The sequence below is a fragment of the Pholis gunnellus genome, assembly GCF_910591455.1.
Source record: "Pholis gunnellus genome assembly, chromosome: 12".
NCBI lineage: Eukaryota > Metazoa > Chordata > Actinopteri > Perciformes > Pholidae > Pholis > Pholis gunnellus.
Genome location: NC_136539.1, coordinates 7298150 through 7442328, shown reverse-complemented (window position 1 = coordinate 7442328; position 144179 = coordinate 7298150). Strand labels below are relative to the sequence as shown.

The window sequence follows — 144179 nt, the reverse complement described above, 5'->3', positions numbered from 1 at the left end:
TGTCTGCGATGAGGAGAGGGCTAGAGAGGTCTGTTAACCTCACTTCCAGCACTTCAGCAGCAGCAAACTGAGTGAGTGTACTAGCAGAGTGATAGAAGTTGTTATGCTAAGTCTACGGGCAGCAGCAAAGGCTTCCCCCTCTTCTGTCCTTTGTGATTAATAAATGATGTGAGGCTGGACTGTTTTTAGAACTGCGCATGCTGATAAACGTAGACCTGTAGAGATTAACTGTTTAAGAACCATAACACAACATCTGCACATCATTTCATGTTATTGTTTTTGCTTTCAGTACTTAGATATCCGTTAGTATTTACGAGTCTAATCAGAATGTACCGTGAGGTGGAACTCTCTGAGACATATTTATCTAATTTACAATTCCTGTTACAAACACTTGCTTTCTTACTGTCAGCACACTGTAATATATAGACTGATATAACTTGTGAAAAACTTTAGATATAAAGATTTAACGAAGCGGATCTTTAGAATATGACCAGAAGCTTATTCTTCTCCTTCGATTTTTATTGCAAAGCCTCAAGTAAGCTAAGCAGTCTGCAATGCAATGGCCACCTGAACTATCTTTAGCCCCTGCTGGCAAGTGAATGGAAGTGCCGGACTTATCTTCACTGCTGTCATCGAGGCAGTCAGTATTTTTAGGGGACAGCAGCAGCTGCAAAAGCATTTAACGGTATTCCATGAACAATGACACTCGGGGTGTCTGAGGCCTGAACGACACAGAGATTGGGGGACCACTCTGACGTTTGTTAAACGGGAAGCTGGGGTGGACACTGAAGTTCTCATTTCTGTTCCTCCTGCCGGACAAAAAGCCCATGGAGATGTGCTGGAGTACAACGTGGGACCTTTGAGGAGAGCATGTGTCTGAGTCTGAAGTCAACTTGGGACATTGCTCAGCCTTCAGGAGACGGGCGGCATTGCTTCTTACCTCGACGAGAGATTGCGAGCGCGGAATGCATGTTGACGGTCGTTCCCCGCGACTGAAGCGAGGTAGGTCATGTGAGGGGTACACTGCACAGCTTCACAAGGGGCAGAGGTCATTCCAATTAAATCAGACAAGCAAACACAGGGGTTAATCTCCTCTCTTTAAACCTCCGGAGGGAATATTGAAGACACTTTCAGGGCAATGTCCAGACCGGGTTAATAAAAACATCTTGCAGTGTGAAAAAAGATATCCTGCAACAACTCCCAACTATATGAAATAATATAATGAAGTGGTATACAAAATAGATTTCCATTAACATTAAGACTCATTTTAAGTACAAAGGAATGTAAATGTTAAGCAATTAAAACTGTTATGTTAAACATTTTTTACATGTATTCAAATTGAATTAAATTGTACTTACAATGTTAAGGGCTAGCATAAGGATTGGTGATACTTTGAAAGGTGTGAAAGAATACAAGACAGTATTGTTGAGTTTTGCAGTATTTGACTAGAGTTTAAATACTTTATCATAAATATCATTAGGAATATATTGTTATCAAATGTGTCAGTAAAACCGATCCTTCAAAAGGAATCTTAAAAAACACTCAACACTCTGTGGTAGATTCTTTCCCAATTGGTCCAAAGGGGAGCATCATTTTCATGAGGGGAGAAATAATTACAAACTGTTGTACAAACAAAATTCTAGGATTGCCTAACTGATATTGTTTTACACTCAGAGCTGCCAACAAAACATGTGACGGCAGCTCTGGTGGGGAGGTCTTTGTTTGAATGTCACGGTTACAATTATTTTAAATCCAACAGAGACATTTTCTCAGCATAGTTTAACTGTGAGCTCTCTTGGGTGGGCAGGCTGTGATTTCAGCCTGTTTGTGTGAACACGCTGGTTTTCAGAACCTTCTTTGTGATACCTGACACACACACTCCCTCGCAGGTCTTTATTTAGGGCATACTATATTAAGCACTTTCCCATTGAAATACAGCACCAGCTGTACTGGCTATGTGTTGTGGCTGCTGTTGCAATAGCTGCCCCCCCCCCCCACACCCCCCACCCCACCTCTCTCTCACTGCAAGCCTGTGTTTTCTCTCATGCAGACAGATCTAATTCAATTAGCCCTAATAATCATACCATCCGTTTGTGCTGACACGCATGCACACAAAGGAGGCAGAGGCTGAGCGTTGTCCATTCCCAAAATATGAGGGTTCCCCACCTTATAACAGGAAGGCTAAAAAATATAACTTCATCACATACAGTTACTTCATATCATGATCTGGCTAAAATGTTTCATTTTCCAATATTATCTCAATCTCACAAGCGATTTGATATTAAAGTAATTTGTCTGTTATTTCTTTTTTTTAGAAATTTGCAGTGCAGAAGTTGGACTGTCTTCCCCCAGTGAATAACTGCTACTTATTAATCTCCTGGACTGCTTAAGGTGAAGTGAGGCTAACACCAAAGCAGAAATGGATGTGTTTGGTGGAGCACCACGTTTCTTTGCTTATCCACGACCTGTGGTGGTGCAAAGTGGAGCTGATGCCGTCCTAAAGTGTCAAATTGGTGGCGATCCGAGGCCTGCAGTTATCTGGGAGCGAAACAATGAAAAGATCGACCCGCAGGAACGATACAGGGTCTTTGAGGATGGTAATGTTTACAATCTCATCATTTCGGCTGTGACCGCAGAGGACAGTGGCCAGTACATATGCAAAGCAAAGAACAGCATTGGGGAAACATATGCGGCGGCCACACTGAACGTGGAAGGCGAAGCACAAGAGATGGAGTTGCGAGAGGAGAATAAGCCGCGGTTCCTCATCAAGCCCCTCTCCACTCGCGCCGGTCGTGGGGATGATGCCGTCTTCTCTTGTAAGCTTTGGGGAAACCCGCGGCCAGAGGTCATCTGGGAAAAGGACGGCAAGAAACTCAATGAAATATTCGAAAGCACGCATTTCAGCGTGGGCTTCCAGGACGGTGGATGGTTCCAGCTCAAGATCTTTAAGACTCGTGCTCCAGATGGAGGCGTATATACGTGCAAAGCCAGGAATGAGTTTGGGGAAGCGTTGGCAGGAGCTGTGTTGCTGGTTGATGCAGGCCCAGCACATGAGGATGAGGCAAATCGCAATGGCTACACAAATGGCCACTGGAAAGCCCACCAGGGAAAGCAAAGGAGTGGCAGGCAAGTGCCAAACCGGCTCAAAGACGACGGCATGACCAAGTCCACTAAAGTGAAGATGTTTGCAGTGACTGAGGGCAAACATGCCAAATTCCGCTGCTTTGTGACTGGGAAGCCCAAACCAGAAATCATTTGGCGGAAAGATGGCAGGCTGATACTGTCTGGAAGGCGGTACTTGTTATACGAGGACAGAGAAGGATACTTCACACTTAAAGTTCTGTACTGTAAGCAAAAGGACAATGGAGTTTACGTTTGTGCTGCGTCAAATACTGCCGGGCAAACCCTCAGTGCCGTACACCTCTCCGTAAAGGGTGAGTCAAGACCATTTTCAGTGGCTTCAGAGTGTAAACTGTGAAAGTGGGAAGAAATGTAGGTACAACTTAGAGAGTGAATGCAGACACAGTTGCAGTGCTTTTTGTAGCGAGTAAAGGAGTGAGTGAGCGTGTGGTGTGTTCTTGGATCAGATTTCAAACCATTTCATGCTAGGATGATGTCAGTGAGATACCTCCAAAGAGGTACTCTGAGATCATATATTGGAGTAAGGCCAGACAGGGATGGCAAAGTTGAACTTTGAAAAGTTGTATGATAGTGTCATGACATCTTATTTCTAAGAGATATTGTATTGATTATTGGTACAAAAAACTAATATGGTTAATATTTGACGATCAAAGTATATACCCGAGTGGTGCAATAAAGAGTATTATCTCAGTAAATAGAAAATAGTTACAGAAGTGATCAGTACTCTTTCAAAGCAAACTACAGCTCATACTGTCAAATAGCACACTAATGCTAAATTGACGCATGTTGCTGCTCACAAACGCCTACTTAAGGAACTCAATGACGTAAATGTCAAGTATATGGCTTTGTATCATTATTCAGTGAATTCGTAAAAATGCAGGTCGGCAGGCTAGTGAGCTGCAAATATAATCAGCTACCAGATACATTAAAAGAAATCCAACCCCGGTCCACTGGAGGATTAACGTAATGTATTAATCATCTGAAATTCAATCCAAGAAATATCCAAACAGGCAAAGTTCATCAGCTTGAGGTGGATTCCAAGCCAAGCACTATGGTGTCTGCAAAGTCACTTAGCTTGTGAAAGGTGTAGGGGGGGGGGGTTCGTCCATGTGATCGAAGGAGATCATATTTCTCACATGGCCCAAAGACGTCCAAACTCAAGGCACCAACAGACAGCCTTGTACTGTGTCAGATGAAGACAGAAAGGTTGATTTATAGGTGATTTGAATGGAAAATGGTGAATGTATTTCATCAGATGTCCTTGTGTTTAATTGGACTTAGTAAGATAAGGAAAGTAAGAGCTTTGCAAGGACTACTAATTACAGTCCACATTCCTTTGTTTACAACTGACTGGTACTGTCTGATGGTGTCGGATACAAACACTTTATTTCCTATCCAACACCCCGATGTGTTAATGACCTTTCCATTCCTCAACTAAATGAGCCATGATTTCGCACATCTTGTCTGCTTCACTAGAACTTACTGCCAAATATATTTCAATTTACACCGTTTACTTCAAGGACACATATGATATGCTGTGTACGTTTTCTCCGGGTCGACTTACCTGAAGAATTTATATTGCTCAAGTAACATTTTTTTGTACATAAGTTAATGAGAACATAACTCATTTTTAATTTGGAGACGTCACATTGGCTTAATCAAACTGGTGTGCTTTCCCCCTCTTTGGTGCCAGAGCCGCCTGTGCGGTTCAAGCAGCCCCTCATTGATCTAGAAGTGTGGGAGCAAGATTTGGCTGTTCTCGAGTGTGAAGTTCCAGAGGACTCTGTTCCAATCACATGGTATCTGGAGGACAGACGACTGCAGCCAGGGGCCAAATATGGAATGGAGGAGTGGGGAACAAAACGGCGGCTAACTATCCGGGACATCGGAGTTGACGATGACGGGATTTACCTCTGTGAGATGCCCGACGGGGGCAGAAGCATTGCAGAGGTAGCTGTGAAAGGTAAATCAGGAAGATACAATCAAGCAGCTGTGGTACATTTACTATGTATTTCAGTTTCATTGAACACCTATCTGCTCATACAAACACAACAGGGACAATCAAAACCAAAGTTGATACAACCTAAACTGTGACAAGCCTAACCCTTAATTTGTTTTCCTTCTGTCATTTTTAAAACACATACGATACGGCTGACAAAAGTCATTTTCATTGCTTTTCTCTCCTCCTTTGAGCTGGTTTGGAACTTGAGAGACAAGGCAAATCCTTGTAGATGAAATTTTTAACAGCAGTGAACATAAAGTTCTGGAAAGCTCTCTTGTGTGGTGTTACTTTTCATCCATGTTTTTTGGACCAGTGCCAAATGGGAAACACTATATAATATTACTATTTCCTTTATGAGACAGTCCTTCCAAAAAAGGCAGCACCCGTTGTTCTGGAATGGGCCGAAACAACGAATGTGTATGTTTAAATTTGAAAGCACTGTAGCAGAGTAGAAGAGGTGGAAGTGGTTACATGTCAGAAAAAAATTGGACTTTACCATGGGAGACCGTTTCCTACCGACAGTCAGCAGTGTTTCTTTAAACAATGACCACATTCCCTGACTCTCAGTAGTTAATTATTTAACCATGATTTTGAAAGTCCTTTAACCTTAACAATGTAGTAATTTAAACAAAAAAACCTACATAAGCCTAGCCAAACTTTTTCCATAGCAGTATCAGACCCGAAAAGGATTTTATTTTGACAAAGCTGATTTGTATTGATTTTGGAGAGCAAATGGCAAATGTTGTTTGTAAGGTCATTGTGTTTCATTTGATAATCAATTCCTCATCCTGTTAATGTGCAAAGGAGTCACTCACTTTCAAAGTGTTTCCTTGCAGGGACAATTTTGCGGAAGCTTCCAAGAAAAGTGGATGTATTGGAGGGTGAAAATGCAGCCTTTTGTGTTGAAGTGGACAAAGAAGAAATGGACATACACTGGTACAAAGATGCCGTAGAGCTGCGTGAAACGCATCAGACCATCCTCAAGTCCTTCGGTCGAACTCACATCCTGGTTTTCGTCAATACAAATCCCCAAGACTCTGGCCTTGTGACTTTCCTTGTAGGCAGATCCAAGACTTCCTCTCAGCTAAGAGTGAAAGGTAGGGTGCCTCATCTGTAGATCATTGAATCTCAAACAATATGTTTGCACACAAAACAAAACATTGAGATCTACTACTTTTGGAATTGCTCAATATGTATCAGTCATTCCAATTCAGAGAGACATTGACAATGGGTTTCTCTTGTTTCAGCGGCCAGACATTGTCCTCCGAGTTGTCCAGTGGGTGTGCAGATCAACACAGAGCATGCTAACGCAGCACTTCTCTCGTGGTCTCCTGCTCAGGACACTCGAAAGAACCCTCCATCTGGATATGTGCTTGAGCGACAGGAAGTGGGCACAGGCTCACAGGAGTGGCTGCAGTGCCTGACCACCGACTCCGCAACATCGGTGGAGATCCTTGGTGACAGCGTACCATGTGAAGCCGATTATCGATTCCGCATCTGCAGTGTCAACAAATATGGAAAGAGCAACAATGTTGAGTTCCCTAAAGCTGTTCATTTGGGTAAGTTCTGCTATAACATGTTTGTTTTTTTTGTTCCTGATAAATGAAATCACAACATGGTTGAGGATATTGCTTGCTAAATCATGTATACTCTGATTCATTTTACAGTTCCAGTTGCCAGAATACAAGCTCCCTTACAGGATGCCTTGGTGCCCGAGGGGCAAGACGCCCTCTTCTCTATTGAGCTCTCTGCTTCAGTTATCGGTACATGGTTTTCAAACGGTATTCAGCTTCAGGAAGACGAGCGTTATTCCATGCGCAGGTCACGAACACACCTATCTCTTCGCATTCGAGGAGTTCGGGATACAGACAATGGAGCCGAGATCACGTTTATTGCCTATGGCATCCGTGATTCTGCCGCACTGTACATTCAAGGTGTGTATGGGTCTTGTTAGGCCAAAGAAGTATTGTGTTTTTTACTTGTCCGTTTTTTAAAAAATGGAATTAGGACAAATGTGCCAATATCACTCAGTTCACTAACCTAGATGAAAAGTCTCAATTATGTAAAAAATTTTCATTGTTTTTCTAAAATTTGCAGCTCCTCTTGTCAAGTTTTCACCAATGTCAGAAATGGATCGAAACAAATTTGTAGAAATGGGGAACCCCATTGTGCTCTACTGTGAGCTGTCAGACCCTGAGGCTCCAGTGCACTGGTACAAGAACGGGGTGGAAATACAAACACTGGAGGGTCTGCATATCCAATCAGAGGGCACCATGAGAAGAATTGTCATCCAATCAGCAGAGTTCTCACACTCTGGAGTGTATTGCTGTGATGCTATCGATGACGTCATCAGGTTCAATGTGGAAGTAGAGGGTGAGTGGAGCGAGTTTTTTACAATGCTGTTGTCTTTCACTAACCATCTTTATTGCCCCTTTCAACCCCTTTTTGTCTTTTGTTACCTAAAAAATGCATTTAGTCTGACTTATCAAAACATATTACATTTATAACTTAATCAATTTAAATATCCATAGCTCCACCCGTGAGGTTTTCAGCAATTCCAGATGCTGAGAGGAGCCAAACCATCGAAACGGGCTACCCCATTGTTTTATGCTGTGAGCTCTCAGATCCCTCTGCCCAGGTGCACTGGTACAAAGACGGGTCAAAGCTTCACCCTCAAACTGGAGTAGATATTATAACTGACGGCTTGGCGAGAAAACTGATTGTCCACTCAGCAGAATTTTTCCACTCTGGGTTATACTGCTGCAAGACAAAGGGTGACACCGTCACGTTCAGTGTGGACATCAAAGGTGATTTGTTTTACCTTAAGCGATGTGAACCATTAACAAGCCCCTCCCCAGCAAAGCAACTAACTCTGGTGACACTTTTGTATGTCGTCTGTTGCCTTTCTTCTTAGCACTCATAAGAAGTGCAGCTAAGCCGTCACCTTTTCTTAGACTGCATTACATCATGTTAGCAATTTAGTTGTCAGTAAATAGATTATGATAATCTTAAAAGGCTGGCATGAGGCTGACATAAGATCTAAACATATCTATAGCTCCACCTGTGAAGTTCTCTGCAATTCCTGAGGAAATGAGGACCAAGTCGATCGAAGCGGGCTGCCCTATTGTACTCCAGTGTGTGGTGTCGGATCCTGAGGCCCAAGTTTGCTGGTACAAGGATGAGACGCAGCTCATTTCAAACTCTGGTTTAGAAATCCACTCAGAGGGCGACACACGGACATTAGTTGTTCAGTCTGCAGAGCTGTGCCACTCTGGTGTGTACAGATGCAGCACAAAGGATGATACCATGGAGTTTCAAGTGGAGATCAAAGGTGACTTTACACTTTTTATCTTGTGCGTTAATATTATAACCCCACCTCCTCTTTAGAGACGCCACTAATAATCCCCGCTTGTACTGTATGTGGTTTGACGTACTGTTTCATGCATATAACCTTAAAGCATTGTTAATGCCCAAGGTAATAATTTGCTGAAGCCATTTTAATCTATTGCTCAGCGGTTACATTTTTGCAAGGTATCCGTTTCCACAGTCTTGATTTTATTTAGCTCTCCTGAATTCCCAATGCTAGCTATACCAGTGACGTACTCTACTATCTTTGACGTTGAGAGAACCAAATCACTTGAAGAAGGCAAACCTTTGGAGCTGGAATGTGAGGTTGCAGACTCCACCGTGCCTGTGTGCTGGTATAAAGACGGTGTAAAGCTCTCCCCGCAGAATGATTGGGATATACAGAGTAATGGCACATTGAGGAGACTCATTATCCCAGCCGCTGAGCTCTTGCACTCAGGGCTATACAGCTGTGAAACCTCTGATGACACTATTCACTTCACTGTGGATATCAAAGGTGATTTCTATTTAAATCTGTTTATTCTTTGAGCAAACCCTAGAGCTTCCTGGTGACTAGATGCAACTAACACTTGCAATATAGCTGTCTGTCTGTTTTCAAATGGTGCTTTGTGTGAAGTTGTAACAGTTTCTTAAATCAAGGTCAAATTAACCTCTACTGACAAAATGTTATATCTAAGTATTCCTTGAAAACGTTTTTTTTCTACTTGAATTTGGTCTAAGATATAAACGATTGGTTCCCTTCAGAAAGCTGAATCTATAACCCCTTTCTTAATCAGAGTGTACATATGCACTGTTCAGTCCGCAATTATAATATGAATCATCATCTTTAGCTCCGACGCTGCCGCTGCCGCTGTCGCCCTCACCAGAGGTGGTGGAGACGCAGTCGCTTGAAGCAACCTGCCCACCTGAGCCAACCTATGAAACCTCAGACCCTGCTTCCCAGGTGTCACTGCAGAGGGATAAAGAACATGATTCTAATAAAGAGCCTAATTTGGAAATGGGAGGTATCAAGAAGACCCTTGTTATTGAACCAACTTCAAACTCTGGAGCATACTATTGCGCAACAGCAGATGATGTTGCCCAATTAATAATAAACAATCAAGGTGATTCTGCAAATGTGTTTCAGTTTAGTTATGACTTAACTTTTAGTCCGTCTTTTTTTTTGTTGTTACAAATGCAGAGCTAATATCTGTGCTAGTTTTGACAATATTTCTTTGAAGTCATCTAGAATAATGTACATGTAAATTATCCCCCCCCCCCCAATGATTGTCTGTAGCGCCACCTCCTGCATATCTGCATGGTCCTGATGTTGAGATGTCCGAGTCTGCTGAAACGGACTGCCAAATTGTTCAGCAGTTTGAGATTTCAGATCCCATTGCCAAAGCCTGTTGGTACAAAGATGGAACCCAGATCTACCCACTAATGGAAGCCGACTGTGAATCACAAGGCGGCAGCCAAACTGTGCCCTTCCAGTCACATGACTTGCCTGGTGACGGGAGGTTTGGCTGTGAACCATCTGGTGACGCACAGTTAAATGTGGACATGAAAGGTGGTGTTCCACATTTTACCTGCACAATTAAGAATCAAGTATTTGGTGACTTGCGTGAAGGTATCACCCAGCTCATTGTTTTCTCTTTGGCTTTGTCCAAACAGCTGAGCAGTGTCACTATGGTCACGAGATTGGTGAGATAGCTGAGGCATCTGCCCAATACACTGTGGATGTCGAAGGTGATTTGATATATTTCAACATCAGTCATCCATCTTAACCCAGCACATAAATGCCACTAACAATAGTGGTGTACTGTTAGCGCCATCATCTGAGGCATCTGCATCTTTTTTTTTCCTTTAGAAGTTGCTTTTTGGTCCCATGTCATTTCCTGCAGTGTTTGGCTCTTAATCAAAATGTGGGTGTTAAGTAGCTGTGTAGGTGCTCCTCATACTAACATACATGTTGTGTTTGTCAATTAATTCTTCATTTTAACAGCCATCTTTGCTTGTAACAAGCAGCTTACCACTCTTACGTCCATCTTAAGTCTTATTCATCACCAGATCCTCTCATCCACATTGCTGCCCTGAACCTCTCACCGTTGCAATGACAACGAACTCTTATCAAAGAGAAGAAAAATTGGTGTACTTGTTAGGTGTTAGTGAACATTCTGGTGGTGTAACAGAATTAGGAGTCAGTTCAAGGGGGAAATGTAGGAGCTCAATCTCAGACCAAACCTGGTCGATCTTCTTGCTTGTCTTTGCAATGAACTATCCCATAACTCCATGCTAACCCACACTGATGTAAAATTCTGTTATGAGAAGAAGTATTGAAACCATCAACCACTGAAAACCTTTCTCTGTGTACATCACAATGCTTATAGCTACATCACCAAGGCTCTCTTCCGACCAAGAAGAGAAGTCCACTGAAGAGGCTTGTCCTGTTGAAGTTGACTGCATGTCCTCAAAATGCAGTTCTGGCACCTTCTGTGGCAATAGAGGAGACACACATACCGATGAAGAACATTCCAGGACTATGCCAACATCTCAGTCAACATATGAATACATGGCTGACCGGATTACAACTAAACCGACAAAGGAGCTCTCTGACAATCAACAAACAACAAATGCTCAATCCCCAGTTTACAGTAACTCTGTAAAGCCAACAATAATACAATCTGACACACACCATCACACTAACAAGCCCACAGAATCACAAGGTGAGGAATTAATTTACTATCTTCAGCATGCAAAAGCCCCACCTGAAGAGCTTGATAATTCCCTGCAGACAGATGAGTTCTGTACTTTTCTTCAAACTGCAGCTTTTGAATCAGACGAATCTGCTCTCAAGACTCTAATGGCCCATTCAGAAAAGCGAAGAAGCTCACTACAGATGCCAACTGTCCAGTCAGAGCCAGATAATCCACTACATACTTTAACTGCCCAGTCACAACACCTTAATAACCACTTACAGATTTTAACAGTCAAATCCAACAAGTTCTCTAACTCCTTAAAAACTGCATCTCTGCAATCACAGGACCCTTTTAAATCCTCACACACAGCTACTGTCCAATCCGATGAGTCATTTAAAGCCATACATACTACATCTGTCCAATCAGAAAAGCCCTTTAATTTTTCACATACTGCAACTGTCCAATCAGGGGAGCCGTCTAAATCCTCACATACTACATCTGTCCAATCACAAGAGCCCCTTACATTTTCACATACTGCAATTGTCCAATCAGAGAAGCTCTGTAGCTCCATACAGATGCCAGCTGTCCTGTCAAAGAAACCTCTTGATTGCTTACAAACTGAAACTTTCCATTCAGAGGGGCCCTGTAACTCCTTCAGGACTGCAACTGCCCGATCAGAGGAGCCCTCCAACACCTCACAAACGGAAACTGTCCAATCAGAGGAGCCCTTTACATTTTCACATCCTGCAACTGTCCAATCAGAGAAGCTCTGTAGCTCCATACCGATGCCGGCTGTCCCGTCAAAAAAACGTTTGGATTGCTTACAAACTGAAACTTTCCATTCAGAGGGTAACTCCTTCAGGACTGGAACGGCCCAATCAGAGGAGCCCTCTAAATCCTCACAAACGGCAACCGTCAAATCAGGTGAGCCCTTTAAATCTTCACATTCTGAGACTGTCCAATCAGAAGAGCCCTTTAAAGCTGTGCAGGCAGCAACTCTCCAATCAGAAGAGCCTATTAAATCTTTAAAAACTGCAATTGTCCAATCAGAGGAGCTCTGCAGCTCCACACAGATGCCAGCTGTCCTGTCAGAGGAGCGTCTTGATTGCTTACAAAGTGAAATTGTCCACTCAGAGGGGTCCTGTATCTCCTTATGGGCTGCAACTGACCAATCAGTGGAGTTTAACAGAAACCAACAGACATCAACTGCCCATTCAGAGAAGCTCAGTGACTTACGTAACACTGTATACCCTCAATCATTGGACTCTAAAGACACGGGAATGGTCCAACCAAGAAAGCACTACAACTTGCGACAGTCGCTGCATGCTAGACTGGATGACCTCTATCATACAGGACAGACAGTACCTCACCATGCAGAAGTGCTGTCTCAGTCCAAGCAGGCCACACCAGGCCATGCAGAGTGTCACCACACCACGAAGGCATCAGAAGACCAATTAGACAGCACAGTTAACGCTGGGCAAAGATCCTCTACCCAGTGTGCAGAGCCTCACTATATCAAGCAGGCTTCTACTGTCCAATCAGAAGATATCTATCTATCGCGGACATGTGATAGTCACTGGAGTGACAGTGTCACTGCAAATAAGGTGGCTGTTGAAGGTGATTTAAACCATTATCAAGCAAAAAATGGACGGGCACAATGTTGACATTGTGTAAAATGAAGAGATTGCTTATTGCGATCCTTAACATTTTGACAATTTCTACATTTACTTTATTTTGTTCATACTAAAACTACTTTAATTGTCAGTGTAAAAGTTTGAGCTTGGGTGGTCTGTGAGGAACATTAAAGATAGGGAAAAGAGTAAATACATTATCTTCAAATCCTAACTTGAATGCCTAGTTATCTCAAGTCTAACCAAAGATACCTCTTGTTAGATTACTAATAACATGAAGACGTATCTTTTATTATTACTGATTTTAACTCTAAGATGTATTGGCATGACTAATCTTGATTTGACATTTTGCTCTTCTGTTTGAAAGATCAATTTTGTTGTAGTCCATAATAGTGATGCAATTTTCTCTCGATGTTACCTCAAACATCCCCAGCTCCACCTGTGAGAATTACAACACTTTGTGAGGCTGAGAGGAACACGTCTGTTGAAGTTGATGAGCCAATAGTGCTGCAATGTGAGATATCAGATCCTAACGCTCAAGTTAATTGGTCCAAGGACGGAATAAATCTACGGGAAGCAGCTGGGCAAGACATGGTGGCAGAAGGTTCCATAAGAACACTGGCTTTCCAGTCAGCGATATCGTCTCATACTGGGATTTACAGCTGCAAGACAACAGATGATGCAATGCAGTTTCATGTGGATGTTAAAGGTGACAGAAGCTCTTCTCATCTGTTCTGCAAATACATTTTAGTCAGGGACAAGTGCATCCAAACACTTTTGCTTTGCTTATATTTGCTTATATATAGTTTTCATTGTATTACTCTGGATGATTACAAGCGACCTCTTCCAAGAAACAGAACACCAGCAACAATTAAAGACACTGCCAGAGAGTTTAAAATGTTAAATCTTAATTTGCTCCCTTTAGCAGTATTTGGATAAACTGTAAAGTTAGCATATCTGTACAGATTAAGGGCCTGATCAGGCAGAGTGTGTTTCTTCAGGCGGAAAAAGCAGGGCACATCGCACTGCCTTTTTGTTGCACCACCAGTTTGCAGTTTGCAAGTCTTTTTTGTGACTGTTGGTGTAGGCAACAAAGTATTTTAAACTTTAGCTTTTGAATGCCAGGCACCAAGTCTCACACACCGTCAATGTCACACTTTGCCAAGGCAGCCAATCAAACCAAACAAGACGGGTTTACTTCTTTACCACTTCATCCCTCTTTTGATGCCGGTAGATGTGGTAGGGCTAGCTAGCTAGTTAGATGGTGGCCTGTGAGAGAGCCACAATATATGTGAGAGTGAAGGGGGGGGGGGGGGGGGGGGGGGGGGGGGTGATTCATATCTCATGTTGCAATAATTTGGTGTAGGCTAAAGCAAGCGAGGGAGCGCGTTTTCAATGCGTCTGTGTGATCAGCCCCTAAAAAGCTCATTCCCTCATTAAAACCTATCTAGTTATAACATTATAAATCAAACTAATCTCTTAGTCATGGTAAAACTTTACCTGAGACAGTGTAGCTCCATCTGCTTCTCTTTTTCTATGTTTGAGAGTAGCTGGTAATCTAGCTCGCAAGGTCGTTCATGTAAAGTGCTTACTTACACTTTTATATTTAGCATAAAGCTCTATATGTCTGTTTTTTTCGGAAGGTGTTTGAGCGCTTTACAAATGTTGGTTTGTAGTTTGTACTTTAAATAAGAGATAAGGCCTTAGCGTTCTATGGTGCATGATTGGCATACGTCAGGGATCAAACATGTCCTGAAGATACAGTACCCCTCTCTTTAAGGTTCGATTTCCTAAAATCTCTACCAGTATAGACAGTAGACGCAAACTGTTTTGGTACATGAGCAATTGATGCTAGCTTTTTGGAGATTTTCAGTTAGTTCAAGATAACATTAGAACAGGTTAAATGGGTTATTTGAAAGCTACGTATTTTTCAATACATACTAAATCAAAATTGTTGGGTAGGATGAAAGATTTGCATGCATTTATAATGGTTGAATGTGCTGCTGAAGCCTTTAGCGTCAGGATTGTGCTTTGCTTCCTTTGGTTAATAACAGTATCTGTTTTATTGACCAATTCTATTTTACATTCAATCCTGTAGCTCCACTTCTGAAGTTTTCAGCTTTATCTGAGGGTGACCAGCAAAAGACGGTCATGGCAGGCTTTCCCATTGCTCTACAATGTGAGCTGTCAGATCCCACGGGACAGGTCAGTTGGTACAAGGATGGAACAAAGCTCCTCCCTCAAAACGGAGTAGACATCCAGTCAGAAGGAAGTTTGAGGAGTCTAGTTGTCCCATCGGCAGAGCGGGCTCACAGTGGCGTATATCGTTGTGAGTCAAAGGATGATGACATCCAGTTTGCTGTGGAAGTAAAAGGTGATGCTCAAAAACTCTGTTGTGCTTTCACTGTCTTGCACGGCGAACTAACTGTAACAGCAGGTGATTACATCAAGTCTATTCAGTGGCGGGCTGTGCATTTTATACCTGGGCCTTCACTGCTGAAATACCACCTTATAACCACATGATGGCGCCACAGCTAGGGTTATTATTCGTTTCTTGGGCTGTAACTATATAACGTTACGTATTTGTATTAAACCGTTAGGTACGAGGCTTACAAACCGAACAAAACGTTTGAATAATACTAGTGCATTTGGAAAATGCAGAAGCTTAAATTGTAGGAAATATAATGTTTTCTACGCTCATTGGAGACAGCGGTCTGTGTGACCTCTGAACCGGAACAAAAACAGCTGATCCCCCCCAAGTGTTCCGGGAGGCTAGGCTAACTAGCTTAACGGAAAAACAACAGCAGCAACACGCATTCTGCTACACACTCAAGGGCCATTTAGATAGTAGATGTAAAAAAACGAACCAGTTGACTTACCAAATGCTGATCACATCCTCTTTTCTTTGTTGACAAAGAGTTTAATCCCACGGTTAAATCCCAACTCACAAATCCGTTTATCTTCCAGTTTCAGACATTGAGTGTTAAAAAACAAAGCTAGGTAAAAAAAAATATATATATATACACCAAGCAAAATGCAAAAAATATCATAATTTCATTCATATCTTTCAATATGAACTCTCACTACTCACTAAGCCTCTGCTGTTAAGTTTCGTTTCACGACAGTCACGTGCTCGCCCACTGACCAATCACAGCACAGAATCTCACTGCAGCACTGCTGCTAATGCTGACATAGCTGTAGGCCTGCAGGCCGCTCTGGCGCGTCCAAGAATCTCAAACTAAAGATCTGATTGGTTGAAGACTATGCCAATCAACGATATCGTCCCCATTCACTTAAGCTGCACATGGAGGCAATGGTGAGCCTGCAGGCCTGGGGCCTCTCTTCTTACCTAGAGACACAGAGGTGAAATCTGATTGGATAAAAGCTCTACTTAAAACAAGCTGCACTGGAAGCAGAGCAACTGAGGAGCACAGTAGCTGTGCAATGAGAAAATAAGATAATGGGAAAAATATTTTTATAAATTATGATACATGTAGTGTATTTAAGAAAAATTATTAAATTATAAAATAGCTATAACTTTGTGATTCTGTTTAGGCCAGCAGAGAAGGCTTTGCAGGCCCTGACGGCCCGCCACTGAGTCTATCTTATCACCAGACAGACATTTTTGTGCTTTCTTAATTTGGTCAACTATTTTACTAAAGAAGTAAAGAAAAAGATTTCCTCTGAAACAGTTAAATTTGTTGTTAATTTTGTTATCGCATGATCGGTTACGTCAGTCTAAAGAAAAACAACTCCCCGTCACACGTCATCATAGAGCCCATTGTTAACTCAGTGAAATCAGATAATAAAGGATGTCTTCTTTTAAAATGGCTTATTAAATCGTGCAGCTTCACAATGCAGCTTCTTCTTATGCATGTCCAATATCTTAAGAAAGCTAACGTTTTGTGTCTTGCTCTTTTTCATTAAAGACACTAACTGAATACTTTATTATAAACAAACACTTTGGCACTTTCTTGTTTGTATCTTACATGTGGTTTTCGTCTGTGCTTTTTATCCAAGTGGACAATGTTGTGTTTCACTTATTGTCCTTGTTAAGCAGGTTGTGTTTATGTTGTATGTTATGTTGTTTTCTCTTGAAATTCTTTATTTAATATACAGTAGGTTGGATATTGAATTACTTCAAGAAAATCACATTCATGGAGTATATTAAGACACTCTTTTTGCAATATCTGAAACATACAGCTCTACCTGTGAAGTTCTCAGAGCTTCAAGAGAGTGACAAGAGCAAGTCCGTCCAAGAAGGTTCTCCAATTGTCCTCAGCTGTGAACTCTCTCACGATCCTTCTGCTTATGTCGACTGGTACAAGGATGGGTTGAAACTCCTGCCGCAAAGCAATGTGGAAATACAGTCAGACGGTCTTACAAGGACTCTACTCATCCACTCAGCTGAAAACAAAGATGGTGGCACCTATGAATGTTCAACATCAGATGATACCATCACATTTAAAGTGGACGTAGAAGGTGATTCATTTCCATCCTTACCATCTTCTTATCAAACATACCACGTCCATCGTACGCTATGGTTTGAGTGGTGAACAAAATTTGCTTTGTGTTGAATGTTCATGAGAACATGGTATGGCTGGCTGGACAGTGTGTTTTGTCTACTGTTGTGAATTCATCTGTTCTCCAAAACCCTTGTTATGTCCTTCTCTTAGGCCGATCGCCACAGATCATGCCAATCCCACTGTCTGAAAAATACAAGACGGTTGCAATGGGTTGTCCAATTATCCTACAGTGTGAGGTCTCAGACCCGGTCGCCCAGGTTTCCTGGTTTAAAGATGAGGTGGAGCTCTTTAGCAAAACTGGCCTCGATATGAAAAGAGATGGAAGCCTGCGAAAATTAATGATCCATTCTGCTAAGGTCTCCGACTCTGGCCTCTACAGTTGTAGCCTCGCTGATGATGTTGTGACATTCCATGTGGACATCGAAGGTGATTTTCTTGTTTTCAGTGTTTAATTAGCTTCCAGGTGTGATATGAACATTTGAGCATTTCCTTGGTTACCATTCTTTTCCACATTTTCAGTTAGATTAATTTAGTTTTTTGTAACAGTGTCTGAAAGCACAGAGCTGCATACTGTATATTGCTAGAATAACCAACAAGGTTGATGATGAACACTACATTTTAAATGATGTTCTGACAGCTTAACAATAGATATACAAATCTTATAACACCCTCCAGCCTCACCTGTGAGGTTTTCAGCACTTCCAGAGATCGCAAGAAACAAATTTGTGGAGACAGGCTGCCCAATAAAGCTGCAGTGTGAAGTCTCAGAGCCAACTGCCCAGGTCTATTGGCACAAGGATGGAGAACAGCTACTTCCAAAGTGTCAATGTGAAATCCAAGCAAAAGAAAAACTGAGAGCATTGGTTATTACATCAGCAGAAGTCAGACACTCTGGTGTGTACAGCTGTGAGTCCGCAGACGACCATATAGAATTCGAGGTGGATGTTGCAGGTGATCCAATATTTTTGAGCTTTGTCAGAATCACTAACTTATTTCAGTGCTTGGCTACTAGACCAACCGATTTTATAGCATATATTCTAGGATAAGGTGCACTGATAAGTATGTACTTTCAATATTGCTTCTTGTTTTTTTAAAGTCGTGGCTGGTATATAGATCAATGTCGTTCTTGCCCTAACAAGCAAATGCTTCAAGGCCCTTTAAGACTGGACTTTAAGAGCATGGTGGTAAAACTGTATCTTAAAACTACACAAATAAAAATTGTATTGACAATGGATTAAATCACTGTGTTTAATGTGAAAGGGTTCTCTTGAAATAACAGACCACAGCAAGTTACCACCTTACTCTGCAAGTTCCCCAAGTTCCACAGAGCATTGTAGTGCTTTTAAACACATTGTTTTGGTTTTACAAGAAGCAGCTTTACGGTTTGGTTCAGACTTGCTGCTCTCATCAACCCCGTTTCCAGATGCAGTACACTATCATTTTACACTATAAAAGCTCTGATAAATAGACTGTACGGCGTACAGCGAATAGTGCACAGTGTATGCTATTTGGCCAGCATGTTGAGACTGTCAAAGTTAGCAACTAGCTAACTATGGTGAAACTTGCGGATGACTCTAGTTTGCAACTGTTGTCACCGTCACCCTGTGTAGGCAAAAACGTTATCATTCCAAACAATTATAAAACCCAGCTGTCCAATCTTGAGTAAAACGGTACATCTTACAGCCTTTAGCCTGTAAATCCAAGTGTTCCATGGCATAGCAAATCTGATTAGTGTTCCATGAATTGAAATTCCTATAGCCCCAGTTTGATTCTCAGCTGTTACAGAGGCTGAGAGGAGCAAATCTGTTGAAGCAGGCAGCCTGATCAATCTGCAGTGTGAGATCGCAGACTGCACAGGCCAGACCTCCGGGTGTGAGGACGGAATAAAACTCTCGCAAAAATTGGGAACAAACATCGATTCAGAGGACAATAAGAGGACACCGGCTATGAAGTCGGTCACGTGTTCAAGCTCTGGAGTGTACAGTTGTAAAACCAATGATGATTCCGATTTCAACAATTTCTATGTGGAGGTGAAAGGTGATATGCTAAGCTTTTTCTTGGCAAGATGTGGCCATTGTGGAGTCTTACACCTTCATCATGACCTCTAATATCCAAGAAGGAAGCGAAACCTGATCATCATCATATTCATCGAAGCTGACTTCAAATTTGTCCTAATTTTGTCGCTTCTCATATACGTGCTTCACATTTCATGGCATGTGATTTCACGAGTCAACTAGTTTTTCCAACACACCTATGGTAACTGCATACGTCAATGCACTGCTTCATTTAATTCTTTCACTTTGCTTCAGAGATCATTATAATGTCTTTAAGGACTTGTGTTCCAGATGGCAAGGCTTGCAATCAGCATGTCTAAGCTGTGAAATCCTGACCTCACAATTGCTGCATGTATAATCATAAGCTATGAACAGTACATTAGAGCAACAACTTACTTCTTTTGTGTACCGTTTTCTGCAGCGCCACCGGTAACATTTGCTGATATCCGAGAGGAGGACCTTTTCAAGAGTGTTGCAGAAGGAGAACAGATTGTTCTGTCTTGTGAAGTATCACGGGCTGACGGCGTTGTCCAGTGGTACAAAGATGGAACTGAAATGCAACCATGCAACAATATCACAATGCAAGCAGAGGGCACCAAAAGGTTTCTGACAGTAAACTCAGCCCAACTGTCCAACACAGGCACATACACATGCCGTGCAGGAGACAATATTCTCATGTACAAGGTTAACATACGAGGTAATAGTTGTGAAAATCCTCACAATATGAGACATAAAAACTGTTGAAAAATCACATACATCCACTCACAGAGAACAATGTCTCAATTCCATGTATTCTTCTTCCTAAAGAACCTCCGGTGTTGATAATCCACCCCAAGGAGGATGTCCACCTTGACCGTCACGTCCCTGAGGAAATTATCCTGAGCTGTGAGTTGTCTCGTCCAAATGGTCTCGTCAGCTGGTACAAAGACGGTCAAAAGCTGCAGGAGAGCGAGAACATCAAGCTCAAGATTGAAGGCCCTTACCGACGACTGAAGATTGTTTCCAGTGGAGTGGAAGATTCTGGAGAATACGTCTGTGATACAGCCGACGCTTCAATATTCTTTCACCTTAGTATTACAGGTAAAATCTCTGATACTACACACAGTATAATGCACATACAAATAATGGATAAAAGTGCGATGAGTAGACTGTGGTATTTAAGGCACCAGTGTGCTTCAAACAAAGAAGTTTGTGCAGTCTCATCTGAGCATGTATAAAGACAAAAGGCAGCTCTGAATCGCCACATTGAAGATTGGTTAAAACGCCTGCCATCATAGAAAAGGATAAAACGCTATGAATTGTGCAAATAGGGATAACAACCAACCAACAAATAATTACGGACAGCAAGGGCATTTTTGTTTTAGACATAGACACAAAGACTAACAGAAGGGGGCATGCTTTTTATCAGTTTTGGAGAGAAAATTGTCAGCGGCAGACCCATCAAATTTACCGTTCGAAAGGTGGGGAGAAGGTTTCAGACGCTATCCAATGATTTGACAACAAGCACTTTGTTTGAAACGTAAACGCCTTTAATATTGCCTAAGTTAGGGGTTAACTCATTCATCCATGATCCAAGATGTCAAGTATGCAAAGTCAGTCCTGCAGGTAATATATGCATCTCCTTGACACCTGGGAAACAATGCTATTCTATTGTAGTATACATTAGCCCAATGAGTGGTGACTAAATCGGGTGATAACGCCCCTTTCCAGAACCTCCAGTGCAGATCGTGTCCCCAAGTCAGTCCCAAATGGAGCTGTGCCAGCAGGTCTCTGAGAGGATGGTACTGAGCTGTGAGATCTCCAGGCCCAATGCAGTGGTGCGCTGGTATCGAGACGGACTCGAAGTGGAGGAGAATGGCAACCTTATCCTAGAGGTGGATGGCGTCTACAGAAGGCTCATTATACCGGAAACTACTGTCAAAGATTCCGCCGAATACGTCTGCGATACCGCAGATGACTCCATGACATTCTTTGTAAACATAGCAGGTAAGGGAAACTAAGGAATGGGAAAAAGTAGATCCTCTAAATGTGTTGCTCCGTCAGTGTTAATCCATTTCTAACACAACATTTTCTAAATGCACAGAGCCTCCTGTTCGTTTTGTACGTCTAAGGAAGCTGGCAGGCAGAGTAGACAAAGTGGCTGGGGACACTCTCGTTCTAGACTGTGAGGTTTCAAGATCAAATGCAGAGGTCACCTGGAAGAAGAACGGGGAGGAAGTAGAAGACTCCAGAAATATCACCATCCTTGAGGATGGCGTCATGCGTCAATTAACTGTTCACTCTCTAACAATGGAAGATGCTGGGCAATATGTCTGCGACGCAAAGGATGATGTCATGGATTTCCATGTAAAAGTACAAGGTAGGTTATTGTACTTAAAAAGATAGAACTCCCGAAAGATGACACTCTCTCTAAGCAAGTTCTGTATGTGGTGCACTCCAGACTTTAAATCAGATCATTAACTTCATCTAAATACTTAGAGAATAACTACTGGGCACAAGTAAAACAGAATATCAGTGCTTTGTACTATGGATTAAACAAAAGATACATTTTTTTAGCCGAAAATGCATAGTAAGGATTTTCTGATCCAATAAAAATATGTTCTTTCTTGTTCATTTTCAGAGCTGCCTGTGAAGATTCTTGGAAAAACAGACGCAAAAACAGAAAAGCAGTTCTTAGTATCAGACGACATTATTCTAGTGTGTGAACTGTCGAGATCCAATGCCTCAGTCAGTTGGTACAAAGACAATCAGCTAATTGATGACACTGAGCGATACTGTAGCGAAGAGCAAGGCGTCTTCAGATCACTGGTCGTCCTAAATGCTGGGCTAGAGGATTCAGGGGAGTACACCTGTGATGCTGTGGATGATAAGATGGTCTTCTACATCACCGTCAAAGGTATTCATATTATCAGGCTCTGTAAATGTTATCCGTCTTTCCTTCACTCAGAAGGAAAATAATGCACTGTATTTTATGTTCAGAGCCTCAAGTACAGATCATTGGAAACTCCGGCCACCCGGAGCATCACATCCTGGTGGCAGGAGATGACCTTATTTTGGAGTGTGAGGTGTCTCGGCCGAACGCCACCGTTCAGTGGTTGTGGAATGGCGAGATCTTGAATCCAGACACTCGTATAAAGATCGACAGCTATGACGTTGTGAGGAAGCTCGTTCTCTCTGGACTTCGGCCCTCAGACTCCGGAAAATACATTTGTGATGCCATCGATGACAAACTGACAACAATTGTTGAGGTCCAAGGTAAGATTTAAATTACTTTGAAAGATATTTTAGATTCAATTTCTGTAGTTTCTGTTTGAGTAACTTATTTTCCCATATTTGAACACAGAATTAACAAGTAACTTCTTTGTAAATCTCCCTCTCAGAGCCCACCGTCAAGTTCGAAAATAAAAAAACTAGTAATAAGCTCTCAGCCTATGAAAATGAGAGTGTTACAATGTGCGCCATTGTGAGCCGAGAAAGAGCGAACATTCGTTGGCTGAAAGATGGCCAACTATTGAACGGGGACAACATTCACATCTCCAGTGAGGGTAATACCCACAAGCTCACCATTAATCCCCTGCAGCTGTCAGATTCTGGAGAATATGTCTGTGACGTAAAGACAGACGAGATGCATTTCAGTCTTTTAGTCAAAGGTAAGTATGTGGCAATCAAACTAAATGTGACAGCAATTTCCACAAAGTTAACATCTCTTAAATTATATTTCTTCATTCTACTCATCAGAAATGAAGTTGAAATTCATCAGACCACTGGAGAACACTGTGTCTCTGAAGGACAGTAGCCTTATATTACGATGCGAGATCAACAAGCCCAAAGGAGACGTCCAGTGGCTAAAAGATGGGCAAGAGATCTCTCCAAGCCGTCGGCACACAATAAGGGCACAAGGCCGAGAGCGAAGCTTTACCATCCACCAACTGGTGGATGAAGATGCTGGAGAATACACCTGTGAATCCACAGATGACAGGACTTCAGCTTCTGTCACTGTAGAAAGTAAGTCAATTCAAATCAAACATTAAGGCAGGTCAGAGAACAAAAAAGTGTCATCTCAATGTTTCGATCACGATGAGTCTAATTCAGCTAAATGCTTTGCCTTCAGCTCTCCGTGTTGTTGAGTTCATAGCGGACCTTCGCAACATCACCGTCTGTGAAGGAGAAGATGCGGTGTTCAAGTGTGTGGTTTCACCAGAGGACACCCGGTTGGTGTGGCGCTTAAACGGCGAGCAAGTGGCTCTGACTGAGCGCACGGTCATTTCAAGTAACGGGCTGTGCCACATGCTCTGCATCCACAACTGCATGGTTTCAGATAGCGGCAGAGTGACAGCTGATGCAGAGGGTTCGGTATCAGAAGCAGAGCTCCAGATTCAAGGTGAGTTATTGTCCGATCCAGTCACACTGTGATTATAGTACAACACACACACATATATATTGGTCTTAATGAAACACAGAAGTGACAACATTTACGATTTACAGTTCAATAACCTTGTATATCGCTGGTACTTATTACCGTATTTTAAACTATGAACAGTTTCCAGCAGCACTGGAGTGATGTAAACATACGTACTTGTAATGGCTGTTACTGTGTACAATGAGTAACCACCTGTGACACATAGTGACCCTTTGAGACAAGTTTAAACTTTTAAAGAGGTGCCTTTGAAGGCTACCTTTTAGCAGCTTCCTCTGGCTCCTTCAAGCTCCTCATGTGCTTAAACTTGCAATATTACTCTGCAGATTTTTCTTTGGTCTATATTGTATTTTTGCTTTGTGTGGGAGTGGCTTCAGAGTATTGTTGTGTCGAATTAACAAAGAATTTATACACACTCTGTTCTAATATAAAAGTACCAAAATCGCCGACATGACAGGTGCTGCCATCTTGTAATTCCTTCAATGAATTTTCAGAACAACAGGTGTTTTTCACCACGAAAATGACACCAGTTGAGGCTGAAGAGTACAGTGAGGCAACTCTAGAGGTGGAGGTGAGTCTGGATTCGGGAGAGGTGCAGTGGATGAGGCAGGGGGTACTGATCCACCCCGGGGCCAAGAATACCCTGAAACACAACGGTCGAAAACACAGTCTCACCGTCCACAAACTGGCCATGTCTGACCGCGGCACCTACAGCTGTGAGACCCTCCACGACCGCACGCAAGCCCAGCTCACAGTGGAACGTGAGTGTGCATGTGTTGTCACTATGCCCTGTTGTTGTTTGTTTACCGCTGTTGCCGACGACTCCACCTCCTGCACACCCTCCACCGCTACTTCTTGTGAAGGCAAAGTCAACTGAGTAAGAGTAATTTGAGTGACTGGGGACCAGGGTGACACTTGTGCAGGAGCATGATGGCAGCCAACAGGTGATAGCCCTAAAGCCCAGGCTGACTTTCAGACCCGGGTATGTGTATCGACAGGATCGATCAAGCCCCCATGATTTCCTAACCTAGGTCAAAAGGGAAATCAGATCGCAGGTTTAAGGGGAATGCTTGATAAACATGTTAAGATGCCACCGTTCCAACAACTAGAATTATGTTTTAGCAAACAAAGTGACATTTTCCTATGACCCAGCACCACCTACATGTATTTATAGTAGCGAACCTTACACGCCATAAAACCGGCATCTTGTAGTGATTAAGACGTACTTATGCTTGTTTTTCTTTGTGCATGCTTCTTTTATTTCTTAGCCCCATGAACCACAGGCCAGTGGGTGAATTAAAGGCTGTTCTTTCAACACTAGCGTGGGTGGGAATGGGAAAGTCAGGACTTTAGGCTGCTGTTGGCACCTCCTATGAATTTGGATCTCCTCTCATTGCATCTAAATTTATACCCTGGCCTTCAAAACTAAGGTTGCTGTCATCAGGTCTCCAAAATAAACTTTTTTCCACAGGGAATGCTCGACTGTTAGAATAAGTGAAAAATGTTGGCAGTTTCAAAGCTGGCTTTTGTGTAAAGCCCCATACTCAAATGACTAAACTATTGGCTTGTCATTGTGTGCCAGCTTGTATTGTTTAACTGCAGACTGATGTGTACAACACAGACTCCGAGCCTGTTCTGTAACAGAAAATGGACATTGTGTCTGCTCAGTGTTAAAGTGGAATGAAGGAGCTTGTTACTAAGGCCAATCATTCAAACATAACCTCTGTTGTAACCAATATTCAGTTTTCATTATACCGAAATGTACCAACACAAAAAAAAAAACGCCCACAGCAGAGATCGATAAACGTACCTGCAGGGTACTGTGATGCCTTTCACACAGCTCTATTATTTTCTTTACAGCTCGGAAAATCACAATCATAAGAGGGCTGACTGACATTAAAACCACAGAGCGGGAAACGGCATCTTTTGAGGTGGAGCTCTCCCATCCCAATGTCCCAGGCAGCTGGATGAGAAACGCAATCAAGCTGAAGCCTACAAATCACTTCCGTGTGAGCGCCAAGGGACAAGTCCACAGCCTCACCGTCTCTAACCTATCAGTAGAAGACACGGGCTCCTTTACCTTCTGTGTGGAGAATTTGAAGACATCTGCAAGGCTCGTTGTGAAGGGTAGGTCATTTAGATAGTTAGACAATGTTCCAACAAGCAGAGATGGTTGGTTTCACACAGTAGTAGCAGCAATATAACTGCATCAATCTATGTGTTTAATTCAAATGAGTGACTAACTAGTACACGTCATTTTGAGGTAATGTCCTCATTACAAGGTGGTAGTGTTGTCAAAACTATGCTACAAGGTATCATTTGTAACTTTTCAATGCCGCAATCCATGTGAACTACATCGCAGTACTACCAGAATAATATGTAAAGTAAAATAAAAAGTAGACCAGATGCCAACCAGTTGAGGCATGATAACAGAATAGAGCGACGGCTCGACTTTTGTTGGCTTTATCCCTGCTCACGTTACAAAGTAGCATGCAAGTAGCCTAGCATGACCAAAGGAAAAGCGGTGGCTCTGTTCACTCTCGTCTGTCAGGTGCTAGTTTAACCTCCATGCTGTAAAATAATCCGCGACATGCCAAGTCCCTAAGTATGCATCACGCCTTTGAGCTCAGGGGTTGAAACGCTGGCGATGACAATTGGATGAAAGTGTCATTGCGGTAAATTAGTCCACATAACTGAACCGTATAGCTTATTTGATTTTGAGCAGCAACGCTTAGGCCCTATACTTAGTGAATTGTTGGTAGAGAAATAAAAAAATGTTGTTGCTAGCCTATCTAAGGATGCTTTTTCTCCACCAGAGCCCCCATTGACCATTTTCAGAAAACTGGAGGACCAGAAATTCCCTGAAGGGGCGGTAATCTCTCTTGAGTGTGAGCTGTCGAGACACAACGCTGATGTGAAATGGATGACGGCAAGTGTTGGATTTTTGTCTATTACCAAAAACATTTCGGATTTTTTTTTACCAAACTCCAAAGCCAAACCAATCTATGATAAAGTTAGACATGTTATGACTGAAAAAAATGCTGATCCAAAGCTTAACATACCTTATTGCTGATACTGTAGCTCCAAAAACCTGCCGTGAACACACCATAAGAGCAACAAAGAAAACAAATAACATAATATCTTTTCTGATCTGATAATTAGTCCCTTTAACACAATACATAAATCACACATAAAATACAACTTCAACTATTCCAATTCAAGCGTATATGCCACATATACTGTGGTTACCGCAATACACGTCCATAGGAGAGCACTTCTTCAGACTTCAGATAAGCTTAGCAAAGTCAAGGAATTCTAGTTTTGCTTGTTAACATGACTGAACAGTACATTGAGCCAACGCATCCTTGCTAGCTTACACACACACACACACACACATACTCACTCAATCACTCACTCACTTTCCAATTTAGCAAAAATGACAATTATCTGCCACTTTACCATGCATCTTTTTCTCTTACCGGCATTACTCTTTCAAAATAAAAGCACCGGTCCATATAATGTAGCCAATAGTACAAGATTGACATCGTCTGAATAAGAAAACACCAAGCCTAAGGTTTACACGTTTTTACAACTAGTGTACTAATTTCCACAAAGTGCTTAATAATCTTGATGGACACCTTTAATATCAAAAGCTAAAGAAACTCTCTGAACAGCAAAGATCTTGGGAAAAAAATAAGCGTTTTCAATTTTTGTTCCAAATTTTTAAATAAAATTTGTTTAACTTTTTGTTTATCAATATATATATAACAATTACATTTAAAAAATATATATTTTTAAACATATTTCATTCAATAAGAATGCATCAGACACAGTTTCAGTGGTTTGATGATGATTAATAATAATATCAGAGTTGTTTGGTTTTTTTTCAGAATGGGGTCGAGGTGAAGCCAGGCAAGGACTTGCGCATTTATGCAATGGGAAGGAAACGGTTTCTCCAGATCCCGAAATGTAATGTCAGTGATTCTGGCATTTACACCTGCGATGCTGGAGATGTTACTACAAGATGCACTGTGGAGGTCTACGGTAAAGTCTGCTGTAAAACACGATCAACTACAAACAAGGACCTTTAGTTTCACAGTGGTCGGCAGAAGATGTGTAATATTTCTCAACAGAACTACATTAAAAAAAGATGTACATTGTGTTAAAGTACTAAAACAATGAAGGCCTTCGACAAACCACCAGACTTGACACACACTGTAGCAATGTTATGAGCTTTGTCAGTAATGTGGCTTACTTCATGGGTTGTCAGTTACTTACAAATGACACAATTGCTTTCTTCATTCCCTCACAAACCTTTTAACTTTGCTCATTCAGGTTTAACTTTTTCTCTCGTATTCCTATTAATGAACGTATCAGTTGTATTGGTATTGTTCCTTCCTGCTTCGTCTTCTTACGAAAAAGAAGCTTAGTGATTATTGTGGATGTCATATTTTTCTCTTTGCTTGTTTGTTTTTTTTAAACTTTGATACTGTTAAGAGGTGCCCATTTCAGTCCTAAATACCCCTTTATGTTTATTCTCAGCGGTATTCTCGTTGATTCTATCAGAGCGTGAGCTGCTGATCCTGCAGGGCCCGAAGGGCTTGGACATCCATGAAGACCAGAACGCGGTGTTTGTTTGTGAGCTCTCCGTGGAGGACATGCCAGGAGAATGGTACAAAAACGGGGAGAGGATACAACCCACCAGCACCATCAAGATCCGGCAGGAAGGTCGGCTTCATAATCCCGAACGCGCAAATTCATAATTCCTGCACAACTCTGCTGATGATGTTGCGCTTATTGACTGTAAAAGAGATACTCAATAAGAAAATGTACTAGAACACCTAAAAAGGAGGCATTTGTAAATCTGTAAATAACTTCTGGAATCGCATATTTGTTTTGGGGCCAATACAATTGAGCCGACCATCATTTCGCTTATTATTTATCCTGACAATTTTATGCTTATTTCAGGGACCAAACATTTTCTCCTCATGTGCAATGTGAAGGCAGAGGACTCTGGAGAGATCAAGTTTGTCTCCAGACATATTGAATCTGTCGCTTACCTGGAGGTGGAAGGTATAATGAATGTATTTGTTTCTAAGTGCTCCAAAAAGAAGTATGTATAAAGCGTGCATAAAGTTACTTCTATTAAATATTTATCAATTTTTTCGGTTTGACTTATAGAGCACAAATGTTTGGAGACCCAACTCCAAGAAGCACCTATGAGCTATGAGTTTGTGTGTGTGTTGATTTGTATGAGCTCATATTGTTGTGTGGAAATGATATTAGTCTTCTGTAAAGTCAAGAGTTTATTTTGGGAACGTTAACTGCACTTTGTCCGTTTCAGAGCTTCCTGTGAACATCGTGAAACCCCTGCAGGACACGACCGCCCTCGAGAAGAGCCGCGTGCTCCTCGACTGCACCGTGTCCAACCCCAGATGCAGCATCCGCTGGTACAAAGGCAGCAGCGTCATCCTGCCCTCCGAGCGCTTTGAGATCTGCAGCGAAGGCTGCTATCGCAAACTGATCCTCCAGCAGGTGGTGCTGGACGACGAGGGCACGTACAGCGTGCAGGTCGGGGAGTACTCTTGCTCCGCCAAACTGACAGTGGAGGGTAAGGGAGGTTATCATCAATTTCAAGCACTGAAGAATTTTGCAGCCAAACCTTTTCAAATGTGTTTTTTTTCTTTTTAATTGCAAGTTCATTGTACAATATAATCCAGAGCAGAACATATGTAATCTTACTTTGAAAACCCGTCAGAAATACAGCTTTACAAGGCTATTTGCTAGCGGGATCGTATGTGTTGATACAGTACAACTGCTGTTGTTATTAGTATGGGTGTGGTGTTAATAATCCTATACTAAGTATTTGTAGTACTTAAAAATGCCAAGATTTAAATGATCATAGCCCCACAGCAATGGAACATCGTCTGCACAACACCCTCAAAGAGTGTTTCAAAGTGCATGGGAGTGTAACGTCTCACACAGAACCGTTAGAGCTCCATCTACTGTCAAAGCAAAGCCAACACATGAATGTGCTCCACTTGTAATGGGACACTGTATTTACCCCCCATTTCTTTCACAAGGCTGTTTTCCTTTCACGCTTGCCTTGTTTTAATTTAAGATGTCCATTTGCAGTAGCTTTTTTTAAATATTTATTTAGTAATCAAAGAACCCTTAAAGAGTTTAAAGGTGGCTGTTGTGTTCAACTTGAATTAACATCAGTTACAGTCGGCACAAACTGAGTCACAGTCATTCACTTTAGTCAAAAAGCGTGATGACATTTCTGAGCAATCAAACCTGACAATAGACAAAAATAACAACAGGCCTCTATTTTCTAACGTGGACATTTTGACATGTAGGAAAATTAAAACATGTGACTAATAGATATAAGGCTGCTTTGGTGTTGTGCATGCAGAGACATCGTTAATGTCATTAGTAACACCTGTGCTTTTAGCTAATATAGCCAGTCTAAAATGCCTCTATATGCACGGCTGAGACATATATTAATGAGTAAACCATGAGCTCAGAAATAAAGGGAGAAAGCAAAAACAGACTCTGGTTCAGGGGTTACGGGGGAACGATCTACCGCTCATCACTTCGTACACGAAATTAAGAAAAAAGCTTTCAGTAATAGGACAAAGACTGACTGAAAGACTCACCAGAATCAAATACTAACTCTGCTCTAATGAATATGTGTTGTTCGGTGACTACTCCCCCCCCCCCTCTGTTTGCACTCACTCAGCCCAGTCACTGTTGATGGTCAGAGAGCTGAGGGACGTGGAGGTCGTGGCCCCCGAAGAAGCCTGCTTTGAATGCGAGGTCTCGGTGCCGGTCCTCAAAGCTCCCGTGTGGAGTCTGAAGGGGGAGCCCTTACAGCCGAGCTCTCGGGTACTGCTGGAGAAGATGGGCACGGTGCACAGGCTGACCCTCAGACAAACCTCCCCGGACATGAGCGGAGAGGTGGAGTTCACCTCTGGTGGGAAAGCGGAAAGCAGAGCCCAGCTTCGGGTACGGAGTAAGTGAAAGAAGTCGCCGTTCGAAGGCATTTTGTGTTTTTTGTTGTTGTTTTTTGGGGGGAGGGCAGTTTACACGAAATTAATTTTGAAATGCAATTACATTTCAACTAAATTTACATTGCCAGTAACAGTCAAAAGGTATGGATTTATGTATATGAGACTGTAGTGTAGACTCCTTCATGGATGAACAGTTCCATGTTATCACACTTGTTTGGATGCATCTGTGCAACAAAATTTCAAATCATACACAAATATTTCTAAATAATCTCTTTCATATGACAGATTATAATGCAGCACACAATATAAAGTTGATGGCATCCTAATTTTTTTCATATCCAATAATATAGTTTGTGTCCTTGGACATGCCATTGTATTAGCTGGAGGAATCCGGCTCCTTACTGCCATCTGTGATAACGCCATTGGTTGAAAGTGACTTAATACATGTATTTAAGTACTGTACTTAAGTACAATATTGAAGTACATTTACTTCACTTGAGTATTTGCATTTTCTGCTACTTTATACTTCTTCTCCACTTCTCCAAAACTCTTTTACTCCATTACATTTATTTGATAACTAAAGTTACTTTGCAGATTCAGATCAATGATACAAAATATCACAACAAATAAATGATTATGTATTATAGATGATTAAACCTTCTCGATCCCTGGGAGGAAGCGTACGCAGCAGATAAAGTATGTAAAGTGGTAAAAAGTATCCCCACTGTCCATCTTCAACATTAATGCATCAGTAATAATAATTAATTTCATTCTGAAAGGGGCAATTCCGGAATATAAATACTTTTACTTTTCACACTGTCCGTATATTTTGATTCCAATACGTCTGTACTTGTACTTCCGGCATCGGGTCACACTCACCAACTGACCAACTGCTGAAACATTGAAACTCAGTGATGTCATTCATAAAAGCAACCACTAGATGGCGGTAATGTCAATGTTTTGAGTTTGCTCGTATAACTAAAGAAACATCACAGTAGTGAATGTAGTGACTCGATGCAAAAAGTAGAAGTACAAGAATGCTGTAATGGTTTTTACTCATAAACATATTCAACTAAAAAGCCATATTTGCATTAGAAGCACCACAGAAAAACATCAAAGAACATCAAAGGAACATAAATCCATCCGACTGACCCTGAATTGTCAGGATGGCGTGTTTGTGTGTTGCCTGACTTGGCACTGCCTACGCAGCAATAAATACAGCAAATGTTTGGCTCCCTAGAGCGCTAAATTCTGTAAATAATATTGAGTGTTTATGATACTACTCAATCTGCAGGCATGTAGGTCAGGCAATATGGTGCGCATACACATCTCAAGTCATTTAAATGAGAGAGCAAACTATTTTTAGTTGTTTAGTTGGCTTTAAATAAAAGAGTATTATGTTCAATCGTCTGGCGCAGTTTGTGAACCTTTCGTGAATGCATTGAGCTTTAAACTGCAGCATGACCAGGAGTCACACTCAGCTGAGGAAGTCAAAGGAAATGAATATGGATCACAAACAATTCATTAAGCAGAGGAGGAAAGTAACCACTGTACTGGGAAACTTGTAGTTAAGTACTTCTACTTTATCTTCCTACTTCCTTACACCTTTCTGATTCAGATTAATAATATAGAATTTGATTAACAAATACAACGATGATATATAATTATAGGTGTTTCAGAGTATTTGTACACAGTAGTATGGCTACTTTTACCTGAGGTAAGTAATAAGGCCATATGATGTTGACGTATATCGTGGGGTTTATAATTTGTTGGTTTGGTCTTCTATTTCTAATCCAAACTATTTCCGGATGGCAAGAAAAATCCTCAGGTTGGAGGTTTAAAGTTTAATTAAGCGTCTCAGTGGTTCCCAACCTGCGGGTTTCCAAGTGGTCTCAAGATTATTAAGGGTAGCAAGAAATAAAAATGGATATTTTTGCTGCACAAAATCATTATTTAGGAGTTTTCTTCCATTGTTTTATTTTACCTGGTCAAATACTGGATAATTTTAGCTCTTTAAGCCTTTAATAATCCTTCAAATGAAACATTCTGAGGGGGAAAAATCACTCTTTGGTCAAACTACTCCCAGCTCAGGTCCATAACTAAGTAACAAGGGTTTTAAAGGATCACATGCCTAAAAGGCTTTGGAACCACTGGTGTAGAGTAAGAAAAGTGCAGTTTTAATTGAAAAGTTTAAGCTATTTGCAACAAGCTTTTATATACATGTTTAATAAAAACTAGCTATTGCGTAATAGACATGTTACCTGAGACGGGTTTACACGCAGACAGAATCAGGTCAAACTTGACCGATGCTCTCTGGTTCTCGGCCTAATTTTTTTCTCTGTTCGAATTTCACAGGTGATCCATGAGTGACGTCTTCTATCTGTCCTCACCTAATTGACATGGATGGATTTATCATATTGATGCTTTTAAGTTGTAACATTGACATTGCTTATGTATTGACAAACAGTATGTCTATAAACGTGGTTTAAACAGGGTTGTGATGGATTTTCATGCAGTTAATTCAGGGAGTGGATTTTCTTTCATTATATATATTAAGGTGGTCATAGTCAGTGTGCGAGTACATTTCAAACAGTTACTTTATCATGATGCAAATTGCAGTTTGGATGTAAATAATGTCCTGTGTGTAACTGGTCTGACTGTTACCATGTTATGGAGGTTTAAACTCCATATGTGTGTTTATGCCAATGAATATCTTATTTGAAAACTAAAGAAACAATCGGAAAGAACTACAAGTACATGGTTAGAAAGATACGAGAACGGAAAGTCAACCCACAATACACGTAAAGAGACATTTGCTTCAAATACTAATGGAGAGCAAAAACAGAATCTCTTAAAAGGTATGATCATCTTTGTGAGTCTTTTATATGTCCATAAGATATTTGCCATTTTGGTCCTTTCTAGAACTCCAGTTTGCTGCTTTTACACATATCTTTAACCATAACCTATAACTTGCAGTCTACATGTACAATTGTGCTAGTTATTACGTAATATAATCTGATTTGCACACATTTGAATTTCCCCATATATCGGAGCATGGTTTTGTGCAGCGGTTGTGACAGTGGTTCCGATTTGTAGTCTGTTTTCAGTGTGACCACATAAACAGTCCACTACAGCCATGTCTCCATATCAAATTTTAGATTTCAGAATGGATCATCCAAGCAACGATTCATTACATTTAACAATTCACACCTTTTCATCGGTTGTCAAATGTATAGAATTTCTTTTTTTTACGTTTTGATGAAAAGTTTGAATGAAAGGTAATTCTGTCTTGCAGCAAGGGGCTTGTAATGTAAATACATTGGGCCAAAAATCAGGTAATTTAGGAAAGAAAAAGGTTAAGAAATTACTTGATCACCTTGATTGATAATCAGGGCATGCTAGTTGTATTGTCGAGTGTGTATTGTGCTTGAACTTAATGGAGAATGATAGTCGTTTTCATATGAAATCTGTTCCATATTCCATTTTTTTTCATTGACTTGTTTCCACCTCTGCCATGTTGTGCTGAGCGTTAAGGTATGTGAAAAAAAAAAAAAGTACTGTCGTAAAATATGACCTGTTTCAATAAAACATGCTTTATTGACGCACGGTAAAAACAGCTCTAGTTGTCTTTTTTTTTTACAATCAGCAGCAATTTAAAACCTCACTTGTTTGAGCCGTTTTCTTTACTTGAGTCAAAACGTTAATACTCTTGTTACATACAGTAAAAAAAAGTGAAAACGTAATTAAAAGACAGGTTATGGTTTTTCACTTATTGTCAAAGTATCTTTTTTTCCCCAATATTAAACTCACACTGACACAGTCACACACATACAAACACACACACACACACACACACACACACACACACACTCACTCCAGACTGAGTTTAAGTAAATCAGGGCTCCAGCATCGTCTGGCACAAGTTACCTCAATGAAACTGTATATACAGCTCGATACGGCACCACGATGACTCCATTGTGGTTTTCCACGAATAAAATGTTTAGTGATCAAAGTGTGCTTTCAAATCAAATGTCAAACTTCTTTTGGTTGACGTAGCAGGTTACAGCCTCCTCCTGCACACGTGTACAAGATTGCATTATTGATGGGCCGCACACTGTGGTAGCCAATTCAACTAAAAGCTCCTAATAAACTTTAAAAAAAAAATAAAGTAACGTCAGGTAAAATAGCATTAAAACCAACTCAAAACAACCTAAAATCCTGATATACTGTATGTACAAAATCAATCTCACCATTCTTTCCTCAGTGGTGAGTCTGTGAAAGGTCCAATCAGTATGCAGTTGACCGGTTTTCTTAGTGTTAATCCAGAACAGTCCAAAAGCTCTTTTTTTAAATAATGGTATGAGGTCAACTAATGAATAACAAGATTCGGGTGTTTTGTAACTAAACTGGGTGTAAGAAAACATACTAAAAAGGGTTATTACACAATAGAACATTAGTGATTAAACCTCATCAGTCATCTGTAATGTAGTGATTAAAGACTACAATCAATGGCAGAGGATTCCCACGATTACTGTTCCAGTTTCTTTTCAATCTAAAAATGCAAATGCTAAAGTGTATGGTGTCTTTTTGGACCCAAATTCCTACCACACACACACTGCATTTGTTCGAAGCTTTCCAAAGACATACAGGAGGTGCACATCAAAAATGTCTGTTCCTTAGTGAAATGTGCAAAAACATGTTATTGATATAATTAAACCAATATTTTCTTATGTTAATGATTGTCTTTTACTACACATACATTTGCCCATTTTAGGCAAAAAAAAAGTTAATGGGTTTTAAGGATCAGTCTTCAATAACTTGTTAAATTAAGCATTATCACATATAATCCTATTCTGAAATGAAAATGACTGAACAACAACCTCTGTTTACAGCACACTTACACGGGTCACTGCTGTCACATGGACAACAACAACAACAACAACAACAATACACTAGCTGCACTGCAGAAGTAATTGAATCTGATGTTCAGTCCTTATCTAGCATTACAAAGAAGAAAAGAAAAACATATTTGGATTGGATAACTTTCAATGCTGAAATACCAAACCCTGCTGGAAGATTGCTTTTCACCTTTTGTTATGCAATAGACTGTAGGAACACCAGATTTCTTTTTTTGCAGTGTGGTCCTTGTAAATGGAAGCAGTGTGGAGCCTGTGGCCCACCGGCCTCCGTGGCCCCGTGACGGCAGCTGCTGGTGATTGTTTTCAACCTAGTGTCCTGCCTCTGTTAACTTGAAGTCCTCTGCTGCTGCTGCTGCTGCTGCTGCTGCTGCTGCTGCTGCTGCAGGAAGTCATAGATGTCGTCCACTTTGCTTAGTCTCTCAAAGAAGGGGATAAGATCGAGGAGCTCGGTGTCGGACATGTCGTCAAACCAGGACGCTACAGGAACCTGGAGGTTTGATGAAGCAAGATACGGTGGAATTAGAAGACCTTTTCAATACCCCACAGTACTTAGTAGTATCCAATTGTTGTATTAATATTGTAGATTTTAGAGAACAATATAAATGCATGTTGTGTTTTGCAGAGAAAGAAACATCAATGACGTACTGCGTTTTCGGGATGGAAGACGTAGGAAGCTGGGGAGTTATCAATGATGATGACCTTGTTGAGGTCTCTTCCTAAACGGCTCAAGTCCTTAACGTAGTTCCCTTTGTGGAAGACACACGACTCCCGGAATAGACGGCTCTGGAAAGCCCCCCATTTGTCCAACAGGTCCGACACAGGATCCGCGTACTATAGTAGCAGGAGACAACCAGGGGATTATGTACGAGTATGGTCATTTGAATTGTACTTTACATGACTTATGAGAAATACTAGACTAAAGTGAGTAAAACATGTAGACTGTGAATGGGAGAAAATAACCACATAAAATAAACACGGACAACTGAAGTAAAATGTAACGCATGCTGTAGGATTTCCTCACAGGCCCAACATTTTATTTGTAAACAGTCTCCTATATTCATACTAGACAACAGTATTAACAAATAGTTCCCTATTTACACCAGCAAACAGTTTTAGGAAATAGTTCCCTATTTACACCAGCAAACAGTATTAACTAGTTCCCTATTTACACCAGCAAACAGTTTTAGGAAATAGTTCCCTATTTACACCAGCAGACAGTTTTAGGAAATAGTTCCCTATTTACACCAGCAAACAGTATTAACTAGTTCCCTATTTACACCAGCAAACAGTATTAACTAGTTCCCTATTTACACCAGCAAACAGTTTTAGGAAATAGTTCCCTATTTACACCAGCAAACAGTATTAACTAGTTCCCTATTTACACCAGCAAACAGTATTAACTAGTTCCCTATTTACACCAGCAAACAGTTTTAGGAAATAGTTCCCTATTTACACCAGCAGACAGTATTAACAAATAGTTCCCTATTTACACCAGCAAACAGTATTAACTAGTTCCCTATTTACACCAGCAAACAGTATTAACTAGTTCCCTATTTACACTTGTAGATAGTATCGGCAATTAGTTCCCTATTCACACCAGCAAACTGTATAAGCACGTCCCTATCAATACCAGCAAAACTAGTTCCCTATCTACACCAGACGAAGGTTTTAGCAAACAGCTCCTTTTTACCCTCGCAAACAATATTAGCAAACACTTCCCTATTTACACCAGCAGACACACAGCAACATCAGCAACAATTTAAGTCGTGTTTATCAGGCAGCTCTGCTATTAGTCTCCACCAACTCCTGAGAGAAATATCTGTTTTTTTTAGCTGCTAAATGCTCAACTTTGTCGCCATCTTTGTTTGTTGTCTTATAGTAAGCCGAGTAAACTCGAACATTACAGCTTACACAGACCCACAACCAACCTACATCAAGTTCAATTTAAATGCACAGAACCTTCATGTCAGGTACAGAGAAGTGCCATCTGCAACATGTAAGCGAGGACGTTTTCATAATATGAAAGGTGGCAGCTGTACGTGCTGTCGACAGACATGGCAACAACGTAATTAATCAAGTGTGAAGGAGTCACTGAGCCACGACCGACCAAATGTTTCACAAAGTTAAGTTGAGGCGAACGCAGTTTGAAGTAAATGTGAGAGGTTGCAATGTCCGTGCAATCGCCTGACAGGGATCATAAATAAATGAGCGAGGTGCGAGGGTGTATGTGAAAGGTTACAATTCAAACACAGAAATGACACGTCAACAACACTGTATAATGAGTCAGTATATAATGAGTCAGTATATAATGAGTCACATTTGTAAGCATAAACTGAACAGAATACGGAGAACGTTCTCACCTTGGATAAGCTTGCGGTGAACAAGACGCACTCGAACAATTCTCCCATCCTTTTGAGGAATTCGTCGACGTGGGGTCTCTTTAACACATACACCTGGGGCGAGATATGAAAGGCATAGGAGTATGAAATCAACAGCTGTTGCCCCACATGCTTTACTTTTTAAGGGCACTTATACAAGGAAGACAAACTACACATGAGGGTGAAATGGTAATCCTACTTCTGACCTGTGTGTCCAGATATTCTGAAGACATATATTTACACATGGTAGTTTATTAAAACTTTCATTATCAAGAGATCTTATTGGATGACAAGGATTGTTTCACATTTGATGTTGTTCAGAGCCGTCCAACGACTATAATGACACTGATTAATGAGAACATGTTACTCTTGTACGTTGCGCAGGGAAAGAAAGATGGCATCCTAGATGTCCTTGTTCTTTATAAACATTGTTCCTCATGACTTCATATCATTGTTTTCTCTTTCTGCGTTAAGTGCTTTTTAAATAATATAAATACCAATCTATTGGGGTACTGAGGGGCCCCAGTCAAAAGCACCCAATTGCAGCCTATGTAGTTGTAATAGATGCAATAGAATAAATAGATAAAATGTTTGCCATGGGTCCTAATTTAAAGTATGACACAGACTCAGATGAAGCAGACACAGATTTCCTCATGTGCTCCATCTGTTTTACACAATATGCATATTAACTGTGACTTTTCCCAAAATAATAAGTTTGTTTTTCCTTCAGATGGCATTAATTACATAAATAATAATGTTTTGGGAAGACATAAGGTAACATTTGGCTATTGTGGTTGATTCTTACGGTAATTAATTATTGTGGTCGGTAGTCCTTATAAGTTAAATACAATAGGTTGGTAGGATGAGGGTTATAATGACATTTATTATCATAGTTATTGATCTCGGTGTGGACGCCCCTTCACCCACTGCGAGCACTAATCTTTGCTACCGTTAACATTATTTTCTTTTGTATGCTGTTAATTCTATGTTGCTAAAACGACACCAAAAACCGCAAAACACAAAGCTGTAATATCTAAATCCAAGAACATCTCGTGTAACCACCCCAACAGCTCTCTAAAACGTCTTCTGCTACGATGCTGGCGGCCTCGTTTCTGAACCAAGTCATCCCGAACAGGCTTTCCCCACTTTAACAAGCCTATCCTGGATTACTTGAAACAGACCCAGGCCAAACAAAGCTCCTCTTGTCTTCTGGGAGGCTCAGCACAACATTGAACGCCTGCAGGGAATAGCCAGTGCCATTCCCCAGCACCGATGAGCGGGACGTAATATGCGCCACAGTACGAGATTGATGGCCAGTGATTTCTGAGAAGCCTGCCAGGGTTTGCTCATTTCGTCAGGCCACGTAAATAGCCACCTGCTGCTTGGAGCCGTCAACAGAGCGGGCTCCAGCACTGTCAGGCGGCTAGCATAGCGTTTCCAGTGCAAACCATGGAGGAGTTCTGAATTTTACTCCCTTACTTTTGTATTTGAAGGCTCTAAGAGTTCATAAATCATCCTGCTGTTCAGGTCAGATGGTGTCTTGCACAATTTTGTTTGGTTGCCGGTGTGATGTGCAGTGCAGCAATGGTCAGAACACATAAACGGTGCTTTGTATCAATCCTGCTTTCACAAAGTTTGACACAAATCTTTGGGGCTTTTAGCAGGAAACCCATCAAGCTTGTAGAAACTTCCAATGATGGCTGCTTCATGCGTCAACGTTGTGGTGATGTGACTGAAGCAACACGAGAAGACGACCAAGATCAAATGAGCACGTCAGCATATAAAGTGCCTACCTGGTGAAGGGTTCCATCAATTTCCACTGGAATGATAAAATCAGCATTGTTCACTGGCTGTTGAAGACAAAAGCAGAGTTGTTAAAAACACACAAAAAAAAGAGTATTTATTATTTAATCTCCAAAGGAAATCAACTTTTTTTTTTTCCATAGAGATGCGAGTGATGGCAACCAATCTGAAAGGATGTGTCAAACAGACACAAAGACGCCACCTCAGCGTCTTTTAAGTCACACACAATACTGAAAATAGCATGACCCTTGTCACTGTCATCATTGAAATGTGGGTGCTACAGAAAGTGATAAGGGTCATAAAATATCTGGTTTATTCAGGCGGTTCTCACATCTGAAATATGCTTCTCAAATGTTAGTATCACCACAAGCATGTTCTATATAAGGCATTACGGCAGGGCCGAAATTATACTATGAGGTAATGCAAGTTAGACAGGACATATATATCAATCGTGAAGAATGCATTTAGAATTAATGCACAGCATTTTCCCCAAATGTTGCATGCTGGTGTATGCTCTGTCCTGCACTCGCTGGTTTAAATGTTTTGCATTTGAATAATTAGGTAATCAATTTTTTTTTTTTGTCAGACAGGAATGTGTAGCTCTCTTTGCCTTGCTGGATGAGTTCTCCATCTGTTCAGTGAGCTGCTAGTGTGTAGTGAGTGTGTAATGTGTGCCTGAGCTAGCTCCGCAACCACTCTCTTTTAATCAACTGTCGTCGCCACTCATCTCAGGACAAATAATGTTTTATTATATTTACCAAAAATTAAAAATGTAATTTTAAAAAAGCATTTCTAAATCCTCCTTTCTCCAACTACTCTACACCATACTTCAAATATGTATCTACCATCTAAATATTTAAAGGCTACCACAAATGTCCGTTAATCCAGTGATGTGTCATATACCCGTCAATGAGTTGCATAATTAGTGTCTCTCTAACCAAAGGTTTGAAACGGAACATTTTATTTGAAATCACTCATGAATCTAAATTCTTCTATTACACAATATCCTTTCAGCCAACCCATAAAAAGCAGAACTAAAATATAAGAGGTTATGATTCTTTATCATCTTGAAAAAAAAAACTGGTAAATGAGACCGAATTTAAAAAGTGTATGTTTAGGAATTATTTTGTGGATACATTTCTGTATGGTAGTTATAATATATGGTATAAAGTGACCATCTGGTGACACATGGTTTAATTGGTAACGTGACCGGCTTTGTATGTAAGAAGTCTACTGGATCCCCTTTGTGGTGGTCAGACTGACCTGTTACACAACCAAGCAGGGTTTGAATAAGTCTGAATGACTTAATGGTTAACACTTAACCACCACTTTCATCCAGTTTTCTATTTAATATCAAATTAAATATTTCATATTCTAAATGTTTTTTTTTAAAGAAAATGAGTCAGACAGCACACTGGCTTTCCTCTGCCTTTAAATTACAACCTACTCCAAAACTGTGTTACCTAACCCTATTTTTAGTATGTGTGTCAGAGTAATAATGACTTTTATTATCCACCTTGTGTGCGACATGGAGTTCACGGAGTCTGACCCTGTTTACACATAGCTAGTAGCGATATCTAGTGACATCCTTTAGGGACGGTGTGTGACCTGAGAAGGACTAAACACCACATGGCATTCATTACATAATTTGTCATGACACAGGAGCCTTGACCACTTTGTTCACCCAACGCTACCTTAAAAGGAATCAAACTGATACGAAGAAAGACAGTTAATTGCAAAACTCAATTTGTCATTTCAAAGCATCCTCACTCGCAGTATATTAACACTGATTAACATTGTCTTGCAGAGATTCTATTTAATTAAAGAGGTGTATTGTAGTTTTTTTATTATATACATTACAGCATTTATATAAAAATGGCTCAAGTAAGTATTGCGTCTGCAAGTCTTTATTTTTGTCTTAACTACAGTATTCAGAACAAATGGCTCATTACAGTTAACAACTCAACATCTCCTTTTTCATGCCATGCAAATGTGATTTTAAATACTTTTCTTTACATCTCACTTGGATTTTAGGGTCCAGGTGGCTTCTGCATGGTGAAACCAGAGCACCCATAAAATAAACGGTTAATGTTTAGGTGGCACATGAGCTCGCTTATAAAAATAAGTCATGTGCCTCCTAAAAGTATGCAACATGATGTAGTGCAAATCCTATAGCTATTTCGGCCTTGGCAAGTAGATTGTTTGCTTTGACAGTCAACATGGAAGTCTAACAGACACTCAATGAGAGGCTCCTTGCTATTTTTGAAGACGTAATGACCTTTCAGTAATTACAAGGCCAAAAGTATCTTAAAAAAAGGTTATAGAAGCCATTAAGTGGAAGAAGACTTAACTAAGTTAGATGGAAGAGAGTTATTCTTTAAGATTTCAATAAAACATAAAATATTTGCTATGAAGATGTTCAAGTGACTGTATCTTCTCTAAATGAGCAAATTTGATGCAATTGCCCAATAGTCTTGAAATGTTCGCTGTCAAGACACCCATCACCTCAATAAAGTGGAGCTAAATGGCATTTGGATGGCAGCAGTCAAACTGCCAGCAGATTAACATTAATTAAAAAGACAGCAACCCCTTCACAAATCATGTTACTCACTAGATTTCACAGATTTAGTCAGATATGGTTAAAGTGAGTCCAGTGCATAAACTACTGGACGCTTAGAATGATGAGTGCAAAAACTGTGACTGACACAGTGATCATGTAATAGGCCAATAAAGCCCATTGAATTGAATTGGTTGCAGACATGCTTGTATACTGCAAACATCTCAACACCTCGGTAAATAATACTTAAAAGGAATTGTTCAATAGTTGTATGAAAATATAAATACCACTTGCATATTTGTACTATGAAGCAGTAGCCAGCAGTCGTTAGCCTTAGACAAAGACAGGGGAAACAGCTAGCCTGGTTCTGTTAGATGACTCATTAAAACATCAAAGCGCGCTTATTTATTCAGAACAGAAAATGAATTAATGGTTTTATTGGGGATTAAATGCTGGATTATTTCTTGATAGAGGACCAACATCCTGGAGTCTCCGCTGGTTAACACGCGGTGACCCCAAAAACTCCAGGAAGTTACTGCTCCCGTCAAAGAAATACGCAACAGGTACCGTTTTGTCTACCAAATTGAAATGGAGTGGAAACGATGCCCAACTTGCTCAAACCAGCACTGTGCCAATGAACACTGCATGTAGTAATAAACTCTGTAAAAAAAAAAAACTCTGTAAAAATGGGCTTTCACAATGTATGGTAATTATCTGCGTGTATGACAAGGAATCCCAATTTTCCTTGGAGAAATACATTATAATTATATATATAGTTTTCCAAATAAATACTAAGGAGCGGAAATTACTACTTTAACCATCTTTATACAGTCATTTACCATATTTTGACCTCCACCTAACACTACCCAATTTAGAAATGAGTCATTAAATTTGAAGCAGGGAATTTTATATCCAATCACAGTATTTAAAAAAATAAATAAATCAGACGATGCACAACCAATTTATTGATATCCCCACAGTTGTGGTCTCGACTGGTCTTAAAATAAAGTCCTCTTAGTCTGAGACCTTCATAAAGTGGTCTTGAGACCGGTCTCCAGATCAAGACCCCTCTAGAGTACAACAATGCAGTATACATGTGAGGGAAAGTAGGTCACACGGCCCAACTTACCTTAAATGAACTATGCACTAGTGTTTCATCCAAATCAATGACCACACAGATCTTCCCTGCATCATTCGATTTCAGCCGTGGGAGCAGCGGCTTTGCTGGTACCTGAAGACAAACAGAGTGTGAAGATCTAACCCCAATTAAAAAGCTTCTTTTAGCTTTCAAGCCCACAATCTGAGCAGCAGCTACAAGAAATTACCATCTCAATTTGTCGAGTAGGACTTACAGCTCATTGTGTGTTTCTTGTCACTTAAGAGACTGAATTGTGTTGTGATGTTTGTGTGAGGGGTTACAGGAAATGTTGGATGCTACAGCTGCTGCCACACTGATGGAGCATGTAAATATCACCATACCGTGGCTCGTCCTTCAGCGGGTGGTCAGAGATCGGTGTTTGTTATTCGGATGCTAAAAACAAGCTGGCATGACCGAACAGGCTGCCTGTAACACTGATGCGCGTGTTTGTCTGTGCAGAGTGAACTGCCACGTGAGGATAATGGTGTTTGACACTGGCTGCCAAGCCGAGATCTCCTGTAACTTACTCACCGCCACAGGTGGCCGTACAGTCTTGATGATTTAAAAATAGACCGACAGTATCGACGACAGATTTGCCTCGATTGTGGGCGTAAATTTAAAAGGTTGCCTTCACAGTTCTGAAAAACCAAATTTCATCTACTCGAATACTTCACATTTAAAGTGCAAAGACTTATTATATACCTCCTCGATTGGTGGGACGCAGTACTCGCATTCGCAAGGCTCCGAGGATTCATCGTCACTCTGCTCTTCTTCTGAATCCGTGCCTTCTTCGGAGAGCTCGTTTCCCTCGGTCCTTCTGACCAGCGTTGGTACGTCCCTTCCCTCAGTTTTTGTGAGTTGTGAGACAACACTGTGAATAATATCTAAAGTAGGATTTCTTCTTCTTGACGTTTCACTGAATCCACTGTCATCGTCTGATTCGGGAGCTAGTTCTTCAGTTGTTTTTTCCACAACGGAGCAGTCGGATAAATTATCACTCAGTTTGATAACTTCAGTAATTCCAAATCGGACTGCTTTGCACTCCTCTGGACAGATCCCGTCTGCTTGTAACTCGGTTTCTTTCAGGGACGAAAGAGCATCTTCTCCTTCATTCCTTGAAGCCTCCCCTTGGATTATCTGATCCATAATAAATCCATTCAGGGCTTGTTCAGCAGATGACTGGGTGCTTTTTATCTGATATGCATAGTACTCCTCAACACCTGACTCACACGTCTCTCCATTTTCCTCACGATCTACAAGTGACCAATACGGCTCCAGTTCGGAACATGCGTTAAATGCTCTGTCTTCAGGCTCAGGGACAGTTGTCTGCAAATGACTAACGGTAGAGGTATTGCCCCCAAGAGATGCATAATGCTGAGCGGCAAAGGCTTCATCTTCATAAGCATTCCCTTCAACAGAGATGTCCTCAACAAATGGCGCACTCATACTTTCCTCATTACCAGAGGACAGGCACACCTCAGCTTCTTCATTACCGACTTCAGAAACATGGCCGTCAAACACAGGGTCCTCGTCTTCCTCTGTCTGCAATTCGGATTCATTTTTTTCAACTTCATCCCCTGCTAGACTTGATTCTACAATCCAGTCTTCAGGTTGTTCCTCCGACTTACAAGACCTAAAAGAGGCATCACCTCTCTGACTTGCATCTTCCTCGTAAGTATCTTCCTCGTAAGCATCTTCCTCATAAGCATCTTCCTCATAAGCATCTTCCTCATAAGCATCTTCCTCATAAGCATCTTCCTCATAAGCATCTTCCTCATAAGCATCTTCCTCATAAGCATCTTCCTCATAAGCATCTTCACACGCTTCTTCCAGAGCGTTGGAACACGTATCGGTTTCCTGAACATTAATTTCTTCAAATTCAAGTGTCTGTGCCTCGGATTGAACTTCTTCAAGGTGCAGGCGGTCATGGATATCTCCCCCGTCGAAGCAGGAGATGTAACGTTGCTTTTGTGCAAACGCGTGTCCATAATAGTCGCCGCTGTCGAATAGATCAAAAAAATCCTCGACAACAGCATCGACGGTGGGCGTTTCACCCTCATCACTTGCGTTGATATTGCTTTGCAGTATTTCTTCGTCATCTTCAAAAGATTCCCACTGCGTCTGCTCATCACCTGAATCCTCCTGAGCTCCTTTCTCGGATTCCCCGGATGAATCAGAGCAGTGGTCTGAAGGAATGCTGCCATCAGGACAAGTCTTAAAGGATTTGGTTTCAACAGAAGAGCAATCTGAGGAACCGTCTTCTTCAGTCCCAAACTCAGAGGTTTTGTCAGAACACTGCTCTTCGTCATACTCTTGGCTCGTGTCAGAGTAACCCGTTCCACCCATTTCACAATCATCAGTGGACATGTTCAACGCGGAGGCTTGCGTCGAGTTTTCCTCAGCGAGCTGGTGCGTCTCACAGCATTCACTTGCCAAGGGAACATCTTCAAAACAGACGCGAATGGGTCGGTCGAAATGTGAGGAATTCACGTCCTCTGATAATACGCAGGACTCGCCATCAACAGGCTCGGTATCATTTTGCTCGTCCTCTCCTTCAGATGGACAGCTCTCGTCACCGTCATCATTGGTGCATTCATCATACTCACAAAGTTCTGTGCCACAGTCCAATAAGTCCACCGAGTCGGAGATGTTCGGCGTGAAACCACGTTGCTCAGAGTCCTCTGTTGATGTGTCTGGCTCAGAGTCAGAGCACTCGTACCGCTGATCGGAGGGTTCGTACTGTTGCAGTAACCCAAGGTGGTCCGTGCATCTAGGCATGAAATCAGACATTTCACACTGCCCGAAACTGTCACAGTTCACCGCCACTAAAGCTGGCTTAAAGTCAAAAGACTCAAACTGTTGATTGGAGGGCTTACATTGCTGAAATAACCGGAGGTGTCCCGCACAGCGTTCACAGCAAGAACTACATTTGGAGGCTACGCTATGATTAGCGCAGTGCTCAGAAGAATTGCAAGGTTTGAAGCACACACAGTGTTGAGCACATTCGTCAAATGCTTGGCTTAACCCCGAAGTCTCGCACTGATCGAGCATCTGGTGGGATTGAAAAAATCCGTCACTTTCTGGGTACTGCTCGAAGCTCTCACAGTGTCCATTGCAATATGTGCAAGATTTAGTCTCGTCTCTAGTCATGTTGCAAAGATCCAGACAAAGAATAGAAGGGTCCATGTCCCTGCTGACAACAGTCTGCTCTGTATATTCCACAAGGACTTGCATGCCAAGTTCGGCACCTCCCTTTGAAGGGCTGGTTAAATCCACAGCTTCTGTTAAACTGGGAACCTGGCGTTGTTCAGCAAGCATGGCCTCAGTAGACGGCTCGTCTTCCCCGGAGACTTTACTCTGCTCGGAGTTTTCCAAATGCATCAGGAAAAAGGATTCCTCAGTCTGGATTCTGTTTGTTCAAAGTTTTTTTACTCCACGCATTGGATCCGGATCATGCAGAGTCAGAGTCCAAATGACTGGCAGGTAACTGGAGGGCCCATTCAGAGTGGATATGCACACAGCTGGTGGGGGTGGGGGTGGGGGTGGGGGTGGGGGTGGGGGTGGGGGGGGGGGGGGGGGGGGGGAGTCAGTGAGACCAGAGGGAGAGTAACAGCAATAGGAGCAGCATGCGTGTTGATATGACAGTTTGTCACAACCAAAACCGAGCATAGCACTTGACTCGGCCCCCCCCCCCCTCTTTGCTAGAGACCAAGCAATTTATTTTTGGGTACTTGGAAAGACGTGACAAATAACTTCTGGAATATCAAATCTCAATAAAGAGGCTGAACTAAGGCATAAATCTGAAGCCGACACCTGAGAACATCTTGACCACTTGATCTGCAGACCATAACAGCAAAAAGTCAGGCTGTTTTCTAAGAACATGCTCAGTGAAACCACAGGGGGCATTGTCAATTGTCCAAAAATGTAAAGGCAATGTGATAGTGGTCCATCATTATAGTCTTTGCATACGTTATTCCAGGAAAAGGTTTAAAGACGAAGACCAAATACCCTGAAGCATCCTGATGATTAGTGTGGTGTACCTTGCTTGTGGCAGATCTCCAGTAGCGTTTTCTTCTGTGTGCTGATCTTCCAGTTAGACCTCTGTAATATTTACACCATTTCCACCCTTCATGAGACGCCCAGTTATCTTGATAGATGTCTGAACACAGCAGTGCTTTTCAACACTGCCCGTAACACATCCCAGCCCGGGAGATGTGCTCTTGTAAACACGAAAAGCTTGAAGCCAAGAAAACACCTGTTTCACGCATTACGCGGCCGTCAATCACGTCGACCGCATGCTGCTCAAAGAGGGTGAGGGGAAAAGTTGATATCACAAGGAACAGTGAGCGGTGAACTTACTTTTGAGAGACTTCCATTTTCCTCGACCAAGAGGGGGGCATTGTTTTTTAGTGGAGGCGGCTCCGATTCCTTGCTGCAAAGACAGCAGAAGAGACTGCGGAGAAGGCCTCTGCTGCGAGGCTTCTTGGACGGGGAATTGTCGGCGGCACCTGGAAGAGAGGAGATGATCTTACTGTACCAACATGACAAAGATGCATGGATCCCACTAAAGTGGAACTGATTAGGTTTATTCTTCAGCTACAGTCAAACGGCTCATCAACATGCTCTCTGGATTTCATTCATTATTCAACTGTATTGTTCTTTATTTGTGTTATTCCAGTTTTTTTTCATCAGTGACTTCAGAAATAGTATGCGGAGTGTTTCAGTCACATCTGGTCCGGACTCGCAGCACTGCTGATCCAGCAAAAGTGATCTATGCATCACTCTGGCTGGTCTGTCAGCAGGACCCCCCCCTACTGTGCTCTCTGTCATGTTGTGTACTGCTGGACTATGGTTATTTTAGTTGTGCAGCAAAAGGTTAAACGACATTGCATAACAAAAAGTGTAGGTGTACATTTCGGGCCCCAAAAATAGTCAGGTGGAGACATCCTGGACACATTTCATTTCCAGTGTTGTTCGAATACCAAGAATTTGCTTGAATAATCAGAATGAGTATCATTGACCATATGTATGTATACATACATACATACATACATACATACATACATAGGCAACAGGTTATTTACGGAATTGGTCGTTAAGTACTTATGTTTGTTATCACTGTGATTGTGAATCTAAATAAAAAATCTGATGTTTTAACTGTCATCATTTTTGCTTGATTATAATGCATATCAGAGAATGATACTAAGAATACCTTTCAGTAATAAATGTACTCTATACTGTTACATGTGTTATAACAAGGGTCAGCAGGGGAGGCACTCATTATTTAAACTATTTAAACTGCAGAATTAAAACTAACATGAAGCTAAATCGAATTACAAGCAAGTTCCTCTGTATTTGCATTGATGATGGTCAAGATTTATTTTTTGAAACAGATTTCACAAATCTTACAAAAGGGACAACATTAAGAATTCCAATGTTATTTCCATGGCTTAGGAAAGTTAAATGAACATGAGCTACTCTCTCACAGCCAGGAACCAGAGAAGAAAGTCTCAAACTTGGGAATGTTGGAGCTGCTCCGAAGACGATGAATGTGAGGCCGAGGTTTTATTTTTTATACCCAAATGAGCTCTACTCTATTGTTGTGTTCTCTGTTCTGAAACAGAAAACCTACCTTTATACTCAACATTCCCCTGGGGGCTTTGGGTCGTCCATAACATCTTTCCCCAATTCATTATCTATGAAGCAGCTCCACACTTTATATTTGAAGAAATCACAGATTTGAGTTTTGAGACTAGTTTTTAGATTTGGGAGAGAGTTGTTCATGTTAACCAATATATGTGGACTGTTTTGGAAATGCAAGTAGTTCCCATTTAATGAACATGGTTTGAGCTTGAATCTTGGGAAGCAAAAATATCTCAACTGGTGTCAGTGCGATGAGTTTTCAAAAAAAGACAAATTAGCTGAGGCTCGGTGAGCAGTCAGAGCTGTCAGCTAAGGCATTAGCACGGCGCTCAGATCGGACTCAGTATGAGCTGTATCATGGAGCTGTCAACTTGCTTTCCGTGCTCATATGAAATGATTGCAAAGCAGCACAGACGGGCAGCGGTTAGCTTTTGGAGCGGACAACAAATGGAGTGTTGCTATGGTGACTGCCGGAAATGAGCAAAACACGTCCTCTAACGTGGGAATATTGCAAATCAGAAATAAATTAATAATAGGAAGCATTGCTCCGAATGTATTAAAACAAATGTACACTAGAAGTGTGCTCAGTATTATTTTTCATAAGGGCAGCTATTTTCATCACTACATATATTATATTCATTATAACAATCCCATAATAGTAAAGGTAACACGTGGCCAATTTAAACACAAAACAAACCCTGAAAACACATGAAATATGAACACAATGACTCAAAAGTTATAATATATGACAAAAATATATTTATTCATTCATCTATCTATACAGCCTTTATAACAACCTAATTAACCTTTGTTTTCGGTCCGGCTTAATCCCCTAACAAGTCTGACCTACTTTTAGTTGTTATTCATGATGACTGTGTTGACTACTTCATTCAACTGGGGCTGACAGTGGACGAGCTGTCATAATGGGCCCCGGGTATGCTTGTCGGGACATTCCTCTCTCGGGTCCCAAGACGAGAGGCCTGCATGTGAACACGTGTGAGGGGACCGGGCAGGTGAAGCTTGTAGCGTTAGAAAACATCACGCTGCATTACGCTCTTCTGAAATTACACATCAGAGCGCCTAAAATAGCCCGCCGGAGCAGCTGCCGACAGCGGTTAATGAGGATATTCTATGCACAAATACAGTATGTAGTGCCGCACACTCACAGTAAAAAACAGTCCCAAAGAAAACCTTGCGGTGTCGAATGCAAACCTACAACAGGAAATGCCTTTACACTGCACATAAATGCTCCAGGGCGTGTGTATGGAGTGAACCACATTAAACCGCTGACACCGTATACACTACACTGCAACATCGTGTCAGTCCCCGAGCTTCTTAATGATCACGTCTACATTGCAAATGTCAAGATAAAACAGAAACAGGCTGCACAGATGGCGCTGGCTCCGACAGAATGAGCTCAGGTCCAAAATAAGGACGGGTCACAAAGTACAAACCACATTCACACTGGTTTCATTTACATTTACAGCCTGGGATTAAGGAGAGATAGCGCTGAGGTTGATCAGGGAAACAATACGAGTAATGGGAGCACAACCATTTCATGTCTTTGCATGAGAACCAAGAGATGGTAAATAAACTGAAATATTAGAAAGTGGTCAGAGACAGAGTGCCAAGCGTCAATGGTGAAAGTTGAAGTTCTTTTTTTATTGACCAGGGGGAAGCGTCAACTTTCGGAGTACGTGTTGATGAACAAACAAAGGTGAGCCGTTGGGGTAAATGTCAGGTAGGCCGAGCTAGTCGTCCCTGTTTTCAGCAGTTTCAGTCTCTTTATCTGGAAACGTAATCCTCTCCTAAGGGCCTATAGTTGCAGTACATTTCATCAGCTATCATTTATTTCCCCATCAGCTTGAAGAATAACAAAAGCAAGCAGTAATACGGACATTGTATCAGGGCTGTGCAGAGCTGACTGCACCTGTTAAACAACAAGCCTAAGACGCTACAGCCACGCTAGCGGCTCTGTTAGGCTGTACTGTGTCTATATGCACAGCACAAACTACATGCTAACGTCAGCATGCTAACACGCTTGCAATCCCAACGTTAACATGCTGTCAGCTGATCGTCTCAGGTGACTGAGTGGGTCGTCCATTAAATCGGATGATGGGGCGATTTGACCCCCCTTAGTTTAGTACGTTAGCACTAAACATGAAGGATCGTCATTAGGTTTCACATATTTGGTCAGAAAACAAAGTATTGGGGATTTCTTTCTTTTTTTTTCTGAAGATCATACAACCAAGTTAAGGGATCACAAATGTTGTTACACAACATGATCGTGAGGACCACATTTCCAGCCAATTCCTCCAACAGCTGAGTTATTTCAGTCTGGGCCGAGGCAGTGGACCGGAACAACAACACTGCCTTCCCGAGGGCCCCGCCACCAGCGTGGCTAAGAATAATACAGCGGGAGCTCGACATGGGTGTGCCCGGTTCCTCGACACAATGGGATGCATAGAGTTTATGAAACTGATATAAAGTCTTACAGATATACAGATATCTCACAGATCATCGAAGGGGCTCACGTGATGCATACAGAAGAAATATTGCATCACGTCGAGCCATGTCAGTGGCTCACTTTGCTCCGACACGGTGTCACGCGGTCACACAGTTTCTTCCTCCGAGCGGCCGCCATGCTGCAGGGTTGGGTCCTGATCTGCAGGTGGGTCGTCACCACGGCGTGCTGGACCAGAGACGACCTTTAAAACGCCGACACTCGGCTGGTATTTAAAAACTACGGCACCGATCATAGACCAGAGCAGATTTTTATTTTCCCCATTTATAATGAATCCCATTAATGTCATTGGACCTGGATCCATTAGCTGCACTCATTTGCTCGCTGTTTGGGCGAGACCGGGTGTATAATTAGGAAGCCGATATTGGTAAGAAGAAGGGAAGTGTACGGCAGAATTCCTCACACCTCTCAGACGCTGATAATGAGGTTACGGCATATCCCGAGGGGGCAGCGAAAGACCTCGCGCCACATCGGCGTGTTCCAGCCCACTTAGCTGAAAGCAGGCTTATCTGGGACCCCCCCACCCCCATCCCGGACGAGGTATGCTGCCTCTGCACATGGCTGCCTTCTATTCCCATCCAGACACAGACAAGAATGAGGCCTCCCGCGGCTGCCTATCCGCCACTTGTGACACCGGATATTCTGTCACAATCTGACGAACTCGCTTCACACCCCGGCAGAGCAAGCGGTACGGCGAGCCGGGTCAGGCCAGCTCATGTTCTGAACATTCTTGTGTCTGAAAATCTTCATTCTCATGTCCCCAAGAAAACAGGAAATTAAAAAAAATCTAAACTACGCAGTAATAACCGTGTAATCATGGCCATAAAACGGCACATTAGAAATTGCCACCAAACATAGAATTAAACTAAAGGGTCCTGAAGGGAATGATACGGTGATGCGTATTTGGCTACGGCTACTTGTGAAACTACAGAAGGGCTGAAGACAGCCCAGTCCCCCCCCCCTCCTTTCCTTATGTCTCCACGCTGCTGAATAGCTGACATGTCTTCGGACTCCTGACCTCTTGGCCAGGAGGAAGTAATGCGAGAGCAGGCAGAGAGTTGGCTCGGGCTCTAAGCTGGACAGTGCTGCCACCTTCTGACTGGACACACACACACACACACACGGAGGTAACTGCTGAAACACTGCACAGTGACGCACACGAACCGGCTGGATATACTTCCCCTACATGCCGCAGCCCATATAATACAGTTCGGTCATTAAACTAATTCATTCATTCAGCATGTGTCAGTTCATTTAGAGTCTATTGAGCTCATCTTCTTTCATTCAAGCACCATTGGAGTCACGGACATGGTTCGACATCCAGCCACTTTTAACTTGAGACAAGTATTTTGACCACAAAAAGACTATTAAGAGCTTTTAAAAAATAAGAAACGATGATCACAAATACTGGGCAATGCCTTGCATAAATAGGCATTTACTTGACGCTTAGAAAAACAGCAACACCTTCAAAGCCCCTGGAAGGAATGTTTCTTGTTTCAAAGTCACACCTGGGAAGAGACAAAAACATCTTTCAGCACTTCACTATGTGCTCACTGTTATCCTCAGCAGCGCCACACGGGTGATTTATGTGACATTTCGGTGACCCCGTATTTCTCATGAAATGCATACGTTTCAGACTGTAATTTGAAGTTCTGTGTTCTTTGCAATTAAAAGCTTGATCTTTTGAGGTTACCAATATCAAACCTAAAGAATGGAACAGAGACAACATCCTAAAATTACACTGGTTTTTTTCATTGGTATAAATCGCAAATGAGGATCCTACCTCATGAAGCCAATCACTGCTCCCAGACTGGTGTATAAGTGACATTTGATGGGGATGAGATGAATGCTTTCCTTGATACTTAATAGGCTACAGCTAGAACTGATTCATCTTGTGTGGCAACACTTCAAAATGTCACATTCAAATCATTAATTTAGCATGATAATATTGAATAACTTGATTTCCACCACCTTGGTTTCTCCTGACCCCTGTGAGAGCGCCGATCTATTTCACAAGTATTAAATTAGTGAAATTGTCCCTCTGTGGGAATCACTGTGTTGTGCTTGTGAGCTCTTTAATTGAGATATGTGTCATAAATTCAGGGAGCACCTGTTAGCCCAGAACTACTGATATCCAGTATAAGGAGTGCCACACTACTGAGTTATGGCCATGCTTTCTAGTCCCTCGAGTCATAATACACGTGGCTTAGGTAATGTCCATTCTAGCATCATTATGAGTTCGTATTTTTTCAACAATATGAACTCATAATGATGCTTGTTCTTTGGATTATCTTGATAAAATAAACTGAAGCAGATCAACATTAGAGTCCAAAACAATAACAGTGAACTGTCAACGTGACCACGCCCCCTTTGATAGGACCTATTATTTCCGATGTCTTGCTCGCACTCTGCATTTAACACACAAAACTCTTGACAGCTCAGTGACTTTTTTGTGTTTTTTTACCCCCACACACTCATTTAAATCTAAACTAGTGTCCAATATGTGCGCTTAAAGCTCCTTAGCGGCTACCAGTGACTTCGGCCTACCCAGAAGGCAACCTGTTTTCAAACTCACTCAAAGCTGGATCAAAACGTTTAAAACAATGCCATTCAAGGACTTCAAAGCTTTTTTTCTCCCCCAGTGCGAGAAGACACTGTCAGAGCTCGTTCACGTGCACCACTTGTTCGCATTTGCGACACCGTGGCGTCCTAAAAAGACACCACCGCTCGTCTCGTGCCTCGCTGACATGGTCAGGCGCAGCAGAAACAGTCCAGTAAACTTTTGGGCAAACTCACCGTCCTCACGACAAGTCGCATTTTCCTCCTCGTCTCTGGTTACTTGCGTGATTATCGACGGCGAATGGTCCATTAGATCAGTCACTCAAAGACAGGGACGTTATTGCTGTATATACAAAATGAGTTCGAGGTGTTATGGCAGAAGGAAAAAAAAAGTATTTATATTTTGCCACTCCCTGTCTGCAAACGCGCATACTGAGCGTAAAACTTAAGAAACGCTGCAAACAGCAGACACGCGTGCAAAGCAAACCGTAACGGAGCAAACTGCTCTAAAATACAAAAAGTTAAAAGCGTCTAAAAGGAGTTATTTCCAAAAGTTGTTACGTTGAATAAGTTCAATCTATTTGGCCATGCAAACCATGGAACTTGACGGTTTCAAGGAAGCCCCATTCTTAAAGCCACAATGCAGGACGTGAGGCTCTCCGCTCAATATCACCGCACGTGTGTCGGATTTGCTCATTTATTTGGGGAAAATGTTGGGACATTTCAGTACGTTTCTAAAGTTTTATTTTTGCTTATTTCGAGTGTAAATTTACCGAATAGAAGTGCTACAACATGTAGAAAACCGATATTTTTCATAATGTTCATGTGGATAATGACATATTTTTTGTTTTCTGCCGTTAACGTGAGACGTTTCTTGCGCGTGTCGTATTTTTAAAGTTTGTTTCAAGCACAGTTTTGTCGTTAGAGGGGGGCAGCCTTGAAACCGACCGAGAGAAGAGGAAGTTACGGACTGTCTTTAAAGTGCCCACACCTTAGATCAAAGTTACTCTCTCTCCCTTTTGAAAAACCTACAGCAAGACTCCTCCCCCATGTAAACGAGGACGTTTTATTTAAACCTCTGCAACTATACTATACTTAAGCTGAAAATGGAACTCCTTGCTGTGACTTTCTGCCTGTTTTACTGCATTAAAATCAAACAATCACCACACACAGCTGAGTGGAAAAGACAGTGTAGCTGTAATTCCTCTGATCACAGCTAGATGCTGCTGGCAGCATACAAACAAATCTGCACACAGTTCAATTCCATTCATGTCCACATACACTCAGTGGCGGGCTGTGGATTTTATACCTGGGCCTTCAGTGCTGTTCTCCACTTCTAATAACCTCATTATGACGTCACAGCTACGGGTTATTATTTGTTTCGTGTGCATATTCACATAACACTGCAACATTTGACAAATGAAATAAAATGTGCAGATGCATGAATACGAGCACATATTATACGCTGCGTCATTAACGGACAATAAAGTCCAAATCAATGTAACACAATGACAAACTCACAAGAGCAGTCGCATATATTCATATGACAACAAAGCAACAAATCAATCCAGCAGACCTGCAGCGGATCCACGCATTCCACCACACGAGCACGAGCCATTCAAATACTATTCATAAAAACGCCACGATTGACAAATGAACAGTAGAGGTAAACAAACGAAGTTCACTTACCAAATGCTGTCTATGCTGACAAAGAGTTTAATCCCAGTACATCAGTTCCAGTAAGAAGTCCAACCGGATCCGCCGCCGGTCGGTTGTCCGTGGTCCGCCGCTGTTCGGTCGTCGTCTTCAACCGACGTTCGGTTGTCTTCCTCTGCCGGTCGCTTGTCCGTCTTCCGCGGCCGGTCGGTGGTCCGTTTTCCGCTGCAGTTCGGTGGTCGCCTTCGACCGCGTTCGGTGGTCGTCTTCGGCCGTGGACCGGCGAAGGGCGGGCCGTGGTTGTGAGTTGTAGATCCACTCGAGCCTCTCCAAAAGTACCGACGCTCAGTTAAAATGAAACACATTCCCAGCCATAACATGTGCAACGCTTCTGCTGCATACAAATCCTTTTCCTGGCTGGTCAGGGCTGCTAGCTGTGGGGTCATTTCTTACTATGTCCAGTTTGTTCAGAAATGTCCTTCTTGAGAAAAGCATTCCCAGTAACTCCGCCACTAAATCCGTTTCTCCTCCTTCCGCCATTTCATATTAAAAAAACAAAGCTAGGTAAAATGTCTTTCAAATATTTCCACTTGAACTCTGTCTGCTACAAAGCTCTGCTAGCAATCATGTTTCGCGGGCACATAGTCACGTGCCCGCCCACTGACCAATCACAGCACACTCTGCACCTTGCTGGCAGAAAGGCATCTGGACTCTGAGCTGACGTAACTAGGCATGCAAACGGCCATGAATCCCAAACTAAAGATCTGATTGGTTGAATCAACAACATCGTCCCCATTCAACTTCAACTGCACATGGCAGCACTGGGTGAGTCTGCAGGCCTGGGGCCTCTCTTCTTACTAACACAGAGGTGAACTCTGATTGGATAAAAGCTCTACTTAAAACAAGCTGCACTGGAAGCAGAGCAACTGAGGAGCACAGTAGCTGTGCAATGAGAAAATGGGAAAAATATGTTTATAAATTATAATACATATAAGAAAAAATTAAATGTATTTAAGAAAAAATATTAAATTATAAAATAGCTATAACTTTGTGATTCTGTTTAGGCCAGAAGAGAAGGCTTTGCAGGCCCTGACGGCCCGCCACTGGTATATATATGTGTACACATCACGTTGAATCTGCGTGATTATCTACGTGACCTGATGCTCGGTCCTGAAGCTCCTGTTTGAGGTGTTCCTGGACCACTGTGACCTGAGAGTCCCATTAAAGTTTGTCTAAAAGTTATGACTTTGCTGCTTTGTTGATTATGTATACACAATTTATATACATCATTTTAAAGAAGGTTTTGGTCATTTTTAAATGTATAAAGGGTCCTGTGGTGTTAGAGAAACATAACCTGTTCCTTCAAAAAGGCTTTATGTATTTACACAGTTAAAACAGGTGATAAAGAAAACATAATTGATTTCAAACCTGATCCATTTACATCCTGACTATGAAAACGTAACCCTGTACTACAGGTAGTAAATAGTGACTGTAAGTAACAAGACATTTCTCAGTTTTACATGTAAACTTTATTATATGTTGACTGATGACAATATGAATTATACAATATTCTCTACAGAATTTTGAAAGATTATCAAACACATATCTGTGAGTTTGACAAACATTACACAGCATGAATATGGTAATAACCGAGGTTAGATGGGTTACTTTTAAAGTGTATTCCAATACAATTACAAATTACCTGTTAAAAAATGTAATCAGTAACCTGATCCAAGTATCACAATATACAAGCAATGTAAAATGATTATCTCTGTAATGTTATGGTTATTTCAATTCTAAAGATGGAAATAAAGAGAAAGGAAAAAATCACGCTGAAATCTCATGATTTTGTTCGTAAAGCAGGAAAAGATAAATAACAGTACAGTGCAAGTCCTGCCTTCCAGCTGGAAAAAGTTGTTATCATTCAAGTTCTCAAATGATTTGGCCCACTAGTGTTGCTGGATGTTAACAGCAGCGGCAGTATCCATATATATTAAATCACGTATATTTGTAGCGCTGTACATACCCCCTTTGGTAACACTTTCTAATAACTACACACTATGAAGCATTAGTAAACACGTAATTCATCATTTAGAAAGCATTGTTCCAACATTAATAATTCATTAGTATGCAGTTCATAACAACAGTTATACATGTTTTATTCTTGATTAATAAGCTCGTCTATTATGTGTTTGTGTTTGTGTTGGTTAAAATGAATAATTAAATAAGTAAATATAAACTAATATGCAAAGCTCCTGGTTAGCTCAGTCTTATATTTACAAATGTTTTATATCCAGCCATGTTCTCCTGAAGAAGAACGTCTTTGTTTCTTTGTTACATGAATGAATGGCTGGGAGGTTTGTATTTAACAGTATATTGTTTGCGTCTTGTAATAAATATTGATATGGTCTTGATCACTTTGTGTTGTGTCTATTTGCCTTTTCTGTTTAAAAACTATGGGTTTTGAGGCTCTGCTGGCCTTTCAATGTCATTTATAAATGCTTTGTAAGGCATAAATAGTCCTCACTTTAGATGAGGTCACACAAAATACTTTACTAAGGACTAGTAACTACCTTAATAAATCATGAATTAATCATGAATTGCAGTATTAATACGCATTTATAAAGCATACACTACCGTTCAAAAGTTTGGGGTCACTTAGAAATGTCCTTATTCCTCAAAGAAAAGCACTGTTTCTTTCAATGAAGATAACATTAAATTAATCAGAAATACACTCTATACATTGTTAATGTGGTTAATGACTATTCTAGGTGGAAACATCTGGTTTTAATGAAATATCTACATAGGTGTATAGAGGCCCATTTCCAGCAACTATCACTCCAGTGTTCTAATCGCCTTAGAAGACTAATTGATGGTTAGAAAACCCTTGAAAACAGTTATGCTGGTGAGAGAAGCTATAAAACTGGCCTTCCTTTGAGCTAGTTGAGTATCTGGAGCATCACATTTGTGGGTTCGATTATACTCTCAACATGGCCAGAAAAAGAGAATTTTCATGTGAAACTCGCCAGTCTATTCTTGTTCTTAGAAATGAAGCTATTCCATGCGAGAAATTGCGAAGAAACTGAAAATTGACACGAAATTGTCTGGGTGACCCCAAACTTTTGAACGGTAGTGTATATTAACATACTCCATAACCATTAGTGCATATCTAAATCATTATATATATAAATGCATGAATAATGTCCATCTAAATAAGTTATTAATCATTTACTAACGCTTTATCAATGATCTTATTAATCATCTACAACTCCTTAATAATTGGTTTGTAAAATATATAATACTTAATTTACAAATGGGGAATCCATCATTTATAAAGTATGAAAACACAATAATGAAACACATAATAGACGAGCTTATTAATCAAGAATAAAACATTTATAACTGTTGTTTGAACTGCATACTAATGAATTATTAATGTAGGAACAATGCTTTATAAATGATGAATTAAGTGTTTACTCATACTTAAGTAATGCTTTATAGTGTGTAGTTATTATAAAGTGTTACCATCCGTTTTTTACATTAAAGCCTCTAATGAGGTTTTTCAAAAGAAGCTTTGAATGTCTGTCTATGATGTCATCACCCTGAAAAATTGGCAAGATATGTTAAATGCAAGATGTAATATATGCAAGATAAGACTTTTGACCTTTGAACTCTTGGTAGAACAGTTAATCATGACTTAGAAAAAGGTCTGGTCTTAATATCACATGTTTATTACAAGATCAGTTTAGCATATTGAGAAGATGTACAGCCTAGCTGCGTAACCGATACCCCCTCCCGTTGCTCTCGAAGCGCAGGGAGACGGCTTGTTCAATAACCTCTGACCTAGGTAACGAACGCACCCCCAAAATCTACACGCGAGACTGTCCCAGCCCGCTTAGGGAGACGAGATCCAGGATAAGTTAATACCACTAGCCAGCATCGTATCTCTTATTTCAGGCTAAAAACGTCGGCCTTCCCGACTGCCGGATATCAATGGATTTAGGTGTGTGTGTAACAGGTGTGTGAGGCCTGGATGTACTCCAGGGCGGACCCGCTCTAGAGGGCCACCGCTGGAGGAGGAACCCTGTGTGGTTGGGAACCTCGCTTGGTGATTAAGGGCAGCTTCAGGACCCTGGCCCTAACACCCTTCACCTAAATACCAATCTAATCCCTATTGTTTCCTAATACAGATCAGCTAATGTCTAAACATTATTAACCAGCAATGCAACATCACATAGGATACATAAGCAGAGCTTCAAAGTCAATCAGAGCCAATCCAGTTAGTAAATCAAAACATTAATGAATAACACAATCTTAACCTTAGCTTGTAGCAGCAATGTGATTCAAATCACAATGTCTAAAGAATTTACTTCTGTCAGCTAATCCCAGGGGAAGAGCACCGTTACCTTGAGGAAACTACGAGGGCCCCACCAGAGATGAGCAACACTGGACTTTGGTTGGAATGCACAAAATACAAACCAGTTTTACAATCACGTGATTACATTTTGATAAATGATAAAAAGTCAAACATTAAAGCACTTTTGTAATTGAACCGTCTCTAATCAATATGGGATTATATGTAGCGAGTATATTGAAATCTGAAAATGCATTCTTTGCTTGATAATAAACAATAGATCGTAAATCAAAAAATAACACCGCGAGATCGGACCTCTTGCTCGGTTGCCACAGGGGTCATGTCTCGTGCATGTCGGTTAGGTGTGAAACTATAATGCACCTCGAGGACTTCTTCAATTAAGAGTCAGTCAGGTGCTCAAACCACAGGATGCTGTCTTAATGCTTTTTGGTGTCTGGCCCCTCGCTCCTAAGGCAGAGAGGTGTTAGATAGCATCAAAGGTCACCTGCAGTATGCCGCGAAACTACAGTTGTTGCACGTCTTTGTTTAATCTACAATTTCCATAAATCAATTAAACAATTTGTTTATCAATTGTTTTAATAGAAAAATAGAGAGATAAGTTCTCAGGGTTTGGTGTGTCTCGGACATTCATGGTGGATACCTCAACTATATACTATATGACTAGCAATAGTCTCTAGCTCTACTTACATGATTAAAATTAGCTTCATTATCATTCATTGTGATAATTAAAAAAGGGAAATGTAGATTTTAGTTCTGTGGATGAAATCATTTTGTTTAATATATTCCTGTATGTGTTAGCTTCTAGAGGGTTACTCTGTAGTTAACTGCCTGAGAAATCAAAGTATTGTACAGTCGCCATCACTACTCTTCTCAGCTGCCTGTCTGGACTGTTGTTGATACATTGCCTGCAACCTTTCTCTTTCTTCTCTCAGTTCTCTGTCTTGCTGTTCCTTAATTTGACTCTGCATGTTTGCCATATCCCTTTCTTGCTGCTCCCTGTCTCTCTGTCTCTCTGCTTCTCTCTCTTTCCTCTCCCTCTCTCTGTCCTCACCCAACTTCTCCACCATCTTCTTCATTTCCGCCTCAAACTCTTTGCTCTTCCTCTCGCTCTCAGCCTTGAGTTGGTCGCTCTTTTTCTTCATCTCTTGGTCATATTTTTCCTGTATTTCCTTGGTCAGTTTCTCTTGCTCTTTCAGAATTTGCTCTTCTTTCTCTTTCAGGATGCGTTGTTTCTCCTCTTCGTTTTTCTTCTCTGCCTCTTGGAACATGTCGTTGGTGTAGTGGCTTCCTCCGTTCTTCTGGACTACATTTCTGATCTTCTGGAGCAGCTCAGTGACCTGAGAGTGATCCTTCAGCTTATTATTGAAGACATGGTACTGGCCATTACATCTGTCTACAAGTTCCTGCAGCTCCGAGCTACCCTCCAAGAAGTCCTCAATAGATGAGTCTTCAAGAAGGTCACCATGAGTAAAGAGCACCATGCTGTATTTGTCTGCAGTCTGGCCAAAGAGTTCTTGAATTCTCTGCACCGTCTGCTTTTCCTCATCAGTGTATCTTCCCAGCTTGATGACCACCAGGAACACCTGGGGTCCAGGAGCAGCATAAGAGATGCACTGGCGGAGATCTTCAGATGTTTTCTCCATTTTAAACCTGGTGTCAAAGAAGCCCGGGGTGTCGATAACAACAACCTGTTGCCTATCCACCTCAGCTTTGTCCTTGGAACATTTTTCAGTCAGAGAATTTCCACTGAACTTTGATTGAAAGCACTTTCGTCCCAGAATGGTGTTTCCAGTGGCACTCTTCCCAGTTCCAGTCTTTCCCACCACCACTATTCTCAGCTCCTCATCATTTTTTCTGCTGCTTCCTGTGTAGAAGAATGAGTGACACTGAATAAGACATCAGGTTGTACACACGTTGTACTCAATGCAACTTGTACAGATATAGGAGAAAAGAAGCATCCATTCTGCTGCTCTGACAGAGCCAATAAAGGAGTTTGTTGGAGTTTGTTCCAATTTACAACATTTGTTGCAGACTTTCATTTGAGACAAATAAATGTTCTCCTCTGGCTTTCTTTCCATCATCTAAAGTGGCGTCCATATACTGTTCAGTTCACCACTTACAGGAAAAGGCAGCAGGTCTTTTAAAGCAGTGGTTCTCAACTGGTCTGGCTGCGGGACCCACCATCACCCCTTAATGACAAGCCGCGACCCAAATCGAGGAAAATGTCCAACTTCTCAAATTTCCTTAATGAAAAGATCGTGCAGTTTGAACCTGAGCTGAAAATGTCCTCTGCAGTCGTAGTATGGGGAGCTCTCTTGTGCAGAGAAATTGTTCCTATAAGTCCCCGTCCCACACATGTTTCACCTAAACGAGTAAAACTGCTTTGTTTGTTATGTCTGTAGATCCGTTTGTAATGCAAAATGACCACTTGCCTAAATTCGAGCTGTGGTCTGTTGTTTGATGTCATCCGACATGTCTTCAATTCGTCTACTTATAGTGTCATTTGACAGAGGTATAGTTTTCAGTTTATCCCCTGCTGATATTAGCATTACAAGGTATTAATATTGTTAAGGAGTGTGAATAGACGGCATTCTATGGCACTGCATAAAAAATCCCCTTTTTTATAGGCAAAGGCTGAAAACCCACTGAAAACGGGTCCACGACCCACTTTTGGGTCGCAACCCACCAGTTGAAAATCACTGTTTTAAAGTCCCCCCTCTGTCAGATGAAAGTGGAACTGGAAGTTGAAAACCTGTCTGCCTATCCAGACTGACACATTTTTTTGAGGGTGTCCAAGATTTTAAAAAAAGAATAATTCTTGATAAAATAAAAATGTTAATAAGAAAACTGTTTTTCAGTCACTTCACTTAATAAATCAAAGAAAACTCAACTGAAACTCCCTTCAAAAGGCAATTCAACCTCCCTACCAAATAACCATATGGCAAAAACAGAACAAATGAACTCTTGACTGATTCTTACAACCTGCATTCATCTGACTCAACTATGGATAATCTTCTTTTTTTTTTTTATGTTCTAGTGATGAAGAAATTATGATTTTAAGTATTCCAGAATTTATATCAGGCTACATTCTTGGTACTAAAGTCAGAAAAACTAAATGTATTTACAGTTCTACCGTCTAATACAGTATTAGTTTAGGAGGTACAGAGGAACATTTCATAAAATTAGATTCAGCAGTGAGCACTACTATATCAACATACAATCATTTACTTTAAAACATCGATACAGTTTCCGACTTACCTAGGTTTGTGGCCATGTTTGGGTTAAAGAGTGCAGTAGATACTGCAGCTGATGTTCAGACAGTTCAGAGTGCGTCTGATGCAGCTCTGTTAGAACGGCCCTTTATGTACTAAACAACACCCACAAATAGAAAGAGAAACCAAAGGGTTTTATGGAGGTTTCGGTTATGGAAGGATTTTGTAATAGATGAGGTAAAGGTGAGAATATATGCTCAACACAATATAGTCTTTAATCATTTTGGAGTATACGGAGTCTAGTCTTAACAAAGAAAGCAAGAGACATTAGTTATTCTAGATGAATTAATCAAGATAGTGTTACTATTAGCTTCAACAATCTCACAAGCTGTGTCACATAACACATTCAGTTATTACCAGAGCTTGAGTTTAGTATACACTTTTAAGAGTACTTTCAAATGTTTAAACTTTGATCTCTTTCCAAAACACATCCATGAGCTCAGGTTGAAAATATTGAGGAAAAAAAAGACAATAATTTAACTCTGCATACAGTAATGACAGTGACTCCAGATAAATATGGAACTTGTGTGGAGAAAAGTTTTTCTTGATGAGCACACGCTGCCTTATTTGTCACAGCGTTTAATAACTTAACTTTCCTTTGCAAGTTCCCGCTGTTGTTTGACTTGTACTTTCTGTTTGAACTCAGCCTTTCAAAAAATGCTTAAAATGACAGTTTGTCCCCTTTTTATCTGACTTCTCTACCAGGTCCTGCTGTACTTTCAGGAAAGTCCCTGCATCACCACGTTGCCCATCCCTGAGCATTTGCATGAAATGGCAGCACTTCTTTGAAGCAGCACAAAGCTCCTCCTCCCCTTCAGTATTTACAGGAAAATGCAGCAGTTCTCTTGATAGTGCAGGGCTGCAAGACATTGGGAAGCAAGTTTATTTGAATATGACATACTATAAACAAAAACAATTCAAAGTGCCTTTCAAACTGTATTAACCACATTAACCAGAAAGTGCATCAATAGAAATGAAGAAATTACTGTTAAAATTTGAGAAAACAGAAAAAGAGAGACTTACAAGACAGTGAAACTTTAGGTTCTTTAGTGCTCGAGTACTTAAGGTTTCGTACTTTCAAGAGTTTCAGATTTTTCCAAAATCAAACCAGTGCATTAGACAAGATGAGGGTGCTTTTAAGAATAATAGTTCAGAAAGGAGGAGATACTTGTCAGCGCTGAAGGTAAAGATTAGCTGGTACCATTCCTGTATACGGCCCTACTCTGCACTGCACAGACTGTGAGCGAGACTCAACTTTGCGTCTGGCTTCAAACAAGTCAGAGATTCAAGTTTGCCTTTTCTATGAATTGTCGTTAATTTTTTGAATTGTGATTGTTATTAATATTTACAGGTCCATCAACAGTGTACGCGGAGAGTAACAGTGTTGTTATCGCCAGAGTAATCACAAAAGCGAAAAAAAACCATCAGCTATAACATTGTAACAGGGGGTGATCCAGGACCTAGTCAGACTGGTAAACTTTCATATTTCTTTGTTTAGCTCATTTACAACTCCATTTAGGTTTGAACCTTTTGAACACTTAATGGCATCATTTGAACTGAGCGTGTATTTTTTCTTCCTTCAGGAAATGCTGCTGGACAGGTTCCCCAAGCAGATTGCATTGCACATGGGCGCAGTGTGATTTGCATGGATAACATATCTGATGTTAAAGGCGATCCCGGTTTCTCAGTGAACACGTCCCGAGTTGGTGCAGGTAACATTTGACCAACTCATTACTATCGATCTGTTGCATATTTTTTCTTTCGGGGCATTTCAGAAAATCCTAACACTGCTTTCCTTTCAGGAAGAGCAGCTGGAACACTGCTTCACATTTGCGAAAAGTAAAATTTCTCAAAACCAAACGTCTCATTGCATGAAAACCTCATTCATTTAGGATTAATAAACGAACCCTCGTCTTTCACAGGGCCCCGCTGTGAAAAAGATCGTGGAGCACAAGGTGGAACTCATCAACTGCCTGATGGCAGATCACTCCTTCATTCTGCAGCATGCGCACGGCAAAGAAATCATCACAGAAAGACAATATTTGAATTTGAAAGATATCTCTCCACCAGAAACAAAGGTTACTAACCTGATTGATGAAGTGATTGTTAATGGACAAGACTCCTGCTCTCTTTTTCTTCAAGTTCTGAAAGAGCCTTTTGTTCTCAAGACCTACCCACAGCTCATTGAAATCACAAAACAATGTTGCTAAACAATATTGCAAGTGCAATGTGTTAGCTACAATGTAATTGATAAAGAGGCTGTATTTTTTTAAATGGTTGTGAAGATTTGTTTAGTGACAGGATTTATCTTGTCTGTGTGCTTGATTTTGTACTTCTGGTAATGATATCTAATGGAAATAAATCATATTGAGCAGAAATTCCAGGCTGAAGGCCTCACTTATTATCTATTATTTAACACAGTTTGTTTCGAGTAAAAAGGATGAAATGTAATGACCATTTGAGCTGAAATTATCATCCAACCTTTCAAAAGCTTTTACTTAACAAGCTTTTGAATTACGTCAAACTATGGCGACAGAATCATGTCAATAATACTTTAAACTAAGCATCTGAGAAACATTTTCATCCCCAACCACACACAAGCCAATTAGTTTGACATGACTTTTAGTCTCCATTTAAGGAATGATAAGGCATTCATTTTAATTAAGGGACCCTTTACTGACTCTAATATCTGCACCTGATGGCTCATCCTAAAGTGAGCTATCAATTCTGATGTTTTTTACAATGTATAAAGGCAAAGCTTGATTTTTGCAGACTTGTATCTCTTTGTATCACATGCAATTAAGATACAAAAGACACACATTGTATAGAGACAATAGTAAGCACATGTAAAGCACATGTTGCTATTTGGTCCTGTTTGTTCACTGGATATTTATAAAAAAGAACGACATAACAGACTAATGACATTTATCGGCAAGTTTGGCCATGAACAAGGGAACAGCTTTTTATTTTTTCATTTATTGGTTTATTTGATAAGGGACAGCGCACATTAATAAAAACATTGCTGTAAATGTGCCAGAGTTAACCAAGAGGCTATTTTTCATCTGTAGTCCCAAGAGGCAGATGTTAGAAAGTAAACCTAAAAACAGAATATAAGATTACATTTACACGGTTATGCAATACTGAGCCTTTACAATGCGTGCACAAACAAGACTGATCTGATGACTGCAGACAACGATGGGATTTAATGAACATCAGTGCAAAGGCTTACAGGTACACAGTAACAGAGCAAAATAATATTTAGGTAGCTTGTTGGACAGTCTGCTTTCAGATCTCCATTAACTTGCTCGGGGAAAATCTGGTGTTGGGGAACAGAGACAGGGAGGAGTGTTCTTAGTTTCGAAGAGGAAACTCAGAACGCCCCTCCTCCACATTCCTGTGAATGTGGAGGAGGAATAAGCATCTCTGGAGTGTTTACATTCAGAATGGAAACAGACTTTCTAACATTTGAGGTCTTTCCTTTAATGAAGAGTTTCAACATCAGCTATATTATTCCAAGATTATCACTCAAACATTTAACATCCTTGTTTTAACTTAATGACTTCTAGATTTCTAAAGACCACATGAAGTTAAAATACATGGCTAGACACAGAGACACTAATCCATCATACTGACATCAGCCTGATACACTTGAGTTCAGACTAGTGGGAGGAAGAAGAGCTCTCTCTGGTCCATGGAGTTCAGCATCACAGTCAGTCAGCGAATGGAAATACTTCTGAGACACCTGTCAGAATGTAAACAGAAAGACAGCTTTACTTTATCAGTCCAGAGATGTAATTATTACAGATATGTTGTTGCATGTAAACGGCATGCTGAGGGCCTCCTCCCGCTCTCTCTGCTTGCGGAGCAGAGATTCTCCTTCCTGTCTGCTTGTCTGTCAGGAGAACGGGAACATCAAACTGCAACAACACACACTCATGCTAGAATGAGGCTTTACAAGTAAAGTCACAGCAACTTCTGGCATTAGATAGAGAGCATTTCATTTCTGATATTTCCCCAAAAACATGACATGTATCTTTACAAGCGTAGTGGGTCTATCAGCCCATTGAACCAGTGAACCAGTTCATGGAGACCAGATTAAGTTTGCAGGGGGCTGAGCTGCTGGGCCCCTGTGAACACCTGTTCCTCACACAGGTACACAGCGTGGAAAGGTTTTCTGTGCTTTAAGGTTAGCCGACCCCAGATTTGCTGTTGTAGCCTTATTAAAAACATGAGTTCAGGAATATGCATGTAAACTAAAATTAGAGTGTCTGTGTTAAAACCTCCTCAAGAAAGGCCCTCAAGGTCAGGTAACACCACAGTTGATATTGTGCTTTATTGCTCCACTTTATGAATGTTGTAATCTAATCAGCCAGAACTCTCCTTCATATGAATTACATGTGATGTGCAAGCTGTTGGTTTAGACTGCTGACATATTTTCCAGTCAGGGACTGGGAAAGCATGATGCAAATACTCCGTCAGCCACATGACTTGCAGATGATCTAGCATTTGCTAGCATTTGGATGTTGCCTGAAAGATAAAGTTGTACAAAAGACACTAGTAATGACTGTTTAATCTGTTTGATTAAATTCTGATTCCTCCGACCGTGTCAAACGAGCAAAACCTAGATTCACGCCCCACCGCAAAGTACAGGAACAACAAAAGCCCGCTAACGCTAACTACGCGTACACACCTTCCACTAGAATACAGGCCGATCCAGACGTCTGTCCGAATGGATTTTTGATGGAGACCGTGTATTTTCCCAGATCAGCCTGCACCCCGTCTCAAACCACGAGCGCCACAAAATCCGGGTCTTCAAAAACGTAGCGGTACTTGGGGCCGTCCTTCAGCTGTTTGCCGTCCTTGCACCAGACAATGAAAGGGTCTGGGAAAGCGCTGACTCTGCGCTCCAGCTTCGCGGCGCTGCCCTCGACAATAACCACATCTTTGAGCTCCTGCAGGATCTTGGGAGGGCCTTTCTCCCGGAGAAATCACTTTGCGCGCTTTTTTCCCGCCAAAACGGGGTCAGTATGCTTCAAAGAAGCATGTGCAAAGTTTCATACGAACAAGAACAGACAGGTGAGGAGGGGGAATGACCGACGATCCTTTTGCTTGACGCATACTGACTGCTTTAAACAATAATTGTTTAAAGCAGTAATAACGTGGGATTGTTTCAGTACCTGTGTACGAGGCTTGGATTCGGATGGCGGCCTACTGGACCTGAGGATCGTTGATGTTCAGAGTGCACCCAGGTGGGGGTACAGCCTTCGCCTTGGACATCTGCAGGGATCCGAGCAGGTTAGCACGAGAAGGAACTTGTTGAGGTCATTAGAAAATACATATTCGATATCCAAATGGCCTTTTTCAGCAGACATGACTAATGACATTAACGATGGCTCCGTTCTATTCAAGTGTCCCATTCACCATAGCAGGACCCTGAAACTGAGGCCGCTTAATGGCATTCATCCCTCGTTAATTGTATTATTTACACCTGTGCTCTTTCTACTGCGACATGTTAAAATGTCTTCAGTGAAAAGGGCCTTTATACTCTGGAGAAGAGGAGCTCTTTACAAAATGAAATAATGTGCATTACCTTGCCGAGCATTTCTTATTTTTTTTTTACAACCTTGTGTCAAGTTTTCTTACCTCGTAGGACCTCTCGAAGCGGCACTCTACTTCAGATCCACACTCGAGTCAGCAAACCTAAAAACACTTCACGCTTTATATGTCGAGGTCCTCGAGGATCAAGCAGAACGACTCGTCGGCCCCGACGTTCCTTTTCCTTCTTTGGTTATTAGGAAACACTCAGCACGACAAGGCCGATTGAGGATGTGCAAAAAATTTCGCAGAGGTCCTTTGCCGTCCTAATAAAGCATTCATGTCGAACGCTCCTGAGAATTTGGGAGTGGTTAATAGTTTTGTTTGTGGTTGAAATGCGAGTCGTCCCCTGGTGAGAATTAAATGTTGGTCGTCGGGGTCATGTGGAGGGAGGGGCCTCAACAAAAAGAGCATCGTAAAATCGGTGGTTCTTTATTAAGAGTGGAAACACTTTTCATGTCATCTCTTTTGTGGAAATCAAGAGTCAAATTCATCATTTCTAAAATATTGCAAATCCAACAGTAAATTCATAGCTCTGCTGACACTTTTCACACCTGGATTTCATCCCGCTGCACGAATAAATCGATGACACTGTGTCCATATATACGTGTCATATTTCCTTTATTGTTCATAGCCTTAACAGCTGTCATGCCATTTTCCATGCCAGGTTCAGAAAGTTCACAAAATAAAAAGCGGCAGCTATAACAAACACAGTCACTCAATAAATAAACAAATTGCGTAACACACACAAAAGCAGTCACATTCATATAATCCCAAAATAAAAGAACTTGTCATTCATTTAAACTTCTTTTTTTTCTCTGTGGGTCTACTATCCATCACGAGGCACTGCAACACATTTCACAAAAATACGGCATAGGATTTTTAATACAAAACGAGGAGCGGTCAACATCTTTTTCTTTTTTTTTTTTCAAATCCCTGTTGGCTGCTTACAAACAGTTGTAGTTTCAGTTTATATGATTGAAGAACATAATATATTGCACAGACGTTTAGAGTTGAACGCAACATTTGCGTTCTCATGCTGATCTCGCATGTTTTCATTCGAGGTTTAAAAACAACTCCCTCTGATTAACTTCTACTCTGCATAGGAAAAGGACCGAGGCAACAAAAAAAGACAAAAGGGCAGTATTTATCTAGCAATAGCATTAGAATATATAGAACTAGTAAAACAGTTTCATAGAGTTACCAACACCCTCGCTCAGTCAATACACAGATTAAAACAACTGGTGTTGCTGAATGTGTGACGCAGCTCGACGTGATAAAAGTCCTCGATACTTCCTTTAAAATGAATCCAATCTGTCACAGAGGTTACACTTTGTGTGCGAGGCATGCAAATCCGTACTTGGTATCGACACACGTGACAAACAAACTGATCAAAACAAACTGTGCAAATGTTTCCCATGCTGGTCTTAAAACTGAATTTGCCCTCAAAAAAGCAAAGCGGTATGAAAGGAACAACACAATGTTTAATTCATACCTCTCTCTCTCTCTCTCTCTCTCTCTCTCTCTCTCTCTCTCTCGCCCCATTTCCAGTCCCTGTTTCTAAAGCGGTCAAATAAAAGCAAAAATGCCCCCAAAAATATTTCTAAAACAATTATAATTTATCAATTTTTTTGCAAATCAACCAGACGTGTATCGTCACATTTACAATCTCTTGATGAAGAACCAAGACTTGTTTTCTTTTTGTGAAGACATACCTCATTATATCTCATATATAGAGCACGGAATATGAGGAAATGTTGAAATATTATTTTAATAAAGCGCTGTATGGATTGTCTTAGGTTTATAACATTTCTGATTTCATGTGTTGTACGCTCTGCAGGCACTACTATATTGCGTGTGTATTGAATTTATGTTGTGATCACTGTGTTCTTTGTAAGCTTGTATGGGCTGGAAACCAAAAAGGTGCATGATGCTTCATTAAGAGAATAATTTAATTATAACTAATTCAAATCTTAACTTTATTTATAAAAATGTCCGGTCATTTAAAGACTGTAATTTATATATAAAAACTATTTCTAACGTGATTCAGTGTTCTAAGAACACGCGGACTCACTGGACTCGGCAAACGTCCTTTTAATCAACTCAGAGATGAGCCAGTGGACCCTTCACACTGGGCTGAGTGGAGGCTGATCTGGAAGCCAATGTGCTGGCTGTTAGCTTACTGGTGGTGAAGGAGCTAGTGCCTGCCAACCACCAATCACAGTGACCGTCCTGCGTGGAGCCACTGGTGCTGTGCACATCGTCATGTGGAGCAGAAATGGTGATCTAATAACAAATTCCAAAACAACATTTTGAGAATGAGCGGATCATTACTCGTCATTACTACATTAGGTAACGTTGGGGAGGAAATTTGTGCTGATTGTAAGAGTCCTTTTCTATTAGCCCTTGTAGAGAATCCTCTGATGTCTCCCCCGAACTCTATATTTAAAAAAAACTCAGAACAGAAGAAGTAACTGGAACTGCTACAATCTTGACAATCATTGAAATGCTACAAAAACTCCGGTACTGTAGCACAAATAAGTTGGATTAAGGGAGTGGATCATCGTAGAATGAACAGCTGGTCAGGACACATTTGAATATGAAACTACAGACGGATAAAGCAGAGGTGTTGCTGTGGAAAAGGCATCAATTGTTTCTGCCCTCCTTGTTTTAAAATTGTGCAGTACTCATCATTTTGGAATCTCGTGAATAACTATGTTTTTTAACATCAAAACTCTACTACAGCAGTTTTAGGCCTTCCATGGTGGGTTACTACAGCGTATTAATAATGCATTCCCTCGAATCATTGGAGAGTTGACAGTAAGAAAGGAAGTAGTTTATCCAAAAATGTATTCAAAGTTACAAACCTTGAGGTACTAACTTGAAGAGGACATCCTGCCTTGTGTGAACAAGGTCCGCCATGTAAAAAAACTACTCAGGCTCTTGTGACTTTGTAAGAGTTCCCTTAAGTGTGAAATCGTACTTTTAGATTCACTTTAAGAACCACAAAAGAAAAAGAAGTGATGTCTCCGTAGACCACAGCCACTGCTGGTTCCTTGAGTGTGTTTTTTTTAATGTTTTTTTCGCCCGACTACGTTCAACAACTCAAACCTGAAGGTACCACCCCACCTCACGGCCCAAAGTCTTGTCTCACTCCGAGGATGTTCCTCCACGCCCGTTAAGTCCGGACAACTGGTGTTTGGAAGCCTGTTTTTTCACTAGGTGACAGGTGTGCGGGCTGAAGCTGGCACAGTTGGCGTGGCGGGGCTGGTGGGGGTTTGTGGCGAGCTCTGGTAGGACCGCAGGAGGACTTTGTGCTTGGTGGCCACCTCCTGTCGCCTGTGCTGCTGGTCGGCCAAGAATTCCTTGAGACGGGTAGTTGTAAAGGTGAGCGTCTGCCTGCGAAGGCGCATCAGGTAGGCGTCTTGAAGCCAGGAGTTATTGAAGCAGTCCTTAATGGAGGGGCGGGCCCTGTGGAAGACCAGATCATGAGGATGCAAATATGCAAAGATTTATAGAGAGATTTAAAGAAAAGGAACTACAAAAAGGACTGGTGTTCAGCTTACCACGGGTAGCTACAGAGGATCTTTTTAAGAAACAGAGAGGCACTTTGGGACACATTCTGGTAGAGCTTAGAGAGGTCAAACTTTGCCGCCTGGATCCTGGCTTCTGTCTCCAGAGGATCATTTTCAACGAAAGGCGACTTGCCGCTCAACCTGGAAAATCAGGGAGAAGTTTTGAAACTCGCAAAACGACGTGGATCCCTCAAAACACGTCGCAGTAAACACAATAAAATCTAAGATCGTTCACTAGGTTGGTTGTGAATTACATGAATATTACAAGAGTGGCAAGATGTCCACACTATGTAACATTACAGTAAAAGGAAAAAGATCTGAAATGCTAATTTTCCATCATAAGCCAAATTAAGAGCACTTGTATATTTCTATTTAAAGAAGGCTTTCTTGGTGGAAGCTGTGAAAGCGGTACTCACATGATGAAAGTCAGTACGCCCACGCTCCAGATGTCAGCTGGAGGACCCACAACATCCCCTTTCAACATCTCTGGAGCTGCAAGAAGAAGGGAAAAATGTACGGCTTTGATTACATTACACTGAACCTTAATTACATCCGCCAATAGTCTCTGTACCACATAAACTATATGTAATTACAAAATGGTGTGTGTAGTCTTTTTTAATGTGTGAATGGATAGGTGTGTGTTCCCATAGCTAGTGCACGCCCACTGACAACACAGATACAGATCTACTGTAATCGCTATTGACGTGTACTGTTTATGTATCAATAATTTGTACTCGACCATCTATAAAAAAAAAAGAATAAGAGGCTTCATTCATACTCTTTTTGACATACTGTAAATCTGTTTTGTATCATTGAGTGTTTTTCGTTTAATTTACTCCCAAATAAATGATTACATAATGCACACTTGAAGGTGTCCCCTGAACTGTAGTGCTATTTATCAATCTAGCTCGTTCTGGTGTGAGTTGCCTACTTTTGGACAGTATAATGAGACTATATGGCAAAAAAAATGTCATCTGGAAAACTGAACAGCGACGTCTACTTCCAGAAATCATGACTCAAGATAGTCCACAGACCTTGTTATGAGCAGTTTCAGATAGGAACTATTTTTCTTTCAACCATAGTTCAGTTAGTAAAATGAAGTGAAGGCCGACATCTCTACGGCCGACAGACCAAAACAATCTAGATGTATAAATAGCGCCACAGGTAAGAGGAAAAAAAACATGTATTTTTGATTTTGGGGGGGCTCTGTCCCTTTAACATCATCAGTTACTCAGTACATAGAACACATTTCTATTCAGTGATGTCTCTTAATGTTTAAATATGGTGTGTGATCATTTCATTGTGTGGGCAAATCAACTGAGTCATAATCTTTGTGTCCATAATGTTTGTACTTTGTCCTCATGTCCCTCCTGCAACATAGATAACGCTCTAAATGAGACTCCCTGAGTAAATGAAGTTTAAGTAACTGAATGACAAACTAACTGAATTATCAGGACAGGATTTGTATTGACCTGAGCCATCCAACACATGCAATCATTGATTTGTGGCCACTTGAGGGCAGCGTAACAACCTGTAAACACACTGACAAGTCACCTTATGAAAGGTTGGCCAACGCGTTTGCAAACAGTTGCTTGTATATTGAGTAGAGCAGCTTCACTTTGACATTCCCAGTAGTGTGTGTGACACAGGCCCTTACACATATACTCCAGTGTTCCGATGGGAGGGCTGAACTGCTTGAGGAAGAGGGGGTTGTAAGTCTGAGCGCTGCCGAAGTCAATGATCTTGATGACGTTCATGGAGGTGATGATGACGTTCTCTGGCTTGATGTCCAGGTGGAGGATGCGTCGGGTGTGGAGGTAGTCCAGACCCTGGAGGATCTGCACAATGTAGGTCACCACATCATCCTCTGAGTAACGGAACCTGGATCACGCCAGAAAACAGCTTGTTAGAGGGCGCCAGGAGGGGATTCTTTTATTTAAGTACAGCCGTTTGGCCTAACCTGTCTATGAGGCTGAAGAGAAGCTCCTTCCCGCTGCAGTACTCGGAGATGAGCACCAGGTAGCGCGGGGTGACGTAAGCTTCATGCAGGGCCATAATCCTCTCGTGATGAAGGGACTTGAGGATGTCGTATTCCTGCAGCACCGTCTGCTTGCTGTCTGCCTCATATGGAACGATCTTAGCCATGAAGAGGTTGCCCGTGGCGTTTTCCCGGCACTCACGGATCACACCGAACCGACCCCTGTGTGACAAAGAAAGACTTAATGGTGACTTTTCCGAATGCTGTGTGTCCCACGGGCAAAAAGAGCACAGAGAGATTTATGTACAGCTCAGCTAAATCTGACGCAGTGGTAAAAAACTATATAAAATATTTAAGGGCAAAAAATGAAAAAATAACAATCAACATGTGTTTAACAGAACATTCTATCAAAGAGTTCACTTCTCCAAAAGTTTACAATTGTTTTTATTTATTTTATATCGGGAAAGATGTACTCAGATCTTCTACTTAAATTCTAATAATATGCTGTGAAAATACTCTACTACTAAGTAAAAGTCTTGCATTTAAAACTTTACTTAAAGGTTCAGCGTGTTTGGCGGCATCTAGTGGTGAGATTATAGATTGCAACCGACTGAAACTTCTCCCGTGTGCCTCAGCATGTAGGAGAACTGGGGTGGCCGCCGCAAAAACGGAAATATTTGGTTTGCTAATTGTAACTCCTCTGTATACTGTTGGGTAGTCTAATCTACAGCAATGCTTCATATTCTATGTGATCATCAAATGTTCGTAGCGTCTCTGTCCCGTGAGAACCACGTATCTCTAACAAGTCAACTTTTCACAAGCTCAGAAAAAACTGCCCTGCTTTCGGCATTGAGACGATGCATTTTCCAGCTGATCCAAGAGGCCTGTAAGATAGTTGATTTAGCTTAATACCTGGGAGAATTTTCTCTGCCGTTACCTTGCTTTCTCATCCATGAAGGTGTACGGCTTCTGTGGAACTCCCTGGCGCAGAGATCCCTCTCCGGGTGTCCTGCGGCCCGAAGGTGTGGCCCGTCCTGACGGCGTGACCCGTCCGGTCGGGGTGACCCGTCCGGAGGGGGTGCTCCGGCCGTCCCCTACCTGCAGCAGTGGCGTCAAGCTCTGCACCACCACCACGGGCGGCGAGAGAGCCACGGGTACTGAGACGGTCACAGGAGTGACTGTAATGGTGGTGGTTGTCGGGGTGGAACTAGATTGAGAAGGTGGAGTAGCCCGCACGGTCGCAGCCGGCACGTACATCGGAACAGACGAAATAGGTTTACCGATGACAGGCGCGGGTGCTGGTGCGGGAGATGGTGATTTGTTGGTTATTTGAGGGAATGCACGTACAGGACTTCGAGGTTTGGGTAGGACAGCGGGGGGAGGTGCCAATTTGGTTTGGGGTTTGCCAACGCTGATGCTAATGGTGGTCTTGGCTTTGGGCGCCGTGACTTGGACAGCCGCGGCCGTCTGAACGGGAGCTTGTCCCGAGGGAGCTGTGCTAACGGGCAGAGTAACAGCGGGGCGGCTAGCACCGACCTGCATAGTGGGTTTGACGGGTACTGCAGGAGCAGGGCTAGCCACAGGTGGAGCCGGAGCTGAAGTCGAGGGCGGGACAGGCGTTACCGTAGCGGATTTACTCAGAGCTGGTTTAATGGGAGGCACTTTCATGGACGACATCATCACCACAGGGACAGGAGGAGTAGTTGCAGGGACAGTCTTCACCACGACAGGAGCAGTGGATTTAGCTGGTTCTAATGAGAGACAAGGAGAGGGAGGACACGCCTCAAAGACTTGATCTGATATATAACAAAGACGTCACTCTCAGCACATTGTCCAATGTGATAGAAACATTTGCAACGTGCATCTGTACATTTATTAGAATATAAATACATTGAAAGCAACTATTTGTATATTTGATATCCTCTTCTAAAATCAGCCTAAAGGTCTCTCGGAGTTTCTTTGAGGTTATACATACCTGAAGCACTCAGGCTCACTACCTCTGACAGGTTGCTGTAGGGGCCCTGGCCAGCTTTATTGACACATGCCACCCTGAACCTGAAGGAGCCCCCTGCTGGCAGGTCAACCACATTGTAATAACAGTCTGCCACGCCTGTAGCCACGATCAACCAGTTGGTCTCACCTGGGGAGTCAAAATATCATTGATCCATGTTATTTAAGAGCCGGTTTATAGTAGTATTACATAACACTTCTCATTATTCTATATCAAATGCAAACACCTTGTTTTGCTCTCTATAACCAAGTCTCATTTATCACGGTGTTGATGTATTGATATTGTACAAAAAAACTGCTGTTCTGTTGAATGGTGGTCCTGATGCTGTATTTATGTTTCAGGTTGTTCAATCTCATCTGCCGGAAACGAGAAGTTCACTACTTCACCTTCAACACTGTGTGCCATAGCCCACATGTTGCCATAGAAACCTTAAGATGGTTTGCATTAATGATGTGGTCTCGCTGATTTGATTTTCATAAGAATGATATTGTGTATGAACTTGTTTGATGAGAGTAGGTGTGTTGCATGATCATAGCTGATTTGGTAAAAAAAATGATTCTTAATAAATCTTCCTATTGCAACCCACAGCATATATGGTTTGTACTTATTTATAATTGAAAGACTGACTTAGTGAACGAATGTGAATTTGCGTCACATTCAAGAGAAGATGCTCTTAATGCCTAGTAGCACATACACATACCGATAACAACGTAGGGGCTAGTTTAACAATCTTTTTTGAAGTGGAGCCTGGCTTCTAGAAGCGTTTCCGACCTGAACACTTATAAACTCACGTTGGCGCTTCACTTCTTTCGCTCTCTACAGGCTCTTTCCCTGCTTTCCTCCAGACACACACACACACACACACACACACACACACACAAACACACACACACACACACACACACACGCATCCATGCTCATATGCCACACACACACTCGCGGGAGAAGCAAAACGCCAAAGTGCGACGAATAATATCTGTACTGGATGTTACCGATATAGTAATTTACTACATCCCACCTACAACAAGCCGCAGTAGATTGAGTATATTCGATATGTCGCCCAACCCAACCACCCATGGGGTTCGATCCAAAAAGTATTTGTGAACATTTGACAATGTCATCTGTCTAAAAAAAAAGTAAATAAAACATTTAATCATTGTTAGTGAACACTGACCCTCTGCTCTCCTCTCCAGAGAGTATGTGCAGGGGGCCATGGTATCTGAGGGCCTCCATACTACCAGGGCTGTGTTGTTGTACTTCTGAGGTATTTCAGGGGTCCCAGGACGATTAGGCAGACCTGTACAAACAAATGTATTAGTATTATATACATATCACTTTCCCTCCAGTTTCTTCCCTGGCTCTCTGTTGTCTATCCAGTAGACTAACAGTACTCATTACGGTAGTCATTTATGTACAGTACAATATACGGACACTGTATATTGTTTAAAGGACGACTAACACGGTGCTCCTCACAGATAGACGTAAAAGTGGTGTATGTCTCAGTTCTTACGAGCAAGAGATATTGTGCAAGAGCTGGACACTGCGGCCAGGGGGCTTTTAGCAACACATTCATAGACCCCTGCATCCTTTTTGGTGGTTTGCATGATCATCAGTAGCTGCCGGCCATCAGGGCAGGCGATCATGTTCATCCTGGCATCAATCTCCAGGGGCTTCTTATCTGAGGAAACACATGAAATGGTCTCTTATTGTGAGATATAACGATGAAGATTTAAGTTTATATTATGTATCATGAATTAAAATGATGGTGAGCGTTAACGTGAAGGTCGTTAAGGTTTCTAGAGTAATAAAGAAATCCATTTGTTTATCTTATCTCCTGTACTATTTGTCTGCATTGTATGCAACTTTTGTTGTCGGGGTAATTCGTGTTAGCATGTAGCGAGATGCAATGTAGGCGATCATTATGCCTCTGCACTCGTGCACCTAAGAATAATTGTGTAAATTGTTGTAACTAGCAAGAGAAGTGATTCTGACCGTCCATCTGTGAGACCATCACCTACTAGGTAACACTGCCGTATTGAAATTAGAGATCCTTACCTTTCATCCAGGTGATGTGTGGGTGGGGGCTGCCTGCTGGCAGACAGCTGAGTGTGACTGGATCCCCCTCCAGCAGGACGTGATCTCTCAGCTTGATGTGGAATACTGGAGCGAAATCTGGGAGAAAAGGACATTAGACACACCATTATTAGAACCACGTAACAACTTCTGGCCCAGGATCAGCTAGGAACCTTGTTTTTTTGTTTATTATCCCTCTTAACTTTTGCTATTATTATGAAGAGGTATATGTATAAGACAAACAAAGGCATCACATGCACATTTATGAACCAATCAAATGCTATGTGTTCACTGGTGTTGACCAACAATCTATGCGTTATGGTTTGGTATATCATGTGATATGCTATATGTAAGAAAGGTAACCCAAACCAATAGTTTGACATTTTGATAAATCCCTCTCATATCGATATGTAAATGATTAAGCTACAGCCAGATGCCAGTGGAGAGACTGGATAAGGGAAAACAGCTAGCCTGGCTCAGTTTGTAAGGTAACAAGATCCACCTGGGTGGACAGGTTTTTGATTGAAGTGCAAAAAAAGAAGGAAAACAAGGGTTAAAAACTACACCTTGTGGTTTTAGGGAGGAATCACTTCCTGATGTATCCTCTGGTTGCCTGGCCACCTCACAGTGATGACAAAAACATCAGTTTCCACTCTTTCTGCTAAGCTAAGCTAACTGGCTGTTGGTTCTAGCCTTATATTTAATGACGGATACAAGAGTGGTCTTCTTATATAACTCTCGATAAAGTATATCTCCAAACTCTTGCTTTACGCTCCAATTACCTTACCTTTGACACCATGCAATCCCAATCTCTTTATGTGCACTCTTATGTAATTTACCTGAAGCCAATCTGGAGTACTGGCGTGAACGTAGGGAACTATTTTCTCTGGAGATTGCCGTTGGTATGTCAGGCTGTGATACCGTCTTGTCTCGCCTCCCTCTGGTTAGGCCCCATCGGTCCCAGCGGGATCTGCGCTCACCCTCCACAACTTTACAAGAATAAAACAATTGACACCATGAATAAACCATCATGCATTTGAGTGTTCTTTAGAAGTGTAATTGATAATGCTCTGCAACCATGACTATACAGTATATCTTTTTAAATAAAGGTCTATGCCATACATACCCTTTGATGTATCTGACTTTAGGCTGGACATGGAGTCTATAGACTCTGATGAGGCACCATTACTGGCCTGAGATGCCAGCTGGTTCTGAGGAACACTTGCAACTTTCGGAGCACGGCTCTCTGATGTCGCACGACGAAGCATGGAAAGAATGGGTGTCCTCTTGGTTTCCTTGTCCTCCGATGCTTTCCTTTCCTCTGAGTAGCTGCGGATTCTTGTGGAGATCCCAGCCACCGTTGATTCAATCTTCCGGCGCATTGCTAAGACGGGTGATTCATTAGGTTTCTTAAGCTCCTTTTCATCTTGTTCCACCAATGAATTACCTCCACCATCCATTTCCACTTCTTTCTTGTCCTGTGACCCTCTACGGCCGAGAGTCCATGAAAGTCTACGTCTTGAACCAACGGTATCTTCTTCTTTGGTCGTTTCGTCCTTGCGCTCAGTTGACGAAGCTCTCTTCAGGCGCATAGAGAGCCTTCTCATAAAGCCTTGGTCCTTTTCAGCTTCACGAAGATCCTGGACTGACTTCGACTTCTCCTCAAGTCTCCTTGGTGCCACTTCCAATGGCGCACCAATTGGCCCAGGTCTGTACATGTCTTCACCTGACTCTGTTAAGTCTAATGAAGCCGCTTGGGATTTGTCCTCATTCTTTGACCGTGACAGAAATTTAAGACTTCTTGAGAGGGAAGACTCGCGTTTTTTGAAGCGGGCCTCAAAGACCTCTTCAGAGGTAATGTCCTCAAAGTCAACTCCTGCCGAGAGCTCTTGTTGGGACGACGGATGTGTGGTAGTCCATGGTGGACTGGGTTCCTTTGTCATCATTTCTGGCGACGCTACCCTCGAATACACTGCAGGGTGCTCATTGGTTGACGTGGTTGCTGGCTTTGGTGGACCAAGTAAAGCAGAGGACATGCTGGCAAGTGGAGATGTGGGCGCAAATGTTTCAGTTGATACTGAGGGCGTCGAGTTGGCTGGAGCAACAACAGGTGTAGAGGTACCTAAAGGTTGGTCATTGAGAGGCTGAACTGCAGGGACCATGATGGTCTGCATAATACTTGCATATGCTGAAGTCCTTCCATCTGGAAGAACAACTTTAGCAGGAAGCGAGGGTGTTACATAAGTTGACACAACATTTTCTGATGGGCGGGAATATTCTTGTGTTGGTCTCACCATGACTGAGTTTGTGGTTATGATCATATCAGAAGATTTAGCAGGCAGAGCTACTTCTTTTTCTGCACTTTTTTCAGAAACGTCAACATGTCCTTCAGCATTTGATTCAGCATCACTGACTATTATTTCCTCTTCTTCTTTCATAATCTGTTCTTTTTCTTCTTTCTCATTTCCTCCGTCTTCCTCCATTTTCTCTTCTAGTTCAGAGCTTTGGGCCTCAAGAGGAGGTGTAGGAATTCTCTGGCCCGTATACTCTGATTCAATCATTGGTTCTTCTGATATGCTCATGTCCTTCTCTGAGAAACCACTAGTGCTCGATCTCTCATCAAAATTACTATCTGTAGTCAGCCCTTCCATCTTTTCATTCATAGTCTCATCAGGCTTTATCTCTTTCTCCATCAATGATTCCTCGCTTTCTGCTTTGGTTGGACTTTCTTGCACAACAGACTCTGGTGTCGGTGGTCTTGGCGAAGGTTCCCTGGGAGTCACTGGACGGGAGTCCAGCTTGAGTTGCTCAGTAAGAGATGACATAGATATGGCCTCCTTGAGCCTTCTCTCTTCTACCTGTGCCAAGGGAATCTCCAAGGGAGCTCCCGACCGGCGGTGTAAAGCTATAGGTTCTGAATCCCCTTGACTGAAAGAAGCAGTTTTGCGCAAAACTTTGGGTTTGGGAACTTCCTCCATTGCAGAATCGCTGGATGCAGCTCTTATTAGTGGGGGTGGGCCCAAACGAGCAGTACGAGAGAAGCGTTTTTCATCTCCCACTCCCAATGTTTCCAACAGAGGTCCCCTCAGTCCACTCATCTTGTTGTCCACAGAGCCACCACGAAGCAGTCGCTGTCGCATCAGCTCCAGTTTGAGAGCGTAGTCTTCTTGACTCATCTTGGCAGTTCCTGGGCTGGTGCTCCTTCTTGGTAGTTCCATAGAGACAGCTTTCTTGAGAACTCTCTTCCCACCCTCTTGATTAGCTTCTCCAGCTCCTTCCTCGGGTGTAATCCGGAGCAGCAATGCACTGTCGGCGGAGCCTCCACGTCTTAGCTCTCCTCTCCGTCGTCCACCCTCTGGTTTGTCTGACTCCATGCTTGAACCCCTTCGCAGGGGTTTTCTAGTCAGCTGCGGCTTTTGCGGCAATTCCGCTGGTGGTTCTTCATCTGAGGAACCCCTGTCATTGTCCTGTGATGACCTTTTCCGCAGGCGGCCTTTAGCGGTTAATTCGACGCCTTCTTTATCCATTTCTTTAGGGTCACACTCCATCGCCTCCTGGGCTTGAACAGGAGACGCAGACCATTTACTTGTTCCATCCTGTTTTCCTGTTTCCTGCTCATTTGTCTGGATGTCATTAAGTGAAATCCTTGATCCAGAAAATTCCATGTTAAGCGGCATTGGAATGAATGGCAGTTCATCAATGTCTTCATCCGAATCTGAAGATGATGACGGCAAAGGTGAACCTTCTTTAAGGTGCCCGGGAACGGCAATGGAGATATGACTGGAGGAATCGTTAAGCAACTCAGGTATGGACCTCATGACCATTTTCGATTTATAGCTGATTAGTGAACGCTGTAAAAGTGGAAATATGATTCAATAAAAAAAATTATTGCAATCTGGGTTTAATGCAAAATAGAAGCAGAAAAGGAAATAAAACCCTCACCTGCCATTTTCTGCGCGATACAAACTTCCTCAAGGACTCTGTGCTTATGGCCTTCCCCTTGCTAAGTGTCTGTGCAATGAAGAGACATTAAATGTAATAAAAGGAATGAGGAATGAGACCTTGCTCAGTATCATCAAATAAAAATGACTGCAGAAAGAGGTTGTGGATGATTAACACTGCAGTGTGAAGTACCACAGGCCTGGTCTTACCTTGAACCAGGGGTGACGGAGACATCCTTGAGTATCAGGTCTCCTAGAGAAACAAATATGTCATATTTATGTTTACATTTGTTATTTGTTCTATTATCCAGCTTAATAAACTTAATAAATGTGCTGTCTTAACAACGTTGAATGAGAAGCACCAGAGGAAGACCACATGAGAGTTACACACAGGGCCTAGAGAATAATGGAATATCCAACCAAATGTTTGTCTGATAAGCATCTAAAACTGAAACAAAATCGTTGACATGAGCGATTTCGTCTTTTTATTTACTTGATCAGGAACAATTTCTTATGCCAGTGAGGAAAATGTTGTGGTGAAAGCTGTGACATCTTCTAGAGGTGTTTCATTCACAAAAATTAACAAACTATATTTAAACTTATATTAAAATATATATAAAAGGCCACAAAGGAAATAACTGTCAAATAGAATTCTTTAAAAAAGTCAATGAAAACATATGAATATAACATGAAAATCTAGAAATACTGAATAAAACTTGAGAATAGTGAATGTAGCTCTCATTGTTGTTGACTTTTGGTTTGTATTTGTGTGTTTTTTCAAATTATGTTAAGACTGACGTGCGTTAAATAAGGACACCTTTATCCATTCAACTAAGATTGTGGCAATCTGATTTTGCACCAGTTTACTCATTCTAATGCACTGTGTTTAAGACCTATACTGTACTGGTTGCATTCCGGATGATGTCAGACATCAGCATTGACTGAAAATATGTCCTATAATATCTCCTGTTTATTCAATATACATTATCTCCGGAATAGCTTGTTGCAACTATAAGTTAAATGTCCAGATGTATTTCACACAATCATTTCACATAAAACAGATCTTGATGAAGAGATCCAGCAGTGTTACTCACAGCCTGTCTGCTACCAGCAGCTTTATGATGAACCCTTTAGCCTCTCGGCAAAGGTCAGCGAACATGCTCTCCTCGAAGGCCACATTATAGTTCCTGATGTTCAGTACGGAGCTGCGGTCATTCTCTCCAGCAAATGGAGAAATTCCTGTCAGACTGATAAAAGAAACAACCGAGTACATTTTAATTACAAGCCTATCGGTAGTCCTGAACCAGCAAACACATAGAAAACTGACATTGGTATTCAGGACCCTAGAATACATTTAATTATGATGAAAATAAAGAATAAATATTTTACCCACCCCAGATATGCAATGACTCCAATTGACCTAGGAGAATAAAGAAGATAATTAGAAAAAGGTGGTGTATTAAGACAAAATAAACTGTAAATTCAAGAGAAACTCTACCAGATGTCCGTCGCTTTTGACACAGGGGTCTGATTGACAATTTCTGGTGCGACAAATTCTGGTGTGCCATATTTGCAGTATTGAGCCTCATCGGGTGTGATCTGCACAGCGTTGCCGAAGTCACAGATTCGTATCTGATCACCGTGGGAGTCCGCCATGAGGATGTTATCAGGCTGAGAAAAGAAATAAAATAGAATTAAAAAAAGTTGTATCATGATCTGCCATCAGAATACATCTTGTATGATCATTTGTTAAATGTAAAAACAAAAACCGTTCCAGTGCAGTTTTGAAAAAATGTATTTCAAATATATTTTTATTATCCAAAGGAAGACGATGAAAGAGTGGGAGAGTGAAGATCCATGAGTATCTACCTTAATGTCGAGGTGTATAATGTGTTGATGATGGAGGTAGTCCACGCCCTCAAGCAGTTGTCTTATATATGAACGTACCTGGTGGTTCCAAAACACAAACATACCAGTATTAAAGTACATACAGTACATTTCATCACTACAGTGAAATTGATGTTGAAATGTGTGATTAGTGTTAATTTTGCTGTGTAGGCATAAAACCCTCGACTCACATCAGACTCCATAACTATAGATTTCCTCGTAAATCTGTCAAGCAGCTCCTCGTGGCATCTTTAAAGATTAATTAAGGCTATTCTTTCTGGGACTTTAGATGCATTATACAATTAGCACTAATTGTTATACAGTTACGGTATGCATGCCATGTATATGCGTTTATTTAACTTTTAACAAGAAAAACTATTTTTAGAAGAAGCAGTTCAGAACAACATAATACGATATATGCAAACATTTTTATTCATATATAATTTCACCTGCGTTCCCAGGCTGTTTGTGTACTCTGTGTTTTAACTGTGTAATAAGGATACATTTCGGTGATGATGACGATGGCATTCTTTTTCTCAAAGGCATCCTGATAGAAAAGGATTCTCTCGTGGTCCAGCTTGGAGAGCAGGTTCATCTCTCTGCGGGCCGACGCCTTCTTCTTGGCCCGTGTGGAGACGAACTTAGCAGCATACTCCATTTTGCCGGCCTTCTGGGTCACACGTTTCACATAGGAAAATGCACCTCTGGAGGAGAAGAATCCGGAGGAAAACTTAGTTCATCACTATTTAACTCTACTTAATGAAATAAAAACTGGTTCCAATGCAGACTATGGTCCTTTTGCATCAATTATATTGCGATGGGATTTTAGATGTGGGTTTAAAAATGCCTTACCTTCCAATTTCCTTGTGAATGTCATAGTTGTCAGTCAGTCTGCGCATCTTCCTCAGAATAGTCTCCTCATCATCCATTGGATCTTCCTTGTGTTTGGCTGCAGTCATGAGCAAGTTTTAATTGGACAAAGGGAACTCAAATAATCTAAAGACAGAACGTTCACGTTAGTTCCTCCACTTAGCTTGTTAGCCTTGCAGCCAAGAGACTGTTACAACTTTTTTTTTTAATGGCGTCGATAGATTGACCTCTCACCTTCATGAATGGTGAGCTCAGCTTTACAGGACACAGATCCTGCCAAGTTCCTGGCAGTGCAGGTGTAAACGCCGGAGTCTTCTGGACGAGCGTTTACGACCACCAGGGAACATTCATTATCATCATACACGAATGTGTAATGACTGCTCTCCGACAGCAGGATGTCGTTCTGAAAGCAAATACTGTACGTTTCGGCATTGGTTCTTCTGAGCTTTATAAAGCAAAGTTATCTGATTTTGTACATTTCTATTTAAAATATGTACCCTAGTTCATTTTTTCTTGGTGATCACTGATTAAATTACTTTTGATTGCTAAAATGGATAAAAACCTTGAACCAGAGGATGTCGGGAATGGGTTTGCCCTCCACAACCACAGCAAAGCGAGGGGTCTCCCCTGCACACACGTCCAAGTCCTCCATGATAGTTTCAAACGTTGGCGGAGCTGCGGACAGAGTTGCGAAGGTAAAATACAAAGCTTTTAGATGGATGAATGGACAATGAGATCAATCTGCTACCTACCTGCCATCTCCACGTTGAAGGTGCAGCTGTCGCTGCCGTGCTTGTTGGATGCCACAAACACCATCTCTCCGATGTCAGCACTCTTCACTTTGAGCAGCTTCAGCGTTTGCTGGTCATCGTCTGGCATAGTCATCTCGTACAGGCCTGGCTTGCTGGAGAGGACCGCTCCCCTCCTGTGGAGAAGGGTTCATATGTTGAATTGTGTTCATGTTATAGGAGGGAGGACAGCGGGATAGCACTGGCAGTGGAGCCTGTTACATTATTTGTTCAATGAGATTGAAATAAAATGTCAAATCAAGACAATGCCTATTATATATACTGTATATGCCTCAGACGATATCACAGGAAAATGCATTCATGTAAGAATAGAAGATGTTAATAGATACCTCTTCCATAGGACTGCAGCGTTGACATGATTGAGGGTGACAGTGATGGTGACTGACTGGTTTTCCATCACATGTACAATATCTGGCTTATCAATAATCACCGGAGCCTCTAGAAGATAGGGACCTAAAAGCAAATATACACACAGATAATATTTAATAAATGGTTCAACCATCCACACTGATGATGGATGGATGGATGGATGTTCTGGAAAAACCTGAATGCACCTCGGTCCATGAGCTGCACCGGGTCGGTGTTAGGTGAGGGCTTGCTGAAGGCTTTGGAGGTGATGGTCAGGACCCTGAAAGCATAGCGCACGCCTTTGGAGAGGGTGGTGATGGTGTAGGTGGTCTCTTTCAGGCCAGAAGCTATGATGGTCCACTGGATGGAGCCCAGGGCTTGTTGTTGGATGGCATACATCAGGGAGCTGGGATCTGAAAAGAAAAAGGGTTTTCATGCAATTTGGAACTACTTCTTTGCCGATCACAAAATCACAACAATTGTGTTTGCTGTGCTTCCGGGAAGCTTACAATGAAACTCTTTTTTGAATAATTTTGTCTATATTTCTTTATATAGTGTACTTATTTGATCCGGTGAACAAAACAAATCTGAATATCATTCTTTCGTACCAATGGAAGGGTCCAGCCTCCTTGGTTTCTTCCAGGTTAAGGTGATGGTTTTACCAGTGATGGATTCTATCACTGGACACCCATCTGGAGGGTCCGGGAGGATATCTGGAAATGACCACAATGGAATTAGAGGTCCATAAATGTTTCTGATCTGCCTTTTTGCCAGAGCAAATCTGTTTAAACGGGGGGTTCGTGTTTGAATCCCGATGTGTTTTTTTTAGAATAGAATGAAAATCACCTGTTACATAGAGATGAGCATAGCAGGTGGCCTTGCCAACTTTGTTAGAGATGACACTCTTGTAGACGCCACCGTGGGCGTGGCACACGGAGCGGACGACCAGGCTGTGGACGTCACGAACTACAGGAGGAAGCAGAGATGAAAGGTTAGGAAGTAGTACTGGCCCGTTAGCGTCTCTATGCGACTTAGCCGACTGTAACAGTGTCAAAATAAACGCTGTCCCTGCCTTCAAAATGAGACTGTTGACCTGAAAAAGTCATTTCTTAAAATTGCTTAAAATGTCTGAAAATTAAACTCTTGCCGTTATGCAAGTATTGACTGTCCATTCTCAGAAGCAAGGTAGAAATAGCGTGATATTGTCACAGTGTCTGAATTTGACTGTTAGAGATTTAACTAATTAGCTACTCAGAACAGCAGTGTTAATCTAATCACATACTGTCATAATGGGGTTTCATTCAGTCGGCCTGAGCCTTGGCTGAATGTTATTCCACTTTGAAACTCTTACACTGCGTCATCTTTCTGTCCTCGGTGCTCTCAATCCTTTTGCCGTTGTGGAACCAGACGATGGTGGGGTAGGGCAAACCGGCCACTTTACATTTGAGCACAGCCTCCTTGCCCTCGATCACATCCAGGTCATAAAGGGGTTTGATGAAGTCAGGCATAGTGAAACGCTCCACCTCGTTCTCCGGAACCTCTGGCTCCTCTGGGATCGATGGCATCTTCTCCAGTTTAGCCCTAAATGGAAGGAAAGATCAAAAATAACATTTTAGAAACCATATTCTAGAATAGTCCATGAAACACACGACAGGACTGACACGCTCTTACATCTGCGAGGAGATGGCTGGCCGTGGTTCTTGTATGTAAAGCTCGGCGGAGCTCTCTGCCTCGCCGTGACTGTTGCGGGCCATGACAGTGTAAAATCCCTCATCCTCATTGGTCACGTGAGAAATGAAAAGAGAGTGGCGGCCGCCCTCCCGAAGAACACGAATGTCCTCACTTTCTATAAGCGGATGATCTAAAGGGAAAAAAATATTTTGTATTTGTATATTTCTTTAGTCTTAAAGTGCATTATAAATAACAAGAGGGGAGAAATATATAGAAAAAAAGTAAGAATAGAGTATTTCATAAAGGATCGGATCGTCCAACTTCTTAGAGTTTGCAGGCATGTAGCATAAAAATTAGATCACTGCTGCTCGCAGAATGATGGAAAAAATAAAAAGGCCAATTATTGCCTGCTGACAATAGTCTGTTTTGCTGCCCCCAGTATTCTAGGACCTGTAGTATTTAAACCATATTTGCTGCTACCACCAGTAAAACAGGGTGTCGCCAAGTCAACCAGGAAATCTTAAGGATTGCCACTTAAAATTTAAAATATTCTGTGATGCATACTTAAGTACAATCCTACCAAAGTGGCTCCAGATGACCTTAGGACATGGCGTCCCACTGACTTTGCAGTCAAATCGAGCGTTGCGACCCTCAATTACTTCTAGAACGTCCAGCTTGCGAGTGAAGAGAGGCTCAATTGATGGGATGACTTTGAGTTTGCCGCATGAAGTCACCTCCTCTGAAGAATAAGAATTTTTATTCAGAATAGCAGAAGAGACCGACAGCTAAATTCCTTTTCATTTAAAATCAGACATATTGCGATATTTATTCTTGGAGACATACCTTTAGCTGTGCTGAGCTTGCACACGTACGTCCCACTGTCGTCCTCGTGTACGGAGTTGAGCAGCAGCCGGCACTTTCTTCCATCGAAGTGCATTTTACAGTTGAGCAACGCCGGCTGGATCAGTTTCCCGTCTGCAAGCCAGTCCACATCGGTGTCCTTCGGTCCGATGACATGACACTCAAACAGAACGGTCTCTCCAGCCTTGGCTGTGATGTCCCTGACCGGGCGGATGACAGCCAGGCCTGGCTCAACTGGTGGCGCTGGGTGTAAATAAAGGACATTTTCTGAAGAGTGCTGTTCAGTGGTACTTGATGGTTGGACTAGTTACTGGTCAGAATGTTTTTATTCACTTTAGGTTATGGTATCAATGTATATATCCTAATTAACAAGTAAACTAGTATCAGTAATTTAGTCACAACTAAGCAAACAGTTAACTTGACAAAACCTGATCAAAAACTGCTCCATTATCAAAAACAGAGAGTGAAATGTGGACCAACAAACGCCTGTGCATTTCGAAAGAAGCGTACCTTTTACCTCCAACTTTGCTTCACACTGCTTTGTCCCATACTCATTAATGATCTTACAGGTGTAAACCCCAGAGTCCGACCGCAGTGCTGACTTGACGGTCATTTCAAAAGTGCCGTCTTCTGTCTCCCGCACATCGTGACGTGGGCCAGCTTTAACCGTAACTCTGTCCCTCAGCCTGCAAAAGAGGAGAGTTAAGGGAACAATTCTTGCCGTGTGTTAAAACAAGTGATGAATCATGCATGAGCTTTTTTTAAACTTAATTAATGCGATGAGGGATGACCAAGCGCACACTTTTTCCAACCACAAGCTCTCTTCTGGCTGGTATGAAGGGGGTGGAGGGTGGGATACATCATCCATGACTGCCAGTATTATGTTTAGCACATTCTTTTCATGCTATTGTCTTTCGGGAGTCATGACTAACTCCAATGACAGGACCTGCCTGTGTGATTCAGCCTATTCTTGTCGCTCATATTAAAAGGGATGGTTGAAGTGGGGTTAGTATGAGGTACTTATCCATAGTCAGTGTATTCCCTAAAGCGCCTCTCGTTTGGGGAAACAGACAGGAGTACGAACATGGAAGCTTAAACAATGTGCTGCTGTGGACGGGGGCAGCAAAACATATTTTAGACACCTAAAAGAAAGGCCCACCTGAAGAAAATGAGTTTTCAGTTTACGTGTATGCTATATTATAGAATATTTTCCTTTCCGTCAGACAGCCCATTCCAATGGCTGATATCCGAAGTCACAAGACTCCATTGACACAAACAGTAATTTCATCTACATGCCAAAGAAGGTAGTCAAAGGTCATGTGCACTGCTGTTGATTGTAGCTTAGCCTGCCGTATACTAAACTATCGCCTGAGACATTTAAATCCTGTTTGTTTTTGTGGCTCTTCATGGCTTGTTACCTAGCTAACGTTAGCTCTCCACTAGTGACTGCCTGCTTGCGTTTCTGGCTAGCTCGACCGCTGCGCTCTGGTCCCGTCTAACCCCCCCCCTCTCTGTATGCAGTGCTAAGGCTTGGCCGAGTCTCGATACCTGTGTCTCTCCCCTCGTGCACCAATCAGTCTACGCTTTCTGGCTCTCTCTGCTCATACACACAGATAACACGTAGCATCGGTTTACGATGGACATCTCGATTTCTGACGGATTCCAATAGAAATTTTAGTCAGATTCAGAGTTTTGTATCGATGTAGCCGTATCTCTGATTTTTGTATCGATTTTCGGAGTGGTATCGGTTAATCTTTACACCCCTACTAACAAGGCTGAAAATTTGAATAATCGATCTGTAACGTTTTGTTCAAATTCTAAATGTTCAACTTATAGACGCAACAGGCCAGGACTTGCACTCCAGTGCACGGCTCGTCTGACGTTCGTCTACATGCCTTGTTACTGATAAAGCAACTGGTGGGCAACAGTGCATGCCCGACTGCCTTATCAGTAAAATACAGTCAAATGTTGTTCTCGTTCTTTTTTGCAGAACGGAGAAAACTAATGAGCCGTGCCGACTGGATGACACCAGACCATCTGAGAAGTGTGAGAAAGTATTTTTAATTCAACACCAAAGATGGCGCAGCAGTGAGTATTTACAGCAGCAGGATGGTGCATGTGGGATTAACTCAAAGTCAACAACAGTGCCCATGCTTGAGAAAATGGATGAACATGTCAGAGAGAAGTTCCACAACAATAACATATCAGTCTTTGGTCTTTTTCATTGGATTTGCTGGCAGTCAAAAAAATATGGAATATTCCAAGCTGGTGTCATAGCTAACAACTGCAATGAAGAAACCACTGGCTCATAAAACATATAAGGGAGTATTCTACAAACAGGAAGTTCAATCCGATGTGGCTCTTTTTTTGCACCGCCTGAGCATTGCATGTGAATTCCAGATTGTTGTCTCAGAGCTCATTAGTTCAGCCAGACATTTGTGTTTCTGGGCCCTGAGCAGCTCAATGGTAAATGGGGGGAAGGATGTTATTCTCCTCCTTTCCCTATTAAGACTCTTTCTGTCAGCCTGGAGATTGGTGAGCAGTAAACATTAATCTTCCACTTCCTTTAACTGATGCAATAAAGCAGCATGCTCCAGAACAAACTATGCAGTCAAACAGGCATGCCCACGGTTTGTGATACAGATAAAGTTTTTTTTCCATTTCCCATGCAAGTGATGAGTCTAAGTGGTTTGATGAAGTGGGGAGGGGGGGACCTACCAATAGAGCATGGGTTTGGGTTGACCACTTATTCGGACAGATATGGTGACTTCCTGTCCTTCAATGACAGCTTGATCACTCATTGTTACCTGTTTGAAATGTAATGTAAGTTAGAAGCTGAGAGATGCATGTTTTTTACCTGCATGTTTTATTTGACAGATGTGTTGATGGGATGACCACGCAGTGGACAACGCGTTCATACAGGAGAATTCATATTGATAGATTCTGTACGCCCTGTACATTAAACATTTTGATGCAATATAGTGCAACAAACCAGTCAAAAATGCAGTTGAGTATGTGTCAATGCTGAAAATATAAAAGTGATTCTCTAAAGAAGGGAAAGTCAATTAGGTATCAGCTTAGACCGAGCTCTGGACAGTCTCACCAGGAATGCAGGGGGTTTCCTGAATCGTGTGTCAATAGTTCGCCTGAGCTCAGGCCCTCCGAAATCCATGCTTTCCTCCAGGGGACTGAGATACTCCTCATCAGATGTAATAGGGCTGCTGATGTCCCTGGGCACACCCAGGTTCCCTTTTGGCTCCTGCACAGACTCTGTAAAAGCAACGAGGTCACATTGTGTGTCGGGGTTTAGTTTCAGACAATCCCGCTCGCAAACAAATGAGCTCAAAAAGAACACAGGAGAGCTGGAGGAGTTAAAATGTAATTAGAGTCTGAGATGTCAAATGTGAAATCCAAACAATAGTGGATTCACAGTGAGTGGAGGCAGTGAGCCTCAGTGGGCAATTTATAGGTTCAGTTTCGACTCTGAGTTACTATGGTAACTATAAGTGAGGTTGTTCAGCTGGAATATATGGCACAGGCATTTTGCTCAGTGAGATAATGAAAAGGGAGCAGGAGAGAAATCAGCTGAAACACAATGCCCTGTTTGGGAAGAGATAACCAAGATATTGGTGGAGAATATGAGATTTTAAAATTCTGAATTATTGTTTTACACATTGACCTATTTCTGAATTTGTAAAGTATTTTAAAATAATGTCCTCTTACATATTTGACTGTACGACACTGATAAATAAATGTCCTGCTTGATCTGTTAAAATGTAGGCGAATGTTTGCATCATATGCTGTAGATCAAGCAGGACTTTGTATGAACGACTACATTTGTTGTATGTAAAAAAAGAATACATGTAAGGTCAATTTATTTTTTTAGTATTTTACAATGCTTTCAGGCGAATTGCTTTTATTTGTTGCTTGAGAAGATATTTGTTTCAAACCTCTCGTTCCGTTTCTATTAAGATATTTTTAACATTTACTGCTACTGTGCTTCCTACTTCACTGGTGCAGTGGATGAGAGCTCTTTCTCATTCTGGTTAAACAGGTTAGCCTAGCGCCATGGAAACCTCATCCACCAACCTGAGGCTTTAGTTTGTGAAAGAGATACAAACCTAATTTTGAATTGTTAACATTGCAGATTTAATTATACTACATTTACATCCACTCAGATTTAACTTCATGTTAAATGGGCAGACGAATGGTATATTTCAATGGTGATAACTAATAAAACAGAACTATACTGTAAATACAATGTAAATTTCATATGATATCCCCAAAGTCAAACGTACCTGCTTTGACTATAAGGGTGGCACTGCTGGACGCCCTGCCCACCTGATTAACAGCAGTTACGCAGTATTTTCCACCATCACTTATTCTAGCTGATTTGATGAGCAGAGTATGTCGTTCCCCCTCCACTTTGACTGCGTAGTTTGCATTGCCGGTGATTTCTGTGTTTTCTCTCATCCAGGTAACTACAACAGAGAACACAGAAAAGACAAATAATGTTATTTTTGTATTGATTGCCTCAATATACAATTCAAAATTACCTGTGAATGTTTTTGTTGTTAAAACCCAACGTGTTACCTTCAGGAATTGGGGTGCCGGCAATGATGCATTTCAGTAGCACATCGGCACCAGCAGATGCTACGGTGTCTTGCAGGGGAAACTCAAAGACAGGGGCCTCCATTGGGTCTTCTTCAGCAGAAACATAAGAATCATCTGACGAATCTGCACAGTTTGAAAAAAGACAAGCCTTAAGCCATTTTTTTCCCCAGTGATCAAATTAGAGGAAAATCCCCTCTAGTAGGGAATGAGTAATAGGTTGATTAAACATGAAAAGCAAGCAGACTGGAAATGTACACTACTACAGAAAGCTAAATGAAAGAAGCACAGCGAATCTAACCTAACTCTGGAGACAAGGGTCGAGGGCGACGGTTCTTTCCTTTGGTCTTCAGCTGTCGTCCCTCTTTGGCACTACCAGTTATCTGCTGAGGCTCACTTGTCTTCACATGAACATCCTCGTCCATCTTTTCATCTTCAACAATAATCGCGGGGATTCTTAACTTTGAGGCCGGTTTAAATTGATCCACTTCCATTCTCTCCTCTGTTGGGGTGACTGGTGACATCCTTGGGGGTTTTGAGGGTGGTTGAGGAGGAAGATCTTGCACAATGACCACCCTTTTTTGTACCAGTGGACTTTCGTTTCTGTTTTCAATTTTTCTTAATGCTACTTCTATTGGCGTCTTCCTCCCCGAAGTTTCATCCTTTTGTGACGTTTGCAAAAGAGATTCTTGGATGTGCGGGGATTCTTGCATTCGAGAGACCCTTTGCACAAGTGGACTTGGTGGCCTTCGATCAACCTTGCGTAACATCATCTCAGCAACATTCCTGCTTGGCGAATCTTCCCTTTGTTGATGGTATAATGCTGGTGATGATGATCTCTGAATGATTTCCGTTACTGGACTGACCCTACTTAATTCTCTCAATGATCGTTGTCCTGGTAAGTCGGATAACTGCATGGACTCTGGGGTGCCTGCAACTTCTCCAAATCTATTGACTGTTACAGTTGTTGAACCACTGCTTGCTGTCTTTTGGGGTTGGGACATATAATGTTCTTGCCGTGTTTGCTGTTGTTGCTGCATTGATTGCTGATTATGTTCCTTTTCCCTCTGTTCCTTTGCCCACTGAGCACGTTCCCTTTCTTGGAGCTTTTGAAGGACTTGTGGAGGAATAGGTTCAATTTTCCTTAAAGGCAGCCGCTGCTTGTTCTTTAGAGTGAGCTGTTCAGTTGAAAACGACTTCTTCATGTGAGGTTTACCAACAAGCTTCTTAATGCGCTGGAGCTCCTCGGTGAACTTGTTCTCAATGTCTTGAACTTTTTGGGAGTAGCGAGGTTTCTCCTCCAGCGAAGCGGCTCTCTGTCTAAACATTGATCTTCGTTCAGCGGCATCCTCTTTCAAAGCCTCCCTTAAGTCTTCCCTTGAACTTTCTCGAGAGATGCCAAGCCGGCTACCTCCATCATCTGAATCTACAGATCCGGCACGATTGAACCCTGCCCAGGACCCTCCCGAGATGGAACCTTCTGGAATATCAAGGCTTCTTCTCCGCTCTTCTAATCCACGGACCTTCTCAAAAACCTTTGAGCTTGCCCTGGTAAGCTTTGGGGATGGTCTGAGGGTAAATTCTTTCCGGGAGTACTCGCTCAGTGGAGTCTGTGGTCGGGAGTCTTGGGTGTTACCTTGGGTGACGGATTTGGGCTGCCTGACCTTTTCTTCAAACTCCCCAGGCACTGTGTCTTGGTAATCAGTTTGCGCAACAATTTTTTTCCGCAAGCTGAGAGGTGTCGTTGAACCGGAGCGACTTGGCATTGGAGAGGTGGAGGGACGTTTGACGAGCCTTGGGGATGGGGGTGGGAGGGCTTGTGGCGGAGATTCTCTTGAAAAGTTCTCTGACGGGCTCCTGAAATAAAGGATTTGAAGCAAAATCTGTTGGAATCGGTAGGTTGTTACTAATTCACAATCTTTTGAGTATTGTATTGAATTTGAATCCAATAATACAATCATTACACTGAGGTGTTTTTTTATTTTTATAAACTGCTAGAGTTAATTGCATGTTTCTTTCTTGCCTGGTTGTGTTAGAGTGATCCTCATGTCCATGTGTTCTACTGTCATCTTCTGCACATTTGTCCATCACTGCATCTCATGTAAAGAGGAGATATGACATATTGTACAGGTAAGCCATTGCGTTCCTGCATTGACTATGAAACAAGGCAAATGTAAGGCTGGTCATTGTTTTAGTTAACAGGTATGCAAGTGCGACTCTCGCCAGCCTCGTTTTCAGCCAATGCAAGCTCTGTTCTACCAACTGTTTATTACCTACCAAGCACCAAACCGAGACAAACAAACTTAGCGACTACATGGAGCAATTAGCAGCTAAAGAGCCAGTGTTTCCATAGCAGGTCTAAAAGGAGAGCGAATGGTTAAACTTATATTCATCAAGTAGACACAAATGCAACTCCAAATAAATGCCAATGTTACTGCTAATAAAAGATGTATAAAAGAAAATCCATGATTCACTAAGGGAATAATTGCAAGCCGGAAACACGGTGGATACCTGTATGCACAGCCTGGTCCTCAACATCCTCGCTATCTTCTTTGGTCTCAAATTGCTCACCTTCATCCTCTGTATCGGAATCTGAAAAGATATATAAAACCATGTGAGACCGTGTGAGAGCAAACTGTTAATATAGGAACCAATAGACTACATTATCGGGTGACCGTGGTTAAGGGGAGAGCAGGGCCGTCCTTCAATCGAAGGATTGGTGGTTCGATCCCGGGCTCCGCTAATCGCATGCCAATGTGTCCTTGAGCAAGACAATTTGTGCAGACAGTGACATTTCAATTGTGCATAATGTTTGGATCATAATCCCAGCTGTGGAGACAAACAGTCTAAAATATATCATAATATGCATTTCAAAGATTAAATGAACCTCCTTCAACTACAAGCTTAGTTTTCCGTTGCATTACACCTCATCTCCATTTGATTATGACAGTCATTTAACATGAAATGTTGCCACCCTCGGGTCTCATTAGCACATCTCAGCTAAATGTACATTTGTACAGTCTTTATCTTTCATCATTTTCTCATTGGTATCTGCAAGTTAATATTGGGCAAGGGAATATATACACTGGAGCAAGATAAATAGAGGTGTTTCAGTATTTCAATTGAAAACTTTATTCTTTCCATTTGATCCCTTTTAAACATAAAAACTTGTTCCAGCTGTACCATCTGAAAGATATTGAGATATTCCTCAGACTGAGAGAAAACTCAGTCATTGGTGGAACTCAAAATAGAAAGCGCTATTGAGTCATTGGCATCCCAGCGGCTCTCATGGGGTGTTTGCTTCACAGTAGGTGGAATTAAAATAAAAAAAACAGAGGCTATCTGTTGTTCCCTTGCAGTAAGAGAACACAATAGGATTATGTTGGTCATTCTGAGCACAATAGAGAAATACTGGGATTGTTCATATGAATTCAGTACAAAGACCAAAACCTTACATGTTGTGTGTGTGGCAAGCTCATGATGTTACTCAAAGCTATAAATCTACATAAATTGCACATTCATGCAATATCTAAATCATTTGACAACATTGAAAATTTCAAAATAAATCTCTCTTGGACGTTTTCAATGCAATGCTTTTCCCAGAATAGCACCTACAATTATAATAAAGCAGTTACACATTCAGCTGTTTTATATATGAGCATGTCCTATATATCACCAGAGTCTGTTGTACACACCGTATATAAGATTTGCTGGTGGTGTGGCTCGAGGGATGACAATGGTAATCCATGATGATTAATCTAGTGCCAGGACAAAGTTTTCACTTATCCAATGAAATAGCTCAACATCTACATGACGGATTGGCATCAAATTTGCCACAGATATTCATGGTTCCCAGCTAATGTATTCTAATGACGTCGCAAGTATTATATAATTTCCAGTTAAACATATTTATTAACTTTATATATTTCCAATATACTAAGTGAAAAGCGGTACACCATATATATATATATATATATATATATATGTATATGAATATGTAGTATACATGTACAGATGTATGGAATTGGGACACTGCATTAGTCTTGTTGACCACTAGTAACACACAGGCTACGCCATAGATATTTCTGCCCAAGGTTTAACTCTATACCACAGTTGATGGTGGTAATGTGCAAACAAAAACAAGCAATGCGCCAGGAAAAATATATGGAAACATTTGCATTGCAAATGATTGAGAAAGAAAATGCATCCAACGCATGGATGTATGAAGAGAACTGGATACAGCTTGGAGGCGGGGCCCTGTTCATTCCCAGGAACGTGGCTCAGTGGCGTATGAAGCCCACAAAGTTTGACCGCGGGGTATAAAATGAATCGGCTCTTCCATCCATGAGGCCCATAGAGCAAGCACACTAACCTTTTCTTTAACTCCCAACTGCTCGTTTTTGCTCACATGAACAACAGGTCAGGGAAATTATTTGAAATTAAAGAAATTACTACAGGATTCGACAATCTTTTCCACTTTTCCAACTTCCATCCATTATCTTAAAATGCTCATCCATAGATAGACAAAAGAACATAGATTTCCATTGATACAGACAATCATTAACGTTCACTTTCACACAGAAGTTCCTACCCACACTGCCATGTGGAGAGCTTGCATACATTGGGCCACCCAATCCCGGGATCAAGACCGAGTCCCTCTTGCTGTGAGGCAACAGTGCTAGCCACTAAACTACTGTTTTACTAAAAAATTAATCCAATTTTTAGGACATTTGAGGTTCGTACAAAAAAAGTAATGATCGGCTGATTTACAGACGTCTCTTTCCCAATGTAAGTTAATGGGAAAATGTATTTTTGGGCCAAATTGCACCCCATGATAGACCCTGAAGTTTTAATTCCATGGTTTGGCTTAAACGACAATTGGCTTTAAAGCCTAGAGCTCTTCCTCTGGGCTTGATTCAACACATATCTCAAACATACACACAATTTGTTGGTTTTTTTGAGACAATGAATGTAACGCACACAATTTGATTGACAACATCTTTCATCAGACAAACCCCAGCTTCTGCCTCTAAGATTCTGGTATGCACGTTGTTCGAGGAACGGTGCACAGAAGGTGATCGTGATGAACTTCTTTTGATGAATTTTTGTTGAAAAAAAAGGTTGACGCTATTGCATTTGTAATTAGAGAGGTCTCATTAAATCATAGAGGAAGGTTTGGATTTTTCCAGCGCTGCACTAAAGCACGCCTTGAGTAGTGAGCATGTTCCAGAAGAGGATGCTGTTAGACATCACACAGCTTCATTAGTTAGTGGCCTGACGGTGCTACGATGGCAGTGAGTGACTGCATTGGGGCATTACTGTATGTATGTCACACAATACTCCCAGAATAGTGTGGCTCATCAACCTGTCACTGTAACCCTACAGAAAACCATATAGCTCAAGTTACATCCTCCATAATGAGATCTACACTTAAACATCTCAATGTCTTAGTTTTGCCCTCTCTGTTGTGACAAAATAAGTTTTATCTTCAATCATCGTCAACATTCTATTTTCCCTTCTATTTTAAGACTCACTGTAACATTAGCGTTAGAAAATGTCTCAGTTTTGGTTTCAAAATATCCATATCTAGCAATAAATAAGCCCGTAATCGTGATAAGAAACTCTACAAAGCCCCGAATGAGCAACATTAGTCTGAGAAGCATCACAGTACATCAGCATTTTTAGTGAAACAAAATTCTTTGAAGTTAGTTCAAAGCTCTGGTGGTGTCTTGAGCTCTGTGGTTTCTAATCAGAGTTCTAATGCTGGTTTCTATTGGCTTATATTCCACAGTAACAATGGGCTAAGCCTGTTTCCCTTTTGATCAAGGATGTACAGATAAGCTTCATCTCCTTTAATTATTGTCATCGCATCTGACACTGTCAGTTGAGAAAACCCCGTGCTGCCAGTTGATGAGCCGTGATAAAATGCTTCTGTCGACACATAACATTGAAGTTTTTAGTACGTTCTACATACAGCAAATAGATGAATCAGTATAGAATAAATAGAGCTATGATCGACAAAGATAACATGAAATAGCACTTGCCTGATTTTTTTCTTTGGTCTGGATTTTTTTTGTTATGGCCACTGTTGGTATGTCCTCGACAGGTATTTTTTGTCTTGGCTTACGTTCAGCAGCAGGGTATTCCCCGAAATACAGTGGGGGTTCCGAGCCATTACTACACGCCTAAATCAGGACATATTCTGCAAAAGCCATCAGCCATTAATATGCCGACTTTGATGTCAAAGATTCAACTTGTTATATACTGCAAGTCTGCTGACGTGCAGGTGAGAGCATCTCAATCAAATGCAAAGACAAAAAGAACGTTAAGAAGGCACTTTGGTCCATTATATAACAAGTTGCAACCTTCAGAGAGTCAGCACTTCTTCTGAGAGGATCCGTTTCTGGAAAGCACAGAGCGTAGATCTCCATCGGCAGGTGGACACGTCTGTTGAATGCATATCATCCACTCTGAGGGAGCCCCCACTGTCCACACAATAGCCAGCAACAGTGTGAGCATCTTCCCCCGCTGTGTTCCACCCCACAGGCAGTGCACACCGATAGGCAGAAAAACCAGTGGGAGTGATCCAGCCCTCTTGAGATCAGCGTTCTACAGCATTGGTTGACATTTTTTCATTTTTTTTCCCCCCATTCCTCCCCATGTGCCCGTGTCTCGTTCTTCAACCGGTGTAACGAGCAGACTTCGCGTTGCTGGCAGAGGAGAGGGGAGAATCGCTGCGCGGGGACCTCCTCACTCCTCTGCATCGCTGGAACACTGGTAGCTCTCGCTGCAAATGTGCTGCTGGCTGCTTACACCGACTACACAAAGCAAATCCTATTTACAGAGGGATGGATTTAATGGCCGCATCACACTGCTACACACATAAAAGATAACAGTCTGTTGTACATGACGTGATCAGCTGCTGCTAATATGTGATACATTTGGTGGACTAATTCTTGAATATGCTGTCAGGTCATCACATGGTACATTTTGAACGACTCTGTATTTCGAGAACACTTTCCCCTACAAAAGGAAAAAGAAAAGGCAGTAGTGCCTTCACATTTCATTTCACCACCTCAGTACATGGCAATGGCTACGCTCAGAATTGACATTTCAATTCACCCAGCAGCACGCTGTGCTCAGGACAAAATAGCACAGTGCACACGCTGAGTTTGCTCTCACACCTATGGAGGTTCACAATTTTGAATAAGCCCAGGTCCAAAAAGGCACTATCTTTTACAGCAGTGTACGTAAAAGGTACATCAGTAATAACTCATACTAAATGAATCATGGTTGCAGATAGGGCTGCACGGTTATGGTCAAAATGATAATCACGATTATTTGGATTAATAGTGAGATCACGATGGCATCCAAATAAGACTGGTCCTTATTCACAGTACATCTCCGAGAAGAGAAATTTAATTGGACCAATAATTTTAACCCCAAATTACTAAATAATCAACAGAGCGCTGCTTTCACTTATTCGCTTATTAACTAATCTTAGCATACAGTATATTACTCTTCTTCTCTGGTTGCATTCGCAACATTCAGGGACGTTGTTATACAGGCCGCCATCGCAGTGTGCACGCACAGCGGCATAACCGTAGACTGTAAATAAGAAGTGGACGCAGTCACCGTGATGCCACCCATTGGTTTGTGGACTACTGTTTTTTGAAGCCTTAAGTTTGGCCTTTTGGCCGTCAACATCATGGTTTTTGGCGACCAGAAGCGTCACGAGACGAAGGAGCTAAGTAAATCCGAATGCTAAAAAGGACATTTTTAGGCAACCAAAGTGTTACAATTATAAACTAAAAACACACTGTGAAAGGGTTTAAGCTCTAAGACATCAACACGGACAACTCCCAGACCGAACCACGCCGTGGCAGCAACCTGTCAATCACAACGCTCTAAAGCACATCATGCTGTATAGAAGAAGACTTGAAACTAGAGATTGAGACCATAAACTCATGTTTACAATGTTTACTGAGGTAATAAATCAAGTGAGGAGTAGAGTCATTTTCTCATACAATCCGACTTCTTTTTGCAACCAGAGCAGGCGCCCCCTGATGGTCATTAGAAAGAATGCAAGTTTAAGACACTTCTGTATTGGCTTCACTTTGAGAGACTTGGAGGTTGTACACAATCATCTTGGAAAAAGATTTACCGGTGGTGCTTTTTTAAATTTATTTCAGCAGCCAAAAATATATGAAGATGTCATTCAACATTAAGATATTTCCAACAAAAGGGAATTATGATTCAGAGTTAATTTCAGAATCATAACTTTCCTCCAATGGACTCCAGAACTAATCATAGTAACCATTGGTCTCTTCATTTTTGAGACATGGACAGTTAATATTATGTTATATTTACTTTTCTGTATTTCTTTTTTGCATAACCTGTACATCCAGAAACTAGTTGTTGGTTGTAAACTAAGAACTATGAGTATTAAAAGGTAAAAACTATACGCTGTACTGAAAGTAAAATATCACGTTTAAATCATCAAAAGTCATCAAGGGATTTTTGTGTAGCTGACTTTGCAAACTGAATGTTCTGCAGTTTGCAAAGATGTTTCGCTGTTGTGAGGTAATGAATAGATCATGAAGTTGTATTCAATGTAGTTGTATCAGCACTGATTGTACTGTGACTGCACACGTTTGACTTAGTCCTAATGGTGTATGGGATCAGATAACATACTTTTCAACACACACTGTGAATGGCTGAACTCAGAGAGGCTTAATAATTCATAACCAGAGACAGATTTCAGTATTTACTCATATCCATGTCCTGAATGGTTACTCCTCCTATATCATATTCCACTGAACACTCTACCAAACTCCACAATTACCCCTCAGGATTCCTTGTCCATCAAACAACATTTGTTGATCTACTTTTAAAGCTACTTATTAAAGCAACATGGCGACGGGGGGGGATTTCCACAGTGTAACTGCAGCTCCACCTGTTCACTCACATTAATGGTCCAGGAGGAAGACAACATGAGGAAACTATCCCAACACACTGGAAGGGGGCCATGGCCATGCTCAGCCGTGACATCTAATGCTCCCAGTGTGAGGTCTCTCCGAACAGTATATTACTCTGCAAGCTTTACACAGGGAATATAGTTCAGTCAGTTACTGAACGGTTATTGTCAGCTCTATGCAGCTTTTAGCTTCGTCTTTTAGCATCTTTTAGCTTCGTCTTTTGGTTTTACTGCCTGCGGCTTACTGCTTTATTCAGTCTCACCACCCTCTTCAGCCTCCAGGAACACGACTCTAAAGGAAAGGTTACGTTGCTCTGCATCACCTGGATGTGTAAATAGGCATCTGTTGGCCACTATGGCAACTTTAAAGTTGCTAATATCTCAGGTTTTTTTTGCTCACCGTTTGTTTCTGCTGCCCCCAAGTGGCCGAGAATGTGTTAACGCCGGTTTAAAGCTGCACTAATCAATGCTTTCATATGAACAACGGTCTTGTATAATGATCAAGGTTAATTCGGATTGAACAAAACCTTCAGATAATTCCATTCAATTAGTTCACCTCATTTCTATGGAGCCTTAATGGTCATTGTTTTTGGTCTCATCATATTTGTTTTTCAGCTAAAAAGCTCTGAATAACCCACTGTACGCTACCTGTATAGCAACAAAAGGCAGACAAAGTTAGCGGCTAGCAGGTGAGGATAGTGGAGCATTTAAAGTGCCAGCTATTTTTCTCAGGAGTTGGTGGAGACCGAAACAGTGAACGCTAATGTTGCATTATCTATTTGCTAATATTTCTAACTCTAATTTCCATGTTGTGTTTACAACTTCTTTCACTGCCCTCAAGTTGCCTAATTAAATGCAGCTTTGAAGATATTTGACGGAACCCTATAACTACTGCACAACCAAATGCAGAACTAAAAGGATACTCGATACATTATTCAGTAAAAACAGTATATATATATATATCATGTCAGATGCATGACATCACAACATATGGCAGACATCTTTATGCTTGTGCGTATTTATTAGAAGTGGAAAATGGCCCGTTCCTTGATCAGTAGAGGGCTGGGCTAAAATTAGCAGTGATGTCTTCCTGTGTAATAGGAGAGACGTTGGCTGGCTAACATCACAAAAATCTAAGGCCTGGCACATTCCACTGTATAAATAACTATGGAGAGTTGGTGGGCGGTGGGGGTACTGAGAGATATTTTCAAAGGAGAAAGAGAGAGAGAGAGAGAGAGAGAGAGAGAGAGAGAGAGAAGGGTTCATTGAGTGATGGGACAGCTGCAGACTATACTACATGGCAAAGCAAAAACGGGCTGAATCAAACTGAAGGTTAAATTGGAGAGTCAAAGGAAAAGTTCTTGACGTCATTTAAGGGTCTGAAGAAAGCTGATAGCTCCATCACGTGTGTTGCATAAAAATCTCACAATCTATCAAGTCTAAAATCATTTTGAGTGGACCACAACGGAAAACAGCTGCTTGTATAATCCTCATAGCATGCTAATGCTAACAACGTCCAGCTGGTAGAGTGTTACTTGAAACAGAACTAGGGGAATCTAGGTGACTGTGTTGTTGCCTGTTGATTACTGCCATCATACAGTATCACACGGGTGTGGCGAAACAGCCCTTTCATCTTACTTCCCTGTTTTAATGGTTTCAAAATAAAGTGCCTCCCCCTCTGATCTGTGAAAACTGAAAGCAACACGTGGATTCTGCCGTGAACTATATGAAGTTGCGATTAAGGATCAAATAAAGTTTTGTCAAGCCCAAGATCCATGCTGAGCAATTTCTGACTATATAGACTAAAATAAACTGCTATAATAATAATATAAAGCGTATTTATATTTTAGGCTTCTTGTCTTCGATTTCTAATCTTTTGTTTCAGTCCTACTGATCCATGCCAAGTTGAAAACAATAGAATTTCAGAATAAAAGCTCAATAAAATGGAGACGTTTTGTTATCAGCATCTTTTTCTTGTAAACTACAGGCAGGCGGTGTCCCGTGTCTGATTTTCCTAGTACTCACATTTGACGGTGCATGTTTTATGTGGCTAATGTCCAAGCGGCCAATATTTGTAACGGTAATATAATACACTGTGGTTTTGTCGCGGCCCACACTAAAAGGAATCCTTGTCATCACGTTGCCCAGTATGCAGACATCGCCCCTCTTTTAGGACACAGTTTTTGTAGCAAGCTTGCACAAAGCACCTTGCTGCTTGAACCCAGCAGGGATCGTTTGTGTAAGCGCCCAGTCTTTTACTTCTACTTCAACCGAGCGCGTCACCATTTGCCAAAACGTTACTCATGCTGAACCGATTGAACTGCATTCAGCAGCGATGAGTCTCGACTTATACTCTGTCAGCAGGGAAAGGCGGCTCTCAATTGGAAGAGTGAGTTTCCTCTACACACTTGCGCTGCGGAACAATGACAGAGGGCTCAAACTGATATATGGGGGGAATATTTGTGGAGGTGGTTATGTCTTTTTTTTCAAGGCAGCTGACTTAAGATCAGTGCTAGGGTTCACAAAATGTGTGAAAAGACGTTTTGTTGATCACAACGGGAGTGTAAACAGGCCCTCTGAGCCTCCCTGGCTTTATGGAGGAACGTGACTGTGATATGCTCTCAAAAACTCACTTTGGCCGGAATTTGTCCAAAGCACGTGTTGTTTAAAAGGACAATATATTTTCAGGGTCTCAAATCAACGTTCTCTTCATGTGCTGATCTCAAACAGACACTCACAATTCCTTATTAAAACATCAAAAGAATATGTTCTTTTCAAATGTGGATCACCAAGAGCATAACACTTAAAACGATCCTTCTTTTTTCAAGAAATTGAAAATAAATTTAGAAAGACATTCTTTTAGAAATGATGTTGCATCTGGTTACAACAGCCATCTTCCTCTCCTCTCTGCACCATAGAGGGATGAATGAGTACTCGTGGATACATATCTGTAACAACATACGTTATATAAAATCAAAAGAAAATGAAATAATTCAGTTTGTTCAGTATTTAATAATCAAGTTTTTGAAATTAGTTATTTTTGACACTGATGCCTTTGCACAGTGACCCCTCTCCAGATGCTTTGGGAAACACTTTTGGGAAAACTAAACCCAGCATCTTTAGTTGCTTTGGGAAATTAATTAATTGCATGTAATATTTTCCAATAAATGCAACTCATTCTGACTGTACGTTTCGATATATATAGCAAAGAAACATTTGAGTGACATTAAATAGATTTATAGTGATTTATAGTGAAAAACACATGTCGGTGTAAAAACACACCGACATGTGTACACGTGTGTAAATATACACTTGTATTTGTGATTATGTGTATTTATACCCCTGTATATGTTAGCATCCTCTTTTCCTCACTTTCCTTTCTCAAATGTGATTATATTGTTATTTGTAGCATGCCATGTGCCAAAAGAGATTGTCATATTTAAGTAGTAGCTTGTGTCCTGGTTGAGAGATCAGTCAGTGTGTGTGTGTGTGGGGGGACCTTTTGGATGACTGTGGCATGCTGGGTCATTTTCATGGAAGTTGGCCTCCAGCAATAAATTATGTTGTAGTTAAAACCTCATTATCAGCATGACAATGACATTACTGACATTGTTAAATACATGTAAAGGTCCATTAGAAGACTGGATTACGGCGTGATATCAGATAGATGGCTATCTATATTATTATCAAGGGGTTAGGTGGAACTGTGGGTTTTGTAGTCAAATCCATTTAAGGCTTATTTTTTTTAAATGTACACATATATATATATATATATATATATATGTACATATAAAATGTATATAGTATATATAGTGGTATTACCTTCACCGAGATCCAAGACAGCCAGCACAGCGCTGCTCCGAGCCTCTCCCACGTGATTGTTGGCAATGCAGGTGTAGAGGCCCGCGTCACTGGGCTTGCAGTCCCTAATCCAGAGCCCTCCGTACTCCTGGTTCTCCATGTTGAGGATTTCGTCGTTATGGTACCAGTACAGGGAGGGCTGGGGGTCTCCGGCCACAGTCACCTTCAGACGGATGTCACAGCCGGTCCCCACGGCGGCGTTCCTCATCTTGCGCGTAAAAACCGGCGGAGACTGGGTGGCATAACCGGGTCCCGGAGGTTGAACTTGCACCGGGCTCACTTTGGACCGCTTCGGGGGGATGATGGGGTTACGGGGGGCTGCTGCTTCATCTGCCCCCTTTTTCAGGGTCATTTGCACCTCGGCTTTTCTCATGGTTGAACCGATTCGGTGGATCCTGCAATGGATTCTGTGACTGTGTGGACTGTGCGCCTATAGCACAGACTGGGACCTTACTCAGTAATCTAAACCAAAAACCAGTGAGCGCATTAGAGTCTATGAGCTGGCTTTATATATAAACTACAGTTAAATCACATTTTTTTTAATTTAAGATACTCTATAAGTTTATTTTATTTGGAAGGCTGAATTAAAATATATAGAAACAAGATCCGCCATGGATGAATGATCCTCAAATCACTGTGCTCTGACCTCGTTGTTGTCCGAAGCAGAAAAAGAAATAGTTGATTACCAGGTAATTAGGCTGATAAAGGCAGCTACCACTCTTCCTGCCCAGAGGTATTTTTAGGGCAAGACCCAGTGGATCATGTTGCATTAACAGCTCCCTTGACTCGTCTCCTGGAAGTGACGGCCCTGCTTTTCACCTCTTTTCTTCCCCCCTGGTGTTCTCTGACTTTTCAGCCTTTTGTAATCACTTCCCGGTGTGCAACTTCTCTTGCCGAACAAGGCGAATCTTCAGCGAGTGTCCTCTTTATTCCCAGCGGCCTTCGAGATCAGTCCTTTGCTTGGCTTCTGTTTGAATGCGAGCATCAAGTCCCGTCCAACAAGTTGCAAAGTGCCGCCCCCCCCTCCTCCTCCTCGTCCCACGAGCTAAACCGCTCCACTCATGATCTCCCTCTACGTCTGCCTGTCCGAGGGGGGGAAATGACAGTCAGAGCCCCAGCAGGCCTCACAATGACAGCTGCGAGGCTATCCGTCTGCCCACTCACCAGCAAAGCTCCCGCCCCCCTCGTCATTTTTAGCCGACCTGAGGTCAGTAGAACATGTGAGATGGTGCAATGTTGGCACGGGGGGGTCAGTGTGGGGCGGATATTTAATTTGTAGGTCAAATGTAGAGGCTGACGTTGGCCTCCTAATTGTGTTCAGGTGGTCAGATATCGTGAAAATACTATCACTGCAATGCTATTGCAAGCCGGCAGCTGTGGCCCTCTAATAGATATTGTTAGTGTCTTCTGTATGTTACGTTAAAGTTGAGGCAGTAGTAGCAGATTGAAAATTGGGACTTTGTTCCCCTGAAACACCTGAAACAAATGAAAAATAGGTTGGCATTATTAGGCTAATGTCTACTGTGATTTTCTTAACAAATGAGATTATTTAAATTAAATTGAAATCAAATTATTGTAAAAATACTGCCGCTCACAACCAATGTACTGCCACCATAGCCTTTTGCAATGTAACTCTACTGCTAGCATATTGCTACAAATATAACAGCACATAATCAATAAGTCAAAACACCTGCGGTATCTCAACATTACAATGCAACTGCAACTACTAACTTAACAGCACAGCTAAATAGCTTATACTGTGCATTGGCTGTAACACACTAACGTTAGCTGTGACTGCTAACTAGCATAATGCTAAAGTTACAAGTATGTAGCTATATGGTGCGCATTCTCAACCAGGATTGGGGACAAAGCAGTTCAATATTGGAAATTAAAAACTTAACATGCAAAAAAAATTAAAATAGTTAAAAAAACCGAGAATTTAAAAATGAATGGAGCAAACTAATGTTTCTAACATTACAGTTAACGTTAGCTATCAAAGCACGCCACAAGTAGTTTGATTCGAGGTGAAATGTGTTGCAAACATTTTTTGTCAAAGGCAACTGCAAAAATACATGAATTTTAATAAATTCAAAACAGTTTCAGTGTATCGTGAATGTATAGTATTGCTGCACGTAAACTGCTTGAATGTTGTTGCTAACGTCCCCAAATAATCGTTAGCATTCGGTGCCTAGCTAACGTAACTTGAAACAAGTATACGTGCAACATATAAGACCTGAATAAAGCAGTTTAACGTAACAAAATAAGTCTTGCCTTGTATGAAAAGCAGGGAACTATCAAAATACTCCCACAAGCAGGTTCAAGGACATAATAAAGCAGAAAATCAGTAGTTTAGCAAGACTGAAAAAATCATTTTTACTAGTGACAGGTTCGTGCACATGCAGTGGGTAGCGTTGATTGGCAAGGTTCCACCATCCATTATATATAAGAGAAAATAATTCATATTTCTCTCTCTCTGTCTTGACCAATCACACGCACGTCCCTAAATGCCATGGAAACGGACCTGACCGAGGTTACTTAAGGCCTCAGAACTTTCTGATCCTCACTCTGCATTTGGACCTGAACACGAGCGAACACTTCTTGAGAGATCACCTCTTGAGTAGAACACCTCTTGGACATCCATACCGTGGAGAGCCGACTCTTTGAGTTTTTAACTTCTGGAGATAAGCTACATAATAACGAATCTTTTGGAGAACTGAACAACTAGATTACTACTATCTTGGACGACAGTACAGCCGGAAAAGACCCTCGGCCGTCTGCCGATCGAGGAGCAGCGCCCGCCGAGGACAGCGTGCTGTGTGTTGGACGATAAGCCAGCAGGTAAGATAACTTTTAGATTAATTTTAGGATTTTTCTGTTTGATACATCCCCTTAAATCCTTAAAAGTGTTCTCAGTTTAGAAATTAGTGAAACTTTTTGAGTTTAAAGGTGAACAGTTCACACTATATTATCAGGCCTGTTGGATCGACAGTCGATCGTCTGTAAAATGATTATTTGAGTGACAGAATGTCTTAAATGTGGCGGGAGGTCTGTGGAATGTGTTCACAATTAGTGTAAAGATTTAAAAACACTGTTATTTTAGTTTGAAGGCATCAAATCTTCCTATTTTAACATTAAAATGTCTATTTTTGAAAATAGAACGTTTTCATAAAATGCTAAATATATGCTTAAATTGTGCACCATGGTAACCATAGAACGATTAGAGGCGGACGTCAGGACGCAAGTTACGTAATCGAACGAGGGCACGATGCGACCCTGAGTGGGTTTATTTTGACTGTTGAAACTTGAGTTATTGTAGAAAAAACATCTGCTCCTTTTACTTTATAATATTATATCAACTATTTCTTTAACATTGAGATGCGCTTTGCTCGTTGTTGTGGTATTTTGTTTACGAGGGTCAAGAGAGCGATCCCTACTAAAGAGGTTACTGTGGTCGTGTTGGATTAATTCATTCAGCCATGTCTCACTGTGCGTCGTGACATACGTAGCTCAATGCATATTAAACACGTTCACGCTGTTTACTGCAAACTATTGATCGGTTTGTCCACACAAACATTGAAGTCCTTACAATTGTTTGGTGCAGAATAACTAACTGTTAACTGAACTAATGTTCGAACTAACAGAGGCAGAGCTGCACTATGTTTGATATTATTGTTAAAATATTAAAAGGCACAGCCTCTTGTGTGTTGGTGACTTGGTGACACGTGTAGTGCCGTCATCATTTTTTGTAATTTAATCTTTGATTATTCTTCAATGTAATCCAGAAATATTTCATGTTATGAGAAATCCTTACAGTTTTAATGTGTCCCTCTCAGCTGGTGTGAACTTCATCATGGAACGTCCTGCAGCAGACGGCTACAGGATCATCCCGTGCTCTTCCGACGACGGAGAAGGTGTAGTATATGTTGAATGTGTTTATTATGTAAACGGTGAGTATGAGGGCAGGCTTGACGTTTTGGTCCCAGCTGAGGAGGAAGAGGACAAGGAGGAAGACGTCGGGTCCGACTGTGAGAGCTTAGATTCTGGGTATGACGAAGAGGACGAAGAGGAGGAAGAGGAAGAAGAAGAGGAGGAAGAAGATGAAGATGACCCTCTCACCCAGCGGTTACCACCTAGGAGTTTCTGGGAGGGGTTTTACCGAGTACCGACTCCTCCTCCCTTTCCCGCTGACCATTTTCTCCCACTCCCTTTTGTTGTGGAACGTCCTGAAGAGAACGAGGAGGAAGACGTCGGATCCGACTGGGAATACCCAGACTCCTGGTATGACTCCGTGTTCAAGGATGCAGAGGATGCAGAGGACAAAGAAGAGGAAGAGGAGGAAGACGTCGGATCCGACTTGGAATACTCAGACTCCTGGCATGACTCCATGTTCGAGGATGCAGAGGACAAAGAAGAGGAAGAGGAGGAAGAAGATGACCCTCTCACCCAGCGGTTACCACCTAGGAGTTTCTGGGAGGGGTTTCACCGAGTGCCGACTCCTCCTCCCTTGCCCGCTGGCCATTCTCTCTCCTTCCCTTTTGGTGTGGAACGTCCTGAAGAGGCTCCGCCCCTGGTCCCCCAGAGGTCAGAAGAGTCCACCAAGAGGTGCAGGGAAGAGGACTGCACAGAGCAGGTAAGTGTGAAGAGGCAGAGGACCGGTGACCACGAGGACGCAGCGCCCTCCACTTCAGGCCTCGGATCCTCCAAGAAGAGGACCAGAGAAGAGGACTACAGATGGTCTCCACCGTCCTCTCCAGGCCTCGGATCCTCCACAAAGAAGAGCCGGGCAGATGACTACAGATGGTCTCCACCCTCCACTTCAGGCCTCAGCTTCCCCTCACAATAGGATACTGGCAGTTGGCTGAAGACAGCGACTCGGATTGAGACCGACAGCCTGTTTGCTGCAGGATTGTAAAACCTTTCTGTCTGGTAGGACTGATAAAGCACCAGACAGCCTTCCCTCGCGTCTGGCGGGGTTGACGATAGGTAGCATCCTGCAGCAGAGCTTCTAAATATCTCTTCTTTATACATCAAGATGGCGCTGCGGACGGCTGCCTCGACGTGCTGGTGCGCATTGTTTTGTCGTTCAGAGCCATCATTGAGTCCATCCTCTGCCCCTCCATCACGAGAGGATGGACTCAATGATGGCTGTATAGAAGCGCATCATTCGCTCTGCCGAGAGGGTGATTGGCTGCAATCTGAAGTCCCTCCAGGACTTGTTCGCTTCAAGGACCCTGAAACGAACAAGAAAGATTGCAGCCGACCCCTCTCACCCTGGACACACACTGTTCATGCCCCTTCCATCTGGCAGGAGGCTGTTTACAGTCCTGTTATCTGTTCGTTTGTGCACTTTATTTTATATTTTACTTTATTTTATATCTTTCTGTACATTTTAATATGTTTCTACTTTGTGTTGATTGTTGTTTTGATTGTTAAATGTTATGCACCTCCCGTCATGTCAAATTCCTTGTATGTTCAACATACCATGGTAATAAACGGTTCTGAGTCTGATTCTGATTTTTCCTTTTGAGTATTAATTGACGCTAGATGCAGAAACCAGAGGTAAGTTATCAGTGAATTGTTGTTATTCTGTTGTGTATTTTTCTTTATAGTCTAGATGTCTTTACCAGACAAAGGTAAGTCAACATTTAATGACAACATTAACATAGTTAATTAACAGTTATTCAAAGATTGTTTATTTTACTCACTCTATCTATTTTTTATAGTTAGGTGTAGGTGGCTGTACCAGACAGAGGTAAAGTAATAATTACTAACGTTAAGAAAAAGTCTCCAAGTCTCTTTTACTCAGGTATCGATGGCTGGAACACAGGAAGCAACATCCAGGATCTCCTAGACAACAGAGAAGATGTCTTCACTCTGGACCAGATGAGAAGGATGGAGGACTACAGGACCACAGGACCAGATGAGAAGGATGGAGGACCACAGGACCAGATGAGAAGGATGGAAGACTACAGGACCAGATGGAGAGCGGCGATCTTTCAGTCCTTCAGTGGGCTGAGTAAGTAATCCCTCACTAAGACTACAGAAGTATCAGTAATAAGATTCCATCATTGGAGGCCAGATTCATCACAACAATGTAAAGGTCGTATAGTTGAGTTTAAAGTATTCATCTCTTGTGTTTGTGTCTCACAGGGCAGGGCTCCTCTGTGCTTTTGTCTCACTCCTGGGGCAGCTGAGAGTGGACGTCAATCAACCGATCATCCCAGGAAGACCCAGACCCACCACAGACCACTGAACCCCCCCCCCCCCCACACCACCCGCTCCACCCACCAGCCGAGAGGACGAGGAGCATCCCGTCCCCACCGGCACAGAGGACGTAGTTTGTCTCCGTCTGCTTCTTCTGTGCTGGTGGGTTTGGGAAGCTCCTCACACACACAGGAAGCCGTCAGCAGCTCTTTGCATCTGATCACAAGTCAAGAAGGAGACAGACGCTTCAGGCTGAACGAGAAACAATAATTCTAAAAGCTTTAAGCTATTTCATTTGTCACATAGAACACAGTATGTTCATGTAAACTGTATGTATGCTGTTTATTTACAGAGTAGCACAATAAAAATCAATGTATGACAAACTTTCTAAATATGTCTTTATATTAGAAACAATATCAAAATATTTCTGATAATCTGACTATGTATGACAATTAATATACAATAAATATTGTGCAAATTATAATTTCATATCTTTTTGATTTTCATTTAACTCAAAGGCATTACTGTTAGTACTGTTAAGTATTGATAATCATAATATTACATGTTGATATAAATAAAATGGGGAAAGCTTTAGATTACGGCCCCAACGTGCAGCATAATTCTTCCCAATATAATTCAAACTAAATCATAACTAATTAAAATCTTTACTGATTGTTAACCAGTACAGAACGTAATGATACATACATGTAGGTGCAAGGGAACAAGAAGTGACGTTAATGAATAATAAATTAATGAATTATTATCATTATTATCATTTTTTATAACACTGCTGTAGTTTATTTCAAAATGATCATATAGAACTTACCAACACTGGAGAGGCACAGAAACATAGCAAATAACTTCAAGGTACATTTGTGTTTTTACTTTGCAACAAACAGAGGTAGAGGTAAAAGAGTTGGCCTAAATAGATCATTGAATAATTTGAGTCATTGCACAATATCAAAATGAAATTATTATATGACACGGTTATCTTGTCTTATGGTTGTGTGCTCATTTTCAGAGCTAGTTTGAACATTTTCAGTGTGTTTGTGCAAACGAGCGCATGAGAACTGAAAATATGTGCACATCCACTGAAAACAAAGACATGTGCACACAGATTTCAATGTTTTCACTCTCATTGCATACATAAGTAAGTGAACGCATCACCGTTCTAATGTTCTTCAATTCGTTCGTCAGTAAGTGAAGGCACCGCCACTTAAATGCACCTCAGTAGCCTACATATGTCAGTAAGTGAACGTATCACCGGTCATATGCTCCTCAAGGTTTCAATATTTTTTTCCAGAGGGAAGTTATGTGCTGTGAATTACTGCCAACGTGCTCTCAGTCACCGGTGAGCAGCTCCACTGCTAAAAGCAACTGATTCTGTCAACTCTAAAGCGTCGAGGATTTTCATTTATGGAGAGATAATGTAAAACGATAGATGAAGGGAGTGGAGAAGAAGAAGAAGAATGTACAGTAACTTAAGGACATTGAGAAGACTCTGTATGCCATATATTGACAGGCTACTCTTTTTTTAGATGAGGAAAAAACAGGTGTCTTGTTTACTTTTACTTTCTTTCTTACAAAGAGGAACTTGTTTGTGTTTCTCTCACTTGTTTTCCGTTATCAGAGTTTCTGCGAAGTCTCTGCCACCAGAGACCTCATTTGAAAAAATCTGAGTCAACATTTATTTTTTTGTTAAACAGCCCAGGGCTCTGCTGCAGGTAAGTGCACACAGGGCTCACACCTGAGCTCCATCCCATAGGCTCTGATCGAGTCAGGCCCCTCCCACTTCCTGCTCCTCCTCAGACAGCTCCGCCTCTAGACCAGAAAGAAATCTTTGTTCTATTGTGTCCACTATTGCAGCATTTTCTCAGCAGCCCACTGCTCCCTAGGGATGGGTCAAATGCAGAGGTCAAATTTCGTGTATGTGTATATGTATATGACAATACAAAGGCATTATCATTATTATCATAGCAAGCGCATACATTTAGTTGAATTAACTTGCCAACGTGAGCTCTGATTTAATTATGAGGGAAGCATTAAATCTGAATCAACTGCAGGAAGACTAACCTAATGAGGGCTAAAAAAAACAGTTTCTTCTTCTGCTTTTTTCATATCGGCAGTGCCTGTCAGCTGCACTTCCCTGTGATCATTTTGTAACCAAACTTTTTTTTGTTTTTTCTGTCATCTTGTCTCCCTGACTTCCAGTGATTTGCCAAACAAGCTGCTGTGGCTGTAAACATAATAACCCACAATAGTCTATACCTCCTATCAGCTGTCAAATCTATATGCTTTTGTGGCATATGAGGTGACTCAATGGTGTTATTATCAGAGCGGGGTGAACATGTTTATACAACTTTAATGGCGACGATACAGATTGCAAATTGTGTGGCATGTGAATGATAACCTGCTGTCATCAGCTAAATCATAGAAAATAAATTATTATATTTCACATTCCTACTAAACTGACATTGGTCAGATATTTCCCTATCTAATGCTGAGGTGTCTCGAGGTCTAATTCTACTTTTCTCAGCTTTTTTCCAGCTGCACCTCAAGGTGTTCATCAGGGGATGTTTGGTCTTTGTGTTGTAACGTATGTAAATAATGTGTCGAAATGGTCACATTTGAAATTGAAACTTGACAAAGAAGTTTCCCACAGTTTCCTCACAACACATGATTGAGGAAAGAGGGGATTTAAGTGGGTAACCACAACGTTTTTGTCGTGTAATGTTTACAGCCTGACTTTAACACACCATCACCCTTGGGTTCGACACAGGGGTTCGAAACCAAAATTCAAGATATTTATTGTCAGATGCACAAACAACAATCACAGAGAAGCAGTCTTTGGCAATGGAAATCTGACATGTCCCGCCAACAATGTCCATTTAAATATGTATAAAAAGAGTACATTTAAGAGATAAAATAGTGCAAAGCTATGTACAACTTGACCGACTTAAATGATGAAATATGGCAAAGCATGAAAATATATATTTACAAAAACTATAGAAATCTTTAAGGCAGCTGTAGGCAAAAGTTTTAAACTGTTCTTGATTATTGAGTTTTGAAATGTCCACCAAATATGAGCTGCACACAAGTATCAAAAGCAGTACTTTGTTGTCCATCAACGAGAATGAATAGTTCAAAGTGTCTCCTCGCTGCCCTCACATGAACGTGGACGTGATTTCCGACGACACAGAGGACCTGCTGCTCCGCGCCACGGACGTCCTCTCCAGGAGGCCCGTCTTCCTCGCGAGCTGCGCCAGCCTCCTCCTGAACTTCTCCCCCACGAAGGCGTACAGCACCGGGTTGACGCAGCTGTGCAGCAGGCCCAGACTCTGGGTGCCGAACATGGCCTGGTCCACCGCCATCCTCGCCGGGCAACCGTACGGAACGATCTTCGCCCTGAAGAACGTGTCCGCCATCACCGCCAAGTGGTACGGCGTCCAGCAGAGCAGGAAGGCGACGACCACGAGCACGATCACCCTCATGGCCCGCTGCCGCTGGAAGCCGCCGCGGATGCGGAGGAGGCGCCGCACGGTGACCCCGTAGCAGGGCAGCATGACGGCCAGCGGGATGAGGAACCCCAGCGTGTGGCGGAGGATCCTGGTGACCAGCCGCCACACGTCGGCCCTGAGGGGGTCGTACTGTTGCCCGCACGCCGTCTGCTGCGAGCTGTCGATCAGATTCGCGGAGTTGAAAAGCCCCGGCAGAGACAGGAGCGTGCCCACGGTCCACACGGCCGCGCAGACCGCCCAGCTTACGCGCTGCCTGTTGGCCTTGCGCGCCTCCATCGCTCTCACGATCACCATGTAGCGGTCCATGCTGATGCACGTGAGGAAGAGGATGCTGGAGTAGAAGCTCAGCTCCTGGAGAACGGTGACGATTTTGCACATGGCGTCCCCGAACAGCCAGCCCTTGGTGACGGAGGTGGCCCAGAACGGCAGCGTGACGGCCAGCATGAGGTCGGCGACCGCCAGGTGGAGCAGGTAGAGGTCGGAGGGGGGCAGCGGCTGCTTGCTCAGGCCGATCACTAGGCCCACGACCAGGTTCCCCGGGATGGCCAGCAGGAAGATGAGCACGTAGAAGAGGCTGACGAACGCCGCCATCGCGTCCGGGATGGAGAAGTGGTTGCAGGGCTGCGTCTCCGGGTTTACGATGAATTCCGTGTAGTTGTAGGTGAAGTTGAGTTCATCATAAATTAGGCCGAAGTCTAAAATAAAAGCAGACGGGTTTGGATCTAAGGACAGCAACAGAAATGACATTTTAGTGGAAATACGCGTGGCCATCATAAACATGTTAACATAAGCCTTCACTACATGCTGCAGGTTATACATAAACATAAATACATCAAATCACATTACATCAGCAAGTCACAAACTAATATGCTGTTCAAACATGTTATTTGTTACTGTTTTAAAAGGAATAATCAAGCAGAATACATGTCTTTACATCTTTTAAATTGTAAATGTCCCCTTGATCCAGTTTCCTATCACTTACTTCAGTGAGCTATTAAGGGCTACTCACTGTCAAACTGCCTGTTTAACATACAGTATATGAACACATGTATTTATTAAATACCAGTACAAATAAATAAATAAGTAAGTTGTAATTCTAAGGATGAGAACACTCACCAGTCATTGTGGCGTCTTCTTCGATGGAGGCACACAGTCTGTCACAAGGAGACAGGGAACAAACACTGTGTGTGTGTATGTGTGTGTGTGTGTGTGTGTCCACACCCCTCCCATCAGCCTCACTTAGACACATTCTGATTTGCTCAAGAATTTAAACACATGCATCACAGGAGGTATCTCATCTTTATAGGTGGAGGTTATTTTTTAAAATTATTTCTTTAAAATGAATTTGTCACACAGTCTACTCTGTACTCATATTGGGCTGCAACTGTATGACAAGTGTACACTTGGGTCTATGTAGTGGATACTACATGTACTTACCGCTCAAGCTGTTATCAGGATTAATATTTTATTATCTCAACTCCCAATAATTACTTTCTACTTCTATTTTCTGTTTGTTAATACATCAGTCAGACTTATTTGTTTTCAATAGTCACTGTTTGGTTTATTCTTCAACCACAGCCCCCCCCCCCCCCCCCCCTCCTCCCCCAGTCACATAATGTGAATCACCGGTGTCATGAGATGTGTTGTCACACTGAATGCAAAATAGAAAGAGAAAGCGTTTTATGAAGTCAAAATAAACACTGTGGACTGTCAATGTGTTCAAGAAATGCAGTAAATCAGAAATAGCCTGGTTCTCACATCTGGTTCGTGTGATGCCTGTTTGTATGTTTCGGACATTAATATAGAAGTGATATGCATAATACTGCCCTACATTTTGGGAAATGGTAGGTGAGCTGTTCTTTTAAATACCATGAACCACATGTGACTACTTGTCTGATCGAGAGGAAGTTCCCAGCTCATGACATGCATCGGTGTTGACACATGAGCGCCGAGCATCACATTTCCTGCCACACTTCTCATGTGTTTCAACTTCCAGTGTCACAAGTGCTGCATTTCTTTTTTTTTTGGAAGCAGAATTACATAAACGTGTTTTGGACATGTGGCAAGACATATAATCGGGTTACTTAACATTAGGATCGGTGTTTGTGAGCGCGTTACATAGAAATGTCCCTGCGGCCTCATTTCACTCTTACATAGCTGCAGTGAAGAAACATGACCGATGGTTTGGTTTCTATTGGCCACATTTTTTCCCTTTTTTTGTTTAAAAACACAGACAGCTGTTTAGACTAACAGACTGTTGTGTTAATTGGAATATGTCACATGTAAAATAACCTCATATGAATGGCAGCTTTACGCACTAACAGAAGAAAGTGTCAAAAACTAAATGCAGTGACATCGACCCCCGGAGGTCATGTTTAGGTGCAACAAAGGAAATGAAGAAACACAGGATGTTGTTGTACGCCAGGCATTGCTTCAAAATAGAATAATTAATGTAAAGGCTTTCTGTTTATGAGGATAAACGGGATTTTTGTGTGATTTTAACTGCTTGCTTTAAAAAAGAAAACTAAAAAAAGGACCCACTAATCAGATCTGGCTCATATTTTGGAGCATCCTCTAAACGGACGTGTAGTTTATTTTTGCCGGCACTAGATGGTGCTGTAGAATCAAAACACATGGAAACTGATGGAGGCTTGTTTGAAAAGGGTAGTGGTGGTGTGGTGCTCCTACGGTGGCAGTAAGAACCACGGCAGGTCTGTAGTGGTCACTGGTAGGGCTTTATACTAGTCTTCTGGTACTGTTTGTACTTGTGGCAAAACTGCACACCCCCACCCCCCCCAAAAAAAAAACTTCTCAAAGTCCTCCTTCAAGTCACGATGTGTTTTAGCAATATTAATGAGTTTATTACCAGTAAGTTTGATATCCTCTTAAGTGCAGTATTGAGCACTTTATTGACCTCAACAGTAACTTGTGTTTCTGTCAAACATACTACATGTGGCAGCAGAATTACTGTAAAATTTATTCTGTGAAACATTTTGCCATTAATTGAGTGTTCAGACCTCGATCCAGGTACAACTGATGGAAAACAACAAAAATATTTAATATCAATTGACCTAGCTATCATTAAAAAGTCTAAACTAACACCTTTCCTTCCACAGATTCACGTCAGATACAGTTGGGCTGTGAGGGAGCAGACCCTTTGCTCATGCATTCAGTCCAACAAGTCACAGTCACCAACTTAAGGCCTTTTACCGCTGAGAAGACAGAAACGCATCTCCTGATTCAAATGACAGCCAAGTTCAGCCCGACATAAATTAAGTGAAGAAAGTGCATCGAGTGTTCAAGTAGGGTGTGTAGTTTGAGATACCATTAACGGGCAAAGGACAGTGTACGGGGGGGGGGGCACTGGCACGGAGCTGGACACTTTCAGTGAGGTTCAGAAGAAGGTGGGGCCGACCATGATACAAGCAGTCCCTACTTTAATTCATACTGAGGAAAGCAAATATAGGCTGTGACGGGAAGGGGCAGAAATGTTTTTAAAAAGGTGGGGGCAGGGGGAAATGGGGATGTCCATGTTTCCCCCCCCTACACCCCAATTTCATCTTTTGGCACGCCGTGGGTCCCTGCCGTTGCTAATGGTAACTGAAGACTTCGCTGCTGTTTGGGGTCCAGCAGCAGCAGCAACAACTGGAGGTGTTCCGTTGCCGGGCGACCGGCCATTGGGTCGTCCAATGCTCCCGAACCCGGGGTCACGGGGCGCACCGGCGGTTGGGTTGTTGTTGGCAAATGGCGCCATGGAACCGTTACCTGTGGTTTGAGAATTACAAGTACCAACAGTACATATTAAGACGTCATCGTTCATAGGCCGTTTTTACATTAGATATTTAGGAAAGTCACAGGTGTAAATAATATGAACGTAGGCTGAAATCTGATGTGTACTGGGGATGGTACTTATGTACCAAGTCAATGCCAAAATTCTGAAAATGTGTCTGTACTCTTCTTTCTACAGTAATTAATGAGCTACATTACGACACGTTCGAGCTCTATATTCAGTGACGTCATCGTGACTCGATCAAATGTAATCTTGCAAAATTTGGTTTTGGCCCAAGATATGCAAGGTGGATCAATGCACAAACAAAAACAATACGCAAAGAGTAATAAAGGAGTGTCTGTTTAAGTACGAAGGATTTATTGTTTTGTTTATTGCGGTGGTTCTCTGCACAGTTAGATATACTGACCTGGGGCTGCAGGTGTACCTGAATTCTGATTGGGTGGAGAGTTCCCCCTCTGATTCTGGTCTGGTTTACCCTGTTAGTGGAAGAGAAAGGTCAGCTTTAACATCCTACCACCACTGGTGTTAAACTGGACTGCTGACGACACATTTGTTTATGCCAAGTTGAAAGTGGGTGCATGGCTACTCACAGACTTGTTCTGCTGGTTTGTTTGGGTCTGCAGGTCTGGGTTTGGTTCACTGAAGTTGGGCACTTCTGAGTACACCATGCAGAACCTGCGGAGACAAAGCCCATGTTTTTAGATAATATACTTCACTGAAGTATAAATGGATTTGTGGCCAGATACTCACTCTCCAATCTTCTGCAGATCCCCTCCTCTTCCAGTGTATAAGGTCAGGCACCCTTTCCATATGGATGCATAGCTAAAACACAGAAATATCACATTAAAACAAGTTCTCTACCTGTCAGATGAAAGTATTTGCATGTCCATTGATCAGTCAGTAAATGGTTAAAAAAGGAAGAAAAGAAAGGTCAACTCAGTAACGTTGATGAGCTTGCACGTGAGACATCGTCCCTACCCTCTGGTCAGTTTGATGATGTCCCCTGGTTGAATGAGGCTGCCGAGTTCGTCCCAAACAGAGATGGCGATGCTCCCGCTCTTGTCTGCCACCTTGCAGGAGCGCACCTCGTGCCCATCTTTCGTTTTGGTTACTCGTCCTGATAGAATGAGACAATGACAAGTTAGACCAACCTGCTCGAAACACCTCTAACCAGAGTTCAATTAAAGCTAAAAAGTTAAGTTAAGTCACAGTAACGCTACCGCTGGCTCCTTTAAAAAAAAAAAAGAGACACGACTTTATAGGGAGAGACGCTTCAGCGTCACGGTCCAACCAACTTACCTATTTCCAACACGATGAATACGATATTGAGGTTTTTCGACCCAGGCTTCACATCCTTTAACAAAAACAGGGCCTCGCCTGTAGCGGTGGCCATTGTTAAGTCTCGAAGATAGATATCAACTGTTAGTTCCTTTGCTGCCAGTTGAACTCAACGGCAGCTAAGAGCCGCCTCTCGTTACTCGGTAATGGGTTAGCTTTAGCTAACGTTACAGCCGTTAGCGCTAGCTCTGCTAACTAATTAGCCTGTTGGCTAAATGCTAACGTAACCCCACTTCAAACACTAGCGCTGTCTTAACCGTTTATAGACACCAGGTCCGGCTTCTATGGTAGTCTGCTAACGTCACATTCAAGTCAAATACAGGAAACACTGCCGCTGGATGTAAGGGTCGAAACATAACAGTTACGTTAACCGCCCTCTTTAAAACAGCAGACACACTACGAGGGTGACCAAGTGTGCTCGCCGAGTAGCTTTGCTAAGGAACACTATGCTAAATGTTAGCTAGTTCGTTCTGCAAGCTAGTTTGTTAGCTGCCTTCTTTTAACAACAGGATATGAGTCTCTGTGCGTATATCTATTCACAATTATGGCCATAATGGCAGTTCTTCACACAAGCTAACGTGAAACACGTAAGTAATATAGCAAACTAGCACACAGCGATTTAGCAATGCAGTTGGCCAAAATGTCAAATTCAGATTAACCAGAATTGAGAGGCTCACAAATCAAGAGTGGCGATTCAAATCTGGGATGTTTCTGCATTAACAAAGACCGCTCCACTGACTGCAAGTTACACCAGAGCTTGAGATATGATCTGAGCCGTTAACGAACTATTAGGAGATAATAACCTCAACCATTTAGACGACTCCAGTTTACGTTAATGTTTTCAAATCGACCGCATTTCCTTTGTGTGCCTCTTTTGAGAAAAAGCAACTGTTGTTGTTAGCTTTGCTAGCACGTAGTCTGGCCAAATTATTTTGTCAGAAGACTAGTGTGTCTATATCTAACTGTGGCCTCTAATGCGTTGAAGTTGTTCGCAAACCTTAAGTGCCCTGTTATATATGCCTAAACAACACTAAACTACTGTCTAAGCGCTGTTTAAGCTGTTCACTTTCAATATATCCTCCCTTGTAGCAACAACACCCCAAGTCTACGTCAGACGGGGGCTTGTCGGTCTAACTTATACGACTCGGTCGGTCCTACTATCCTACATAGGAGAGGGGTGTACACATAGAGAAACTTCCTTTTGTGTGTCCTTACACAATCGAGCAGACTGACAATTACCCGGCTTCTATTTATTAAGACGATGCAATCACAAATACAAGCAGACAATGTGCTGACCTGTTTACAGGACACAGGGAGAGTAGTTAGTTTGTACCAAATGAGTTCCATTCACAAACAACGCGAGATGAGAGAGATAGAGCCTAATGCGAGAGCTCAGTAGGTGTCAACGATGAAAACCGAATTAGTTTCATCCTTCATAGCTTTCCATGCAGGTTGAATCTAACGATGTAAAATGTGTTACATTACCTATATCTCAGGCTGGTTTATGAGCTGCCAACTAATATTATTCAAACGTCCATCCACTTACACACAGTGGTCGGAGCGCTAAATGCGTCCAAATAGTAAATAGTTGTCCGCGTGTAACACGTGTTACAGCACGTTATAACTTTATATGGTAACGGGTTGAATGAACTCTTGAAAGAATGTTTGAAATCCAGACAAAAGGAGAAACGTCACGAACAGGATTCGAACCTGTGCGGGGAAACCCCATTGGATTTCGAGTCCAACGCCTTAACCTCTCGGCCACCGTGACTATTTACGACAATGACTTGTCTGATGTTCTTTAAATCAAGATCAATCTCGGTCTGTATGGTTACATGTTGCTGTAGAAAGCTCACAAATATGTTATTATTGCTTGGCTTGCTAGTTATAGCGTTGCCATCGATAATGACAATATATAACGCAGCGGAAGAAGCAGAGTGTTAGTTTGAGTTCGGACATAAGAGGGAGACAAACACCGTCAGAACACCGGCTCACTGACGAGGAAACCAAATATACCAAAAAACACGACTCCTTATCGTTGTCTTATTCTAGTGTAACATAATGTGCACATACATGGTTCAGCATATGTGCAGACTGTTCAATGAAATAACGTCATCTAATACAAAGGCTGTCAATTAAGTTTAATTTATGGTGCATATAGTATTGGGGAGAAAAGAAAAGAAATAATCGAGCAGCACATTCAGAGAACTGTCAATAGTTTTCTTAGGGACTACTTCCTCTGTAGAAAGCTCCTCCGATCAAAATAATTTACAGTGTGTTGTGAGCTTTATTCTGAGTCACAGGACACTGTTTCTAGTTAGAAAGTATTAAGTTATGTAAAGGTTATTTTGAATTTGGGTGAAGCAAACCTTTGTTGTGGCTCTGACCCCAACACCTGTCTTATCTTGATTTTCCACAAACTGTGCTATGTAAATAGGGGTTGAGCAATCGAACCGCTCCCTCCACTGAGATTAATCCTCTACTACCCTATTACCTACACTTAACTGTGTGACTTAGTTATTTTTCAGACTTGTAGCGGCCTAAGCGACAGCAAGCGTGACTATCTTTCCTCGGGCACTACAGGTCACAAATTCCAGTCACGACACCAATGATCCACAGAACATGAACTATTAAACAATTTATGTGAAGTGTGTGACTCATGTTACTCATCTCCTTTTACCTCGAGGACTGCAAATAAAAGAGCACAGGCCATATTTGAATGTTATAAAATCTTTATTGACGTATACAATACTAAATTCTGAAAGGAAATGCCTGCATGTTTACAAGATGCTTGAAACAAGTGTCAGGAGGAGTTCATTGAAACACTCGGGTGGCGGGGAATCTTCTGCTGTGAAGGAAACGTCTTTGGTTTAAGTGGGTAACTAAATGAACAGGCTTTAAAGTAAGAACTCTGTAAGAACAAAGATGGTGTTAAACACAATATCACTACCTAAAAAGTACTGGAAATATCTGTTTTTTGAGCTTTCGAACAACAAAAAAACACAGCTCTCACAAACAGTATGATCCAGATCAGACAGTCTGATTTTAAGACAAATAGAAAGTGACTTTTACACACATACACAAATCTAGGTATTGCATATTTATCATTGGACAGACAGAGATATCACCAAAGTAACACACGACTAAGCAGGAAATACCTCAAAGCCAGTCACATCTGAACCTCTCCAGTACAAAGAATGCACACACAAGCCTAGTGTTCAATCCCCTTTCAGTAAAATGATTCATACAGAGCGGAATTTACCCAGAATGACAAAGTAAAAATAAACACAGGTAACAAGTTCTTTTCAGATCATTCACGTCTATTTATTTATTTTCTCCTTACAGATCCCATTGAGCAAACTGGCAGGTTAATGGTAACGCATGAAGCACATACAGTGAAAGGCTTTAAGTTAAGCAATAGTTTAAACGATGTATGCTATGACATGTGCAGTACTTTTCTCCTGTGTTTATTAGACCTCAATGAAGTGTGACTTTATTTATTTATTCATTTTGCATAGTTAGTTCCAAAGGTCTAAAAGGCATTTCAGACTCTCACAACTTTACATACGTTTACATTTTATGCCTAACCCCACGGCAACTTTATCCTCCTTTCCAACAGCCACACGTGACCCCTTGGAGACTCCACGTGTGGGTGTGTGGGGTGGGACACACACACACACACACACACACACCCGTGCGAGCGTCTCCCTCACATCTCAACAAGGAGGCCGAGAGCATGAAAAATGGGCTGAGTCGGGAGTCATCTGTCAAAGCCAGGACTGCCGTCCTCTGCCTTTATCCACTTCTGTGACCTCTCTAACCTTTGGATCCGTGGCACCTGGTACCACTTGCCAAGTTATTTTTAGGGAGTCCGGGCCTGTAGCTAAGGCTGGCGTAGCGCTAACGGTGTGCAACAAGATAGGAAAAGGGCACTTTTTGAAAACGTGAGGTTGGTTGTGAACGATTTTGCACGTCCTTCTAACTTAGCCGTTCTCAGCTTTGATGTCGTCGGTATCGACCCGTGACTGTGCTCCAGGAAGTGTTAGCGGCAAAGAATTCCTCAGAGGAGGAGAAACATTTACAAGTCACTCTTATCTACAAAAACAATCCATCCCTTCAGGACTGCAGTTCCTCATACCAGCGTGTGCAAGGTAAAAGGCACTGTAGGAGTGTGTGTGTGTGTGTGTGTGTGTGTGTGCGTGCGTGTGCGTGTGTCTAGGGGGGAGGGGATTTAGCGATGGTGCCCTGGAAAATGTATAAGATATGAGACATATGAAGCTGAGTAAACATTTCACCATGCAAGTCATGGATTGCCTGAAAAGGAAAAAAAAAAGACGACTCACAAAACACCAAAGTATCGGATAGTAACTCAAAACAAATTCACAGGAACATTCACTGTATAAAGTACACACACTCGAGGCAGTTATCGTAAAGTAACCGTTTTATGGGGTTTAAGCTCTAAATACCTAGGGAGGAGTGTGCCTCGCATAGAGAAAAACTACAAATAATTCCTGTACATAAACATACAAATTTGCCCTGCAGAGAAGACAAAGGGCTGTCGAAGGGGCATTTAATATGTCAGTATTAAAAAGCTGCAGGGTTCTTTGTGTAATTTGTCTCGGCATACAGAGTAGCTTCTATCCTGCAACGATGTCCGAGCACAAACATGTTAACTACTATTTGTTTGTTTTTAATTAGTGGGATTCGCAAGAACATTTAGACCCTTTTAAATGCCATTTATTCTAATAGTCTGCACCTGGAGGTTACTGAACAAACACAAATTACTAAAACAATTTAGTATTTATTGATGTACCACATGTAACTCATGTGGTATGTAATAAACTATTTGTCGAGTGTGGGTGAAGGACAGGAGACGAGACGTCGCCGCTCAGACGACCGAATCATGGCCACCTGTTAGTTGAGATCTTTTCTTTCAGCGTTGGTCCAAAAGAATTTAGTAAACAACCTCTATTTCACTACAAAACACCCCCGGTGCCTTTTCACTGAAAACCCTGAACCTCCCTCATTCCGACTCGAGCACAACCTGGCAACACACTGCCTCAACGGGCAGTGGGTAGTACCACTGTTGCCAAAGATTTACTATTTTTTCACACACAAAGAGCAAATAGGCTGTTTGTCAGTGTAGAAGAAAGCTCCAGAGGCAGACAAACACAGCGGTAGGGATGATAGCTGGCCCAGCGCCCTGGAGATGTGCCGCTATTGAGGACATGGCCACCGGTTGATGGGATTGGTGTAATGGTGCTTTCTTTGGACAGCCCTGCTAACAGGGTTTAAGAAGCACGTGCACTGGATGCTGATACACGGTGAGGTCTAGCTGTTAACCAAGTTGCTTATACAGTGCGTGTCGAGGTCTGAGGACTAAGCTGGTGATGATCAAAAGGTCGGGGTTGCAGGAATGGGTCCGAGGGTGGACTATGCATCTGGTGTATGTGGGGGTTTATGGCGAGAACAATGGAGGGAGGATTTCTGCCTGCTGGGGGATCACGAATGTAGAAATTTGAGCAAGAAAAGAAAGAATGGGGAAACTAGAATTGCTGCTCACTAAAATCATATTAAGACACTTGCGCTACAGTAATTGTTGCTGTGGGAATCTGGACATCTGCTGCGGTCTCAACCGGGCTTTTGTGTTTCTCCACTGCTTCCTCCTCCTCCTCCTCCTCCTCCTCCTCCTCCTCCTCATCAAACTCTGGAACTGCCAGCTCTGCAGAGCGATCGCCATTCATCTCGCACTCGATGCTCGGTGCCTCTCCGTTGATTGCCAGCTCGGCCTTCATGCTCTCTGGGGTGGAGGGACTCAGCATCTCCTGGATCTTCCCCACAACTCCCTCCACCTCGGTCAAGGAAATCTCTTCATCGAAGCTTTCCAGGGCAGGAATCTCCACGTGGGCTTCTTCCCCGGGTGAGCCCAGGTGTTGCGTGGAGGCCTCCCCGCCTCTTTCCTTCTTGATGTTGAAGGTCATGGGGTTTACCTTGAAAGAGGAGGACTTGGCGGTCGGGCTCTTGGGATGGTTCGGGGTGAGGCTCTTCCGGATTTTGTCGCGCTGCTCCGGTGGCACGATCTTGGTGGTGATCTGGTTCACCTTCTTCTCGATGCTCTGACGCGAGAAGGCCTTCTTGAGGCTGTCGACCTTCTTCAGGCTGTTGCGCTTGAACTTGTCGGCTCTCCTCTCGAATGAGTGGGACGTGCCCGGACGCATTGAGACCTCGCCCTCGCACATCTCGTACTCCTGGATAGCGAGATCGTCGTCGTCGTCGTCGTCGGACAGGCTGATGGTGTGGAGACCCTCCTCGTGAGCGTGGCTACCGGCCACGGAGCCGGCCACAGAGCCGGCCACAGACGGAGCAGGGCGGATGGATTCTGCATCGTACTGGCTCGGTTGCGGGGTCTTGCCGGAGTCCTTGACGAACACACTGGAGGGGATTTCGTTGTCCTCCTGTTGAGAAGCAGAGGGAAAGAAACACGACAGGTTTTTGGATCAGTTACGAATAGGCCTCGTTGCTTTAACCAGGAATTTTACAATTACCTTGATGTTTGAATTGGTTATGGTCAGGATTAGACTTTAGGCTTCCATGGACTTCTTGACTGTTATGATCAAAGTCGAGATCTTTAAGGTGTACTTCCAAACACATACCCCCTGAAACGTGTGTGTATCTCTGGCCATGGTTTGGCGATTGTAAATGTCTGTCTGCTTTTAATACAACAGCAGGGGTAGTCAGCATGGGGCCCGCGAGTGCCTGGTCGCCCGCAGGGAGTAAATGGGTCGCCCGCAGGGCACGTTGTAAAAAAGCATTAGTCACTGTTATAGTTCCGTCTAGCGCTGCTTCGCCTTTGGTGTTTGTTTTCTGCTCACCGAGAGTTGAACAACGTCCAAGTAATGTCCAATGCTACGCTTGTCACTTCTTACCCATCGTCTAATCACAGTGGAGGTGGGGCAAGACAAATACCACAAAGACCAACCGTCACACGCTACATGTAGCCTGTGAGTGCTGAGCAACAACGTTATTAATAAGGATTGTGAGGCATCAGTAAACACAGACAGACTAAATGCATAATACTCATTATTTAAAGCTAACTCAAGCTAATTTAAATTATTCAGGAAGAATATATATCAAACGAGTTGCCCTCTATATCACCCTCCACCCTTCAAGTAGCCCTCGGTCTCAAAAAGGTCGGTGACCTCTGACCCAGAGGGAGAGAGGGTGGGTGGGCCCGCCTCCTGAGGACCAAGGAGACCAGCCTCTGCATGCCTCCCCGCTCTTCTCGTCAAGACATCTGAGGAATTCCACCTGTTTCTCTGCAGGAGCCAATCTTTTTTTATGTCTCTCTCTGCCTTTCACCCCCCCCCCCCAATTCCCATCCATGAACACTCTGAACACCATAAACAGAGAGCAGTAAGCCCAATATCCACCGTTTCAATTTGTTCCTCCCCAGTCTCTTCTTGCTGCCCATTCATCTGTGCACAATCACACACAGTCACATACACAATGTTCCACTCCACTGGGGATTTATGAGCTAGAGCCCCCCCCCCCTCCTCCCTTTCACACCCAGTCGTGAGTGGAGAGTGAAGGTGCAGCTTCAGTGGTTGACATACTCCACTACACATCTGAAATGCTCAGAGAGAAAAGCCCTCTCAATGACATCATGTGGAAGTACCACCTGTGGCTACTTGGTTTGGAGTTGACGGCGTTCAGCACGGCGTTCAGCACGGCGTTCAGCACGGCGTTCAGCACGGCGTTCAGCACGGCGTTCAGCACGGCGTTCAGCACGTTTTTATGTTTTCAAGTTCAGGTACGCAACATGCCGATGTATGCACTTTCGATAAAGTCATTTTCCTGAATGGGATAGCGTTACAGTAGCATCGGAACACAGGTGGCACATTGCGGCTATGACTTTGAATTCAAACTATCCGGATATGTCCACAACAAGCACCGGTGTCACCACCGGTGCTTGTTGGAATGACATACTTTTAAACAATAGTTGTCTCTGTACAACCGTGCTTGTGAGAATGAGTCTGCATTAAAGTATGAGTGCATTTCAAAGAATGCATGGCATCGCAGCTCTTAGGACATCGTAGCAGTGCTTTAAGTGCGCACTAGGTTGTTGGAGTTGTGAGCAATGCATCTTTCCTGGGGTGTCATTAGCACACACTTAAGTACTGGGCTGACCAGCTGGTCTAGAGGAGTCCTGCCTCCTGTCTGTTCTTCACTCGACACTCAATGGGGAGTTTTTGCTTAAAAAGGACTGGGCTATTTATTGTACGTGCAATCTGTCTTTAGCCCATTCAAGCCAATTTAGACACGCTGTTATTTGCTCATATCCTATAATACAGGAATTGAGACTGTGACCTGTAAATGGGAAAAAACTATGATGTTAAGTGAAGTACTCCCACAGTGAATAAAAGGTCCAAACAATATTGTTATTATAGTGTCAAATACTATAATTGCACAATATTTATCCATCATAAGATCATATCAAGGTGTGCTTCATTCTGAACTTTTGCATCACTTTCTTCAATTTACTGACTGCATCAGCTCCGTCCATGGGAGACCTGCTGTTTCACCCCAGTGTCATCAACAGCAGTTCACAGCGCTCCATAGTGTATGGAAAGCTCTTGAGAGGTGGAAGGCCATGCAGAACCATGCCCCCCCCCCCCTCCTTATTAGACCACTTTGCAGACACCCGATACCTCTTGCCTTGATCTCAAACATGCAGGCATGATTCACAGTTCGGGTGTGGGCCGAGCACATTAGGTATCTCCCAGTCAATGCTAGTAAATCTGTCAGGGCCCCGTTTAGTGGGGGAAGAGAAAAAAAACACAATGAATATGTGCTCTTAAAAAACATACAGCATGGTGTATAACACAGGAGGAGTGTACTTTACTGGTGTCATTTGTAAATGATCCCAAATTATCGGTCTGATGTTCCTCCCCATGGGTAACACTTGTAAAACATCAAGGAACTGCCTTTCTGTGTGTGTGTGTGTGTGTGTGTGTGTGTGTGTGTGTGTGTGTGTGTGTGTGTGTGTGTGTGTGTGTGTGTGTGTGTGTGTGTGTGTGTGTGTGTGTGTCTCGACAGTTAGTGAGTTTTTATTTATGTAATCATCCCAAAAAATAAAAAGCTGGGACTTGAGATGAACTGCAGGTTTGTAACTTGAAATCCCAAAAGACAGAGGTAGCCCCTTGGGGAACAGCTCTGGTTAACACTGTGTGTTTGGTTTAACTGTAATTCTTCCCTTTCAGTTTTGTTCTCTGCAGCTCCCTCCTGCCGTATCTGAATTAGCAGGATCCGGATGCCCCCATTTTGCCGTTGGTCTGACGCCGCGCCACACCCAGAGAGAACTGTGTGGATCTCAACGTGTTCAAGCAGAAATCAAATCAGAGAGCCAGGAACTATGTGGTTGACATGCCCTTGCATGAAGTTAGAAATGGCTTAAGGGTTAAAAACACACAGAATCTGACCGGTCAGGAATAGAATATGCCAATATGGCCTCTCCTGACCCTCGGTGGAACATTCCCTGATGATAAACACTAATCTTCCCTAATTGTTTTGGGGGGGGGGGGCGGTTAAGGTTCTGAAGATTCAATCGTGACTCCTCTGCTCCAGTCTGGGCACGCAGTAGACTTTCTGACTTGGCTCAAACATGTTTGATATAATCTCTGATAATCACTGTGGGTACTGCAGAGTGTGGGAGGCAACGGCTGAAACGCAAACGCCCTCCAATGAAAACCCAGTTCTACTTCCACGCACTGTGCTAGACCTGCTGTATCAGTGCAGCTGTAATGATTGATTTACTCGTGGTGATAAATACAACCGATGCCTCACATGTCAATGTTAAATTGACGAGTGCTTATACTAATCACACAGCAAGAGTCTCCATTGTTCATCACCGACTTATTTCCCCCCCCCCCAACATTGACTAAATCCGGCTTTTTTCTTCATCTTTTATTTGCTTTGACTGGTAAAAAAAATGCTTTTACTGTCGTTTGACTGCGCAAATAGTAACATAGTGTGTTCTCAGTTTAACTCCCAACAGTCTTGGCAAGCAAGCTAGAACAAACAAAATCTTCCTAAATATCATTTGACCCAGGTTTGTCCCGTGTGTGTGTGTGTGTGTGTGTGAGAGTAGACCTCACATTCTGGCACTTGTCTCTTGGGAACCATGTTAATTAATGCATCCTCTAAGCAAGCACTCATTAGCCACTGAGAATTTGAAATGTATGCGTGTGTGTGTCTGTGTGTGTTGGAATCTCTGTGTGCCAGTGTGTATTTGTGCAGCCACGTAGGACATTGGCCATTGTTTACGAAAAGCATTTAAAAGAGAAAGATGAAAGTGAATTAAACTACATTCGGAGCAACCTCCCCCCAAAAACAAAGTTAATTTAGTGTGACAGCCAGTTTACTGGACGGTAAAGGGCACTCTTCACAGATATTTTCGAACGTCCACGTAATGGCGTTCAAGATCTCATTTAACAGTTGCGTGGTAGAACTGACATCTAATTGCAAGTCCTGCAAGGTGTTACTAAGCCAAGGCTTGTGTAAGCCGGTCTCCTGCTCCATCCAAACAGGGAGGGATCAGGGCGGGGCGGGGCGGGGTGGCCACTGATTGAAGGAGCTCAGACGGGCTCACGTTACTCGGTGGGTGACTGTTTATACCATGTGTGTAATGATACCCTCTACTGTTTCTCTTGCAGCTGTCCTCTTGCCTTTGTTTATGTGCATGCGTGTGCATCTGCAACTAATGACACCTCAGCAGTGTACTTCGTGTTTGGTGCTAATTAACTACCTTTAGCACGCTATCACACTAGAGCCTTCACTGCTGTCCTGCAGCTGAAACACCTACTAATAACCTCATGATGGCTCCACAGCTATGGTTATTATTCGTTTCTAGGGGTGTAACAATACACGTATTCGTATTAAACCGTTCGGTACGCGGCTTACGAACCGAACAATACGTTTGAATAATACTAGTGCATTTGGAAAATGCAGAAGCTTAAATATTTCTGCACTCATGTAGGAGACAACGGGCTGTGTGACCTCTGAACCGGAACAAAAAAACAAAAAACAAACAGCTGAGGCACCGCACTTCTGGGAGGCTACGCTAAACTAGCTTAACGGGAAAACAACAGCAGCATTCTGCTACACACTCGAGGTCACGGGCCATTCAGATGTTAGATGTAAAAAAACTAACGCAGTTCACTTACTGATCACTTAAAGACAAACACCATCCCCCTTTCTTTGTTGACAAAGAGTTTAATCCCACAGTTAAATCCCAACTCACAAATCCGTTTCTCCTCCTCCTTCAGCCATTGAGTGTTAAAAAAACAAAGCTAGGTAAAAAGAAAAAATCTACACCAAGCAAAATGCTAAATATTTCATAATTTCTTCCATATCTTTCAATTTGAACTCTTACTACTGTTTAGGCCAGCAGAGAAGGCACTGCTGGCCCTGACGGCCCACCACTGCGCTACACATTATACCTCCTAAACAGCAGGTAAAGAAATGCAACTGGAAGTTGCGACAGACAGTCAGTTGTTATTGCATTAAGAAGATTCTCATGCTTTTATTTTGGAGTCAAAACCGTGAAAGAGGAAGTGATTCTGTGGGTAACTGTTGCCGCCATGACTGAGATCTATTTCAGCATTCAGCATCTGATTGGGGGACCCGGCAAAGTTGTTGTAGCATGTGACCCAGGCGGCAAACTCAAGTTCTGCTGAGTGAAGCCGATACGGAAGTGTCTTAAAACTTGCATTCTCTCTCCTGATCAGCAGGGGCCGACTCCTCCGGTTCCAAAAAGAAGTCCCATCTTCTCACTTGATTTATTCCCTCAGTAAACATTGTAAACATGAGTTTATGGTCTCAATCACTAGTTTCTATGTCTTCTTCAATACAGCATGATGTTCATTTAGTACAACATGGTCCAGTTTAGAGTCAAATATACCATAAAGTGGAGTGTTTTAGGGCGGGCTTACTGTGATTGACAGGTCTTCTGCCGCTACCAGAGCCTGGTAGTGTCCGTTCATTAGCTGCAAAACAGCCAAGATGGCGACGGCCGTAATCCAAGATGGGGACGGCCAAATCGCCGAACTCGAGGCTTCAAAACAAACCAATGGGTGACGTCACGATGACTACGCCCACTTCTTATATACAGTATCAATCGCTTATATGTAAAACGTCATAGTTGTGTGATAAGTATGCTTGAACACAAATAGCACCATCACCTGTCTAAATGGCCCGTTTAAACACTATTATCATATTTCAGTTCAACCGTCGTTTGTGCTAAAGCAAGCAAGTTGAACAGGTGTGTTTTCCCCCTTCAGACGATAAATGGAGGTTTTCTAAATCCCAACAGGCCGGGTTAGGACAGGTGTGTTGGCACAGTGAGTCAGGTGCCTCCGGCTCAGGTGGACCGCGCCAAAGAGAGGTCACACATCAACCAACACACACACACACACACACACACACACACGTGCAGAAATGCATGTGTGCACACATTCGCTACTGCCAAGCCCCTGCAATTATTTTGTTTCAGAATTTGAAAGACAGGAGGCTTAGTTTGTAAAAACAGAGGTTGAATATGTTTAGGATGCTTCATATAGATAGGACTTTTTTTGTACAGCACATTTCAAACAAAAGGCCTCTGAATACCCCCCATCCTCATCTGTAATACAACCTACCTTCATTCAAGATGCCCAACACAACCTAGTCCCTGCCCCCTCTGTCTTACACACACACACACACACACATTCAGTGTTCACCTGAAACACTTGTGATTGTGCAAATTTTCCTCCCATTAGGGTGCAGTGAGAGGTGTTTTACAGTTAACCCCAGCTTGTTGTGCAACAAAGCCCCCCCACCGAAATGTGCACGGAGAGCCATCTGTGGACAGAGGAAGGAAGGAGGAAAGGAAATGTGCTTTTTTGTCATGGGAGTGGGTAACATGATAAATTCTCAAAGTACAGCACACTGTGCATTGGCATCTATACGCTGCCTTGCACTTTTAATCGTACAAACAAATCCTGTACTAACTGTTACGATCTTAGCCTAACACCATAACGAGTGTGCTCAAATTGTGCTTCCAAGTATCATAAACCAGCCACTTCATGCTAATACTGAATCATGCCTCTTGGCCCATTACCCATAAAGCTTTGCATAACAAGCTATGGCATTCTTTCCCATGCACACCCCTCCCGTATCTGCCTCACTGAAAGAGAAAAAACGAACAAAACAACAACAAAAAAAAACTGGCCTAACAAGGTTGCGTAATCACACAGCACAATAACCAATTCAGGAGCGATGTCATGCTGACGTGCCGGCAGAACGGAGATCGTGGCAAACTCGAGAGGCGCCGATTATTCCCGATAACACAAACGATGATGCATGTCTGCTCACTCAGCACCGTAATTTAAAGCAGAGCAGTCCTTGCACTTCGCAGTATGATGTGTTTCATGTTATGCTCTCCGGTTCTCAAAATGACATTTCGTACACAGCAAGGTATTCATTTTAATAACCACATGGTTTGCAGGCGCTCCTCGCCGCTTACTGCACATCAACTACACCACACCACTAAACCCGCACTCTCCCGCGTGTGATGAATGAGGTGACACGTCACAGCGACACATTCCTACATTTTGACGGTTCTCGTCGCTCCTGTTTTTGCTCCACGGACGTGTTAATCCCCTTTAGCTCAAACCTCCCAACACCCCTCATTGCACATTGTTTCAGCACAATCCCCAATCTGTGCGTATCAGAACCATTGTTTGATAAGGGCTGCGTGGAGACACCACGAGCATTGCTTTTTTTGATAAGGCTGCCACCAATTGTGAAAATGTTTACCCCGGACGGAGGTCAAAGGGCGTAGAGAGTCCGCAGAGAAGCCCGGAAGTCGGCGTGTTATCTCAACACATGTTGTGTTTTCACGTTGTATTTAAAAAAGGGGCAGAGAAATAAGGACACCGGGATCCAGCATGGCTATTGTTTTCCCTCTTCCTGCCACGGACACTGTGGCCTTGGCCAGCAGATTGCATCACGGACGCCCGAGGTTTGAAAAGTCGAGAAGGAGTAGACACGTTGATGAGGAGAGAAAATAAGGGAGGTGACAGGAAGAGCCAAAAGAGGATAGTTTCATGTTTTTTTGATTGTTTCATAGGACCTTGAGCTTCTTTGGCAGAATACCAGCGTGAAAACAACCTCCCGGCAGTTTTGTTAACCCTATTGTTAATTTAATTTGCTATTTGTTAACCCAGTGAGTTGACCCCTGCATCTATCGTGTGATGCTGTGTGAGCGTGAAAGAGACAAAGCTCAAAAGCATCGAGAGTGAAAAAGAGCATGCGAGTAGAAGTGAGCTTAATGTCATTACCTAATCAATGCCTGCCTCACGAGAAACATGCTAAATATACGCTCTTGGCCGTTCCGAAGCAAAGAGAGTGCAGTGCATCATGGGATACGCTGGGAGGCTGAACTATCTTAAGAGCTGCCACCATTATTTATCTTTGTATACATTGCTTGGTTTTATCGTCCCCATTACTTCGCATATTCTTTTACAGCAAAACAGCTTTTAATTCGTGGCAAATGAAAAGGACATAAAAGCCGACATTGTCAAAAGAACAAGTCGAATAGTCTGTTCGCGGGGGCTCGTCCAGGATTTGTAACACCGTCAGCACTTTTCTGTGTCAATAAAGCTGTTACAACTAGTCTTCCACTGCAGGAATCTGCTTTGCCTTTGCCTCACAGACTGAAACAGTTGAGCAGACTTGTCAAACCTGAATGTGACGTCACGCCGAACACTTAAGGTAATGCTTCCCAATCCACATGCATGTCTTTCGCCCATACTTGCTCAAGTAGAATCTCTTATCCAAACTCAGTCTTTTCGTCTTATCATCGACAAACACAGAGAAAATGTGGTCTTTTTCCTTCTGCCCATCATTTTTCACCCTTTATTTATCTCTCTTTTACATTTCTCCGCTCTTTATTTCATGCTTAAAATCTCACTTACAACTTGTAGATTGTGATATTTCTGACAAAAATATTCTCTTTAAACTTCAGGCTTGTATATGTGGTCCTCATAGTATCACACAAGATTCGTACCGTAACACAATAAGCCAGTCCAAGTGAGCCACCAAGCACAATACCAGAGCCCTGAACCTGTGGGCTGTGCTTTCTCTACTGTGTCCGCCATGAAAAAGGTCTCTTACAATCTCATTTCCTTCCATTTTAACTGAGATATTCGAGAACAAAACTGGGATATTCGGACTATTGTTCACCATCGATGTAATTTACACTCGATAAGTAGCTAGCTGATAGCTACTTGTCTAAACAAAGCTGTGATATCAATCAGCTACGTTGTTTGTTTAAAGGTGCATTCACGCAACTACAAAACCTCCGCCACACGTCACAGCTTTTGTATTCGGAGTAGAATTGGAAAAGGAGACATTGTGGTTAAACAAGCAGCCAGATATGAGCAAGAGGTATTGACTGACCATGATTAGCTTCAATAGCTAGCTAGGCCCTGTCCTCAGTGAGGCTGTAGAGTTCACACACCCTCCAACACTGAACAACAACCCACAGTGTAGGCTAACGCTGGCTAATGTTAGAGGACACGACATGTAAATTACACTACTTTTGGAACTACTAGCATGCGCATTTCTCGACGTTTTGTGGAATGCTAGCTGTTTGTTACATACGAAATGTCCACTAAGGGCGGTTGTTGTTTATTTACGTTAGTTACGTAGTTTTGTTGTCTAATCCAAACTAATCATTTCACAACATCATTGTGCGTTTCTGTAAAAGTGAGGCTGATATTAACGTATTTGTGAAACCTTTTACATTTTACGTTTGTTTTAGTCCACAAACGTTGAGATTCAACGTATCCCGTGGTTTGCACAAACATACAATGCCAACATTGTTTCTGGCCACTGGGTAGCATGACTGTAACGCAGGCCTACTGGTTATACAATCAGCAAATGAAAAAGACACAAAAAGTGTCACATAGTATTTCTCAATGTAACCGTGGCGTTGTTTAACGTTTCTGGACAGTGGTGGCAATAACTGTAAAATCACAGTTACTTTGAGTCAACTACCCTATTACTTGAAACCTCTCCGTGCGTTAAAGCTCGGTAAAATGTGGCCCCAGAATGTTTGAATGCAGTGAAACAGCTAGCATTGCTTTAGGCTACAAGCTGGTGCTATATATCACCTGGTGGAAGCGCACACACACACACACACACACACACACACACACACAACTGAGCTGTAGCCTGGAGCCAGCGGCCTGCTCAAACCTGTGGGAATGGATAGGATTTTATAACAGAAGATTCTGCACTAAACACACGCAATAAGTGCTCTGTACTTAAGTTTAACTCTTAACTACTTCTTTAAGGTTTCCTTCGGTGCAAAGGTCCCGTTGTGTCACACTGGATTTTTATGCACAAGATGGGATCTGTCAAGAGCCGACTTATTTATTCTGCCATTATTAAGCTTTGTTTACCTTCAGAGTTATGAGCTTCGAGTCACTCTGCTTAAAAGGGTAAGAGCTTGGGGCGAGGCCGGGAACAGAACTACCAGTGTGTCCTCCATCTCAGGGTATGAGTGTAGACAAACAGCTTTTACTTCCTGCTGCTGAAAGCTGAGATTAAGGCACAACCTTTGGCCAAGTGTCGATGTACGTAAGCGCTGTGACGATGGGTAGCAAAGCAAACACAAAAAAAAAATGACAATGAGCGTAATGAAGCCAATCACTCAAAAACGATGAGTCACGACGTGAAGTTTCACAATCGAGGAATTTATTTCAACTTACAGACGCAGAAGACACGAGAAGCACACTGCAATCATTGTGTTTACTTTGGCCGGGGGAGCGTGTTTCTCTTCCCTTGCATAATGTGATATGAATGTTCTTTGATAGTGTGCGAGAGCTCCGCCTGTTGTCACTCCCTGCCAGTCTGCGATTAGGGATCCCAAAAAACACACACACACAAACTCTTCCCAGCCCACCTCGCTGCAAAACATCCAGCAAAACTCTGAACGGGGCTCGCGTGTACAAGACAGGGGGCGGGGCGAACGCAATTCTCACGGCGTTCAAAATCAATTTGCCACTGTGGCTCACTTGTTTGTTGTGATGAAATTCCCCTGTGGAATAAACACAGATGGGGAGATTAGGATCTACTCAGAAATAAAAATGACTTCAGTCGCAGGAAATGAAATTCCAAATATGCCGTGTATATCGTGTAGCGTGCCACGCCGATGCAATTAAGATAAGTTGTAAGATCCTCAGGGCTGCTAACGTTGATATTCTAATAGAAAACTCAGGTAATGAGCCTTTGGAATTAATCTGTGTGACAAGTAGTAGAACAAGAAATGTTTTTTACCTTTCCAAACGGTAATCACCAAAAAGAAAAATTCTACTCACTGGAACCTCAGATGACTGGGATTTGTGTATGCTCTGTGTGTGTGTGTGTGTGTGTGTGTGTGTGTGTGTGTGTGTGTGTGTGTGTGTGTGTGTGTTCAAGAGACAAGGCCCAGAGAGGGGAGGACCATGCGGGGACAGGAAAAGCACTGGTGCACAAAAAACAAACAAACAAGGGCCAAGCATCGGTAATTAAGTCCTCATTAGTCCTTGTTATGTACAGGAACGCAGCGGAGCAGCAGACAGCGCCGCCATTTCTGACTGACCGCGGCCAAATCCTGGAGCGGGTACAGACCCCTGTTCCCTCCAACAGCGGGCGTTTACCCATAAACCCTCTGGGTTTCCACCTCAGCTGGCACATACAGGGTGATGAGTGTTCTGGATCCATTTTTTGACGGGCGGGGGGGAGGGGGGCCTCTCGGCCAATAGCTACGGGGCCGGTAGGGAGAGTTTGGCTCTTGGGTGTGCAGCAAACGTGCGTTATCAAAAGAGTAGCGTGCAGCATGTGCTTTCAGGCGGTCTCAGGGAATCAGGACAGGTGGCTGGACCAAAGACGGAGCAGCAAAAAGTTGGTCACATGCAAGCTGGAGTTTGTGCGAAAGATAAAGAAGCAGTGGGAGGGAGCAATGCGAGGAGTGAAATTCAAACATAAACCAAAAGCACAGAGCACATTACCAGAAGCACCAGATGGAGAAAATCCAGAACGAAAAATACACACACACAAAAAAAAGAGAGATGAGATTAGGTGAGGCAGAAAGCGACGGACACAGAAAAGAGTCAACACGAGCTCAGGGAGGGGAAGGAACAAGGGCTGAACAGTTCTTTTATTTCCCGCTCCCCCTCGGGCGTGCCAAGTCTCATTTACCAGCTCTGTAACTGCATACACCTGACCCAACACACCAGCCAAACATCCACTGGGCGAGTTGCACGCACACACATGCTGTCCACACACACCTGGCCCCACTACACCCATCTGCCAACGCGTCGCTTTTGATTTGGACAAAAAAAAAATAACTAAACTCTGCAGAAGTCAGGACTTTTAACTTGTGCATGGCATTCCTAATGTATTAAGCACACTTTAAAGTACTCCCATAACATGAACGTAATAGATAAAGTACAAAACACCTAACGTGACAAATCCAAAAGGACTCGTGGGATTTGACGATGCATTGGAAACAGGCACTCTCACTATCTCTGAAGCAGGAGGAACACTCCCTTCTTGCACATGAAAACCGACTGATTCAATCGAATCGATCCGCGCTGCCTCGCCCGCTCGGCCACCTCGCTGCAGAGTGAGGTCTTGGCACCTGTTGCGTTTGCACAACAGAGCCTCAGTACCTGGGAAACCAGATAACAACGGTGGTTAAGAGCTCTCGGCGGCGCTGGCTGTGTCAACAATGGCTCCCCTTTTACTGCCTGGGTACACACTTGCACGCACATGCTCAGACCCACCCACACACACACGGAAGCATGAAAAATCATGCACTCAATCATGCACGAAGCATACTTGGAGACCATGTCTACATCTCTCTTTTATTGGGAAGGGGGGGGGGGGGGGGGGTGATGGGTTAATTTGAAATGCATCCGTCAAACACAATATGGAACTGCTTTCATCCTGCACGGCAACCACATGATAACCATGCTGCGCGTCAAGAATACAGGCTGAAGTGATCTCCGACAACCATTTTTTGTGGAGATAAGCGAGTCGTTTCCTGGGTGATTCAGGAGGGTTATCGATTCTTTTTTTCTTTTTTAGTGCCAGTGTAGAGTTTTTGCCCTCACAGGTGTGTGATGTTCCAAAAGCCATCTGTCTGTCTGAATTATGACTGGGGGGTGTAAACAGATCTAGACAAAGTCAGTGTCTGAGCCCTCCTCCATTATCCTCTGTAGCTCCATTCCCAGACACACCCTTCTTCTTCTTCTTTTTTCTCTCTCTCTCACACACACACACACACACACACACACACACACACAAGAAGGAAGAGCCTCACAAGCCCGTGTGTCTGTGAAGATCCTAACTTCAAAAATCAGATAATATCCAGCATTTTTACACTTCTATTAGTAGAGGCGTGTTTAAAATGTCATTCAAGGGTCAGAAAACAGCAAACCCCCCCACACATACACACACACACACAGCATTGGTGAACTGAGCTCTACAGGTCGCCTCTAGTGTCCTGTTCAACGAGTTTCGAGGTGTTCAAAATGTAATGAAGTGCTGCTCGCTTACAGCACATCACGTGTCAGTGCCAAGCGGGAACACATCCGACACACCCTCTGCTGCAGTCAAATCTCAATGCAAATAGGACTTTTATACACACACACACACACACACACACACACACACACACACAGTCGAATGAGGCCTCATGAAGTCAATAATGCAAACACGTCCTTTGAAAAAAAAGATTTTTAACATGCCTAACCCTTAAAGAGGTAGTCCGGTCATCTACTATTGCATTTTATAAAGTCGGGGGACTCGCCAGAGAAAAACAGGAATGGTCACAATTGAAAGAGCAGACGCCTCGTGTGGTTCAAGCGCCAAAAGACTGGATCATACATTTCCCATAATGCATCTCTTACATTAGATGCTAGCAAGTTGGCCCCCACACCTGCTGTTTGTATCTTAGACCTCTATAAGCTACAATTACTATACGCCTGAGCTGAGACAACCCCAATGACATCACTGGGGTTACTTTTTTCAGGCTATTCTTTTGGACTTTTGGAGAACCAGATGAGACTATGTGCTACTGTTAACATATAGAGTAGTGCTCCTTCTGACGAGTAACCTGAAGCTAAATCAGTGCCCCTTTAATTTTCCAACACTTTAATACAACTTTATTGCATGTATTTGGGCTGTAATAAGCTACTAAAGACTCTTTGTGACATTGAGTGCCACTATGCTTTTTGTTTCTCTTCCCTCACCTGGAAGATGATCACTTTAAAGTGGTTCCTCTTCAGCAGGTGGCTGTGGTTCGCCTCCAGCTTCTTCACCTGGACCGCCTGCTTATCCATGCGCTCCCTCACGTCCTTCAGGTGCCCGCTCACTTTGCGGGAGCGCTCGAGCAGCTTGCTGACGCTGTTGGAGGTGCCGATGTGGGTCTTGGACAGGCGGGTCACGTCCCCCTGCACGACCCGCACGGCGCCCTCCAGGTCGGCCTGCCGCTGCTCCATCCGCTGCTGGTTGTCCTGCACCGCCTCCAGCATGTTCACCAGCTTGTCCAGCAGCGCCACCACGGTGATGGCGCTCACCTGGCCGCGGTCGACCGGGCTGCCCGGCGCCACCGCCGCGGTCGGGCTGGTCGGGATTTTCAAGCCCAGCCGGGAGAGGGTGCTGGTCGGGTTCGGGGAGGACGGGGCGGAGGACGGGGTGAAGCTCGGGGTGAGGCACACCGTGTTTTCGGGCTGCTGCGGGATGGTGTGGGTGCTGCCAGAGACGCTGCTGGGCTCGGCGTGGGACGCGTCGTCTTCCATGGTTCACAGGTGCTCAAATGTCCCGCTTTAATTGGGGGGGTAATTCACCTGAACACGGAGCAGTTTAACGGTAGTTTTACTCTCTCGTGACGGAGCAGCCACTTGGTCCAGCTGAGAACTGAAGGCGGGGTGATGTTACCTCTTGGAGTTAATTCAGCGTCCACGCCCCTTCTCCGTCTGTCCCGCTGCTCGCGCGCTCACACACAGACACGCTGTGAACTTTCAAAAACACCTCCCCTGCAAGCCAAAGGGAGGGGCGTGGTTGCCATGTAGACGGCGTAGGCCTAGCCCTATTGACAGAATAGAGGTAGGGTTAGTGTGTGTGTGTGTGTGTGTGTGTGTGTGTGTGTGTGTGTGTGTGTGTGTGTGTCCTTTTCTTGTATGCTGGCTTGCTTTGTGTTTTTGTGTGGCTGCCAACCATTTCACTTTGTGCATGCCTGGCTGCATTTCCATAAATATGTGTGGAGGCCAGTTTTGTTTACTGCACTCGCTGGTGTGTGTTTTTGTATTGTCTCCCACCAAATTGGTCTGGACTGCATTGTAATCGAGTGGTGTGGATGGTGGTGGTGGTGGTGTGTGTGTTCTTGTTTGCGTGCGACAAAACAACAAAGTGAAGATAAAACTACAATCTAGATCAGAAGGCCTTTGTGTCTTGCGTGTTTCACGAACTTAGCAGAACGCTGTAGATACATCACAGACCATATTTTCCTTTATGTCAAAGTCTGTTCTATGCATCTTTGTCACTGTGCCTATGCTTACATGTGAGTGTATGACTGTGTGTGTGTGTGTGTGTGCCCCATGAGTGCAACTTTTCCTCTCCCCTCTTGTTTTCGACCTCTGTGTCATGGCAGGGGGCACCCTGACATGGAAATGTGGAAATCCCTGTTTCAACAATGAGGTCATCCACGCCCCTGGCTGACACTCTCTCTCTCTCTCTCAATCCGTCTCTTTGTCAGCATCACTGTAAATATTTAATTCACAGTAACACTCTTTACATCTTACATGTTTTAAGACCAAGTAGGCGATGTGTGTTTATCTGTAATTCAAGGCAAGAATCTGTTTGATCACTGCAGACTTGTGGGAAGCATTCCAGCCCACACCTGACTTTTATTGAATTCTGCCTGATATGGTAAAAGGCTTGGTCAGCCACCATCTCATCTGAGATCAATACAAAGCATTCCCGCCCTTAAAACTGAGATTAGGATTTTCTGCAACCGCTCGTGTGCACACTCACACACTCATACACACACACACACACTGACAGAAAAGACACACCTAAGAACAGCATTGAAATATGTTTGCAGAGTCCACGGTTCTCCTCAGATCCAGGCCGCATGAACAAAAGCATCTATTTTCAAACTGTGTTGTTATTTCAGTGCTCGCTGAAGTTATTGTAACCCGTTTTGCAGCAGCAGGCCCTTTTCACAGCAGCCATTTTGACATGTCGTAGGAGGGAAAACACAAGTGAAAGTGATCAAATTAATTATGGTCCCATTGTGTTTAGTGTGTCACAGCCATTCCAGTGAGCCAGCATGCACACGCAGGGCCCTGCCCCACCTAAGGGCCATGATTAATGTTATTAATTACACCCCTCGTTTACCCTGCTATCACACGTCAAAAATGGCTTCCGTTAGAAGGGCCTATACAGACATTTCTGCACATTTTGGGAAATACCTTTATTGGCATTCTTGCAGAGAGGAAGATGAGAAGATTGATAC

The 144179-nt window shown here is 42.4% G+C and overlaps 8 protein-coding genes across 17 annotated transcripts; 1 reads left to right on the top strand and 7 right to left on the bottom strand.

The window, feature by feature from the left end:
• The first annotated feature begins 700 nt into the window (after positions 1 to 700).
• obsl1b (obscurin like cytoskeletal adaptor 1b) lies at positions 701 to 33326 on the top strand. 9 transcript variants are annotated; one of them, XM_079170886.1, is made up of 38 exons: positions 701 to 1002; positions 2316 to 3434; positions 4835 to 5104; positions 5980 to 6240; positions 6391 to 6702; positions 6811 to 7077; positions 7241 to 7516; positions 7675 to 7950; positions 8199 to 8474; positions 8730 to 9005; positions 9340 to 9612; positions 9786 to 10058; positions 10163 to 10237; positions 10879 to 12111; positions 13252 to 13527; positions 14917 to 15192; positions 17022 to 17300; positions 17495 to 17770; positions 18020 to 18295; positions 19121 to 19381; positions 19820 to 20095; positions 20206 to 20478; positions 21109 to 21384; positions 21482 to 21757; positions 22019 to 22294; positions 22378 to 22653; positions 22779 to 23048; positions 23137 to 23403; positions 23510 to 23779; positions 24310 to 24576; positions 25676 to 25942; positions 26632 to 26744; positions 27706 to 27859; positions 28358 to 28543; positions 28784 to 28888; positions 29160 to 29426; positions 30558 to 30830; positions 33184 to 33326. In XM_079170886.1, the coding sequence occupies exons 2-38, from the start codon at positions 2420 to 2422 to the stop codon at positions 33192 to 33194; spliced, it is 10830 nt and encodes a 3609-aa protein (XP_079027012.1). In that variant the 5' UTR covers positions 701 to 1002; positions 2316 to 2419; the 3' UTR covers positions 33195 to 33326. The 9 variants fall into 9 exon arrangements, with proteins under 9 accessions (XP_079027012.1, XP_079027007.1, XP_079027005.1 ...); XM_079170881.1 differs by having other exon boundaries at positions 10879 to 12804; positions 28382 to 28543; XM_079170879.1 differs by having other exon boundaries at positions 10879 to 12804.
• A 2735-nt stretch (positions 33327 to 36061) lies between these two features.
• On the bottom strand, positions 36062 to 47004 carry LOC306704023 (uncharacterized protein; the record flags this gene model as incomplete). The annotated part of the gene is made up of 6 exons (XM_079170234.1): positions 36062 to 36234; positions 36393 to 36578; positions 38108 to 38200; positions 39919 to 39975; positions 43615 to 43716; positions 44326 to 47004. The coding sequence occupies 6 exons, from the start codon at positions 47002 to 47004 to the stop codon at positions 36073 to 36075; spliced, it is 3279 nt and encodes a 1092-aa protein (XP_079026360.1). The 3' UTR covers positions 36062 to 36072.
• Positions 47005 to 61090: 14086 nt separating this feature from the next.
• LOC306704510 (GTPase IMAP family member 9-like) lies at positions 61091 to 63706 on the bottom strand. Its single transcript, XM_079170889.1, has 2 exons — positions 63639 to 63706; positions 61091 to 62244 (listed from the first exon to the last, which is right to left on the bottom strand). Exons 1-2 carry the CDS (start codon positions 63652 to 63654, stop codon positions 61217 to 61219), a joined length of 1044 nt encoding a protein of 347 aa, XP_079027015.1. The 5' UTR covers positions 63655 to 63706; the 3' UTR covers positions 61091 to 61216.
• A 4622-nt stretch (positions 63707 to 68328) lies between these two features.
• On the bottom strand, positions 68329 to 68929 carry LOC306704022 (SPEG neighbor protein-like; the record flags this gene model as incomplete). The annotated part of the gene is given in 4 exon segments (XM_079170233.1): positions 68329 to 68433; positions 68437 to 68639; positions 68812 to 68860; positions 68864 to 68929. Coding segments are annotated over 4 exon segments (423 nt in total).
• Positions 68930 to 69857: 928 nt separating this feature from the next.
• Positions 69858 to 107820, bottom strand: spegb (striated muscle enriched protein kinase b). 2 transcript variants are annotated; one of them, XM_079170721.1, is made up of 41 exons: positions 106682 to 107820; positions 96394 to 96474; positions 95906 to 95972; positions 94184 to 95739; positions 93865 to 94008; positions 93570 to 93752; positions 92375 to 92541; positions 91990 to 92078; positions 89782 to 89957; positions 89254 to 89514; positions 88991 to 89149; positions 88411 to 88600; positions 88091 to 88320; positions 87586 to 87705; positions 87348 to 87452; positions 86946 to 87152; positions 86721 to 86844; positions 86335 to 86507; positions 86145 to 86257; positions 85817 to 85985; positions 85565 to 85661; positions 85216 to 85416; positions 84904 to 84961; positions 84695 to 84772; positions 84324 to 84496; positions 84219 to 84245; positions 83920 to 84072; positions 83036 to 83078; positions 82827 to 82895; positions 80011 to 82735; positions 79724 to 79873; positions 78867 to 78983; positions 78322 to 78489; positions 77986 to 78108; positions 76776 to 76940; positions 75738 to 76551; positions 74783 to 75022; positions 74480 to 74703; positions 73239 to 73314; positions 72814 to 72963; positions 69858 to 72718 (listed from the first exon to the last, which is right to left on the bottom strand). In XM_079170721.1, the coding sequence occupies exons 1-41, from the start codon at positions 107091 to 107093 to the stop codon at positions 72466 to 72468; spliced, it is 10830 nt and encodes a 3609-aa protein (XP_079026847.1). In that variant the 5' UTR covers positions 107094 to 107820; the 3' UTR covers positions 69858 to 72465. The 2 variants fall into 2 exon arrangements, with proteins under 2 accessions (XP_079026847.1, XP_079026848.1); XM_079170722.1 differs by lacking the exons at positions 94184 to 95739; positions 95906 to 95972 and having other exon boundaries at positions 106682 to 107818.
• Positions 107821 to 115746: 7926 nt separating this feature from the next.
• LOC306704348 (C-X-C chemokine receptor type 2-like) lies at positions 115747 to 117158 on the bottom strand. Its single transcript, XM_079170655.1, has one exon. It carries the CDS (start codon positions 117031 to 117033, stop codon positions 116089 to 116091), a length of 945 nt encoding a protein of 314 aa, XP_079026781.1. The 5' UTR covers positions 117034 to 117158; the 3' UTR covers positions 115747 to 116088.
• Positions 117159 to 119301: 2143 nt separating this feature from the next.
• nabp1a (nucleic acid binding protein 1a) lies at positions 119302 to 122660 on the bottom strand. Its single transcript, XM_079169577.1, has 6 exons — positions 121532 to 122660; positions 121211 to 121349; positions 120983 to 121054; positions 120823 to 120907; positions 120639 to 120708; positions 119302 to 120207 (listed from the first exon to the last, which is right to left on the bottom strand). The coding sequence occupies exons 1-6, from the start codon at positions 121623 to 121625 to the stop codon at positions 119999 to 120001; spliced, it is 669 nt and encodes a 222-aa protein (XP_079025703.1). The 5' UTR covers positions 121626 to 122660; the 3' UTR covers positions 119302 to 119998.
• Positions 122661 to 124869: 2209 nt separating this feature from the next.
• Positions 124870 to 142654, bottom strand: cavin2a (caveolae associated protein 2a). The gene is made up of 2 exons (XM_079170939.1): positions 141913 to 142654; positions 124870 to 128025 (listed from the first exon to the last, which is right to left on the bottom strand). The coding sequence occupies exons 1-2, from the start codon at positions 142459 to 142461 to the stop codon at positions 127144 to 127146; spliced, it is 1431 nt and encodes a 476-aa protein (XP_079027065.1). The 5' UTR covers positions 142462 to 142654; the 3' UTR covers positions 124870 to 127143.
• Between the last annotated feature and the right edge of the window lie 1525 nt (positions 142655 to 144179).

Bases quoted from the DNA above. Each gene is read 5' to 3' on its own strand.
- obsl1b (XM_079170879.1), top strand. From the start codon at position 2,420: ATGGATGTGTTTGGTGGAGCACCACGTTTCTTTGCTTATCCACGACCT. The intron at 19,382-19,819 runs GTGATATGCTAA...CGTTTTCTGCAG, and splicing joins TTTCTATGTGGAGGTGAAAG to CGCCACCGGTAACATTTGCT. The intron at 22,295-22,377 runs GTATTCATATTA...TTTTATGTTCAG, and splicing joins CTTCTACATCACCGTCAAAG to AGCCTCAAGTACAGATCATT.
- spegb (XM_079170721.1), bottom strand. From the start codon at position 107,093: ATGAGAAAAGCCGAGGTGCAAATGACCCTGAAAAAGGGGGCAGATGAA. The intron at 92,079-92,374 runs GTGAGACTGTCC...CATTTCAAACAG, and splicing joins GGAAACCCCCTGCATTCCTG to GTAACAATGAGTGATCAAGC. The intron at 86,258-86,334 runs GTAGGTAGCAGA...CTCTGTCCGCAG, and splicing joins CTTCAACGTGGAGATGGCAG to CTCCGCCAACGTTTGAAACT.
- LOC306704348 (XM_079170655.1), bottom strand. From the start codon at position 117,033: ATGGCGGCGTTCGTCAGCCTCTTCTACGTGCTCATCTTCCTGCTGGCC.
- nabp1a (XM_079169577.1), bottom strand. From the start codon at position 121,625: ATGGCCACCGCTACAGGCGAGGCCCTGTTTTTGTTAAAGGATGTGAAG. The intron at 121,350-121,531 runs GTAAGTTGGTTG...TCATTCTATCAG, and splicing joins ATTCATCGTGTTGGAAATAG to GACGAGTAACCAAAACGAAA. The intron at 120,908-120,982 runs GTGAGTATCTGG...TTGTCTCCGCAG, and splicing joins GATCTGCAGAAGATTGGAGA to GTTCTGCATGGTGTACTCAG.
- cavin2a (XM_079170939.1), bottom strand. From the start codon at position 142,461: ATGGAAGACGACGCGTCCCACGCCGAGCCCAGCAGCGTCTCTGGCAGC. The intron at 128,026-141,912 runs GTGAGGGAAGAG...GCTTCTCAACAG, and splicing joins TTAAAGTGATCATCTTCCAG to GAGGACAACGAAATCCCCTC.